Source organism: Microchirus variegatus, assembly GCF_963457635.1.
Source record: "Microchirus variegatus genome assembly, chromosome: 4".
Classification (NCBI taxonomy): Eukaryota; Metazoa; Chordata; class Actinopteri; order Pleuronectiformes; family Soleidae; genus Microchirus; species Microchirus variegatus.
The window spans coordinates 19430632-19572228 of NC_139805.1; the positions used below are offsets into that span (position 1 = coordinate 19430632).

General features: G+C 42.0%; 12 protein-coding genes across 15 annotated transcripts in view; 5 read left to right on the forward strand and 7 right to left on the reverse strand.

Moving 5' to 3' along the window:
- Nucleotides 1–6632, reverse strand: part of mysm1 (Myb-like, SWIRM and MPN domains 1) — a gene marked incomplete at its 3' end in the record, with an annotated part of 6740 nt that extends 108 nt beyond the window's left edge. Inside the window, exons 1-20 of the mRNA XM_083888648.1 lie at nt 6551–6632; nt 6308–6377; nt 5449–5519; nt 4945–5019; nt 4754–4844; nt 4559–4657; nt 3599–4121; nt 3236–3500; nt 3025–3155; nt 2836–2939; nt 2668–2745; nt 2480–2562; nt 2234–2288; nt 1996–2046; nt 1616–1690; nt 1331–1519; nt 1110–1242; nt 517–622; nt 381–438; nt 1–258 (exon numbers count right to left, since the gene is read on the reverse strand). The exon at nt 1–258 is cut by the window's left edge and continues 108 nt beyond it. Coding sequence (XP_083744774.1) covers nt 1–258; nt 381–438; nt 517–622; nt 1110–1242; nt 1331–1519; nt 1616–1690; nt 1996–2046; nt 2234–2288; nt 2480–2562; nt 2668–2745; nt 2836–2939; nt 3025–3155; nt 3236–3500; nt 3599–4121; nt 4559–4657; nt 4754–4844; nt 4945–5019; nt 5449–5519; nt 6308–6377; nt 6551–6606 — 2571 coding nt within the window. The 5' untranslated portion in view covers nt 6607–6632. The remainder of the gene's footprint in view (nt 259–380; nt 439–516; nt 623–1109; nt 1243–1330; nt 1520–1615; nt 1691–1995; nt 2047–2233; nt 2289–2479; nt 2563–2667; nt 2746–2835; nt 2940–3024; nt 3156–3235; nt 3501–3598; nt 4122–4558; nt 4658–4753; nt 4845–4944; nt 5020–5448; nt 5520–6307; nt 6378–6550) is intronic.
- A 4069-nt stretch (nt 6633–10701) lies between these two features.
- Nucleotides 10702–44199, reverse strand: suco (SUN domain containing ossification factor; the record flags this gene model as incomplete). Its single annotated transcript, XM_083887975.1, has 24 exons — nt 10702–11265; nt 11588–11643; nt 12740–12831; nt 12964–13118; nt 13269–13373; nt 13483–13570; nt 14130–15515; nt 15637–15721; nt 17386–17469; nt 17795–17860; nt 18040–18131; nt 19091–19146; nt 19406–19426; nt 20532–20637; nt 21078–21185; nt 21280–21347; nt 21550–21677; nt 22087–22198; nt 23355–23559; nt 23884–24024; nt 24700–25034; nt 25186–25290; nt 26662–26782; nt 44147–44199. The coding sequence occupies 24 exons, from the start codon at nt 44197–44199 to the stop codon at nt 10702–10704; spliced, it is 4332 nt and encodes a 1443-aa protein (XP_083744101.1).
- A 1291-nt stretch (nt 44200–45490) lies between these two features.
- tmed5 (transmembrane p24 trafficking protein 5) lies at nt 45491–49862 on the forward strand. The gene is made up of 4 exons (XM_083888398.1): nt 45491–45744; nt 46335–46432; nt 47030–47210; nt 47767–49862. The coding sequence occupies exons 1-4, from the start codon at nt 45565–45567 to the stop codon at nt 47983–47985; spliced, it is 678 nt and encodes a 225-aa protein (XP_083744524.1). The 5' UTR covers nt 45491–45564; the 3' UTR covers nt 47986–49862.
- Nucleotides 47184–67582, reverse strand: dnm3a (dynamin 3a). 3 transcript variants are annotated; one of them, XM_083888399.1, is made up of 8 exons: nt 67425–67577; nt 67223–67313; nt 65864–65907; nt 55864–55942; nt 55234–55450; nt 53340–53517; nt 50333–50390; nt 47184–47195 (listed from the first exon to the last, which is right to left on the reverse strand). In XM_083888399.1, exons 2-5 carry the CDS (start codon nt 67229–67231, stop codon nt 55337–55339), a joined length of 246 nt encoding a protein of 81 aa, XP_083744525.1. In that variant the 5' UTR covers nt 67232–67313; nt 67425–67577; the 3' UTR covers nt 47184–47195; nt 50333–50390; nt 53340–53517; nt 55234–55336. The 3 variants fall into 3 exon arrangements, with proteins under 3 accessions (XP_083744525.1, XP_083744526.1, XP_083744527.1); XM_083888400.1 differs by lacking the exon at nt 47184–47195 and adding an exon at nt 50192–50209; XM_083888401.1 differs by lacking the exons at nt 47184–47195; nt 50333–50390 and having other exon boundaries at nt 52799–53517; nt 67425–67497; nt 67566–67582.
- Nucleotides 51605–52630, forward strand: pigc (phosphatidylinositol glycan anchor biosynthesis, class C; the record flags this gene model as incomplete). Its single annotated transcript, XM_083888397.1, has 2 exons — nt 51605–51832; nt 51922–52630. The coding sequence occupies 2 exons, from the start codon at nt 51605–51607 to the stop codon at nt 52576–52578; spliced, it is 885 nt and encodes a 294-aa protein (XP_083744523.1). The 3' UTR covers nt 52579–52630.
- Nucleotides 67583–69365: 1783 nt separating the features above from the next.
- mettl13 (methyltransferase 13, eEF1A lysine and N-terminal methyltransferase) lies at nt 69366–73319 on the reverse strand (the record flags this gene model as incomplete). The annotated part of the gene is made up of 9 exons (XM_083887660.1): nt 69366–69658; nt 69861–69992; nt 70087–70299; nt 70402–70559; nt 70698–70873; nt 71393–71592; nt 71694–72162; nt 72247–72519; nt 73167–73319. 9 exons carry the CDS (start codon nt 73317–73319, stop codon nt 69366–69368), a joined length of 2067 nt encoding a protein of 688 aa, XP_083743786.1.
- A 275-nt stretch (nt 73320–73594) lies between these two features.
- itpa (inosine triphosphatase (nucleoside triphosphate pyrophosphatase)) lies at nt 73595–75283 on the forward strand (the record flags this gene model as incomplete). The annotated part of the gene is made up of 8 exons (XM_083887672.1): nt 73595–73657; nt 73816–73873; nt 74280–74344; nt 74423–74496; nt 74573–74604; nt 74690–74802; nt 74884–74960; nt 75094–75283. The coding sequence occupies 8 exons, from the start codon at nt 73595–73597 to the stop codon at nt 75224–75226; spliced, it is 615 nt and encodes a 204-aa protein (XP_083743798.1). The 3' UTR covers nt 75227–75283.
- Nucleotides 75284–77702: 2419 nt separating this feature from the next.
- rangrf (RAN guanine nucleotide release factor) lies at nt 77703–78728 on the reverse strand. Of its 2 annotated transcripts, none has more exons than XM_083888607.1 (2): nt 78649–78728; nt 77703–78535 (listed from the first exon to the last, which is right to left on the reverse strand). In XM_083888607.1, exon 2 carries the CDS (start codon nt 78485–78487, stop codon nt 77912–77914), a length of 576 nt encoding a protein of 191 aa, XP_083744733.1. In that variant the 5' UTR covers nt 78488–78535; nt 78649–78728; the 3' UTR covers nt 77703–77911. The 2 variants fall into 2 exon arrangements, with proteins under 2 accessions (XP_083744733.1, XP_083744734.1); XM_083888608.1 differs by having other exon boundaries at nt 77703–78488; nt 78649–78667.
- A 597-nt stretch (nt 78729–79325) lies between these two features.
- vamp4 (vesicle-associated membrane protein 4) lies at nt 79326–86159 on the forward strand. The gene is made up of 8 exons (XM_083887560.1): nt 79326–79499; nt 81254–81355; nt 83383–83429; nt 83541–83591; nt 83811–83911; nt 85328–85407; nt 85512–85563; nt 86064–86159. The coding sequence occupies exons 2-8, from the start codon at nt 81290–81292 to the stop codon at nt 86087–86089; spliced, it is 423 nt and encodes a 140-aa protein (XP_083743686.1). The 5' UTR covers nt 79326–79499; nt 81254–81289; the 3' UTR covers nt 86090–86159.
- A 5546-nt stretch (nt 86160–91705) lies between these two features.
- On the forward strand, nt 91706–99912 carry myoc (myocilin). Its single transcript, XM_083888434.1, has 5 exons — nt 91706–92369; nt 95819–95884; nt 96008–96100; nt 98678–98889; nt 98982–99912. Exons 1-5 carry the CDS (start codon nt 91883–91885, stop codon nt 99561–99563), a joined length of 1440 nt encoding a protein of 479 aa, XP_083744560.1. The 5' UTR covers nt 91706–91882; the 3' UTR covers nt 99564–99912.
- An 852-nt stretch (nt 99913–100764) lies between these two features.
- On the reverse strand, nt 100765–117266 carry prrc2c (proline-rich coiled-coil 2C). The gene is made up of 33 exons (XM_083888437.1): nt 117143–117266; nt 116815–116989; nt 116569–116678; nt 116153–116278; nt 115721–116019; nt 115144–115223; nt 114724–114868; nt 114559–114638; nt 114051–114222; nt 113293–113956; nt 113029–113201; nt 112301–112586; nt 111977–112187; nt 109467–111893; nt 108993–109153; nt 108723–108877; nt 108195–108630; nt 107982–108067; nt 107697–107891; nt 107356–107613; nt 106794–106886; nt 106608–106709; nt 106334–106502; nt 105964–106176; nt 105621–105742; nt 105285–105541; nt 104945–105164; nt 104704–104814; nt 104366–104560; nt 104161–104261; nt 103470–103593; nt 103115–103357; nt 100765–102557 (listed from the first exon to the last, which is right to left on the reverse strand). The coding sequence occupies exons 1-33, from the start codon at nt 117255–117257 to the stop codon at nt 102189–102191; spliced, it is 8673 nt and encodes a 2890-aa protein (XP_083744563.1). The 5' UTR covers nt 117258–117266; the 3' UTR covers nt 100765–102188.
- A 9901-nt stretch (nt 117267–127167) lies between these two features.
- Nucleotides 127168–134209, reverse strand: LOC310925497 (flavin-containing monooxygenase 5-like). Its single transcript, XM_083887465.1, has 10 exons — nt 134167–134209; nt 132888–133034; nt 131389–131577; nt 131064–131229; nt 129664–129806; nt 129290–129486; nt 128797–128944; nt 128502–128709; nt 128340–128412; nt 127168–128239 (listed from the first exon to the last, which is right to left on the reverse strand). Exons 2-10 carry the CDS (start codon nt 133017–133019, stop codon nt 127825–127827), a joined length of 1671 nt encoding a protein of 556 aa, XP_083743591.1. The 5' UTR covers nt 133020–133034; nt 134167–134209; the 3' UTR covers nt 127168–127824.
- Between the last annotated feature and the right edge of the window lie 7388 nt (nt 134210–141597).

Here is a 141597-nt window from a genome sequence, read left to right on the forward strand (position 1 = left end):
AGCTATATCAGGATCCTGATCAGGGTGTCTTCCTCCTCTTCCTTCCTGGAAAATGTCCTGGTTGATCAGCTGATCAAAAGCATCTGCAGCAGTGTCATCTGAATCCACTGCTCTTGGTGAGGCGTCTAAAGACTCTGCCTCTTCCTGCTGCTGTTTGGCAATAAAGTCAGACTGGAAAAGGGCCTGGATCTGGGTAAGGAAGGGGTCTCCCTCCTCATCTGGCAGGGGCTCCAGGTATCTGGCGAGAGATGACAGCATCTAAAAAAGGGGAGGGTATTTAAAGCAGAGACACATTAAATATTAAAAGTAGGGGTGAGTCATATAAAATTATGTTAAACACTGGGATGTACAAGTAAACAGCATTTACAGGTTAGACTAACCTTCTCTAAACAGGTGAGATGAGAATCTTTCCGGAAAAATCTGTCCATCTGCACACTCCTGACCAACCAGAATAGAAAAAAGTCATAATATGATTTAAAAAATAAAAAATAAAAATGTGATCGGCCTCTCACTCACCCGTGTGTTTCAGAGTATTTGTGGATGATCCACTGAGCTCTCCTCATTGTCTGTTCCCAGTCTGGGATGTCTTGTGATGACAGGAAGTCAAATCTGAAGGGCAGCTCTATGGAGCAAAAGAAAGACACTCAGCCAGTGGATAAATTGTGGTAATGTGGACAGATGTCCTGTAAATATGTGTGTGTATTTAACTCCATAATTCCAGGAAAAAAAAACGAACTCAAGCGCATGAGCACTATTGAGAATAACGCATGGTTCACACAATGTTGAGCTGTGAACACAAGCAGCTAATAAGATGCATTTAATGGCCCTGGTAAATTTGATCACTTCTGCTGCGTCCAAAGCATGTTGAGCTAAGAGGAGTGGCTTCAAGATACCTCATAAATTGAATCACTTCTGCAAAGTGCTTGCTGCTGCCACCTTGTGGTAATCCATGCACCTCAGTGCACTCACTGATAAAATAATGTTTTGTTTTGCATCTTTTTTCATATATTTCCAATGAGTCACCTTAACTGATCAATGTTTTATACGTTAAACAAATAATGAACTATTCATGCCCATCTGTAGTGTGTGCATTTGTGCTTTAAACATACTCTGGGGTCCTGATGGCTCCTGTCTTTCCTTCACCAACAAACAGGTGGTTTGGGAGTGTGGGGTTGGATTTGCTGGGTCATATGGGCTCACAATCATACCAATAAAGGGCGCTCCGCCTCGTGAGAAATAACTCTGGAGCAATCAGGAGGACACAGGAAATTAGACGAGAGAATGATAGACTCAGACTCACGTACATGACCTCCACATCCACTCGTTTTACCTGGAACTGGTCTTGTGTGGTTATGTCCCGCACTGAAGGGTTGGGGTGGAAGGACGGGTGTGAGTGGTACCAGCCCACCACACTATAACCCAGGGACGACAGTGTATCACAGGCTTGTGTTTGAGACACAGGGTCCATCTCACACTGCAAACCTGTACTTACACTATTACATGGCTCTGCTACGCAGATCTAAACACAAACAGTTTGCCATTAAACAGACATTTCAAAACAAAGAAACGATCTCTTCTGATGTTTAATACTGTTTAAACTGTTCAAACCTCCTACCTTCAATACTTTGTCTTCCTCATTAAAAGTCCCTCCCAGCAGACCAATAACTTCCCCCCGGGATACATGGGCATGCTGAGGACCACAACACATTTGATCAATTTAGGAGCAAGTTAAATGAGAGTAATATTCTATTGTATATATAACATAACAAAAGAAATAGTATTGGTATTAAACAAAGCCATTTATCTCAATTTGCATTTTGACTAAGGGGCTTACGACAAAGTAGGGAATGGCAGAGAGAGTTTACATCCTTAATGGTTTGCAAAAGGCAACCAATGCTCCCTGACATGGTTGGGAAATGAAGGGGTGAGCTTCAGACTCCTTTCCTGTATTGGTTATTATCACAGCAGACATCAGAATGTGTGTGTGTAGCATACCATGTCCATGATGAGAAGAGTCTCTGCACACACAATAACCTGGAATGGTTCCTGGCAAAACAGAAAAAAAGTGGAATACAAGAGAACACCTTATGTGAGAACCGTTGGAGAAAATTGAATGTGCTCTCCTATTTTAAACCAAATGAAGGTTCCAGAGACATAACACATAAGTAAATAGAAAGTGATTCCCCTCCTATTTTACTAGTGACTGATGAGAATAAGAGAGACGGCCACTGACCTGTACGTCCTCTCCAAAATACCTGCAGGGAATCAGCTGGAAGGGATCAAATGACCTAATAGGGGAAATGTAAAGAGCATTAATACATGTGTGTAGCTGACAACCATTCATTGATTATTTGCCTCTTATGCATCTTTAATGCATTAGATCGTTGGTCTTGTATCGAGATACATATCATATCGGCCACAGACCAGGGACATGCAACCCAAGAACAAAGAAAATGTTCCATTGATTCATGACACTCACCCTCTGTATCTGGACATCTTGCAGGGTTTAGGCTGCCTTTTCATCTCCTCTCTCCTCAGAGCAAGTTCCTCAGCACTAAGATGCTGACGGAAACACCAAAAAACACAAGATCAGTATGTCTGTATATATATATATATGATCAATATGTGCGTATGTGCATGTGTTTTTACATAAAACTGCGTCCAAACCTGATAAGTCTGTCCCTCCAAGTCTTTGGCATCACGCCAATTCCCCCATATGTCTCTCACACGACGCTTCCTGGTCCGCTGCAACCAATCGGCAATTAGATCAAAGATGAATAATCTCATAGTTTAGATGCTTGAAATGAGGTGTCAGAAATGACTGAGTGTGTCTACCATGCTCTGCAGTCTCTGGGCGAGCTGATAGGCCTCAAGCAAATCTTTGCCTTCCTTGTGCTTGGAGCGATCCACCAGCAATGGCCGATTGTACACCGCTTGCTCTGTGAGAGAAGAGATGGAGTGAGAAGGATGAAAAGGAAAGCAAAATTAAAATTAAAAGTGCTGCATTCAGCTCTGTGAAGTTACCACAGTTGAAGTTGATGGCTCCAATGAGCTCCAGATAGGTGTGTATTCTCCCAATGCAGTTGACGTCTCCACAGTTCTTCAGGCCTGGGCGAACAGAGGTCTTGTTCAGATACTTCGGCTTGCTCTTCAACCTGGTAAACAGAGACATTAAAAACCTGCCTCCTATGCACAGCTGTGGTGTGATTAAGAAGTAAGCAAACATGTCTGATACCACTGATCCAGGATGTAGTTTCTGATCTTCAAATATCTCTCCGGGGTCTTGGAGGGTCGTCCCTCAAAGAACTCTGGTATGGCTTGTTTCTCATCCTCAGTGATGGCCTCCTTGTCCAACTCAATCTCCTGTTTAGGTATCTTGAGCTCCTCCTCCTCATCTTCTTCCTCCTCCTCCTCATCTTCATTCCTGTTCTCCTCCCTCTCATCCAGGTCTACTTCTTCCAAGTTCAGATTTAAAATTTGCTCAGTCTTATCAACAGAACCTAAGAGAGGAAAAAACATATTAAACGAATGATTTAAATCATTGTAAACATACAGTAGATTCATGCTGAAGTGATTAGAGCCAGTGTGCATTCATTACCCCTCCCATCAGCAGAGGTGTTTTTCAGCTGACTCATCTGTGCTGAGCTCTTAGAGGGGGAGCTCTGGTCCTCATGATTATCACTCATTTGCTCTGATTCCGTCATAGTTTCTGATTGAGGGCTGTTTATGAGAGACAACACTGTCTCATCTTCCTTAGTGTCAGCATGCTCCTCTGTGGAAGGGACTGACGATGAAGGCTGAGGAGTTTGTGGAGGTGGAGAGATGTTACTGTATGAGTCTTTTATCTCCTGCCCACCATGACCTGTCTCTTCCTGCTCTCCTGTGGGATTTTCTGTCTGGGTCTCTGGGTTTGTTTGCTGCTCTGGTTCAGTCTGCAATTTCTCTTTGGCATCTGCATCATCACTCAGGTCATCTGTGATGTCGACATCCTCATCCTCACCATCAGAGAGCTTCTCTATGCGAATGGTGTTGTCTGTGGTGGACGCGTGACTGGATGTGGGCTGCGGAGGCTGCGGCGCAGCTCCTGCAGGGAGAGCTTCAGGTCTGGGCTCTGATTTACACTGAAAAATTTGACAGATGATGAATTCATTTGTTTATCCTTTCCTATGCAATTATTTGTATTTAAACTTTATTTATACAGGTGATATCACAACGACAGAAGGTCTCACGTTCAGGACAGCCCTAACCAGGACAACAACATGACACAGATGAACATGAACTGACATTTAATATGATGTCTCCTGTAAATAGTCTGTGCAAACCGAGACCTTAATGTTTTGCATGTTTTATTTTCTTTTTTATGTAATTTATAATTTTTTCCCCATATTTTATAAATGCTATATGGTATTACAGATTTATTGTATTGTTACAAAAAGAGTACCTGATAGTGTAATGGCAAAAGGTGATCCTAATAAAGTAAACTAAGCCTGAATAAAACCTGCAGAAAATGAACACAACAGCAGTGGCACACTGGAATAATTGTTTAATTAAATCTCACCTTGTGTTTAAAATACTGCCTGGCGTAGCTCTTGACCTGAAGGACAGTACGGCTTTCCACCAATTTAGCAATCTTAGTCCACCTTCGACCAAACTGAGCCTGCAGAACCACAAGCCCATGTTACAGTTTCACAAAGAAACGAGCATTTCTACATATGCTAAAAGCACAGGTGTTGGAGAAAAAGGGGGAGTTTACCAGTCCTTCTTCAAAACGCTCTTTCTCCTGTTTGGACCAACGAGAAGACGATGCTGAGGCTGGGGCTGAGGCTGAGGCTTTGGTCAAAGAACTATGCAAACAACAACAGAAAGCAAGGTGACATAAATATATACAACAGAAGGATCAAGAGTATTGTGCTCATGTGGATTTAAAGAGAGAAACACACTTACTTCTTCACTTTGGGCTTGTTGCTCGCAGCACTTTCCCAAACCTGACTAGGAATCTCTTTACCTGTCAGGTAGTATCTATACGTATAGTTCAGGACCAGTAAGGGAACTGCATTAAAATAGTGTGCAGCACAGTTTTAAAGACAATGATATGAGACACAGAAAAATATTTTTAAATTAAATCATACAATTTATAAGAAGTCCTGTTGAAAGGCATAATTAATTTGTAATTTCTGAACACTTGCAGTACATCTCTCTATTACTTATTCCATTCTTATGCATTTTATTTCTGCATTAAAATGAACATCTGTCAAGACATTTGACAAACTTTTCCATCAGCAATGCTTTTATCTTGCAAGCCTCGTCAATCTTAGGAGTTAAAGTGAATCTATAAAATTCAGCAGATGCTACAAAATCTGTCAGGACAAGAGAAACAAAATAAAATAAAATAAAATAAAATAAATAAAACCACTGTGTGTGATGCATTCACATTCAGTTAAAGGATACTGCTCCTCCAGCAGCATTCTCTGTATCACCTCTCGGTTCTCAGGACTAATGGAGTTGTCCAGCTCCCACGGCTGCATGACAAAGACAGACAGACGCACAGACCTTCTCAGTGAAAGACACTAAATCTAATTGTATGTAAGTCACCGGTTTACCTCCCTAAGTAAATATGTGTAAATGTAAAATTCTGTTTATAATTGGCAATGTGTAAGATGTAAGAATGTTTTTCATTAATGCCAATGAAGCTTTAAATGCCAGTCACAGACAAATAGTAAAATAATAGTAAAATAAACACCAACACAGTGGACATCCACAGACACACAGACACAATCATGGGCACAGTAATAGACACTCACACATTGATAGACACACAGATCTTGCTTACTTGTTAAGTGTGTGTGTGTGTGCGTATGTGCTGGGATGGGGGTCTGTACGGGTTGGTCTGGGATGGGCTGTTTTTAAATGTATAAACTACATTTTCTAATGTACGTAAAGTTCTTTATACATTAAGTTATTATTATTACTACTTGTGCAACTTTATTGCACATTCAATCTTCACATAACATTCGGCTAAAGAGAGCCACATTCGGCTCGAGACAGCCTCATTCCTCTACTCTAGGTGTCACACTCTAAGTGCTCCCGGAACAACATAAACTAGGAACAACAATTCTATTGTTACAATTCCGTTGTGTTTAATTTGAAATGCTCAACAACGTGCACCGTGCCTTCTAAATAAACTTAAAAATAAAATGTTGAAATAAATAAAACATGAATACAGACACAAACACGGACAGGAACGGTCACAGACTCACAGTCACAGACGGTGACAGACACAGTGACAGGTTTCATGAACTCTTCCTACCAGAATCCCTGCGCTGCTCGTCCACGCAGACTGCAAGAACTGTTCCTGGACCAAACCTGGGTCCAGCTCACTGCAACAGAGAGCGAAGCGGGACGTGAACACAACCAGCCTTAACACAAGAGTTAAGTCTGTACCGTGAGGCTGAAAACGACACACAGCTCTCATTTAACAGCACAGACATATGAACCCCACTGTAAAATGTATTCGAGTTTATTCTTAACCACAAAAGGAAAGCATTATTACTTTAAACTGCTTCCAGACTCGTCTCCCTCGATGTCAACATCCACCTCGTCCTCCATGTTGTTGGATAAACGTAAACAAAAGAGGAGAGAGCGAGAGAGAAAGAGATAACTCTGCCTAAAGCAGTGGTCACATTTAGTCACAGCGACACCCTGTGTCTGGCTGAATCAGCGTCTCAGACATAAAGAGGTTTCATGGTGTTTGACTCTTTATTATTAGCTCCTTTAAATTCCTCTGTCCTGTTCCTCTACAGTCCAGCTGCTCTCTGAAAAATAACAGTCAGTTAGTGTCTTATCAGCAGCCTCCACACAGAATTTTTAAATTTAAAAAAATCAAGAAAATCTAATTTCTTTGTCCAAATAAGGGCAGATTTCGTAGCTGATGTTTCTCTGAAGCAGGGGTCACCAACCTTTTTGAGACAGAGAGCTACCTTAAGGGTAAAAAATAATATTGAGGGCTACCATATAATATTTTTTTGTTTGTTTAGCATTTAAATGATTAATATTATGCATTAAACTGCATACACATTCATTCCAGTGCTTACTCCTAACGATTACCAGTTTTTATAAACAATATCAAAGATATTTTACTGAGCGATCATACGGATACATGCAAGTGAGGTGAAGTGAAGTGAGCCCGCGGGCACCGTATTGGCTGCCTGCGGGCTACCAGGTGCCCGCGGGCACCACGTTGGTGACCCCTGCTCTGAAGTAATTGTTAAAAAAATACAGAGTAAAAACACAAAATAGGATATTTACAAGGGAAACTTACCCTGTACTAATACCACAGCTAAAGACCATTTCTTAACCCCCCCCCTTCATAATATAGTGAAGTGCTTTCTAAAAATGCAACCTGTTTTGCATCTTTATTCAGCAGGTCGTTGACTAAATGCAATAAAAAAGTTCTTCCACTCAAAATACACATATTGGGTACCTTAACCCTTTAAGGTACATACCAAGAAAAAAAGCAAAGGAAAAATAATTTCTTTGCATTTTTTTATTATTTTATTACTTTATTTTCTTGTGATAATAACAACAATCATACTTTATTTTTTATTTTTTTTTAAAGTAGACCCTACAGTATTTCAGATACAGGCCTCTACCAAACGGTTGAGACGTCTGTTCATAATAAACCTGGTTTACATAATTCATAAAGTACAACATTCAGAACAAGTGACATTAAGTGTTATTGAGTTCAGCTTGATGCATTTTTCAATGAGATAAAGTGACTAAGTGTGGTCGACCAAATGGTTGAGTAGTACCTTAAAGGGTTAAATGTCATTGTTAAAGCCTTTAGAAGAGAATATGCAATGATGTATGCAGTCTCTGGAGTGGGTATTATGATAAAAAGATTTGAATTGGTTAAAATCAATAGTCATCACATTTAATGACAGATAACTCTGACTTTTGCAAATGGGGGACTTGAACCCAAAAATGTGTTGGCACAATTCAGTTTGTTTTATTGTGATTTTGTCCGACTGAGCAAAAACAAATCTTGACGGCGCCTACGCTACTGTTGAATAGAAATCCACACAATTGAAAGTCACAAGGTTTAAAGACGACAAAAGTTTTATTTAGAAATTCACAGTTTCTAATGGCACTACAGTTTTTGCAGTAACTCACTCCTGCTCAAAAAAATACTGTGCAGCTCTTGAAAGTTCTCACAGACAGAAAGAGAGAGAAAAGAGAGAAAAGATAGCACTTGACATACAAGATTAAAAAAAAAAAAAAAAAAAAAGTCATGAGGAGTCATACAAAGTGCACACTGAGCTCTGAGAATTTCTTTCTCACCGAGTTGTAGGGATAAGTAGATTCACCAAAGTAGTAGTTTCTCATAACACAGACGCGCACACGTATGTGAGATCGACAACAAAAACCTCACGTGCGTACGGGTTCACATCCAAACATAAGATCATACACATTCAAAAAAAAATACACACACACACACACGATATTCGATATAATGAATCAAATTAAGTGTTCCAAATCATACCCATCTTTACCGTGTTCCCTTTATTCAACAATTAGAATCATTCCTTTAACAGACCACACTTTCATCATCATCATTCAACGTGGGGCAAACGCATGAAGAGCAGTGACGACGAGAGAATAAAATGGTTATAGCAAAGGATGCAAAGACAGACTAGTCAGTGAGAAGAGGAGCAGACCTATAGATAAAGCATTTCAAGCTCCCAATGATAATATGGTAAAGTGGTTAAAAAAAAGAGCAAGCATTAAAATAAAATCTTCACAGTTATAGAGAATGTCGTGCAATGGGTTCAGAGGTGACCCTGGAGGATGAGCGTATGAAGAGAGACTGGTCAGAAGATGTAAAGAGGCCTTCGTCAGGAGAACATTTATGAGGTTTTTGTCTCTGTCAAAACGGGCACCTAAAAAATCCAGCCAATCAGAGCCGCTCAGAAACTGCATACATTAAAAAAAAGAAAAAAACAAGAGGAAAGGATTTGTTAAATTTCATTTAAAAAAAAGGTAAATCTCTTTTTCCCACAACTGAATGCCCTACATTGTTCAAGTGAATGTTACAGATGTAGGGTCAATTATTAAGTTAAAATCAGCTCGTTTCATCAGAAGAGATAAAACAAATAGAACAGAGTTAAGATACTTCCACAACCTCCAGCAGACTACGCAGCAGCTCTGAGAACAAATACAAAAGCAGCAGTGTGACAGTATCAATAAACATCTGGTCTTCTCGATTCAAACTCATAAACGGCACGGTCTTGTTGGACACATATATATATATCTATATATAAATAGTGTGCTGCAGTACATGTGACTGCTGTTGTAGATGAGGCTGAGGAAAACTAGAGTACGGTCTGTGAAAAATCAGAGCCCAACATTAAAAGGAAAATCTGTGGTTAAGCCATTCACCATGACTGTGTGTGTGTGTGTGTGTCGGTACCAATGAGTGAATTCACTGTAATGATTGCTTAAAAAAAACTAAAAAAAAAAAAACTACGAAGGACACTGCAGGACTGTGAGACTGGCAAGCCAGCACCTATTTTTAGAAGCATCTGTAGTCATTTTAAATAAATAAATAGATAAATAATACTGGTTTGTCAGCTTTTGACTGCAGGGTCCCAGTCGAGCCTATGTGTGTACGTGCAAGTGTGTGAAACAGCTCTGCTACAGTGTCCTCCTATTTTAGGAGTGGATAAAATAAACCTTTTCTACACCTGTTATGTGACAAAATTCACCCCCAAAGAGAGAAACAAGAGAGGAGTTTGGCTCAGCTGTGGGTGAAGAAAGTATTAGAATAGTAAAATTCAGTTTTGCTCGTGCCTCTCTGAGTCGAGTGTAAAATTCATAAATCTGACAGTCACAATATCTACTCATAAAATGCACATATTTCTCTTCATGTGGTGTGTGTGTGTGTGTGAGCAAAGCTTTTCGGGCCCAGCCCAAACTAACAGAGCAGAGAATATTTTGTAGAATATTTCATTGTGAACTTGTAAGCTCTGCAGAGGCTGCTGTTTTGATCTGTCATACGAGGTTTAGTGGAACTCTCGAGGTTAAGGACAAACGCATTCAGACATTAAAAAAAGCGATTTTCTTCATTCAGCTCTGATGGTTGGTTTAGATCAGACTGACAGAGACAAACAGAGAGTTGAACACTGGCCCCCACACCGGGATGCAATGCTACGACAGCATGGATAAGATAAAAACGAGAAAATGACAGAAGGAAATAAGGAGAAGTTCGTCATGCTCCATAATTCTCGTACTGAAGAGCAGCCCTGTACTTAGCGATGCTCCCTGAAGATAAAGGAACGCAGAGCTAAAGCCAATGTGTTTACCCACAACTAAAAAAAACAACAACAACCCAACATTTGACTTGTATTAATGTTTCACATCCACCACAATATCTCTGTCTGTCCGCATCGACAAGCATTAAAAGGTCTGAAAACAGATAGAAAGGCACGTAACCGTAAACAGGTCTTTGACAGTGGAGAAGGACTGGATGATGTCGAGCCACTGCTGCTGCCGCCGTGACCATTTCACTTCCACAGTGCATGTAGGCGCTCGTGGGAAATCTGGTTCTTTGGGAAGCAGTGAGACCTCACCTCCTCACAAATCTGCTACCATAATAGTCATAAACTATGTGGGTGTTTTTTCGTAAGTGTGTAAAAGTGAGTGATTTCAGACATGTCCGGTGACGGCGGTCACCCCGATGGTCCCAACGCTCATCTCCTTGTTTCCCTTCATGAGCTGCTGCAGGCAGGGCAGAGAGGCGACGCTGCCTCCGCGCACGTGCGGGAACGGCAGCTCCGTGTGCCGCGACTTCCGCCGCTTCATGGAGCGTTTCTCCTGACGAGACGTGGCGGGAGGCTGCGCGAGGGGGAAACTCAGGTTGTGGCCGTTGCACAGGCCGGTGGGAGGAAAGGTGGGAGACGGAGGGGGGAGGCGGTTTGTGAAAGACTCCTCGGAGTGGGTGGATGAGCTGCAGCTGCTGGTCTCTGAGGGAAACTCCTTGGAGGTGTAGGAGGTTAAAGATGATACTTCCTTGGTGGACGTTGGTAAAGGTGGAGGTGGTGGAGGAGGAGGAAGTGGAGGAGGAGGGAGGGGTATGGCAGGAGGTGGTGCGGGGAGGCAGGGCTGGAAGCCGTTACACTTTATAGCCCCGTTTGTGAGTGAATCCGAGGGATTAGATGATGCTTTCATAATCTCAACCTTGTCCAATGACTTTGTCTTGCAGCGCTTTTTCTACAGAAAAAATATGAAAAGAAAAATAATTAACAAAGCATTTAAAAAAGGTCATATCTCATCATGTAAAGTCACATTAACCACTGTCGTGCTATGACACTACAGAAAGGTGAGAGAAGGGTGGGAAAGTCTGATGTAAAAAGAACTAACACTAATCTACAGAAAGTGTTGTGCTGGGATATTAGTCTAAAAATTATTGTCAGCAAAAAAGTGGTTAATGGACAGACATGTTTGTGGAGCAATGTGAGCAAAAAAAGAACACAGCACTTTTAAATAAGGCAGCCATCACAGCCAACAGCAGCAGTCGGAACAGACACTGTACCTTTTTCTCTGGAGAAAACCTTAGAGGTTCTACAATGTACAAGTCATCTGGACCTACTGGGGAGGGGAGAGAGGGGCCAGGTTAATGATGGAATGGCAAACAGTAATACATACATACATGTAACAAGCGTGAAAAAGCGAACCTTGCAAGTAGTTTGGTGAAATAAAATCATGGCTTATCAAGTGCATCGATAATCACACAAATAAATGAATTGAATAATAAAAAAAAGAGTAGAAAATCACGTGTTTAACTTTATTGTTCAACTCTACTTGCAAACGTCCGAAGCGAAAGCATCGTGCTCTTTTATTAAAACTCCTTAAGCCTGCATGTGGACACAAGCTGCCAATGACAGCCTCAAGGGTAAACACACACACACCTCCACACACACACACACACACCATTGAGGGATAATGAAGAGCAGAGGGAGTTTAAGGTTGCAAGAGTGAAAGACTTAATTCTTCTATTGCTTTCACCGGCTTCTCACAGTAAGGCTTTAGGCACCAGGGAGTTTCAGCCTCTGAGCATGACACGGATGGCACAACATGTGTGAGAGGAAATGGTGAAGATACGAGCAGACGGAGAGAGTTTGGAAAGAAACACAAAGAATGAAGAAAGTAGGGGATAAACAATGAATCGTTTTCATATTGGAATCAGAATTTCAAACAAAGCAATTAAGCAAATCCCAAAGGCTCCAATTGATTGTTCTATGATCCTTTTAAGTTCTCAATCTTGCATAAAATATATAGTCAGTATTTTGATGGTACCACATTGTAATGCGCCATCACATTTCAAATCTATTATCTTAAGTAATAAACTGAAGCTCATCTTTAAAGATTCTGTGGCAATATCTGTGAGGAAAAATCCGATATTTTCCCTGAATTGTTCAGCCCTAAAACTAAGAGTTTCCTTTTGGTGCTTGGACAGAGAGTTATTTACTCAAGAGCTGCAGGAGTCTGATGCAGCTCGACTGTAAAAAGGACTACAGCAGCAATAACCAGATCTTGTCATGCCGTGAGCTACGACTGAGATATCGAGTCACAAATTACGTTTTAATGAGGGAGAAGCACAACAGATAGAAAAGCAGACATGGTAGAGATTGTGATTGTGTGCAGAGAGGGAAACGTGCGTGATGGTTTGAAGGCGGTCTCTTACCTTCTGTAGAGGACAGGTGGAATGACTTAGAGCGGACCAGGGGACAGGTGACCCTGCGCTTCAGACTCATGTCGTCATAAGAGGAAAAGCATCTGACGAGGAAATGATGATAATAAGATTTATTAGGTGTTTATGTTGTTAAAAAGCCTCCGGCAGCATGACAGCGTTACACAAGAAATAACTCTTTACTGCTGTACGTAATTCTATATGTGACAGTGACAAACCTTTTGGGGCTGGGGTAGTGGTTGCTCTTAGGAAGAGCAGCAACAGTGGTGCTGGGGTTGGGAGAGGAGCTGCAGCAGCACTGAAGACACAGGAGGATGCCCAGGGACAGACACAGGACCAGAGAGACGACGAGGTAACTCTGACGATCAGACACCTGCACAGGAAACAGTAAATAGGCGTTATAATCACTTACTTTCAAAATATCCCAGTGGAGAATATCTATACAATATCTATAATATGATAATCAGTCATGACAGTGAATCGGTTATGATTGTGCAAAGCTGTACGTGTAAGTGTAAATCACCTCTTTCTGTAACTGGCCGACTGCAGCAGTGAGGTTTAACATCAGTTTAGTGACATTCTCCAGCTGGCTCTGCAGGAGCTGGATGGACTCCGTCTGCTTCTGGTCCTAAAAATAAAACAGAGGAGGCAAACGACAAAGGTGACTGATGTGACCGAGCGCTCGCTGGTATTTACTGTCCACCTTTACGTCAACCTTTTGACATATTATTACTAACCTGCTCTTCAGCAATGCGGGAGGTGTTCTGCAGCTTGATGATGGTCTTATTGAACGCTTTCTGCATCTCTTCCATCTGTTTACGGTATCTGAACGAGACAAAGGAGAAACCACGACATATTATGACAAACTGGGGAAGTAATCTCCCATTCGTAAGGTAATTACAGGGTATATGCAGGAATCCTGAAGTTAATTTTAATACCTTTTTAAAACTTTTTCAAGACCTCAAAATATTTTAAGACCTTATCGCCACTTCAAGCTGTAATCAGCAACACATATTTAACAAATAAAACAGTTTTAATTTGCAATAAACATACATTTTCACACGTCTGACAATATTATATGTGTATGCGCGTGGGCGATCTTGCAGGGCAATAAATAAATACATTCATGAATACTTTTTGCAGTCAAACTCTATGGACAAAGAGACTTTTTAATACTTTTAAAGGGCCCTCGGGCAGCCTGATTTAAAATCCATTTAGACTACTAAAGCTACTGAGTAGAATGCACCTAATGATCTATAGTGGATGGCAATCGATGATTTTGATTGATTGACCACTATAACCTTTTCTGATAGATGCTCTACAAAGCAATTTGGATCTTTGTTTTAGTTTTGTGTTATTGCTTCACAACTCTCAGTGGTTTTACCTTTGGCTGAGCTCCTCCAAGTATCTGCTGGACAGACTCATGTTCATCTCCAGCGCTTTGATCCTGTTGTTCAGCCTCATGAACACGCTCTCCTTCTGGTTGGACCCGTGCACTGCGCCCCCGTTCAACACCACACCGTTGCTGTTCATTGCCCCAACATTGTAATCTCCCCCGTTCTGCAGCTCAGCATAGAAGTCTGTAGCAGCTCGGTGGATGTTGCCATTCCCGTTAGTGTTCAACAGGTCTTCATCCACTGTGTCATCCACCCGATGAGGGTCTCTGGTCTGAGCGACAGAGTCTCCTTGCTCCCTGTGTGTCTGAGATGCCTGAATATTTTGTCTGGGTTTGTCTCCATTGTCTGTACCTGAATTCACGGTGTCTGTGTGAGGATCAGTCAGTGGAGGAGCTGTTGGCAGTTCAGTGGGAGGGGGGAAAAGGTCTTCGGGCCTCGATGCTGTAGGAAGAGGCTGAACTGGCTGCTCCCTGACAGGAGGAACCACAACAATGGGAGCTGCTGTCTCAGAGGACATAAGCTGTAGGGGAGGGCTGATAGAAAGGGTGGGGGTGGCACTGCTGGCCTGTTGAGTCTCTGGGATGGAGACTATTTGAATGGGGGGAGTTGGGACTGGGTCCAAAGCTGCATCTTTGATGGGGGGTAGCAGCTTCTGCTCGTACGTTGGGGTTGGGCGCGTCAGAGAACTGTGGATGTCTGACAGACTGTAGGGGAGGATGGTGGAGGTTCTGCTTGGCTCTAGGTTTAGGATGCCAAGATCTGGAGTGTGTGCATCAGGTGTGTGTGCATGGACATGTGTGTTGCTGGTTTGCCCCTCAATTGCAATTTTGCCCTCAATTTGGACCTTGGACAACTCCGGCACTGGAGCTTTTTCTGTGAGGGGAAGGGCTTCTTGTGGAGCTGTTGGGACAGGGACAGGGATTTCGACTGGTGTGTGTTGGAGGGCGGGGATAGCTTTATGAGGCTGTGTGTGTGATTGAGAGTTCAGCTGCCTACGCCTGAGGCTGCGGAGTCTCTCCTTGGCCAGACGAGCAGAGCACCAGCGATGGAGCAGCTCTGGAAGTGTGACCATGCAGGACAGGGAAAGGGACGAGAGGGAAGAGAAAGGACAGTATCTCTGGCTTTCGGATTGATTCCTGTCTGCCTCCTTCCTCGTCTCCTCCTCTCTCCTCTCTTCCTCCTCCTCCTCTCCCTCCTCCTCCATAAGGGTGACAGTAGACTGTCTGGGCTCCTCTTCCTCCTCCTCTTCTACCAGAGTGACAATCTGTCTGTCCTCAAGGGTTTCAGATGAGGAGGGAGTAAGTGTGGAAGAGTCATTGGACATAATGGATTCCTCCTGGCTGACAGGGTGGTCTGGTTTTGCAGGTTCTGGTCTGAAGGAAAGACATGGAAATATATTCTGTATTATATTCTGCATTCACTCAGTGCTTACATAATATATGAATCAATTTACACTGATGGAGGTAAATTTTTTCCTCTTTAAATTGCTCTTACTCTGCAGGGTCGTGAGGGGTTTCCACTTCTTTAGCTTTATCTTCACTGCTCCCATTCTCTTCGTTCCCCTCTGATGTTATGTTACCTGGCATTAGGACAAAAACAATAATCAACTCAGAAGTCTCTGATAACACTTCGCTGTTGTTGCAGACCTCACAGACCCTGAGAACATCTGGCTGTAGGAAGCTCAGAGCAGAAAGGAGACTCTTTTCCTTACACTGTGTTGCTGGCAAGACCATGTTTGGGTAAGTCAGAAATACAGCGAACCAGTTTAGTCCAGTTTGAGCTGGGCTCTTTCTAATGCTGCCTCCCTTGCTCCGTGGGTGTAAACAGAAAGCATAAGTCTACCTGTTGAGACTCAGAGCAGTGGATAAACACCACTCACCAAACAGCCACTCCTTTTACCTCTTTAAACATAAACGGACAGGTATTTAAACACAGGTAACGGTGATTGACTGCTTTCCCATGAACAGTACAAGAGTTGTAAGTTGTGTTCAATGTCAGGAGCACGCTATGCACAACCAATGTGCAAAATAAAACCAGAAGTGCAATAGAGAGAACTGTCCAGGATAACAATTTTGCATCTTTCAATTGTTTCCGCAACAAAATCCAGATGTTAGTGGGTCTCTGTGTTTTTATTAAGTTAAAAAGGAGCCTTTGACAGAAACTGGAATTTTTATTTTTGTGTTTGTATTTTTAAGTGTCATCAGCTTATAGGAAGAATTTTGTCCAAGAAGCAGAGCACACATAAATAAAATATAGGAACTAGACTACATCGGTGTTCAGAAAGTCTTTTCTCTTTAATTCAGTGTCACTGGGGAAAAGTTGAGTAAGAGATTTTGTTGGGAGGTTTTACAACTCTGTGTGGTAAGCAGAGCAAGGAGCACGCTTTGGCGTCATCCAACTCCTGTGCCAAGAAGAAGAAGACGACAAATAGCCAAAGTTCTGCTGAATTGCTGCTATAGACCTCCCGCCAACAGCTACATAAACATCTGGCTCTCTCAGCTCTTACATACAGGAATATTTAAACCCCATGCGTGTGCTCACCCTCCAGATGGAAAAGTAACTTGACCCAGTTTCAGACACAGTTAATATATACAATATGTAGGAAAGGCCAGTGGTTACAGAAGAGGGAAAAAAAAAAAAGTGAAGACTAGAAGAATGAGCAGAGAGAAGAGAGTTATTCTAAACACATGTAAAATAATCATTGTGAGGTTTACAAAAGGACTGTAAAAGAAAAAAAGAAGTGAATACACAGAGACAGACTAAGTCAGTAATACAAGAGCAACTATTACTTGGTGGGTTTAGTTGAATTGTTTAAGTATGTGTCTGTTCTGACTGTAAGCTACAGACCAGTGATGAATCTCAACTTGCATCAAACACACAAGAAAAGATAAAAATAATGGATAGTTTAAAGGTGATATCTCACCAAAACTGAACATCAGCGTCAGAATTTACAGTGGTAACCCTGAAAAGCTGACGCTTAAACCCAAATACTTATATTTGTTCCCACTAATCCTAAAACTAAGTATTCAGGTGATCAATCAGCATGCTGTGCTAATGAATTAAGAATGGTCAAGAGGGGTGCCGGATAGCTCATGTGGTTGAGCTGGTGTCTTCCCCCTCCTCTCCCCCACATTCAAAAATCATTTAAAGGTAAAAAGGCCCCAAAAAATATTCACACATTCACATGTGGGTACAGGTGGGGCGGGATGGAAAATAAGAAAGTAATGTTTTGAAGAAGAGTACCTCCTGTTTCTGCATCACCCTCCAGCTCCGACTTGCCCCCAAGCACATTAGCAGCAATGTTGTTCACCATGTTTAAGATAGCATCTGGAGGGAAAGAAGCAAAACCAACACACACACATTTTCAATCAAGGTTGCGGTTTGTTGACTTTGTAATCTTCGTGAAGACGGTGAGAATTGCCTGGCGAGACTATCAAGTTTGAACTTGAGATTCGGTGAGAACTGGATTGAAATTTTGCATCTGGCATTACTGTCATACAGTGCGGGCTTGGGAAAATCAGTGTCAGTCAGTGTGTTCTTACTTACGCAGTATGAGTTCTACGTGTCAATAGAATTTATTCTGTATTGTTATGGTACATTTTTTTTAACCTTTTTAAATATAGCCACATGTATATAACAAACGTATACATACTGGTTGCTGAGCCAAGGAGGTTTTTAGAGGCCTTGTCCTCTGAAGGTTGGTAACCAGGAGGATAATCTGGAGAAAAATACAGAACAAGACGATTTAAAATTCTCACAATAACATGTAAATGTAAAAATTCACCTTTAACATAATGTTCGTTATACTTTAAAGATTTGTAACATGTGCATTGTTCTGCCAGGTGAGGCAGCTTCATTCATCTTCTCATGTTTATTAAATACACAGTGTGGACTTACCATAGTCTTCATCCAAATACTCGAGTCTTTCTGAAGGGTACTGGGAATCTGCGATCTCCTCATACTCCTCCACCATGCTGGTTCCAAACACCCTACACAAAACAAAACACACACACACACACAGTTACATAAATTAAACCGACCTACAGAAAAGGTGAAGGGTTGCTTTTACCACACAGTAAGAAGAGGCAGTATGTTTTTTTCTCTCCATGGAAAGTCAGCTATTAGAAATAGGACGAGCAATGTTACAACATTAAAGTTATTTAAGCACCGTGTTGTAAATGCATTGGAATTAATGTAAAGTTAGGACAAAATTTCCTCAGTATGTTAAATATTCATAATTATTTTCCACTGAGTAAAGTAAACAAGCTGCAGCCTATACAGGTCAAAATCTTCAGCAGGAGGTGAGAAATCTGCTTTGAACTTCCTGCAAAGAGGGTTTTTACAGCCATTTTAACCTTGAACAGCAGAAAAAGACATTGAAGACCCTAATGATCTGAGAAAGGCACGTGAATGTGTGCATATCTGTGTCTTAGTGACAAGGACTAACAATGACTTACTCTCACATGCAGCTCAATCATTTACACACTGCAGACAACGTGTGACAAAAAAACAACCAAATATTTTCCCACTTTTGTGAGTTAAATCCAAGTTCACTTAAGAGAAACTAGTGCTTTGACGTGAATGTATATGCAAAACTAACTACCTCCCTTTGCGTGTTTCTATTCCTTAAAATCATGCAGAAGTTATGTCGGGCTGTAAATGATTATTTTCATAGTTAAATAATCCAAACATTGAAATGTTGATGTTCTCAAATGACTTATTTTGTCCACAAACCAAAATGATTGAGTTTGAAAGATTTATTTGTCAAATGGAGCAAAGAAACCAGAAAATATTCACATTTAAGTAGCCGACAACTCAGAGAGCTTGCTTTAATTATAAAAAAACAACAGTGAAATTGATGGAACTGATTATCAAAATAGTGTGTAATCTTATCTTAGTATTTATTATGCAAGTCCAATTCAGATTTGGTAAATGGAGCAGATCTTACCTGATGAGACTGAGTGGACAGAAGTGCTCTGATCCAAAGTGTGAGAGGAGTTCAACCTGCATGGAAAATAAAACGAGTTTTAAAACTGAAGATCTACATTGTGCCAATCCCACACCACAAACCCATAACCCATAATCAATGAACCAGGTGAGGAGAAATACTTTCGAACAGTTGTGCTTAGTTTTTATAAAAAATGTTTTAACATGCATTAAAGAAGCTCTGCCAAAGCTCAAAGATTAAAGTTTATGATCATTAGTGAAGTTTCAAGCACTGACACACAGAGAGAAAGAGAGAGACAGATTTGAGAGTGCTAACCTTTATGTACTTGATGAACATCTGATGCCAAGAAGAGAAAGAGAAGAAAACGGGATAAAGATATAAGGAGATAAATAAAACAAGAAGAAATTAGTGAGGGCTAATTCAAGCAACAAGCAAGTCAACTATCTGCTAAACATAAACATTGTGCTGATATCTTCTTGATAATCATTTGGTAACAGTCCACATACAAGATACTGTACTACACGGATACAAGAGACAAAATAAACAAATGCAAGACAGATGGACAAAGACAATCTGAAGACATCAGGAAAGACAGTAGTTCAAAAGCTGCTGAGCATGAATCAAAATAAATAATCATGACACTATGGATCCATAATCAGATAAAATAAAAGAAAAAGGATGAGCACCAGAGCATTCATCAGAGACTATTTAGCAAGCTGCAGTTAAAACTAAAGTGTGTGGGGAGAGAGGGCTTTAAATGAATTTAAATATGTGAAACAAAAACAAAAAGACTACAGATAGCCAACATGAATATCCACCAACACAGAATTGTTTCAGGCATGAGTCAGAATGGCCTTTGGGCAACATCTGAATCAATACAGATAGAACAACACAGTCAGCAACAGTATTTGACAACTTATGTCATTGAACAGGAAGAAAAGTGGACACTCAACAGGTAATTCATCTTGTTATGTGTAGCACCAATCGTGGATTGAGAGATGTAGAAAAAATTATTGTAAATAATATCTCTGTCATGGCCAAGCACAATTATTATGCTTGTCCTAATGCATTAAAGATATAATACTTGAAAGATATAATCCAGATTGAATATATTTAAATCAGTTTTTTTGAACAGAAGCACAAACAATCATTTCAACAGCTAGACCCAATCACTCAACACCATAATCATCATCATTGTATTCAGACAGTGTCCGGCATTCATATTTCCTCATCCAGTTACGAAGGGGGAAACAGGAAACAAAACATGGCTAATTTTCCGTGAAGTCACAAGAAGATCATGTGAGCATTTCATTGATTTTTTTTCTTCCATGTGTATGAACATGTCTGAGCGTATATTTAGCGACATAACATCTTAGAATGAATATGTGAATTGTTTATTGTTCCTCCTTCATGAGACAGAGATAAATATTGTAGCCAGTACCTTCACATATTTAGCATAATGCTGTTCATCCAGGGGGAAACTCTGGACGATACGTTCATCACGGGCGTGGAAAGTACCCAGCTTTACCCACTTGTTGGTTGGATATCTGCAAACACCAGCAAATGAACACTCACTGTACAAAAAAGCCATTTGGCATGTTCTCACAGGCAAAGTGCAAATGTCCCTGCATGACTAGATGTCTGTCCTTCAATGCCAGATGGTGGAATGTATGAGTCGAGGAAGAAAACTATGAAATCCACAAAAAATTTCTGACACTATAAATGCTTGAGCTGATAACCCAGGGAGAAGGTGACGGTTTAAAATAGTAATGATGCTGTTTGAGTTGTGGCTAACAATGTGGTAAGCCAGTTTGGCAACTTGCAAATGTCAAATTTACATGATTTTTGTATTTGTATCGCTTCTACTCTTGTAAAATGCATATGCAGTACAAGTTAAAATGCTGTATGCTACAGTACATACTTCAGGCTATCATCACAATAGCATTTCTATCAATGCTTTACTCGCTCTACTTTTGTGTGCACATACCTGTCACTGATGGATACTAGAAAGTCTTTAGGGGTAGATGAGAAGAGTTCAAAGTTTGCAATATCCAACTGCTTGACTTGAATAGGCTCACAGAGCTCTATCACAAACCTGGAGAGAGGTCAAAGGTGCACTTAAAGATAAAACTCACATCTGCAAACATGGCTATGTCATATATATGACCAGTGTGTTTCGTCATACTCACCATATTTTAGTGCTGCAAGGGTTTAACATGTAAAGGTCCATATTTTTCATAAGAATAGCTGAAGTGCTCTGTGTGAGAGACAAATGAGAGTGAGCGAATAATATAATTATGATTTCATTCATGTTGTAATGTACAGTATATATCCCTGAATAATTCTTAATTTGAAAGTAAAAACAAGTGTGAGTTTGATTTTCTCTGCCGTGTGACTTCTGCACCCTTTCCTGTGTGAGTGTACGTTTGTAGGTGACACGACTGACGAGTTTGTTTCACCTTGGCCTCATTGTTGGCAGAGAGTATCTTAGCACCACAGTCCACAGATGCGTAGTTGTTCTTGAAGTTCTTCTGGACCTTCTTCACTGGATGGGGGCTGCCGCTGGTCGACGTATGAAGAGACTGACCTGGACAGAGAGGGAGTGTTACATTAGGCCCATTAGGGTGGCTGGGGGAAAAAAGGAACATTGCCTGAGAGGAACAGGTGGACTGGTTATGTAAGGCATAAAAACACACTCTGCGGAGTATTGACTATGTCATGCCTAGAGAGGAAGAGAGAGAGAGACAGGAATAGATCATAAGGAAGGAAGCTACAGATAAGCAGAGGTAGACAATGCTCAAAGACCAAGCTATATGAATTACAAAAGGAGATGAGATGGGATGTAGACTGTAAAGGCTGCCATTGTCTTCAGACAAAATGATGGTAATCTGTGCCTGGGTCTCTATCAACCAGTGAGATTAATATCGTCAAGAAAAATTATTTAGGTTATCCAAAACTTTCTCTTTCTACAAATGCACAAGAATCGTAATGCTCACTTTTCTCCTTCTCAACCTCCATGACTTGTTTCTTCCACTCGTCAAAGGTGGGGATGTCTTCTTTGCTGGGCACTGAGGGATCCGTCTCTTTTCCAACACTGGCATCCCCTTCCTGAGACACACAGACAGGTGTCAATCACACAGATGGACAACGACTGTGAAATCAACCATTCCCATCTTTATATTGGGGCAGCTGTGGCCTAGTGGTTAGGGCTTCGAGCTCGAGAGTGCTGTTGAGCAAGGCACTTAACCCCCTCACTGCTCCCCGAGTGCCGCTCACTGGCATGGCAGCTCACTGCGCTGGGTTAGCATGTTCTCCACCTCACTGTGTGCTGTGTGTGTTCACTAACTCACTGCAAAATTGAATTTCCCCTTGCGGGACTTAAAGGGTTCTTAATCTAATCTAATGGAAGATGATTCCTATATCATTTGCAATTAGCTAATTGCATTGTGTCACAAACACATTTAATTGTTCAGCCCTAATGAGTACTTCTCTTATTAATATATTAACTTTAGTCCTATACATATACATAATCAAATAAGATTATGAGCCTCATAGCTATATCTGTTAGTCACAAAAAAACTGTTTCTAGCCAGAAAGAAATCCAAATTTGTAAACTAAATAATCACCTGTAGCTCATTGATTATTATGTACTGAATCAGATTATTGGGATCTTGACAATCATGAGACTCTATGTGAATCCAATGCTACATAATATGACCACAGAGGCACAGTTCATGGGAGTCAGCTTGCCCCTGGGCCACTGACGCACTGAGGAGCACCGAGCTGTAAATAATATTTTAATGGATTCCTTAAAAGCCCTTTTGGAATGTTACATAAACATCTCAGTCTGACAAGGGTAATAGCCAACCAGATTATTCTCTAAATTAATCCTCGAAAACAGCAAAATAATGTATAACTGCAAAGTGGACAGTGGAAGTAAAGCTAAGTAAAGACAAGTAAAGACAGCATATATTTATACGTCTATTTAAAATCTGTAAGCAACTGACAGCAGGGTGACCGAGGTTGGCACTTGGAACATTCAAAAGCTTTTCTAGAGCAGCTGGATATGTTATTCATGTGTGATCATGGTCATAAAAACCATCACCATCACCTGAACTACATACGTTAACTGTGCCATGTTAAGTAAAATGATGAACACAGCGTCTACCTGTGTCCATCAGTCACATTTTCCACCACTGACAACTGCAGCACTGCATGATCCAGTCAATAGATATATCATCACAATTGTCTGCCAGCTGCTGACCTGCTGCTCTTTATGGTGGTGCTGGGAGATGTTGCTGCCCTCCTGGGCCAAATCTGGCAGCCCATCCTCCAGCTCCTGACGCTGCTGTTGTTGTTGTTGTTCCGGATCCACATGGCCTGGTGTAGACTGGACCTCTGCTTCTGGACCTCTGGCTTCTGTGAGGCTCTGATCTGACCGCTGCACTTCTAGGACAGCCTCATTTCCACTACAGGTAAGGTATAGGGTTAATGAGGTGGAGGGGGAGGAAGAGATGGAGAGTGGAGAGAGAGGGAGGGGAAACATGAATAAGTTTATTGCAATTTTGGATGATGCCATAGAAAAAAAGAACTTATTTGACAACATTCACAGTCCTTTTGGTTGTTGAGCAGGCAAAATGATGAAAAAATTAATGAAAAACAAAACAAAAAAAAGCAGAATTAAGTGGCGAGCAAGGCCAGCGGTCGACGGTGGCGCACAGCAGAGAGGTGTAGCTTGTACCTTGATTACCTGTCTCTGTGCTTTGTTTGACTTCCGGGCTTTAGATACTCACCTGAGGAGAGAGCTGCCAAAAGGGGAGTTTTCACAGGTTGCCAGTTCGGGGGGAATAACCCCGCTTTGTGAATGAAAGTGCTCAGCAGAGACAAAGTTGTCTACTGGGTGTTCATCTCCTGCACTGGCAACCCGCACCGCACTGAGGGAAAGAAATGAAACGGTGTTTACCACACCTCCTTACACAGGTGAAGTTAGGGAGGGTGGGGGGAAAGGAAAGAAGGGAACAAGAGGACGAGATAAAAACACAGAGCAGAGAGGGAGAGAAAGAGAGGAACGGATGGAAAAATGGGATGAAGACGTCTCGCACTGCAGGGCAGTTGAAGTGCACATCTTAAAAATGACCTGATGTCCTTTCGAGGGGGAAGTTGAGAACAGATGTTTCCATGAAATGGGACAACGTCTTATGTGATCTTGGTCCATGTTCCATGTCCATGTAGGTGGTCCATCAACTTCCATTAAAAAGTCCAAAAAATGGTTCCATGTAACGTCACAGCACTTGGCCACCAGTTCCATGAGAAGAGACTGAAATATCTGGGACATCAAAACTCTCCTTCCGCTTTACTTTCAGTTTGTAACCACGCATTTACAGGAATTATGTTATAAAACAAAGTAACTGAAATAAAATGGGGGGTAAACTGAAAAGAACAAATATTTCTGAACAAAAATATTAAAACAAAAGTGAAATGTATGACCAAAAAAAAAATGGTTATCTGAATTTGGCTTTAACCATAAAACAAATGATTTGTGGTTATAGCCAACTTCTAATGCCCGCAGAGACCAGGTCCCTGTGATGAGGACATGAGTGAGGGCTTACCCTGTGTTGGCTGGGCTGGCACTCTCTGAGGTAGGTGTGTTTATAGCTTCATCTGGGGATGTGATTGGGTTGGAGGCCAGACTGGGGTTTGCAGCAGGAGCTTCACTGTTGTTTTCTGCTTGGTCGAGAGCATCTGTGGACACCTGGCCCTGTGCTGGAAGTGGTTCTTGAGTGGAGGTCAAAGGAGGTTCTTGGTCGTGGTCTTGGGGGTCAGCTTGCAGATCCAAATCTGTCTGGGGGTCTGGGTGGGGTTCTGGCTCAGGGACAACAGGTGCGGTGTCAGGTGCTAGCCCTGGCTTTGAGTCCTCCACCTCAGCTTCCTGAGGATTCACATTCTGGAGAAAGAAAACACAAAAACATTCACACATAAAACAACATCAGTCAATATATCAACAAGGTGAAACAACTGGCATCCTGTATCAGTGTGTGTCAACTGTGAATCACACCATTTTAAAAATGTATATAATGGTATATAATATATGTTACCTGTTGTTGGTGTTTGTTTATTTGTGTTCCCTGTTTCTCCAGCGCTGCTCTCTCTGTCTCTAGTCCCATATCATATGATGTGTGTATTGTCCATTCTTCCACCACCTACAGAGAGAAAAACAAAAGATTATACACATAAAGACCCTCACAGTCTATAAAAGAATCACTTCCTGACATCAAAGCACAAAAATTCAAATTGTCAATATAAATTGACTGCATAATTTAATTTTTTTGCGTCTACAAGCTCTAAAAACGCAAAAGGTCACTGTGCCTAAGGAGTTGAAAAAGCCTTCTGTTGCCAGACAAAGACCTTCTTGTAAAAGCCAGTGACAGACTGCCAGGCCTGTTGAACTGCCCCGTCATGCCGTTTGTTGGTGGACCACAAACAATGACTCTCCTTCTTGTTTCCTCAAGCTTGCATCCTAAAAACAACACTCACTCATTTCCCTAAATTATTGTTCATTTTGGTCCTACTGCACTCATAAATATTCACACAAATATTCACAGAATTCATATTCATGAGCACTGGGGGACCCTGCTAAGAGCCAGCACTGGCTCACTGCAAGCAAACTACTCTCCTATGAATGGAAGAAGTGATATCCTCTTGACATATTTAAAATGTATTAGAATTACCACTGGTTGGCAGTTTTTGGAAATAACATGAAAAACCACAGAAGTACATTTGCTCTCTGGCGGTTAATTGGTGCTAAAAAAGTCAAAATCTAAGAGACTCAGTCAGGATTCGTAGACTATATACAGTGGAGGCCAAATTCTGTGCAGTGACAAATGTATGGGCTCACGAGTAATGAGCAACGAGAGCAGGGACAAGCTATAGGCAACGAAAGCACAAGACATGAGGTGAAAGCAAACGGACAGGGGATTGTGTAACATGTTCTTTTCATGTTTACATTATGTTCTTTATCGTCCTTGTTTTTACGTTCTAGATTAGGTAATGGCAGCGTGTCAGTGGAAAAGGGCTTAAAGTGCATGCTCTACCCAGTTCCAACTATACATTAACTTTATTGGTAAAGGAGATAAAGGTCAAGCAAAAGACATTTCTTCAAAAGCTCTCGTCTTCAGTGGAAGTTACAAAGTCTTGCGTAACACCCTCACCCTCCCACCACACAACTTGGCCTCAATAATCAAGAGCTTCCCTAATCATTGACACCAATGGATCCTCCTACTCTCTCCTGGGTTAGTGGGTCACCACAGTGTACGGCTTATCTCCAGCCACTCTAACCTCCTGATGTTCTGCTCAGTCATACATTTCACTGAGAGCCGTCAAGTCTAATAATACCTACAGTGCTGCACAGCCAGCCAAAAAGATGAACCAGCAATCTTAGCCACACTAAACACTGTACTTTGTTTGTTTCTGCTGTGGCTTTGGATGTCTGAAAATAGCTACAGCGGTTGGATATTAAGAAACTGAACCGTTATTTGATCAACACTTTCAAACAACTGGTGTTCATCACAAACCTTGTGTTGCCTGGAGTCCTGCTCCTGCTCCTGTTTGGGGGCGTCAGGGCTGTTGTCCCCGGCCGACTGGCCTGGGTCAGAAAAGCTCTGCTCCGTACAAAACACATTTTGACTAGGGTACCTGCAACACAAAAAGAGAAAACAATGTTATAAACAAGGGACATGAAAATAATATTGGTAGGCTACAAATGCCAAGTAGTCACATCAAAAATATAAAAATCCCTTTTTCAAATCCCTTATATGTAATATCTTATTTATTTCATAAATAATAATAATAATAATAATAATAATAAAAAAGCCCTGTGAGTGTAGTGGAGGAAAGAAAGCTGTTAATTGTATGTCAAGAAGGATGTGAAAGCAGTGTAGGGCTGCAATGGTCAATTCATTAAATAATTAATTCATTGATATCTATTCAGATACAGCTTCTTAAATGTGAATATTTACTGGTTTCTTTACTCATTGTAATTAATTGAGAAACTTAATTGAGAAAAATAAAAACAGGATTAATCAATTACAAAAAATAATCTTATTTTTACAGCCCTAAAACAGCCGACACAAACATCCTTCTTGTGTTCCTTCCTGCCTAAGCTCTGGGTAAAGGTCCCTTCAGTTAAGAAGGTCAACATTTATTTTGTTTCCATCCTCAACATTTTGCATCGTCAGTGCCAGGTTTCCTGGCTATAGAGATATATTCTAAAGCACCGTGTCTCCTCCGTAATGTACAGAACATTAGTGCACTGAAAAAAAAAACAGCAGCCTGAAGCATAAAATATGAGAAGCGCTGCTGCTTTGGTATGCATGTTCATAAAGAGTGAACTTTCCTTGGGGAAAGAAAATGCATGCAAGAATGTACCAGCTCTGCAGAGGTGGGAAACAACCACCTGAGGTAATGTAAAGCAGACAGGGCAAAATAATGATAAGAAATAAGAGAGAGACAGCTGGGTTTCAGCTGGTTTTCCTAGCAGCATAGTAGAAATTAGGTTAATTAAGTATGGATATAGACCAAGGTTTGTCTAAACATGTTCTGTCTGCAATGACGCAGATGCTAGTGTTTCCCCTGCTTGTGGAGAAAGGTAAAAATACTTTGATACACCAGGTGGGCAATTTGGTGAGATTTCTCAGTTTTTGGCTGTTGTGATTTTGACACACAACGGACGACTGTGAAGCAAAAAAAAAGACACAAAACACAAAAAGTCAAGACCTTTTGAGTTATTATGAGTCTGTGGTGGGAGACAATTAAGTAAGCCACCATAGATAATTCATGGGACATCGTGACTTACCCACTGGCTACATCCATCTCCGTTTATAACAAGTCAGTCAGCAGTTAGAGCCATTACTTAAGCTGTGTGTACATCAAAGACCCAAGTAATAGCTATTATGCAGGCTCTAATACAGAGAAGCACAAGCCCCAAAATGGTAAAGGCCTATATAGCTTATGTAAATACTAAATGCAAAGCTAAATCAAGACTGTGACAACACGTTGCATCAGTGACAGTAATGTGAAAAGACACAAAGACACAGCTCAGAAACAAACACCATGTGACTCTGAAATGTGAGCCGTTTCCCCCTGAGCGGTTGAATATCAATGACAGGAGAGAGTGGGACACATGGAGAGATGCATTAGCACCCTGTCAGCCTGACTGTCAAAAAGGAGGGAGAAGAGCACACTGCAGACTCAGACCGCGCACACACACAGAAACAACCATCTGTGCTCGTCGGTGCCCTGTCATTCAGAAGGACTGTCCATCAGGATTCTGCTAAACAACATTTGAGATGATTGAAAGACGACAAGAACACCGTGCCAAGTCGGAGGATCTTTAAGTTGCTGTGTTGTTGTACGGTGTGTCCCATCAGATTTATGAGCTAATGACAACTCACTTAACTATAACGAGTTCATCTAAATATATTGATACAACTTTACCTCAGGTCAACTCATGTGTCATTTACCAAATGTATCATAACAACTGCAGCTGAGTTTTGACAATTTGCTGAATACAAAGGTTAAGGAGGGCAGTAATTGAACATTATGAATAGGACTGGATATTCATTAAAATAAAGTTGAAATTTAAGCTGACCGAGTCATACATTTATTCTGCGCATTCTATATTTTCATTGAACAAGCACCAGCTACACAGGCACGTATCAATCCTCTTCTTTGTTAGGAAATAAGTTTCTGGTTGTAACTTCCTGCAGGTCTCGACACAGCCCATTCATGACTGTGAGATCTTGGTCAAACAACACGCTGCGTGCTTACTGGCTCACTGATGCTGATGAGATTAAGTGCCTGGTCACACTTTCCACGTACACACCTCCTGTTGGAGTCCACCCCGACTGTGCATGATTCCTGTAGCACAACACTTTCCCTGCCAGTTAGCAACACACTCTTGTTTGGTCAAAAGACCACAGAGACGACAGCAACCAGGAAAGCTTGCTTAAAGTGATGTGCGAAAAGTCCAACTGTGCCCATATATTTACAAGTCAGTGCTCAAAAAACACAAGTGGTGAGAGATGGCCACCACCGCTATGAAATGTGCGAATGAGTATGCAAGTGTGGAACGCTAGACTGACACGGACGCTCATTTTAATATGAAGGGAATTATGGGCATATGCACACATGGGGAACTGTGAAGTGCTCTCCCATGACATGTAGATATTAGGTGATTTAGAGATAGTTTGATACCCAATCAATACCACTTTGTTATTCAACTGTATTCAAGACTCCAACAGATAGGAAGAAGAAGAAAGTCTAGATAGAAGTACTAGACTGAGAAATAGAATCTGCGTCATTTCTAAGTACTTTTAAGAGGTGAGAACTGAACCTCGTAAAAAGTCCGGTTGTGGATATTTCTTTCAGGAATTGAAATTCAAATGATTTGCTTTTCATGCGTTTTATGCCGTTTATGGTGGATTCATCATTTGTCTGATTGTTGAACATAGGGTGCAGAATTTATTGGCCAACATAAAGACATTAAACATTGTTTTGAATCATTACCGATAATGTAATGTGCGCATGTTCCTATATGACCCTCAGAGTATACATACTGTACACTGTAAAGGCATCTAAAGGCCACAATGCCAGTGAGTGAAACCCAAGAGCGTAGGAGGGTATAGATATGAAGGAGTAAAATTGAACCATGGGCTTATATAGGCTCCAGGCTAAACTTAGATTCACGGCTTGAAGCTATGTCGTGTTGCACTTCCAATGTCTCATGTATCCCCACCACTCAAACATGCATGGATGCACATACTTCACTGAAGATGTTCCGTTATGTAACAGTCAGCTGTAGAAATGGAATGCCAGGAAATTAAAAGAACAACATGCAATCCCTGCAGAGAACGTTTTTTCTATTACCTACAACTGACCAAATGATAAACAACATATGCACACTAAGTGAAAAAATATAATGATAAGAATAATAAATGAAGTGCAGACTGTCAGAGCCGACGTCAACCACAGCGAAATGACATATTCAGTCAAATTGAACTGCCCATAATGCAAATGAAATAATGCAAAGCACTTTTCACACATCTGAGGGCATAATATAGTCTTTAATACTAATGACTCAATGTTATATAACATGTATGTAGCAGATGATGAAAACTAAACTTTAGGGTCATAATTATTGTATATATAGACCATTTACATTTATGGTCAATGTAAATCAGCTGTAAGAAAAGCACCATCTGTGTTGTCCTTGAATTTCTGTTGAATATTTTCATGATCCATTTATTCAAAGCCATCAGAATGATAAGTACTGCAGGTTTGAGCAGAATACCACAAAGCCATTAAAGACCTTGGAACACACGCATTATTCCAAGGTTTCACATGGTCTGGTATGATTTGAATTTTTTGCTACATTGCATTTTGTATCATGGTCTTTTAGATCTTACATCATCATATAAAAGGTGCAGTGAAAACTCCTAAAAAATATAATTATGATACAGTATGACTGCTGCGAATTCCCATTATTCCAAACATTTAAACACAAATCAAATGAACAAGGCACATTGTAAATTCTGTAAATATCTGTCATGCGACAATTTGGATCCAATCCCGATTGGCCTTTCTTGCCTGTTATTACATCAAGATGTTGTCGTCAGACCCCCAGGTCTTTCAAGCCACCCCCACCTACTCAAAAAAAACAACAACTATACAGTGGTTCAAAGGTCAAGGTCTGAGCCACGTATGTAAAGGTTTGTTACACCCCCCGATTTAAAAAGCTGTCAATCGCTGATAAGACACTTAAGTAAACAGACAGCAGTGAAAAACAGGTCACACACAGTGTAGGTTTACTTTGTAAAGACGTCACAGAGTAAAGACTCCTGCATAAACGTTTGTCACAACCAATACAAATGTTAGTATTTTCTGTAATGAACCTGGGGCAATGTTTAAACGGAAAACAGCCGAGTCACAGATGGCTATGGAAACAGTAAATATTCAAAAGCAGAGATTAAACTTACATGGTGGAACGAACCAAGACTGCAAAGAACATGTACTTTTACTGAGCTACAAGTGAACTTAAGTCCTAACTGTGAAACAAGGGCGAATGATCCACTCCCACCCCCGCTCTGCATCATCTTCATGAATGAAACAAAAAGAAAAAAAGACCTGAGAGAAAAGGCTTCTTTGAGAAGAGCTTCAGGGGTATACCATGACCTACATTTCAATTTAAATAGTTATGCAATAGATGGAGAGAAATTTAGGCACCACAAATGCAGAGAACACTTTACGAGTATGTTTACATGCAAGTGTGACATGTACATCAGAGGGTCAATGCCAATCTAATGAGAAGCTTGGGGAAAGTTTAATGAGCAACTAGTAAATACGGTGTTCTTCATTCTCCCTCTAAGCACGTTCACTGCCCCACTTCACAAGCACCAGCCGTTCTGTCGTTTACATTCCCTTGTATGTGCTGAACAGGCATTACCGGCTTTGAACAGATGAAGACAGACATTACCAGCTACATCTCCTGATGCACGGTCTGTGCTGGTTCCAAGCAGCCAAATCCCCTGATATTTCCTGTTGCCTTTAGAACCATTCAGGCCCAGGGGACATGGATATAACTATCAAATCAACTGTACTCCACTGAACCAAATGACTGGATTAACCTAAAACTGCAGAGACAAAAATGCATCTGCCAGCAATGAGTCGGATATCATCACCTGCTTTGTGGCATGCAAACAGAGCTCTTATCTTATCTCATCTCGTGCAGAATGTATGCCTGGTCTCCCAAAGATTTCACTTATTTATTTATTTATTTTAATTCTGATGTCCCACACCTTATATATCTACCACAAAAATGCACCTACAATCATTCTGCCCGCTCATACATAATTAGCATGAATTAGCGTGACACTGTTGCACTGTAAACATGCCGAGCCACATCTCTAAAAAGAAATCCACAGAGTTGACGTTCTGCTTTACATTTAGCCGATAAAAGAATAACAGTCAATGGGGGGGGAGAAAACATGATCCACATGGGCAGAGGTAGATTGTTAGGCAAGGGAGATGTGCCAGGAATCACCAGTAAAAGTAGGTCAACACATCTGCCAGGCAGAGAAAAACACTTCGTCACTGTTTGAAGGAAAGGGGGAGGAGGCGAGGCGAGGAGTGGGCAGAGCCTAAAAAGAGGACAGAGTATTTATGTGTGGAAGTTTGCATGTGTGTTCTAATTTTCCTCCAAGCAATAACATTGAGCAGCAAAGCCTGCTGATCCTCCATAATCCTCCCACTGGTGCATCCTCATGGTAGACAGGACTTTATGGTTGAACTGGTGAAAAGCTGACTTGCCAACAACCAGTCCCTATTTGTAACCATGTCACCAACTTTACAATTGCCATCCAAACTGGCACCAGAAGAACCTTGAACAAGATAACTGTGACTTTCACCTCTCTATCCTATACTGGAAAACTTTGGCTCTGTGCAAGTGATACATTCTTCCTCCTATGTAAACCCACAGAGTCAGCTTGGGGCCTCATGAGGTTTTCTTTGGCAAAGGCATCGACATGTGTCTGGAATTAAAACAGTTGGAATATATACTGTCAAATGAAAAAAGAGGAAACTGTCCAAGAAAAATGCTTCACTGACCACTTCTCTCAAGTCAGTCACTGAAGTCAGTCACTTTTTTGTTTTGAACTGATCAGATACTGTCCCTGAGAATTGTCCAACAAATATTCATACCCCTTACATTCACAACCTGCATGTGTGTCCTCAAAACAACGCACGAGGGAGGACAAATGTGTTTGCACTCCAGCCAAACATACATTGCAGTTTTTAAATTACGTTGCTGCTTGAGACACATTTTTTGGCAAAGGGCAATTCTCTACTCCAACAAAACAAACTGTACAAACAAGATGTGTCCAAGATGCATTGGTAAATCAAAATGATGAATAATTCTGCTGGCCTGGGTTCAAAGCATGTTGCGCTAAGTAGAGGGATTGTTTATTTGTTGCTCCTCCTCTTATTGAATAGGCGTAAGGCCTATAAGTGGTTGATGGGGCTGGAGTGACAGACTCATTTCCCCTAGTGCTTATGTTGTGTGCTGACTTGCTGTATTGGAGGGATAATGACACACACTACCGCCATACAAACACATTAAGACCCAGGCCTGTACCAAGCATCAGAATCTGAATCTCAACTCGTGAGAGAAAGAAGTGCTAGAGAAAGAAGGTCTGAGCATCTTTTTTAAATATCTCTTTCACGCCTCTACAATTTAGGAAAGATGCTGAGCTATTTTAACTACTAGGGACGGGCAAGCAGGTGGAAAATAAATAGACAAAGTTTACTGCACAACCAAGGAGTTATGGAAATATAAACAATCATAGGAGATAAAAGAAATTTGACCCAGAATACAAGCTTCAAATAACAAACCAAAACCTGTCTTTGACTAAATCAACTTTCATTGATAAAAACATGTTCAAACAGTGGATCGGCAAAGTGCCAAGTTCACACGTATGTCACAATTTGTGGAATAAAACACGGTGCTAACACATGCTAAGTAGTTTCCTGGCTGCATGACAAATCCTCGTTTCTCATTAAAGCTTGATAATTACCATCTCATAAAAACACTTTTTTCACAATGACAAGACATAGGATATTACAAACCACACTATTTAAAATTATTGGTACAGCTTGTTTGTCTTTTTCATGCAACTGTGTGTACACTGGCACTATGACGCACAGAAATGCTTCAAAATGTACACACAGGAGCCTTTCTCTAGGATGTTGTGTGAATGAACAGACACACCTCTATTTGGAAACTAGCCTGTGGCACCAAGTAGGCCAAGTCAGGGTGAGGAAGAAAGACTGCTGCTCCTGTAAGATCGCACTCATCTAGCATGACTCTTGATACAGAGCTCCTCATACAGACCCAAATTTCACAGAATTTGTCCCACCAAATTACAAATGTCCAGTTACAGATGACCAACTATACATTGGGCACGTCCAGCAGATTCGTTTAATGTTTAATTTGCCCTACACACTCTTTAAAGCATGTAAAGTTGATGCATAAAGAAGGGGTACTAGACTACACCACTAATTGACCAAAATTAATTTGACCATATTTTAAGAACATGCCTGTAAATTGTAAAGAATATTTTTAAAAAATGACAAAGCAAAATGTATCATCTGATCAATTAAATCTATTTGAACTGCAAGAGCACTATAATCAGGTATAATTAACATATGATAATAACATCGGTGTCAAAAGGGCAAACTATACCGAAAGCCTCATGCATCAAGGCATGACATTGAAATTGACGACACACCTCCTCTCTCATTGCAAGCCAAGTTCTAAGACACAGAGACGGTGGCAACAGTAAAGCTGTGGCTGTGTGGTGAATCGCAGCAGTGTTAGACAGAGGGGGATCAAAGAGTTTTGGGAATGTGACTTAGGAACATTAGCTCAGGACAAAAGGACTGCAGAACGCAGCCATGTGATATAATGAAATTTGATAAGAGAAGCTATTATTCCAGTGTTGACGCGGGTGTGGACACAACAATGCATGTGCACTCTTGGTCAGAATGTATGCATCAGCAAGCACAGCGAGGCATGAAAAAAAAAAACCTCCTGTAATCTTCCCCTCAGTACATGGTGTACTAGTGTGCTGCAGCATGGTTAAACATTTACATTTCCTTTACGTACTCCTGTGAAAACAAAGGCCTCGTGATGAGCAAGATCAGGACTAGTTCAACAAAGTAAAAAAAAACATTATTCTCATACAGTGTAGTATTATATTTTGCAAAACTGAACCCATATTGGCTCATAATATCCATTACAAATTTGGTTATTTTAGAACATATTGTGATCTGGTACAACACAGGCACCTATTGTAAAGTAAATGTGATGTTAATAATATTGAGGATGGTTGGTATGTCTCTCCACATGAAAAAAAAAAAAAAGAAGCCCTCATTTGCTTTAGTACATAATGTTCTTCAGTGGTGGTGGTGTGTCGTCAGTCATGAACAGGGCCTCTTTCTGTGTTGCCCCCACCCACCAACACTTGCTGCATACAAGACCAAGGCATGGACAAGAAAAGGACAGAAATGGACCCACACACACAAAACAAAACGAGCTTGAGGGTTCCTCCGTCACAGGCTAGGTAAACACTAAAGAGCAGCGAGCAAGAAAGGGGGAGGGGAGGACAAGAAACCAAAGAGGAAAAAAATCATCTCTTTCTCTAGTAGGACAGGAAAAAGGAAAGCAACTCCTAGTTTTAATGAAGTGAACGATTCTCAACAGAACACAGTGACCACCCAGCGTCTAACTGGTATAACAATTAAACAATACACATTGGCTATAAAATATACGATACAAAATCATCAATACAAAGACCGCTGCATTGATCTAGATTACCTAAAATATGAATAGCCACTGCCTCTTCAAGTTCTAGTCTTTGTCCAAGAGCAACGTCTGTGAGACTCTAATGCTTATTTTTTAATCTTTATTATACTGTTGTGTTATCTTCTCAAGTCCAAGTGATGGATGGCTGAAGCACTTAGGATCAGGTCATACTTTCTGGTCCACATTTCCCTATACTTTTACGCTATCTATACTATTATGCCCACAGTTCCTTTATTACTAAACAAGGGTCTGCATCAGAAAAAGCTTTCGCGATAACCACAAAATTAAACACTGCAGTACGAACAAGGCCATCGCAGAGGATGACAGCCACACCCTTAACTGCACAAAATGTCTCCTCATATTCAGAATGGTTCCATCAGAAACAATGGCAACTACACTAGTGCATAAACAAATGCTGTAGCCCTTTAAAGCCGTGTTTCCACCAAAGTGAAACGGTTCGGTTCAGTACGTATTTTTTTGCGTTTCCAAAATAACCGGCCCCAACCATTTAATTTTCCGGTATCCTTCCCGTGGGGTACCAGAGTAATGGTATGATATGGGTGGAGCTAGTTGGGCTCCACTCGCAAGACTCAGCTGATTGGGCGACAGAAAAGCATCACTCCCCTACGTCCGGTGTGTCTTCCACACTCGCAGTCTATTCTCATACAAAGCTTGATGTCATGTGGAGACAGCCACAAAACAAGCCAGAAAAAAGCTAGCTGCTGGATGTCCTTCGTTGTTTGAAATCTCTGCACCTGTACGACGTCACGCTGTGCATCTCACGTAAAAAGGTACTGTTCTCAGTCGATATGGAAGCCTGACCCAGGTCTTTACCATTCCAAGCCATACCGTACTTTACCATGATAGAAACATAAGCAGTAGTGATTGAGGAGCTGACGTGCTAGGGCTGTAATCAACCAAAGAAACTCGACTAAAGCCCTGAAATTTCGACCAAAAATCGACTAATCGTCGGCGGGGTACTTTGTGAGTCGGCTCTTTTATTTTGAAAAGACCCGCTCCCGCAAAGTACCTTTGGTTGGAGTTCAACAGAGTCTGACGGCTCTGACAGCGTTTTGCATTACGTTCATCTGCGCAATACCAAAGCCTGTGATATCCGAAAATAACTAGTAATATCAGCACAATAACTGTTGAGGAATACAGAGCGAGACTGAACAGCGCAGCGCTGCTTCGCGGATGAGACACAAATAGACCAATTAGTCGACCAGTCGACTTTGACTTTACAGCCCTACGTGCTGCTTCAACGTATTGTCACTTCCTGTTTCAATGATTCAATGTCCAATACAACTCTCTACAGCTATACAAATTTAGCCGTTTTCAACTACTATGGCTATCAGTCCACTGGAATGCACTCATTTTGTTTAATTCATAATAGCCCTCACCCTCTGCTAGTGACGGTGTCGCTAACTCACTGCCTTCCTAACCTTGCAGTTAGCTCAGAAGCGAGGGTTACTCCCTCTCAGTCTCAAGTCAAACAACAGTGAAAGTGACAAACACCTTACGCAATGTCACACTAAAGGAGGAGACATTAAAGGACAGAGGCAGCTAGAAAATAAACCTGCTGCTGGGTCATGTTGTTAAGTCACTCTCAATAACTACAGTGGAAATTCCTTAACCTTCACAGCACTAGCATACTACCTTACATCTCATTCAGTGGCCAAGATTTCTCAGCAGTTTAGCCTCATTTGAATGTCCACGTTTTCTCCAAGCGTCGTTGTACACTTGTGTACCAGTGTACCGTACCTCCTCGCATAATCTCAAGCAGGTTTCCCTAATTACTGTATTCTTCATTGTCCCTTTTGTCTATATTTTCAAATTTCTCAAGACTCAACATTCATACCATGTAATGGAGTGGAAGTAACTTTTGACGCACTAAAATATTGCAATATTTCATGGCGTGATACTGTATTAATGATTAATGTTTTGTATTAATATAAGATTTGTATCAACATAAAAATATTCTTGACAGTGGTTTTCAGACACTCCTCTCACTAGACAAATAAAACTGACCACTACACAACTTTTCTATTTTTACTATGCAAATTATTCTTCAAATAGAATATTTTGTGTAAAATTTGCAATATATCGCCTTGCTAATAGTATCCCAAGATACTGAAATATACATATGTACATCTTTACATGTCATCTCTCCACAGCTGATACTTCAATTCTGTTTACCAGAAACATTTCCCTGCTGTCTAACAGTCACATTAATTAACTCTGCTACACCCTCTTTTCCACACACGCAACTCGCTAGCTTTAAGACATGTCAATCTCCTCCCTCAATGTCATTTACCGACACATAAACACAAAAGCAGTGTTTTCTTTTAACCACTGACAGAGCCTCGGGCCATTGGCCTGCAGTCAGTGCTGAGTGCAGGCCCACCTTTTACTGGAAAGAATGAAAGTGTAACGTGTGAACAATATTTAGTTTCTAGTGAAACCAAAGAAAGAATAATAACTGTATAATTTCGTAAAGGGGCGTTTGATGGACAGCCAATAGTGGTATAACATAGATGTTGTTTTGCATCTAAATAGCATCAATGTGGCCGCAGGGTGCAAAACCAAGATAAATCAAAGATGAAACAAGTCCCTTATGAATACAAGGCTGAGAAAAAGAAGCTAGTGCCAAGACGTAAGCTGCTGATGCACTTGTTGACGTCATTTGCCACTCAGGACTAAAACATGACAAGTATAGCTACAATGATTAATTAATCAATTATTCATTTCATTTCAAACTCTTCTGATAATTGATTCATCCGTTTGAGAACAAGCACTCTGATTTTGCAGCATCTCACATGTGAATATTTTGTGGTTGTATTGCTCCATATTGCAAAGACATAATATAAACTGAATAATTTTGGTTTGTGGACAAAACAAAACATTTGTAAAAAAAAAAATTCGAAAATTTTGGAAACAATTTTGACATTGTATGGATCAATAGATTAATCAAGAAAATAATCAACAGATTAAGTGATTATGAAAGCCATAATTAGACAATACACATCGCCATCAAGTTGCATCCATTTACCACAACATCCCCTAACCAGCTGCAGCAACAAACTGGATCCAACTTCAAACATGGGAAATGTTTCATGCAATCTGCCTTTGGGTTGTTGTAATTACCCTACCTTAGCTCTGAGCGGATTCCTTATAAACACGTGTGTACACATTTGAATTAACACTGGATCTACCCTTAAGGTGTTGCCTCACGTTGCACATTTACTTAGGTTTTTAATAAGGTGCCAGTGTAAATCCTCAACTTATATAGAGCCGTGCAGCTGGGAGACAGCAAGGCTGGCAGGCAAAAGAGCGGCGCTCAGGGCTCAATGGGCAGGAAGAATAGTGTACTTTGGAGTGCCAGTCCAGCTCCGTCTCTTCACACAGAACTAGAGCTGCCATGCTTCAGTGCTAAATCGTGGCCTGCTACAACAACAGAAAGATGGACTCTCCAATACTGAGAGACTGAGATCCTGGCATTGAAGCAAAGAACATTTTATTGCTGAATCTTTAATCAGAGATTTAAAAAAGGTATGAAACGTGCACTCAAAGCTGCTTAGACACAGTCAGACAAATTGCAGTGTTTCTAATTTATGTGCAGGTGTGTGCTTTGACCTGGATATGAAGCATGCATAGCAGAAAATACGATATTAGATTCAGCCACAGCTGTGATATTTCTGCAGCCGGCTAACGCATCTAAACCAAGAACAAGACATCAATGTTTCATGTCGTTGTGATGTTTGTTCTGAAAGATAATCTTGTGTTCTTTTTCAGTTTTCCCTTAGAAACACATGATTCCAGTAATTATAAGTAAATAACAGTATCTTCAACAAACATCATCTGTTTGAGAACGAATACCTGAAATAGTAATGCTAGTGTGATTTTCTCAATAATGGAATGATCCTTGTAAGGTGTTGGATAACAACGAGTTCTAGTACCCTAATGCGAGTATACCACTCGGTAGGACTTCAGGACAATGTCTTCAGCTAATGTATGTCTTATCTGTTCCTCTGTCTACATACACGGTACATAAACGGTAGTTAAAGACCATAAATACATACTGAGGTTTCTGCTGTAAACTTTGTCAGAGACTTTATAAATGCTGCTAGAACATAATTTGTTCATCTAAATATATTATACATACATTATTTTTATTTAAAAACATATATAACAGTATTAAAGTGCAGACACACAGGACCATATTTATGCTGTGTAACAAATGTAGGAGTCTATTTTGTTACTGTTAAACTGTTTTTACCACACTTCTACGGTCAGCATCGGCATATTGGTTGACCTTTAAAATAAACCTCAAGGCAGAATGTGGCAACATTGTGTTGAAATGGTTAAATTGGGGTTAAATACAAGCAGGCAGAGAACTGCATCTATACACTGAAAATATCCCTTTACAGTCGTAAATCAACCTTTCTAGCAGTTTGACACGAGAACAACAAGACTAACACAGGGACATCTAATCAAGGCACAGCTTAAAAGAACAGAGACTTTAAGAACATGCATTAACACGTTGTAAATCACAGCAGGTATATGGTATAGCAAGGACTATAAAAGTTGAAAAAAACAGGGCCACTGAATGAAAATAGTCGTTGGAAGGTGATGATCTGCCTGTAAAGGCTAAAGTAACATTATCACCACTTCCCAAGACAGGTTTTGTTGCCTCCAATTGCAACCTTTATGTTCTCATACTTACCCACTTCCATGGTTGGACTAGTCAAAAACACAAACAGAGCTTTCTTTGTGCCTCTGTCATTTTGCTCTCAGTGCCCAACACAGGTGGTGGTGATCATCTACTGTTTAAATGCTCGTGTAGTGTTATCACCGACAACAGGTTTCCTTCCCTACAGATGCACATGGAATAGGACGCAGAAGGAGAGTAATCTTATGTAACAACAGCCACAAAAAGGGGACTTGTATAACAAGGGCTGAATGCGACCACATCAGTGGTCCTTCACGGCGCCTGAGCCATGTAAATCATTGGCTTTTTACCACACAGTCACACATAACATAAAAAAAGCACATTAGATAAAAATCTACTATTTAATCAATATTTCAATGTCAATTCATTGCTTTCCTAGATAATGATATGCTTACTTTAATCACGCCCTAATAGCATTGCTGCTGGGAACAGTCATCAAGTAAAAGTTTACCCAATTCCCACAATTCAGTCTGACTGTGTTTTTATTTATTTATTTTACTAGGAGTACGGTTGATTCATTCTCTTGTCAAAGTTACACATGTCAACACAACAAGAGAGGTGGCACCTTGTCTTTACTTGCCCCCTACTGTGCCAAAGGTTTTCATAAAAGCTTGTGCACAAGCACTTGGTCGACATTAATATTTGCATCAAGACTGTCAGGACACTCATTAAATAAACAGTGTTCTACGTCTTTCGGTTTCATTCTGCCGCCAAAGCTTTCGCCCTTTTGCCTGCACTTATCTCACACTACAGTCTCACTGTAAGCCAACTGACAGAATTCCATCATAGCAAAACAGAACGCTTTCGTTCCAGCATTCAGACACAAGTTCAAATGCAAGACATAGTTTCTGCAACAGAAGGAGTTGACCTGGTTGTCAGCTTATTGAGACCCTTTTAACAGTTTTTACTTAAACAACAACACAGACGAACAGGAAATGTGAGTTTGGACACCTTGAGCTACGACAAAGGGCAAATGCATTTGTGTATACAATCTTCCCCCGATGCAAACATAAAAGCCTCTCACACTTCTTTTAGTGCAATAGGCAGAATCAAAATACAATATACCATACAGTATTTATAAAGCATTTAATTACATATTAATCAGAGACACTTAAGTAAGCAACTATCAAGGAAGTGAATGGAAAAAATCTACTCAGACAATAATGTTTTATTATGCCATATGAAATTAAAATCTTACCAGTCATTTGGCTGTAGCAAAATCTCATTACATAATAAAATAATCTTCAAATGGCTTTAACAAAGGGACAGAATGATAACATGACATAACATACTGCTGTTTCTATTAAGCAATCACTGGCCAAAATCCAAGAGTACATATACAACCACTGAGTTCTATTAATCTGTAGGTTGCAACAAGAGTTGTGTTTCAACTGACATAAGTACTAACCGACCACTTTCAGCCAATATGCATGATTGTAAAGTCAAAACGAGGAGAAAATGCACATCTGAGGAGAGCTATCATTACTGACAATCAACAGGGCTGATAATATGCCCCTTCACACAAATACTAAGGTGTACCTGAAGTACACAAGCATGCGCACACGTTTCTGACAAGCATGCCATAAACACACGAAGCAACACTCCTGTTGCCGACTACTTGAGTCAAGGGGGAGTGACTCACAGAGAACACTTTCAGCTGTGCCTGAACTGGCTCACAGTGGCACAAAGAGGACAAGACTTCAAATTAGGTACAAAAAAACAAAATCAAACCTGAATGATTTCAACATTAGCGCCGACTATTTCAAACAGGACACAGTTATTAAAAACAAGAGCTAAAGCACAATGACAGAATGAAACCCCCACAGTTTCTTGTTACCAGTCTCCTCCTACAGAGCCTCTTACTATGCCTAAAATCACCGCTGCCTTGGAAACCTTTGGATTACTGCAATGATTGCATTCCCAAATTCTCTTTTCCCACTGAGAAGTGTGAGAGTTGGCACACAGGAGTGAGAACCCAACAGCAAAATGTTAAAGAAGGTTTGCATTAGTAATTAGGTCTATGCGTGTGGTAGCATAGTCAATAATTAGTCTGTGGGAAAGTAAAAAAACTAAGAAAAAAATACTTCTTTTAACATAACCTTGAAAATAATACATTAATCAGTAACATTTCTATTTCAATGGCCTTCAGCAACCTGTTCTGACAAACCTGTGTTTTCATGTTCTCCTCTCTTCCTTTGTTTGTGCTCAATCCTACTTCAGCTTTACCTGAACCCTTTAAAGTAGTCTCATCATCACTGATAATCCTTCATAAACAGGTACAATGGTTACAGACTAAGAAGTGTCTATTCCATCCAGAACCCTATTACACTTCTTCAGATAGAATTGTACTAGGGGAATTTTTACTTATTTATGAAGAGCATTATGCAACACAAATCCTTACAGTGGTAATAAATAATATATTAGCACTAAAATCTGTTTCCAGTGCGATGAGGAAACCGGAAAGGAGGACAAAAACACTACTGGTTTAGATTGTAATAATGGGACGTCAAGTTTGAATGAAAGTAATATAATCATCATGCCACAGAATCCTTGTTGGCCCCTAACGCAGGTATTAGATTATGATTTTGTGGAAACATCATGAAACAAGAGACTCGGTTATATTCGTTTTACCAAATATAGCTTTAAGGTACCTTTTTTAACCTACTAATTTGGATTAGATTATGATTTGTAGCAGAAAAACACAACAAACAGTAATCCAAGTTTGTACGTTGTCAAGATTGGTTCCCATTGTGAAGTAAAACATATATGATTGATAGGCAACACATTATGGTTAGCTGTTCTTATGTAGAAATCCAATTCAGGTTGGGCCTGCTTCGTGCTTTTAAATACATTAATAGGTTAATCTACCAGATGTGACCCCTGTAGCTGTATAATGTATAATTATTTTACACTGGTTATTTTTCTTTACAAAAAGTGCTACTTATCGTTGTTTATCTTTACTGAAGTGCCATCATCTCATTTACACCAACTCTTAACAAAATCTTATTAATAATTCCTTCCACCATGGCAGTTATGCTTTTGTCATCATTTTCTGTCCATTCATTAGCAACAGAACTCAATGTTTTTGTTTTTTTAAATAAACAATTGTTATATTTGCAGGACAAAATAGTGCTTTCTCTAAAAATAGAACTCATCCTGGGTTTATATCATGCATGACAACGCTCAGACTATCTATAAACTATCTAGACTTGCTGAATTATGGAGCAAGTATATGACAAATGAGGGCATCTTCAAGATGGATGATTCTATTAATTAGAATAATAGTCAATGATGTGATAATTGGAGGAAATTGCAATGAATCCTAAAAAGAAACCAGAGTGTCACGGCCACTTTAAGTGTCTCTACAACATAAAGAAATGCAATTAATATAAAATCAGCACATTACAAAGACAGCAATGTAATTGTGCTGTTTGAATCTTTAAGTTGTCATCTTTGCATTAGAACCGGGGTCAATATTTTTGATGGAGTCTTTTGTTCATAGCTCACCATGTTTTCAATTTAATACACTGTTAATATTGTAGTGAAGTTTGACGTTTTTAAGCAAAATTGAAGTGCTAAACTTCGACAGTTATTAGCTGTGTACATATAAAGTTCAACCACTAAACCACATAATCAATGACAAGTAACGTATAAAGTCTCTTCAGGTTCTTCCTCTGTTTTGGAGGTCAAGAAAACATCTCACGGAACACAATGTGACGAACTGACGTTAGCTTTGTAGCAAGGATGGTTCACCGACAACAGACGAATATTTAGCGAGAAAACACTCAGTGACACGATGTGAGGGGCATTATGGTCGTCACGACAGGTTTTCCTCTTATTTATACCACTGTCGTTAGCCTAAAATGTTGTGGGTGTGATGTAAATGGATGTGGAGATGTCGGGCTAAGCTTACCAGCACAGGAGAGCTACAACGAGGCACACCAACAAAACGCGCAGCCTCTTCATTATCTTCCCGCGGGGACCAACATCCTCGCTCTTTGGGCTTTTTCTGGTCTCTCACGGCTACACAAATACACCGAAAACAAGCTGCAGACGTGTGATGATTTCAAAATAAGAGACGATGTCTTCTCCAGCTAAGACCCACACTGAGGAGGTGTGATAATTGTCATTGTACGAGGCTAGTCCGCCTCTTTTTCAGCTTTAACAGCGACTGCTGTTGGCGAGGAGCTCGCTCTGGGTAAGTTCAACCCCTGACTTTACGCTCAGACCAATCACAGCACAGATGAGGGCTTTACGGCCAATCACGTGAGACGTAGCGACACCGTGTTCGGGTAAGCCCCGCCCCTCGGACTGAGGATGAGGATGAGGATGTGGTGCTTGTCCTGCAGGACGCGTCAGCTCTTTGATAAGCAAATTAACAAAGTATGACACATACCAAGTTGTTGCACAACCGCCTCGTGTCTAACGTTTCAATAAAGATGACAACGCGCATACGTTTGTCTTTGATACAAATGTGTAACAAATAGGCGCGTGGAAGAAGTGCAAACACTTCACATGAGGTGTGGAGGAACTGCTTCAGCCAATGTGAACATTCTGTACTTTCCCACCTGGCAACCCATAAAAAATAACTTGGTTGTTTGGTTATTTGCTGTTTTGTTGTATGTTTATTCTAAGTATTAACACGTTTCATTTGAGTATAGTTGAGCTTTATCGTTAGTTTGTTTGGTAGACGTGTTATATTTGTGGCATTGAGTTGTAGTTATTACCATTGTGGGTTATTACCACTGCAAGTTTACACCTTGCAGCTATGTATTTGTCTTTTAATGTATATGCATATCATTTGCACCTTGTTTTAACATCAAAGCCTCATTTGTGTTTGCATAATATTGTTTTAGTATAACAGTCATTTTTATAAATACATATGTATATAATTTATCTACACAATTATATAATGTACATGCGTTGACAGCTCGAAGACCACATTATCCAAACTACCTACTATAACTACATATCCCACAATGCAATACTAAATGCGCCCTAAAAAATACGCCTGCGTTTTAGTCACTACCGATGCATATCCAATAACGAATCCAATACAAGAACAAAACACAAACTATTTAACTTGAAATATAATAGTCAACTGACATTTCGTTTTTTCGTTTTCGTTTTTGTTTTTAATAACAGTTAAACATTTTCCGGTATATTTAAACCGGCGGGGTCCTGAACTTTCGACAGTTGAGTCCTGAGAACATTTCCACAGAAGTGAAGTTTGGGCGAGCACAGGCAGCTGCCCTTTCACATACACACACAGTGGCGGGCTACTGTCACTCAGTCTGGGTTCTGTTGGACTCGTAGACACGTAGGCAGACTATGGAGCTACTCCCGACATTTTTGTGTGTTTTATCAGTGCTAGTCTCGGATAGGTTTGTGGCGGTTGCTGCCTTCTCTCAGGCTATGGACAGTGACTTCACGTTCACTTTACCAGCCGGTCGAAAGGAGTGTTTCTACCAGAGCATGAAGAAGGACGCCTCGCTGGAGATTGAATATCAGGTCATATAAGTCTCTAATAACTCAAAAAATCTCTTATGAAACTGACCAAACCCGATAAAGCCGTGAACGAGATCTATATGGCCGGCTAAACTATTGAATTCCTCCTCATATTTACATAACATTATACCTGTTAATCCTGTTGATTAGCCATGCTGTTATTTTTATTACTCCTGTCATTTAAACATTAATAACAACCATCAATGGTCAGATGCTGTATAAAATCTAGTTATCCACTGCCAAACAGAAAAATCAGGTTCTGTGGTTCACACCTCGATTTTTGTATTGTTGGAAAGAATGGGAACCTGTTATGCTGGTTAACTTGCAGCTAACAACTCCTTCTACTGTGTCTGTGAGTGAGGTGATGCCAGGAACTGCCAATGTGAGACATCACAACATCACTTTTATATATGTTGTATCTCCTGTGGAGGCAAGGTATCCAGGTTTATTACTGCTTTGGTGTCGAATGATGAGAAAAGAAAGACATCCATCCATCTCAGAGAAATTGACTGCTGCTACACACTCCCGAGAAAAAATACCAACCCAGACAAACTTGCCGTGTTGTTTGATTTGTATCTCAATGTCTTCAACAGGTATTGGATGGTGCGGGTCTTGATGTAGATTTCTTCATCTTCTCTCCCTCTGGCCAAGTGCTCTTCAGTGACTACCGCAAATCAGATGGGGTACACACGTAAGTAACCTATAATTCCCTCAAAACATCATTCAACGTTCAAGCCAATACACTTACGAGGAAAAGATTAATAAGAAACACATTTGAGACAAGACACGAGAGTGATGGATTTCAACTTGTATTTCCTGGTATCTAGATTTGTGAAGATATACAATACCGTCATCCCACTGATGACTTCCTTATGTGTTAGCAGTATGTTTTGACTCCTGGTGATTAGTTGGGATTGGCAGACAACATTTTGATTAAATTTTGCTATTAACATTGTGATTTTGAGTATTAGCCCATTCCAGAATCTTACTGCTGATTGGTTTGCATCTCTCAGCTTGGTCTCTCTACATCTGGAGACCAAGCCTCTGAGTCTTCTTCAAATAGTGTTTCTGATGACATCACCCCTGACATTTAAATGTCATTAAGGGTTAGGGTTAAAAACAAAGGGATGGGCCCTGCCTTTCATACACCTTTTAAAGGGGACTCTAGATTCAGGTCCAGGCCTCCAGTATTAACACAGATTTGTTAGGTATTCATAGCTGGTCTGAAAAACCTTAATTACACAGACCTATGTGGAAGCTAATTCTAACCACCTGTGTTTTCCTCCAGTGTTGAAACCGAGGAAGGAGACTACATGTTCTGCTTTGACAACACCTTCAGTTCCATCTCTGAGAAGATCATCTTCTTTGAGTTGATCCTGGATAATGTGGAAGTCGATGAAGACCACGACGACTGGAAGGAATTTGTTCAAGGGACAGACATGGTGGATATGAAGCTAGAAGACATTATGGTGAGTCAGTAATAGAAAAGCAGTTTTGTTTTTTCAGTGGCTGTTTTAGACTTTGTCCCTCTCTTGTCTGCTGTTGACACATTTGTCGCTGTTCCATCCATGTGCACAGGATGACACAGGGAGTGCAAAGTGACCCAGTAAACAGACTGCCAACAAAGTAGATTGCAATCTACTGCATATGAGCAAAGGCACGACAAGACTGTCACAAGAATAGACAATGTTATCAACTCCCACCTATAGCCAATTGTTTCGGCTTGCACTGCTCCCCTCACCAGAAGCTGATTTCATTTGTTAGAAGTCAGGAAATGTAAATCCCAGCTGTGGACAAACTTGTTTTCTCACCGGTTTGCAGAAGGAACACGCATGAATGAGCTGATTTTATTTTTGCTAAGTCAAAGCTGGCCTGACCCTTCTTATTTTGTGCTGTGTATAATTAATACTTTTTCTTAGTTCAGCAAATGAAAGGTAGTTGTTTTTTCTTTTCTTTTTTTTTAGCTCTAATTTATCTATCTTAATCTATCTAATGTGTTTGTTGTTTTTTGGGTCTCTCCTCCAGGACACAATCAACAGTGTTAAGGCTCGACTTACTAAAAGCGTACAGATCCAAACAGTGCTGCGAGCATTCGAGGCTCGAGACAGGAACATCCAGGAGAGCAACTTTGACAGAGTGAACTTTTGGTCCATAATAAATCTCATCATCATGATGTTGGTGTCGGCGGTTCAAGTCTACGTCGTTCGCTCGCTGTTTGAAGATAAAAGGAAAGTCCGTACATAATGCTTCCCCCTTATGGAGTGACAGAGAAGCCGATGCACTTGCCCATGGATAACTTTGGGATTTTTTTTACTCGGCTGGTCAGCGATCTCCCGGCTTGTGACTCGAAACACAAGATATTTTCTATCCATGCACACGTACAGATATACTGATATTATTAATGACAAAGTTGCCACAATTATTAATATCCAGTCCACTGGAATTTAAGGGGCTGGTTTGGAGCAGAACCATACAACTGCCTGTTCCTCAACTTTGTAACCTCGACCTCTTTATGACGGGAAAACATTTGCCTTTCTTGTTTTCTTGTTGTTTATTTTTATAGCTCTAACTCTTCAAAAAACACTCAACAAGCATGGTTGTGGTGCAACTATTTTTCTAACAAAATCTAAAAATAAGAGAGCCTGAAATTACTTATTGCAAAAAAAAAAAAAGAAATATTCAGAGATGTTTTATCTGCGAGTCGAACAAAATGGAGAAAGGGTACATTGTTTTTCCGCCAAATAGGAGTGGGAAGGAGTGCATCCACTCTGCCAGCATGTCTTCCTATGCATTAGCCAATCTTACAAATGCACCCATATTATTACATAAGATGCCTTTGTGGCTTGTCAGTCAGTCTGGCCTTTTGAATATTTCTGACTTTGTCATTATTTATGTTGACCTTTTCTGACAAAGCTGAAATGACAGGCCTTTAGGTAGGGCCACTTTGCTAATGCGGCACATACGGGACCATGAAGGAGGAGAAACAGAACTGGACCACCTCCAGATCTCTACCCTATGCTGTGTTTTCTCCCCTTTGTCAAGACTACAACCTTGTGGCCCCACATGGCTGCTAACTCCACGACCCTCCCCTGTGGCATGATGTGATGGGTGTCTGCTTTCAACCACCCACTGTGTGAAGATGTTGAGCCTGCCCCTCTCTGGTGGTAACACAAGTCTATTTCTATCTTACTGACACCTGCAAGGTCATTACCACTACTGTGTGTGTGCCGCTCAGTTTAATAAACATGAGCAGTTCACTTCTTTGGCTATATCAGCAATATTTTAAAATGTGTATTGAATCTGATATTCAAATGTTTTATTAGCCAAATATACAAACTAATCCCTGATCATTGCACTGCCACTGATGCCACAGAACATATTTCAATACTTTTTATATTTTCATAGTTTAACATTTTGGATCCTGGAGTATTTATTGAATTATGGGGGATTCCTGGATGAACCGGTCCATTATTTGTCTTACATGTGAATGAAGGAGCACTTGTTCAAGAGGCTTTTATGTCATTCTTTGTTTCTAGGCCATAGATGCTCTGGTATCTTGTGACAGGTTACTGAGAGTATTTCTTGTATTGGCATTTACTGAGCTTCACAGCTAAAACATTATTGCTCTCCACCCTGGCTGAAAGCTCCATGTTGCCATCTTCTGAACTTCCCTTTTTCTATTGGGACGGAGCTCATACTGTGACTGCCATATGTTGAAAATGCTGTAAAACTAAACTTTGAACAGTATAATTGTTTTTAAACGATTCAGTTTTTCCATACAATGTGTATGTGTTTACCATATTCTTGAAGATGTTACACTGCTTTTGACCATCCCCCCTTTTCCTTTGCCCATTTAATTTCACTGTGGTTTCCAGTGCTTAATCGTAGAAGTATATGTTAAGATTAGATTTAAAGAAAATGTATAAGCGATGGATTTGAAATATACATTTGCTGTTGAAACAGTTTTCTTTTGTTTTAATGCTAAAAATCTATATACAGAAATAAAATATTTAAAAAATGTTTATTTGTATTTCTATGTTACTGAGGAGGACATTTTTGTTTCTGATGCAACAACCATGGTGGCTTTGAAAAACAAATATTTTTACTATGCAGATGAAGCGGTGGGGAAGAGAGGTTGTGATGTAATATGGTATTTATTCCATTATTGACTTGTAGTTGAAAATGTGTGTAAATTAAACGAGCTGACATTTTTCTGACCTCCATGTGGTGTTGTTTTTAATGAGCAAACCCTGTGTGTTTCTTTAATGTACACTGTGTGGAACAACTGCACAAACCTGCAGGAAAGATGAGCTTCTTCAAGCATGCAGCAGCACAGTTGAAATAGCTTTGACTAATCATACAGCTCCTGAGCCATCTGGGGTTTTCTGGTGGAGCAGGGGGTTCATAAATGGCTCTGACGCCATGAGTGTACCAGATGCTGAGTCGATGATCAGTTCTAAAAACACACCTACAGTACAGTATGTAGATACTGTCAGTGGAAGTTTTCTTTACCTTAAAGTTTAAATGCAAGATCCTAAATGAAATTCCAAAAAATATACATATTTACATTGTATGTGCTGGTAAAAATTACCTTGGTGGTTGGCATCTGCTGTCACGGTGGCACTCAGCTGGAGCTGACAGGATCACTGCTGTCACATGGGAGACGAGCAAATGTCACAGTCAAAGGAAACAAACATGAGTGCTGAATACAGTATAATAATATTATTATAATAATAATAATAATAAAATAATATAACATAACAATATAATATATTACATAATATAATATCGTATCGGAGGATAAAGCGGTAGAAAAAGTATGGATGGATAATGAACAGTAAATCTATTGCGTTTGTAGTTACGGTGGTCTGACTAAGGGGGGCAGTAAAGCTCCATTGCTGTTTTCAGACTGTCATACCAGGAAGAAGCAGGAGGAGACGCTGTTCGCTGTATGATCGCTCTGCTCAACGGCATCACTTCCGGGATAATGACTGGAGACACTACATTCATACAGTAACCACGATTCAGGTAAGTGGGCAACTATTTAGTGAGCGTTTAAGATAATTGTAAGTAATCGTCAGCACGTAAATGTTTATTTAGACACGTTTCCATGTAGCAGGTGTGAGTTTTATTCCGCGTCAACGCCAAATGGGCCGTTAGTTGGTTTTATTCTAGCTAGCTGTCAAAACACTGCCAACCAACCCCTGCGACTAGATCCGCTCACTTGACAAACACAACACTCCAGGTATGTTTGACACTGTCAGATCTGCCAGTTGAATTAACGTGAAAATAATACATAACTTGCTAACTTTAAGGAAACGGTACCTTGAAGCTAACGGAGGCTAACTGATGAAATGCTGTTGTCAAGTCTGCAGACGATCGTTCAGCTTCTGTCTTATTCCACAAGCTACACAGTTCTTATCTGCTCAAAGTTGCTATGTGATGAATCGGGTAATTGTAATATGCAGTAGGTTTACAACCGACTCATTACAAATACCAGTTATTTTGATAATTGTATAATCTGATATTCAGTTTTTATATTTTCTAACTAACCCTAACCCAAATGTTTTCCTTTAGTCCCCAAACCAAAGATAGTATTTAACTGTCACAGAGGTGCAAAGAGGCCACAACACATTCACATGTAATGTGCTGAAATCACAGAACTAACAGAACTAATTCAAACCAGTCATCAAAATAGCTTACAAAGAATTCATCAATGTAGCCTTAATAAGTGGATTAATTTATAATGAAACATAATCTCACACACAGTTAATGAGCTGGTGCATTCTAGGCTTGTCCACAAAGGCATATGTTAGCTCCTACATGCCTTTATACAAATCTGTGTCTGTGTGTGGTTAGGGTGATGGGGCCAGACAGTGTCCCAGGTCCGGCTGTGCCCTGGCGGAAGGTGCTGTGGGAGCGCCAGCCATTTCCTGACAACTACGTGGACCAGCGATTCCTTGAAGAATTACGGAGGAACGAGGGCCTCCGACACTACCATTACTGGGCTGTGGTGAAGGAAGCGGGCTTTGTGGGGCAGCAGCTGTCCTGTGTGGCCATTTTCATCACCATATGGCTCTACATGGAGCAGGTGAAGCCTAAGAAATTTAATAATTCTCATAGAGCACACTATGTTTTTAATGTACGTAAAGATAATCCACTTCTTTATTATTCCTTTAGGGTCTGCTTACCCCTGAGATGCTGTTGGCGACCAGTCTCATCTGTGCTGTGTTAGGTTATGGACTACACGAAGCTTTGACATCACAGGTCGAATCAGGCTGTGAGCCTCGCACTCATCTGGCTGACTTGCAAAGTGCCACCATTTTTCTGTCCTTCACCTTTGGCTTCTCACCAGTTCTTAAGACACTAACAGAGTCCGTGAGTACGGACACAGTGTATGCCATGTCTGCTTTGATGTTGCTGGCCCATCTGGTTTCATTCCCTTACGCCCAGCCTTCACCCCCGGGCAGTCTGTCCCTAAACGCAGCTCTGTTTGCCTCAGTGTGTTTAGCCTCGAGGTTACCCGGCGCCCTGCACACCTTTGCCATGCTCAGCTGTGCCCTGCTGGTGTTTGCCCTGTGGCCATGTCTGCTGCAAAGGCTGAGAGACAAGGCCCCCAGCCACTTCACTGGGGTGTGTGTGGGAATGTGCATTGGAGGAGTAGGAGGTTTGAGCTCCCAGTCTCTTGGTGGCGCTGTGCTGCTGGCACTGGCCCTAGGAAGTGTTACATTTCTCTGTCCTTTACTACTGGTCAGGCTGCAGAGGCACAAGGACAACATCCAAGGACCCTGGGATGAGGCTGAAATTCATGAAGATCTCAACCACTTCCTTCAATAAAACATGATACAAGACAAAAGATAAACATTTTAAAAGACATTTACTGGGAAATGATTATGCTGGGGGATTTCTTTTTTTTTTAAATCTAAACTGACAAAAATGTTACTCTTTTTAAAACTGCTCATCCATGAATTCCTATTTTAATGTTAAAGCTGCTACTAACTGCTACTAAGTGTTGACCTCAGAATTTGTATGTAAATCAACTAATGTCCAATGCTGACTTACTTTACGGTTGGTTTATGGTTGTGTCCAATGTGGTGTTGATACATATGAATGGGTGGGTATTGTAAAACACAGATTATGAACAAGGGCTCTAGTTCTGTTGTACACTACAACTTTAAACTAAACTACAATATGTTTGAATTAAACATTATTCTACAGTTTTATGTTGTTTTTTCTCAAGCTTCTATTTAATTATTTCCATCATGATCATGACCTCAAAGCAGTAGTGTTTGATGCATTACAAACATGTTTATTTTTATGGATTAAAGATGAATTACAAAGTTAAATGTTTTATCTCACTTCTTTGTCAGCAGCTGCCTGCTGTGTAGATGCTGTTCAGTTTGAATTTGATGAATAGAGAAATTTTGTGTTACGCTTCTCTGAGCCAAATTGTTCTAAGAAATGTTCATGTACTGGCTCACAGTGCAACATAAGAAATAATATGTGACTAAGGAGAACATTTTCAACACAGTGTAACACCAGAGAGCAGGGAGTTAACTTAGCCTCGCAGCAGTAGAAATGGACGCTAGGTGTCACACCTTCACCTCTCCCCTTTCTGGCTCAGATGAAAGTGTCTGCATGCTTTGCTGTTGGGTTTAACTGCTCCTGTGGTGCCATGGTCATAACAGCAGACGACTCCGAGCACAAAGGCCAGTCGGGGTGTACAACTGTGCACTCACTGAAGGATGCAGTAAGTGGTTTCTACGCCAGCGAGACCTATAAGACAAAAGACTTGTGTTAAACATTTGGAATCTGTTTTGGACACTTAATAAATACAATAATAAAAACTCTGCCCGTCTTCCATCCCTGCACTCCAGTTTGCAATCTACTGATGCACCCTCATGTAATAATAATAGTATAGTAACGCTGCTGTAGAAACAGTCCTCCTTTCAAATTAAAAGATGCATTCCTTTAAATGTGCATTGTTTAAAATTCAGGCACTTCAGAAATAGCAGGAGACAAGTCAAGCATATCCCATCATTTATGGCCAGCTATGCACAAAACAGGTTCAAGGCAGGGGTGAGTTGTGCAGACAGAAGCTCCCCAGAGGATACAGTGAGGAGGCCAGCATAGTGCTTCAGCTGGATTACCCATCACACACAGCAGTCAGCTGCAGCCGATGGCAGATGGGTAATTGAGTTCTTGTGCAGAAAGGAACATTATTTCATTTGGCTTTTTAAGAGAAGAGCAGATAAACAATATTAATGTACAGTTCACTATCTTCTAATAGTAATAATATAGCGTGCATATCCATCCCCCAGAAATGCCACCATCTAATAATATCTTGCACAAAGAGGAGGAGGTTTGATCCTTTTAATCTGAGGTTCAGCAATAATAGAAGAAATAATTAAAAATTATAAAGATAATGTTTGATCCCACATCATTCAAATTAATCGGTTAAAGATGCAGACATAAAAATGTTGTACTGCTTAAAAAATCTGTACTTATTATTATAAATTACAACAGGTTAAATAAGGGAAGGCCAGTCTAATTGCTGTAACAGTGAATTCATATTTGTTCCCTGCACACAACCGTCATATGCATTCCAAATAAAAGCCACTGGGCTATTTAAAAGTTCAATTGTCACACGTCATGCCCCGCATTCCTTAGAAATTATTTCTTAATTATAAGAGACGAGGAACAGATAAAAGGCTTATAATAATGAAAATAATGGCCTTTGTAGTGCATGTACTGTATAGGGAGAGAGACAGAATACAGAAAAGAGTCAGGAAAGGAATGAGAGAGAGACCATATGCAGGAAAGAACCTAAAGAACCGTTGAGAGCACAGAGGAAATGAGGCAGAGAGAAAAAGGAGAGACAAGCCAAAAGCAGGGGAGGAGGACCAGTGAAAGAGGAGAAGTGAAGAAATGTACAAGAAAAAGAAGCAGGCAGAAAAAGGAAAAAATAACTGTTTTTGCATGAGGGAAACTGAGGGAGGCAATAAAACAAAATGCATACTGGGAGAAAGAAGGGGTGAAGGACAGAGAGACATTTTGACATAGTGCTCAGCCTGTTGTCTCTGGCTCCAGCAGAAAGCTGTGAGGAGAGAGGTCTGTCTACTGAGGCTGATGGGAAAGAGAATATGAGAAACACATTTTCCAGTAGACCCCCACCCAGCTCGAATAACAATTCCCTCTATCCTTGGCAGCTTTTGAATGTGTGTAAGTGCAGAAATGCCAGTGTATTGTGTGTACTGAAGGTCATCATTATTAAGCGGAGGTCAGCAATCGGGACACTAGTGTGTGGTTTTTAGAGTCACACAGTTTGGTTGGCCAGTGATCTGCTGAAGGCCATCGGTGCTCGAGGCAGCACTGGGAGAATGACCTCGAGGGACAGGTGTGGCATAGCGATGCATCACTGGAGTTTTATGTAGTGTTGGACTGACTTAGACACTTATGGGGAGCTCAGTTTTCTATGCATCATATTTGTACCTGGGAGGGGGGGGTGTGTCCTCAAGAGTACAGGTGGATGCCAGGAGACTGGGGGCAGGTGGAGGTGGAGGGTTCTCCAGTGATTTGTCCGTTTGTGAAGCACTTACTCCTGGCGCTTCTGCTGCTGCTGCTGCTCTGGTGACTCATACATCAGCGCTGAGCCTTCTCCCAGAGCGTAGAGCTGGGCCAGGAGCTCAGAGCTAATGAACTCCTTCACCTACAGAGAGGGATTATAAACAGCTGTGACAAAGTCAAAATGTAAAACTTTGTAAGGTGATATTTTACTCTGAATTGGGATTACGGCTCCAGATTCTTAAAGGGGTGTTGGAAAATATTTTTTTCTCTTTCTCGCTCCGTCTTTGGCTTCTCTATTTCATAGAGACTTCTCTTTTTCACTTGGTAGTCCCAGTTTGAAAGTGGTAGACAAAAGCATACAGACTTGAATGACCAAGTTAAGACTAATGAGGAACAGTCACTTTAAAAAAAAATACAAAGAGTGAAACAGCAAGTTTAGCTGGCGCAGATAAAAAAAAATTGTCATAAAGAGAATACAAGAAAAGAGTTGAGTGTGTGGTCTGGATATATTACACTGTTGATCATATGTTCTTTGGCCTCTTGGATGACACTCACATATGAGTCAACCAGTTCACGACTGGTTTCCACCTGAAGCTCCAGCTGGTCGTCTGAAGTTGACAGATGATCCATTTCACTGATGACACAGACAAAACGGAGTTAGGGGAACTGCAGCATACACTGTTCAGATTATGCGTTACAGTGTATTGTGGTACATGAAGAAGCCCAAAGATCAGTTCAAAGATTTGATCTATGAAGCAATGTCTATTGTCATCTGTTGTCATCTATTCTGTGCTGGGGATGTAGCGTTGAGCCACAGTAATAGGAACAGAGAAACAGAGAGAGTAGAACAAAGGGAATAAAAGAGGGATGTAAGGAGGAGAGGGCAGAAGAAAGAAAAGGAGGAGTGGGTGACGGGGAACTGCTGATTAGAAACAGACTAGAGAACACACACACATACACATATTGTAGTGACATCATAGGCCAAGAATGCTGTGCTGAGGAGCCAACGACAGAGCGAGATGGAAGGGGTGGGGGACTCGCCTTTTCACTTTGGCAGGAAAAGAGAAGGGGGGAACATGGAGAAAGAGGGGTAAGGGTTTATGGCCAGTCTTGGAGGTTAGCAAAGGCAAGAAGTGCAATGAAACAAAAGGTAAAGTGCAGACAGGTGCAGCTCCCCACAGCTAAGGTGGGGGCTGGATTTCATTAAGTTTAACGAGAGAGTCGGAGCACCAACGGTGCCGCGGCAGAAAAACCTTCTCGTCGTCCAACAGAATCGGAGTATGACGGGACAACTCCAGGGATTTGTAGTCATTTTACATGTTCCAGCAATTCAGAGTCAGAAAAAAACGGCACTTATTAATAACTTTAGCACAGTATAGCAGCAAACACACATGCTTACATACAGTACTGTGCAAAAGTACCAGACAGTATCATTATTTCTCAATCACTTTAGTGGAAGACATCCAGAAACTATGGGAAACATGTATGCCATTTTAAATAGTTTAGAAAAAGATTAACTGTGGCCTACCCTTACACTGGAGCAATAGCATGACCCAGGCGTTCTGTTTGTCCTATTATTTCATGTCAAAAAATATCTGCTGTGAAAAGTTTCCAGTGCATTCAAGACATCATCATCATCATCATCATCATCATCCCGATCCAAATGCCAATAATCACAGAATTCCCATTTTCTTCTACTTTATCCTCCACATGAGGGCTTCAGGGGACAGCTGATATAGGGGGTCAAAAGCAGGGCAACACTCTGGACAGGTCACCAGTCCAACCATTCAATCTTTTATTAGTGTCCAGTTAACTTAATCCCCAATCTGCATGTTGACTGTGGGAGGAAGCCAGAGCACCTGGAGAGAATCCATGCAAACTGCATGCACGCACGCACAGTGTGGTCTAATGTATACCATAATGTAGCCATAATGTACGCAATGTTCCTCTCTCAGGCATTAACAAAGCATTTTCACCCATAAGAACACACCGCTCACTACATATTTTCTCCTTTTCTGACCATTCTCTGTAAACTCACTCTAGAGATGGTCGTGTGTGTGAAATTCAGTCAGTAGATCAGCAGTTTCTGAAATATTAAAGCCAGCCTGTCTGGCACCGATGAAAAATTTCACATTTTACAGTCACTTAACTCATGTTCTTTTCCTTATTACGATGCTCGGTGTGAACTTCACTGAGTTGTCTCGGTGTCTAAATGCTCAGAGGTTAGCTGATAAGATTATTTGTGGTAAGGAGCAGTTGAACGGGTATCGACTCATGTGTTACCAAGACCTACTGACTGAGCAATCCCAATAATTTAGTATACTGTTACATGTGCTTCTGTGGACGACTGACGCTGCTGCTTTTTTTCCATTTGGTTTTGTTTGTTATTCATTTTATGAGTAATTGTCACAGAAGCCTCTCACAGTTGCCTCACAGCAAGAAGGTCGACTGAGGGCCAGTTTGACTGAAGGTCTTTCTGTTTGTTTTCTGGGGTAAGCCAGTGAAAAATAATGCAGAGGTTAATTGGACACTATAAATTGCCTGTTGGTGTGATCGTTGGTGTGATTGTTAGAGTGAAAGGTTGTGTTGGCCCTGCAACCCTCACGTGGAGGATAAACAAGTAGAAAATATAATAATAATAATTTGTCTTTTTTTCTATTTTTGAGTGTGTTTGAGGATGGTTTGACTGATAATTTTGTGTGTCACACACTCCACAGTCTTCCACAAGTTGTAAAACAGCAGCATGCACATCCCTGAATGTGACACATATTAACCAAGCTAAAACCCTTTAATAATGTCATTATTGGTTTGGTGATGGCCAGAGTTTTAGTTATAACGCACTGGATAATTTCAGCTGAGCAGCAGTGTTTTCACTACATTTCAGCTGCTATAATTTACACCCGATGTAAAATAAAATAAATAAATAAATAAAAAAGTCTTATTGCACATCTTGTATGAAGTGAGGAACATAGTAGTACCAAAAAAACACTTAGACTCAATCACACAGTGTCATTTAATTTAACTATCACTTTGGAGTGGTTACTTTTTATGACGCCAAGTGCCTATTATGAGTTACTGTGGTGTGTATTTAAAAAGCAATATCACAGCAAAAAATGCTCCCAACATCATGTGGATGATTTCTGGAATTCATGTTCTAATCTCTTAATGCCCCATTATTTCCCGCAGATCTTGTAATTCGGTTGCCTTCATGTGTAAAATGTGAGCCCCTTAAAAGCATTCCATTATCATTGAGTTGAAAACATAAAAAGTTGTAGTCTCAAAATTCAGTGTGTTTTAGTGGCATCCAGACAAAGACAGCCACCTGTATGTTTGACTATGCTGGTAATTATATATCTGTATTTTATATTTTTCATCAAGAGCAAAACTGTAAAATATATTTGCAAAAAATCAGCACTTTTTCCATGTTACTCTCTGCACTGAAAGGTGCATATGTTGTTTATTGTATAAATAACTTGATATTTAAAAATAGTTTTTCTATTGTATCTTATATTATTTATCTTTTTATTTCTATGTAACAATATTATTATTACCTGTCCCATTTTATTTCTTATTATATTATTATTACTATTATTATTATTATTATTATTATTATTATTATAATATAATTTGTACTTCTAACTTATCTACCACTGACCCATTTGCACCTGTAACAAGTAAATATCCTTTCTGTGGGATCAATAAAGTCTAATTCATTCTAAAATTCTAATATAATATAACACAATAAAGTACAATACAATGTAATGACGGTAAAATAAAAATTAAATATGCTAATGCCGTTTTCGGAACTAAAAACAATAAAGAAAACCAGTTCACCACGTTGCAGTTGATCTTCCAAAAATGAGTTACATACGGAGAGTATGATATTGTGTGATACAAAGAATGGAAAGATTCTCTAACATATGTTATAGATACAGAGATACGCACATGCATGCCACTTGCAATTCATACATATGCTCATGCACACAATAATAATAGGCTCCCTTACAGTATTTCTCACGTACTGCTTGACATAATATTCCTCTCTGCAACTCATCCCTTCATCTCTGTCATGTATTTTTTCCTCGCAACCACGTCTGTGCTTCGTCTGCGCATAGGCAGCACAGCAAAGTGAGACACAAGCACGGGATCTGGAGCAGGCTGTGGCCCATCTGTTAAACATTTTTCTTTAATCACTCAGTTGTTTCTTTCCTCCTTTTGTTGTTCCCTTTCTCACATTCAGAACACATAGCAATTAACCTCAAATATGTGAAACCGTGAAACTGTGAAACTGTGTGTGTGTGTGTGTGTGTGTGTGTGTGTGAGAACGAGAGACAACAGAAATGCAGAGGGGGGGAAAACTGACTGAGTGCAGCTGCAGAAAGCTTTACGGGGAGATTAAGAAACAGACTCAAACTCAAGTTTGTGAGCTTATGGCTGGAGTAGGATGGGTGAGGCTAATAAGTCAGGGCGTGGTGGCTAACAGACAGGGAGCCAGGCCAACGATGACAATACTAGAGTGCTATTACACTAAGATCGGGTCACTCACATTTTGTATACACTAGTGCACACACAGTTGTTCTCTGTGCTGATTTATCACCAACACCAACATTTTTCCCCCTGTCCCCTTTGGTATCCTCTCACCATCTCATGGCCAATGTGAGCTCCTTTTTTCTCACTCGTGCTGAGGAATTTCTGAGGAGCTCTGGCTGCTTTAGATTTGAAGAGTTTCCTGAGGTTTTTGATTACTGTCAGACAAGGACAAAACCACTGCGATGTCTGCCACACACACATATACACACACACAGAGAGAGACACACACACACATGCAAATACAGAAAGAAACAGGGAGAGTGAAGGGGAGTAAGATGGGGGCTTGGGGCTGGGGTGAGGGGGTGGGGGCGCCATAGGACAGACTTTGACACATTCCTGGCCGATGGCTCTGATACTCTCTCCCGCTTTCTTTCTCCGCACAACCCTTCCAGTTCTTCTTTCTCCCTCCTTTTTGCGGTGAGTCGAGCAATTCTTTCCAAACAAGAGCAGCCTCATCTCTGATCCAAGCTCTCTGGCTTTGATTAGCTGCTTAATGAGCCTGCCGTCGGTATGCTGTGGTCAATACACACACACACACACACACACACACACCACACACACACACACACACACACACACACACACACACACACACACACACACACACACACACACACACACACACGGCAAAGGCACACACACACGTGTGCGCTCACGCACATGCACATACAACTCCAGTTTGTGTGTTTGAATGCAGTATTGCACAGAATTATAAACAAAGCCCACATGCTCTGGTAAAATCAGCAAAGCCTTGGGTCTGCTCCAGCACTCTCTCTCTCTCTCTCTCTCTCTCTCTCTCTCTCTCTCTCTCTCTCTCTCTCTCTCTCTCTCTCTCTCTCTCTCTCTCTCTCTCTCTCTCTCTCTCTCTCTCTCTCTCCCTTATGCTTTCTTTTTGTCTCCGTCTTAGTCAATCTGTGTCACACACATAAACCCAGCTAACTCGAACCCGACCCTGCCCTCAACAGCCTGGCATATAATGAGACAAAAACGAATTTACACCCAGTGCAAGCACCCACTGGATATCCTCTCTGTTCTGTCGGTGAATGAAAGAGGTCAAAGGAAGGGCAAAACACCATTCTACAACATCGTTCTGGTTGTCCAAAGGACTCTTATACATCTCCTCTTTCACCAGAATACGGCGAGAGGGACACGTGAGGATGTAGTGTAAAGAATATGACATCACAGAGTGTTGATGGGGGGGAAACTACATGAATGAATACAGTTTACTCAGGTACATTTCAGACAGCAATGTGAGCAGGGCATCTAAAGTTTAGGGTGATGATTTACTAACTATAGTGAGAGCGAGCGAGAGAAATGCTGTAAGTCTATAGTCTGTCATTGCCATCGGGACTCATGAATGACAGAGAACAGTTGGTGGAGTGAAGAGAAACAGACAGTATGGAGGCCGGGTACAGAGAAATGAACCAGGGTGGGAGGGAGGGAATGAGAGAGGGAGTACAAAAAAAAGAGGGAAAGAGAGACCGGGCCCACATGTGAAAGTCATTACTCAGACTCAGGCTCTAACACAACATTTCTCCTAAAGTCAAGCCCTTCCCCCTCATTTCTCTTCCCCAGCCTGCTCCCTCTATGTAACCTTTGAGAAGGGGGCTTCCAAACGGTCCGTTATAGGAACAGCCGTGGATATGAGAGAGGGGGAAAGATGGAGAAAAAAAATAATTAAACTAAAGCATCCCCTCCAATGAGGTGGTCTTAAATGTCATGGATGCTGTTGGCATGTGTGGCTGCATATGTGAGGGAGGACTTGCACACGTGTGGTGTAAGATGTGAATGTGCTGCTACGTTTCCCTCGCTCTGTGCTCCCCTGAACCCTACGACTCTCTTCCTTCATCCCTCTTTTTTTTTTCTGAAGGGGGCCCACTTCCTGTTACAGAGGATGAAAAAATGACAGAACGCGATTGGCGCCCATGGAGCAACATCTGGGATCGCTTTAGACGGAGGGGGAGGAGACTGGAGAGAGTACAGGGTGCTCTGATGAGGTAGAAATAGAAAGTTGAGATGAGGAAGAGAGGAAGAGGAGGGATGGAGGTGGATAGATGGACAGAGGGTGGTGAATATTTTCTAGAGTAGACGAGGAAGGGTTGAGGAACATAGAGAGCAGAAGAGCCTGTGCAGGAGAAAGCGGGGAGAAACTGCAGATCCCTCCAAAGTTGATTACCCATGGGTCCCATCAACCCATATATGGCTGCTAAGTTCCTCCCTAAATCTCTCTCCTTCTCTCACTCCCCTTATTTCCTTACTCCTTCCCCAAGTGAACAGGCAGATCCCTAGCTGAATGAGTGAATGTGCCACGTCAAGACTGGATACTGCTCGGAACACAGCCCCGCGGACTCCAGAGCTCGAGATCCACGAACATCTCCAAAGGAGGACAACGACAGGACCGCATGTCAGATGTATTCGTAAGAGCCCTCGTCCTGTGACACAGCACTGAGACGGGATAAGGAAGAAGAAAATGACAGAGGAGACATTTTGCTGGTTGCGCTCCGCCACAGACAGGACTGCTAGCAAACACAGCACCACAGATGGAAAAAAGCCTATATTCCAAAGATAAAAGTGAGGAACGGTCCTGCTCCGTCATCCCAGTGTTCAGACTACCTGTTCAGGATCTTACTGGTGTACAGTAGTCTGCACATTGGTTAGACTGTGCAAGGAAGAGCTTCCATACCGAGAACCTGGGGACGAGATGAAAAGCTGCATGTATTCTGTGCTGAGGCAAACATAGGGTCCACTATACTCTGCATGCAGATGTGCAAATGCCTTTGAATGTGCACACACACACACACACACACACACACACACACACACACACACTATCACCACATGTCGCACACTGTGTCATCCATTTTGTAGAACTAACTGTCATTGTTGAATGCAGGTACAATCAAGGCAGAGAGGGTTCCGGTAATCAGGAAAAGCTTTCATCCGTTTGTGACTAAGTTTGACATTTTCCATTAATATTTATATATATTTATGTGTTAGTGTAATAACTCTTGTTTTTACAGACATCACTATATTGTGTGTGTGTGTGTGTGTGTGTCAGGGTGGTCTTGAACTATCATACATCAGAGGTGCGGTGTCTGACGCTATGTCTCCTCTTCCCATAGACTAATGGATTTGAGATATGGAGCAGGCCTCACACACACGCGCACACACACACACACACACACACACACACACACACACACACACACACACACACACACACACACACACACACACACACACACACACACACACACACACACACACACACACACACACACACACACACACACACACACACACACACACAGAGGGGAGTGTGTAGATTAAGTGTATGGGCATGAAAACGTCTGTTTTTCTTCAGGGTGCCTGGTGGAGCTCTGGCAGTCGAGGGCTAAAGGAATGTTTGTCTGTTCAGTTTGCTGTGGAGGTTATAAACTCCAACCCGAGGTCAGTGCAGTGCACAAATGTTGGTAAATGCGCAGGAAGAAGCTTTAAAAGACGTTTTTAAAAAAATACAGACGCGGCCCAAACAAGGATGGAGAGGGAGTTGATGGAGGGAGAGGGATATTTGTTTGAGAGGGGAGAGATTGGAGTGGTGGGGGTCAAAGGGGGGGGGGGGGGGGTTGGTGATCTGCAGTGTAGAAACAGCCATGTGGGATTTCTCTGGGCAGATCTTGGAAGCTGGTGTTTGGACAAAGCTTCAGATTTTCCAGCCAGGAATGTGCACAGTCCCAGGGAGACTGCCAACCACAGAGAGGGGGAGTGAGAGGGGGTCAGAGAGAGAGAGGGAAGCAGACAGAGATAGAGAAAGGAGGGAAAACGCAATTGAGGTAAAAGAAAATCTTTTACCTCAATTTTTTTTTTTTAAATAAAGGGGAACAGAGCAGCAGTCGAAGAAATATACGTGTATGTAGAGTGGGCGGGGAGAAGGAGGGAGGGAAAGAGAGAGCGGGAACTGAAATAGAGAAGAGGCAGAGGTTTAGCTCATTTGACTTTACACACACACACACACGCACACGCCAGAGGAAATGCAGCAGATCTGATCGTCTATGATAATATGGATGACTGACAATGCACTCACGCATCGCAAAAGTGCTGATCCCAAGTAGTGTGCAGCTATAACGATGAGTCCACTTAACCAAAGTGATAAATGACTGTATTTTTCTAACTAGTTTCTCGAAGTGAAACATACTTTGAGCGTCTCGTCATGAACCGCAGACTGCCAGAGTTTAGTTGCTCTGAAGCAGCCACCACCACAAGCCGTAATCTTTGTGTTATGTGTCACAGATGTGTTAAGTGTGTGTGTGTGTGAGTAAGTGAGTGGATGACGGTGATAGGAAACCTGCAACACCCATGGACGCCCCCGGGGGCTGTGTCTGGGAACACTGTGCTCAAGCAATTTAGTGTTTATCTGAAAAAAAAGTGACCATGTGTGTGCCTGAGTGAGTGTATATTTTTCCTCCACTATTTGCAAGGCACTTTTGTTTACATCAGCGTCTGTATGTGTATCCTGCACAGTGTATATACAAGTCTGTGCGCCGCGTACGCTGGTGCGTGCGTGTGTGTGCGTCTCAGTTTGGCTTGGGACAGCTCCAGCTGTGTCAAAGTGAGCCGCTCCAAATGCCTGAACTCCCAACAGAGAAGGGGGGGGGGGGGGGGGGGGTGAGCAGGGAGGTGGACGGATGAGGAGGGGGGGATGAATAGAAGGAATGGTGGGGCTCAGTTAGAAGTCCAGGTGGCAGGAAGAGAACTGCAAAGATGCGCTTGTTCAATTACACGTGCAATTGTGTCACAAATACTCCTTAGAGATGGAGTTTATTTTTAGTGCAACAAGGCCTTCCTGTAAGTGTATATAAGTGTTACAAAAATATGTTCTACATACTCTTCTCTACAACCACTCAGTTATACCTGTCATACATTACACAACCCAGTGTTTGAAGCTTTATCATCCATGTTTGAATGTTTACAGGTGCTTTTTGTGTCCGTGCATAAATGCTTTGATGTGGTCTCTCCTTGTCATCTCCCTTCCTCTCCTTTCTTTTTTTTCTCTCCCCCATTTCCACTCTCCATGACATCAGCTGAGACAGGATAAGACTGTTGTGGTGTGTCTGCCTGTCTACACTTGCTGTGCAGACCTTCTGCTCCTGTACAGCAGGCACAGACAGGCAGACAGATGGCAGCCCCACTGACAACAGAACAGAGGGCCACCTTCACTTCACTGACACTGTGATAACAATATCATCAATGAAATTGTTTAATGATCTGCTTAATGTCAATAAACGTGTGGCAACTCAACTGTGCTGCTGTGTTTTCATTGTTCCATATTCCTATTTAGCACATACTCTATATCATAACTGATCTTGATACAGAAGGACAGATCATGACCGGTTCTCTGCAGTAAGAACAAACCAGCGTTCCTTTACTCCAGCTTTTATGAATACAGGGTTGCAGCTGACCAAGCCAGCGCTTGCATATGAGCTGCACAACAGCCAAGGATAAGAAGCTTAGATGGCAACAGACTGACATCAATCCAATCCAATTTATTTATAAAGCACATCCCACATGGAGCCAATCCCAGCTGACATAGTGCAAAAGGCACGGTTCACCCTGAACAGTTCGCCCAATCCATCGCCGCGCCAACATCATAAAGACAAAAAAACACCATTCCCTCTCACATTTACACCTACGGTCAATTTAGAGCGTCAAAGTCAATCTCTGAGTGTTATTTGGACTGTGGGAGGAAACTGGACACCGGGGGAAAATCCCACATACACTCTGTTGTCAGTATTTTGTGGTTCAGTGTGTGAATAGTGACAGTGTTTGTTGTGGATGGATGAGTTTATTCTGAGACATGTATGATGTGTTTTTGTTGACGAGAAAGACGTCAGATTAACGACTATGTGAGGAGGAAAAGTGGTGTCAGTATTGACCAATGCTTGTTAGCAATTGGAAGAAACTTTACCTGTGATCACGTGTGCTGCTGCTTCTTTTTTCTTGACTGCATTCCTACGAAAAGCCAAAATGAATATTAAAAATAATATTACAAAAAACATGGCATCTCCAATTCATCTGCAGCTATGAACACCGACTAATTGTGATGATTGTGTAACACAAGTTTTCATATTTGTACATATATATATATACACTAATTGGTCAGGCATCTTTTAAACAAGTATATTTAGACCTGTGTGTATCATAAATGAAGATGAGCAATATAAACGTCAATCATTTGTGTAATTTTTTCAAGGATTCGACTGTATTTATTCATCTGAATCAGTACATAAATATGGCGTTATTGGCCAAGTACAGGGACACATAGAAGGACTTTAATTACTTTTGAATGACTCTTTGTATTTACACATAAATGGTCTGTATTTATATAGCACTTTTCTAGTCTTGATGTCCACTCACACTTCCATACAGCACATCTATGTGCAGCACATTCTCTATCACTCATCTTTCATACTCATTCACACGCTGACTGCACAACCTTCAAGTTGAAAGACGACTCGCTCTACCACTGAGCTGCCATCGCCCATCGACCAGACGTGGAAACAAGAACAACAAAACTGGACAAATACGTTACACAACACCAATTTAAATCTACATCCACCTTTAAAAATAAAATAGTGGGTTTACTGATCAAGGGGGCAGTCTAGCCGTTTCCATAATCATCTCAATTACCCTTAGTTAATCTGGTTGAAAGTACTTTAAATAGGCAGAGAGACGTTCGACTTTTGCATTTTCTGATGTGCTGTGGGAAACTTTTCCCAGAATGCCATTTTGTTCCGTTCCGACTACAGCGTACAACCGGGGAAATGAGTGGGATTGAACAGCATGTGGTTAGAATGAGCCAAATCCCCTATTTAGTGTAGTAATAGCATCAGGCCCCATATCTAATGTTTCAGCTCTTTGCTACCCAAGGCCACTTTTCCCACTGGGCTTCCATGGCGAATGCATTAGCAATGAAGAGAAGCATGAAGGAGCTAGCACCTGGTGGTGCTTTGTGTTTTATGGTGCTTTACTCAGCCTCTCTCTGTCTCACTCTCTCACACTCACACAAACATAACGCACAAACTTAAATTGGCAATCGGGCAGGCCGGTAACTACCAGTCACCTTCTTAAATCATAGACTTACGGCTGTAATGCAGACTAATAATAATAATATAACAATGTTGTTGTTATGTCTTGCACAATCACACACATCTAATCAAAGACATTGCTTTCTTTTTCCATTTCTTTGGAGTGCCTGACCAAAACCTAAACCATAACCAGCTAATGTTTGACCATAACAGTAACCTAACCACCAATTAAGTCTTACCTCTAACATTAAGCAATTCTTGTGAACTTAGGTTAATAGAACCAGGTTTGGCCCCAGTGAGGACGACTGTTCCTGAGGTTAGAAAAAGATCCTAAAAAAAAGAAGTGACAAAATCAGGAACTTGCACACACACTGCACTGACTTCCATTCATTTAGCCCTAACCCCAACTTTAACCACAACTCATATCAGCCCTAAACTTACCCAGTTCCTCAGCCACAGAGGAGGTTTTCCCAGCAGATACCACATAAAAGGTGTCGTTCTGATCAAATTTAAACTCAAAACACAAACATTTATATTAAATATTCTGCACTGAGACAATGAGAGGTTGATTAGTCAACTCACCTGCTGCTGCTTCTCATGAACCAGCTCTGCCCTATGTCTCTCTCTCTCTCTCTCTCTCACACCTGACTGCCAAATCCACGCCCACCTCCACACTCAGGAATTTGCTTCTGCCTTATTAGGACCAGGCTTTGGTGTCCATGAGGCCTTCTGGTCACATTTTGGCCACACACACACACACACACACACACACACAACTTGTTTTTATATCTTTGTGAGGACACCTCATAGACATAATGTTTTACCTGAACCTTAACGATCACAAGTGAATGTCTAACCCTAACCCTGAAAAAGCACATGAAAATTGCGGGACCCAGACAAAATGTCCTCACAATATAGGTCTGTGTGTTGTTTGGACCACATACACACTGGTTTTGCATTATTTGTGTGGACACCTCATAGACATAATGTATTCCATGGGCCCTAACCCTGAACTAAACCATTACGATTTAATGCGTTACCCTAACCTAAACCTAATTCTAACCCTAAAACCAGTACTTAATCCTCAAAAAGGCAGTTAGAGATGATGTGTGGACCAGTCAAAATGTCCTCACAAAGATTGGCCCTCTCAGCTTATTTAAGACATGTACACACACACAAACCTGTGGATCTATACCTTTGTCCATTTTCACTCTATCACACTTGTTTTGCTTTACTTACAGATTAACTATACAGCATCATGTCTTGTAGATGTGGTCCTCCCAGGCCTGCTGTCTGGTCTCCTACAGGCACAGTGGTGATTCCATTCCAGGCAGGTCCATAAGAGTCAGTTTACCACTGCAACCACACATGTACATGTAGATAAGAACAAACATATGGGTCATAAAGAGGTCAGAGACTACATGTGAATTGGACATAGACAAACAGATCATGTAGTGAATTAAAATGTATGTTGATGGGGAGTCCCATGTAATAGGACAATATTAGGACAATATTCCCACACCTCTGTGGCCTAGACAAAGTGAAATATCCTACTGCCATCTGGTGGCAACTTTGAATTACATTTCACCATCACAATGAATTTAAATGCTGTCGCTTTAATCATCATTTGACCGTCTGCTCTCCTGGTGCAATAGTATAGCAATAGTATACAGCATTATGGAACATGTATGAGTAAAGTCACTGTTATGCTTAAATAGAGAGGTGTCAATATCAAAGGGAGGAGACCCTGAGGCTATGAATATATTTCACCCACCTATGTTTAACGAGGGTCGTCGATAAAGTCTGTTATATATTATATACTACTGTTCCAAACCAAGCTGCTGGCACAGTCCTTCACAAAAACAGTCGTCATGGCTGAAGCAAAGAACTGGGGGTTTATGATCAAAATATTAGTACACACAGAGTAAAGGGATGTGCGTTCACTAAAAATGCTTCACAATTTGGCCTGGACAGACAACTGCTCTCAAAATCCTCATCACACACTAAATTGTCTCACTTGCATTTAAACTGTACCCAAACAACCGTGTAATTCAAGAGCTTCCATTCAGAAGAACCATGCCAATATCAACAAACCCTCTTTCAGTCTCAGCCTGTTTTTTAGTCACTGATGGCAAAAACCACTTCACACTTATTTTAAATCCTCTCTTAATCACAGTCTGAGGACCTGACTGGAACTGAGGTTAAAGAGAACTTGGTTTCTTATGGTAAAGTATGATGATCCACATCAGGCAGACCTCTTCACTGCCTGTATATAAATCTATTCTTAAACACACTTTTCCTTGGCTGTTAACACAGTGCAAAATGTTGTGCTTTATTGCATGGCAAAGTCATAGTCACACAATAACAACCCACTGAAATTTTTTACTCCACTTTCATGTCCTTTAACAATTCCACAATGTCTATATGTGGACAGCGGCTGGTCCCAGTCCTGTTTGAGCAGAGTGTGCTCTGCAGATTCTTGGCTGCTTGGTTCAGTGACTGAAGGATCTGAGCCGAGTCTGACGTTTCTTTTTCAGCACCGATGCACAGCAGGACTTCGTTGACTTCTCCTTCAATCTTTCGAGAGAGTATAGTGGGAAACACGTCGCCAACACGCTGCAGCACACTTTTCCTCAAGACCGAGTCACGGCACACAAGATTTAGAATGAATATGCCTAGTGGAGAAGCAGGAAGAGATAAAAGTGGGGATTAATACAATGTAGATGAAACACAGAACTACCACAAAGTTTTTTTGCAAAAAACAGAAGACCTTTATTTGATTTAAAAGCAGGTCTATATTTCATGTTCAGGGCTATTTATATATAAAAAAACTGACAGATTTAAGCACATCAAGACATATAAGTGAATATATTTTACCTCTGGGGGTTAACAAGCTGCTGACTTTCTGCAAGATGGAAGCCTCCACAAAAGCAGCAGGAGGACAGCTCATCCCCACAGTGCTATCTTTATTGTCTACATCAAACATGATGACATCAAACAAACCAGCTCCTGCAAATGAAAAAAAAAAAAACAGGTCACTTCTCTGTCAAGTTATTCTATTCACTAGTGTAGCTTTAGTGAAACCTGCTACTCAATCACTAACCTTCCTTCTCCAGGGCACAGATGCGGTCAAGGCCATCCCCAAGAGTGACAGTCAAACGATCGTCCGGTCTGAATCCAAACCATTCCTTTGCCACCTCCAGCACAACAGGATCGAGTTCCACAACCTCAACAGAAACGTTAGGGACAAAGTCCCGCACAAACTGAGGCAAACCTCCTCCACCAAGTCCCACCAGGAGCACCGACACTGGAACGTCTGTCAATGGAGATAGAAGTGACAGAAATGTTACAGGTAAAGCTCAGTCAAGTGAGATGTTTCATGCTGTGGTTGTTTATTCTAGATGTAAGGTGAACTTACCTTTGCTCTCTGGCATGCCCACCCCAAGTAATGCAAGGCCAGCCACCATAATTTCATGATGAGCACAGCAGAGGAAGCCACTGTCGACTGACAGAGAGGTGGATGATATTGCTGGGGCAGCTGCTGACTTGGATTTCTTTCTGTTCTTCTTCTTTTGACTTGTGGCTGCAAGAAGATGTTTATTTGAATCATTTACATTGTAAATTTAACCATTTAGGTTAACCTTGGTATGGTATAAATGGTGCAGGTATTGACAGAGAAGTGAAATGAAAAAGAACTGACTGGTATTTGAGGACACAAGACGGCTCTCTGACTGGACAAGGGCAGAATTTGACAGAAAAACGAGTCTACGATACAGTTCTCCATCTTCTCCTTTGACGTTCTCCACACAGTACTGTCCACTCATGGGGCTCACGCCTCGGCTCACCTCCTCTCTCCAGCCCAGGTCACCTCCCACTGACAGAAATGGCACCTGAATGGAGACAGAGACACGAGAGGCATGTCTTGTGGTAAAATATTATCACTGTTATAAAGAGCAGAGGCTTCCAAGTGAGTGGACCTGGCCCCCACCAGAGCACAGCAAAGAACATACAATGATATTCAAAGTACATAATAATACGGAGAGAAATTTCTGCTTCCTGCTGATATTAAAAGTTAACTGCCTCACGCGGCTATTGGTTTTTATATTTGCAATTAATATAAATAAATACATTTCAAAAGAAGCAGGTTTTATCCTCCTTTTTCTATATACACAGGGGTAGGGAACAAAAGGTGTCCTTACATACAGCAGGGTTTCTCACTCCTGGTCCTGGGGAGCCACTGTCCTGCATGTTTAGTGTGTTTGAGCAGGGAAACATCTAAGACATGCAGGACAGTGGCTCCCCAGGACCAGAAACCCTGGTATACAGTCAAAAAAAATATATAGGTCTCAAGAAAAAGGTTGGGGTTCACTGTATAAGAGCAAAGGAAATGAATATGTTTGCATGTATACCTGCTGGTTGGCTGGCATACCAGGAGGAGCCAGGTCCATCACCGGTGGTGAGAGCTCTGACTGGACAGCCGGCATGTCTGTGTACTCCTGATTCCTGTGCATCGCCACAATAACCAGCCGTCGAAAGTTGGCACTGGCTGCCAGCTGCTTTCGCCCTTCGCTGGAACTGTAGATCCAAGCCGTTTCACTGCCTTGAGGCACTGACACCATGAGGAGAGGGCAGAAGAAGTCAGACAACATAAATCATGTGTAGACGATCTACACGGGAAGATAGAAATGATGACAGGACAGGATGGCTCACCAATAAATATAGCAAAGTGGTTTGATCTTGGCACCTTGGTTCTTGGGGAAGAATCTTGCACAGTAAGAGTGTATCTGGGAAGGCCGGTCTTGGCGTGGCAGAGTGTAAGTGACAGGTTGGAGCTGGCATCTGTGCCTGTGCGGAGCCTCTTTCTCAATACAGAGTAAGCCTGATGCTCCCGCACAGCTGACAACAACTCTGAAACCAGGACGAGACGTGTTGGGGCTCCATCCTCGCCGAGACACATCTCCAGAATAGGTTTGGGCATCGGCTGACGAAACTTGGTCCAGACCAGAACGAAAACGGGCAGAGCAAATGAATCGTCCTCTTTTCCACTTTCCTCCTGCAGGCAGTGAAGTCTCACAGCCCACCCCAGCTGCACAAAGTGCTCCACAGCTAACTTAATCACACTTTCTTGAGCCAACGTCACGCAGACATACCGGCCTCCAACGCTCAGCACACGACCCACCTGCAGATACAAGTAAACTTATGTTAAGAGAACGCACAGTTTAAAGATGTAATGAATTCAGATCACAGCTTATTGGTTTGTCACCTCAGTGAGCATGTTTTTAGCCAGAGCTCCTTCCTCTTCAGAGGCCATGGCATCCAGTGTTCCTTTGTCCAGAGCAGCCTGATACGAGGCATCCTCATAGGGGGTTTGTGTGGCGTCCACCTGCTGGAAGGTCAGTCCCGGCCGGCGCTCAGCATTTCTCTGGTTCATGTGAGTCACCACCGTCTCACTGATGTCAATGTTGGTCAGATGTTTGTAGCCAACATCATGCAGCTGTTCACTGAGTTCAGAGTTACCGCAACCGACCACCAACACCTGAAAGACAGAATATATATGCAGTTACTGCTATTGGCAGTGGTGGAAGGTAGCTAAGCATATTTTTTATTTATTACAAATTAAAGTTAAATATGTGGGTCTGACAGTGTGGTAGTGAACTAAACCATTAAATTTATTTTGGATATTTAAAAGGGACAACAGAAAATGTTCATGTGCCAAGAGGTTGACGGCTGTTTTGGTTAAGGAATGATGTGTCATAATTTGAATACTGCAAACATTTTGGTGACAGATAAAAACGTATTTTGAATTTATATTGTTTCTCTCTAATAACACTTCTCTAAGTGTTATTTCCATCAACATGACAGTCAGTGTAAACATCACAATGACAAGTTTACAACGATATGCAAATACCATCATATCTTAATGATATAACATACCTTAGTGGCACGGTGAGAGTTTTTATTTAAATATTTTAAGTTCATTTAAACTTATGATTTCCACTCTACCTGAATATGTGACCTTTGCTTATAACAGGGTATTTGGGGTATTGTTTGTTATCTAAGTTAAGCACAGCTTTAACTGTATGTATCGAACTCTTAAAAACAAACGTAAATTCGTGACACAGTATTATGACTTGGTGTTTTAAGTTTTGAACATGGACACAACCTGCTCGACATCTTCTGTACCTTATCTTGCACTTTGATGTATTTGTGCAGGACGCCGCAGAGTTTGTTGTAGTCGCCGTACCACTCGAAGGCCTTTTCTCCGCGCTTCTTAAAGAAACTCTCCCAGTACTCCGCTGAGCTGAACTCCTCCGCAGTGCGAGGTAAAAGACTCATGGTCAACTGAAGCTGTTTTACAATTCTCCAAAATTGTTTGCTGTCACACTGTCAAAACCTGTTTACGATTTTTTTCTCTCCACATGGCACTTCGCTCTGAAGTTTCACTCAGGACCAGATTGTTCGATGCACCGCTCGCTGATTGGGGGATTCTATGTGGGCGGAGCTTAACACCGATTCGTGTAGACATTCAGTTGTAATGTTATTGGCCACTGAAGAGCCGGAAATACTAGGTGCGTTTGTACTTATCGTCCGTGTAGTTCATTCGTCTCATCATGGCTCTACAAGCAGGAAGGTCCGTGGTTTTCGTGACTGGAAACGCAAAAAAACTCGAGGAGGTCAGAGTCGAATATTCAGTTTCAAGAAATTGTTTGTGCTTTTCCACACTCTACATGTTGCGTTTAGTGTTGGTAACTGTAATATAATCCACATAAGTCAGTCCTGTCAGATTCATGCTTTTAGCTTGTTTTGTTTTTTTTCTTTCCACATTCATCAGGTTATTCAGATCCTGGGAGACACGTTTCCTTACAAACTAGTGTCAAAAAAGATTGACTGTAAGTATCTGAAGAGAGTCCAACATAACACTATGTTTTCATAAATTAATGATTATACTAAACTGGAATATGGAGGGTTTTCTCTTTTAAATTCATGGAATAATTTTTATATGAATGTAAAGCTTGTAAAAACAATTAAATGTAGGCTAAAAGACATCTCTGAAAGTCTCATGCAGCTCTAAATGTAAAGAAAGTAAGCACAGGAAACAGGATACAATGTTATTTAAGACATTTTGTAATGCCTTAAAACTTGATGTACTTTATACTAGTTGCATATAATTTTAACTGTAAATAGTGACCCGTTTAGCCCAGGTCTCCCTCGTAAAGGTAGTTTCTACAGCATCTCAAGGAACTTTCTGTTTAAATGAAATAAAACTTTTAAAAATAGAACTTTTTCTTTATCCAGTACCCGAGTACCAGGGGGAGCCAGATGAGATCTCCATACAGAAGTGTAAGGAAGCTGCACGGCAGGTACAGTAACTATAATGTCACATGTGTATGAACTTATTTGTTGGAAGATTTAAACTAATGTATGAATTTCACCTTCAGGTTGATGGGCCAGTGATCGTGGAGGACACGTGTCTGTGTTTCACAGCTTTAGGAGGCTTGCCTGGTCCTTACATGTGAGTAGTGTAATAACTCATACTATAAATCTTTTTAATTAACAGTAATAATCACAATTAAATGTTGTTCTTGTAGAAAATGGTTCCTGGATAAACTCAAGCCAGAAGGTAATGTTTGTAATACGGCTGAGGTATTTAAACAAAGTAGAGTGAGCTGTTCAGCATCTCTTATCTTGTTAAATGTCTTTTGTAGGTTTGTATAAACTTCTTGCTGGGTTTGAAGATAAATCAGCGTGGGCTCTCTGCACTTTTGCTTTCTGTCCCGGTAAGGACGAACCAGTGCAACTCTTCAGAGGGAAAACAGAGGTATGTCTCGCTCTCTCTTATCTCTTCCTGTGTGTGTGTGTGTGCTTTCATTCACTATTTATGTTCTCTTTGGTATTTTAGGGTCACATTGTGGAACCACGCGGACCTCGAGACTTTGGATGGGATCCTTGTTTCCAGCCAAAGGGATTTGACAAAACGTGAGTATGAACTCTGCTTCCAGTTCCCTTTTCCCAACACTAGATGGAGCCAGATGTCAACTCATTGTCTGGATGTGATATCACATTTTGCTTAGGTCGACAGATTTATATTCACTTATCTTCTCCTCTGCAGCTACGCTGAACTGCCCAAAGAAGTGAAGAATACAATCTCTCACCGCTTCCGAGCACTGGCTGCCATGTCCGAACACTTTGCTCAATCCAACAATATCTCACCACAGAACAAGAAGCAAAAGCAGGAGGATTAATGCTGCGTACTATTAAGATATTTTTGGGACAGACTTGTGATCTATTTGTAGAATGAATCTGCAGCTAAAAAGGTCATACACTATGTTTTCTCTTACTTTTAATAAACCATGTGTTTAAGTGTAAATACATTCTTCTGCTGTGCTGAGTGCAGACTTAAGCATATTAAAAATAATCTTCCGGAGAACATAGATAGGTTGTTGAAATTGTTCCATGTATTGCTCAGAGACATCATTTTTGTTTTGGTTTCCAAAGACTGACAAAGACTAGCACAAGTTTCAAAAAGAGGAGCTCCAGAGTCCTGATGAGAGGAGCAGACAACTCTGTGGCCAAGACTGGCTCCTGGACTTGGCCAGGAAAGCAAAGGGTTGTTCAGGTTGGGAGTTCCAAAAGAGAGGAGAGGTGGGGCAGTGGTAGGGGGAACATAGTGTCTCTGAAGGAACAGGGGGAGGTGTTCAGAGCAAACAACAGTGACAACGGGGAAGCGTTGGTAATAAATGACCCTGGAGCTGGAAGTCTCTGAGCAGGAAGTATGCACACACCTGTGACTGATGCTTCCCAGATGCACTGATGATGCACAAGTATGCACATATTTTGCACTGTGTGTGAGATTGCACAGTTTTAAAGTGTCCACTTATTTTAACAGAAATTACACCTTATCGATAACAGCTAATTGGTTACAGGCCCCTTTCTTCAGTAGGTCCTGATATGATTGGACGACTGCATCTGCTTGTACGAAGTTTTGCTCAGGGAGTTCTCAGGAAGCGCCCAGTTGGTGTGAGAAGGAACTGGAAAGCTGCATTTGTCTTCATCAGTGATACATCACTCGTCACCCAAGGCTTTTTTTTTTTTAAACCAGAAAGGGGAAGACAAGTGTCAGACTTTGGGTAACTAGATGTCAAATACATCACTATGGAAGCATCCTGTCTTTTCTTAGTGTCTCAGAGTAAATGTTATTCTTAGTGCTGTAGCAAGATTTACAATGGTAGCCAAAAAGAAGCAGGATTGAAAGAACATGCTGTTGTCTCCTGGCTCCTTTCTCGATGGCAGTTTGCCATCATTTTTCTAATGCCATTCTCCCCCTTGTCTGTCTGGAGAAACAAGTGTTTTCTCAAAGCACATGAGATTTCTAAAGTCTTTAAACAGACAAAAGTTTTAGGGAACTATTATTAAGTTAAGACATCTGCAACTCCCCATGGACCTTCAGATTTATTCTATGGAGTACAACATCATGATTCACTGTTTGTTTTCTGACAAATGTCATATTTGTCAGATGTACAAATGTCATATTTGTCAGATTTACAAAAATGAAGACCACTGAATTATAAAAACCAAACAGTCATTGTTCTAGAGACTTTTTCAGAATCTGGAAAATGTGTAATACCAGAAAAACAGTTTCCTGTTGGGAGTCAAGTAGAACACCCTATTGTCAAGTCTAACACAGACAGGATGTTTGTTCATTTTCTTACAAAGAGAACCAACAACAGCATGTTTATCCAAGGAAGTCAGGAGGAGACTTTGCTGTTGTGACACTTAAATGATGTGGTTAATGAAGGAATGTGCTCAACTCTTCACTGAGAGGAAAAAGGATGTCTGACTTTACGAGATCTTAATCGGTCATGATTATACCAGAGGGTTTTGATGTGGCTTTGGAGAGAGACACACTGTGCTTCCTCAAATTTGTTACGCAAGTGTAACTGAATGCCACTGCAGAGTTTAGTTCTATTACATAAGGCGCAAGGTAAACTATTTTTCTCCAATTACCAGCAGAGGCAAATTAAATATGAAAGAGATGGATTTTTACTTCACTGCAATAACTTATAAAAGGACATTTTCCAATCCAAAAATGTTCTATTTCGACATACTCTTTCCAGAGTTCCTGCTAATTGATGAATCCACCATGAAGCCACATGCACTAAAATGATGGAAACAGTTGACCTAATACATATTTCTGCAGGGACTCATCCTCTCAGTTTTTAGTGTTTATGACCAAACCACTGAAGTCAAACTGTGTAAGCATGAAAACACACCTGAGGATGGCGGCTGTATTTTGTAATAAAATAAAGGAAGAAAGGCTTAAGTTAGGAAATGAGTGGGAGAAGGCTGGACAGAAGGGAATGTGGTGGGCAAACCAAAATGGAAAAGTGTGCGTGTCTGACATTTTTCTCAGGTACATGCTTTCACATAAAACATATCACATATCTTTATTTTTCCCCAATGTGTTTAAATTCCTACAATTCTACATTTCACAATTTAACTAGCCATTGATTTGCTCACTCTGCCTCTTCTTTTGCTTTATGTATTTCTTGCTTCATATTACTTATGTAATATTTTTATTTAAATTGGTGAACCAAATGGTTTTAAAAAAAAGGGGGGGGGGGGATCCCACAGTACAAGTTATTTTGAAACACAAATAACATTTCACTCAGATGATCCAAAATAATGAGTCAAAATGTTGTCTTAAAAAAATGTCCAACATTTATTATAGTGCAGATATGCTCACATCCTGAGATTTTGTTTTAGTTTCCAATTAATTCACAAGCAGTAAACATCAAAGGCTGAGCAGAACAAGTACTCGTACTGTATGTCTCATGACAGGGGAAGGTCAGTTATTTGAGGGGCCTCAAGCAAAATGCAGTCACAGGTAAAGGCGAAAATGAAACCAGGGGAGCATTATAGCAAAGACTCTATCCAAACAGGCCAGGGTTATGCAGAGTCAGAGTCTTCATTAAGTGTTGGAAGTCCTGCACCGTCCACGGCTCTCTGTGTGTCCCTGCAGCAGAGGCACTGCTACTGTCTGTGCTGATGCTCTGCGGGTCATTGAAGGTGATCAGGATGTCTGTGGAGAACTGTGGCAGACGAAGCAGACCCAGGTGAAGGGTCACCACATTCTTCGCCTCTTCGTTGAACTTGGAAACACACTGTGTTCCGGTCAGCATCCAGGCTGAGCTGCACTCTGACAACGACAGCTCAGCCTGAAGCAAAGCCACAATACTGGTGACTCCAAACGCTCCAGGCTCCAGAGCTTTGTTGCTGCCGGCGATGTCCTCGAAGTGGTATCTGACAGAGTCCTGATCCGACACCTGAGCCTGGTACTCCACCAGCTCCATGATGAGGCTCTGGTCAGTGTGTGTGTGAGCAAACACCTCCTGGTTGTCCGGTATTTCTCTCAGCTCACTGACGTCGATGGCGCTGTGGGGGATGACTGTTGACATCGCTCCTCCAAACAGAGGATGATGAGCGACGTCTCCTGCGCTCTGCATGCTTGTGATAAACAGCAGCAACACGCACGAAGTCCGGTTTAAAACTACCTGCAGTTACACAAACAACGTCTGCAGTTTATTAAACCGTGATGGGGAAAACACAATAAAGTATTCATACATACAGTGTGTTAAAATGTTAAAGACAGACATTTTCTACCAACCTGCGAAGTTCTTTCAACTTCTGCGTCTTCTTGTTATTACGTCAGCGGCTGTTTCCGCCGCCTCTGCTTCTTCTTTTGAGGATTTATGACGGTTGGCAAACAACGATTTGGTGCACTACGCCACCATCTGGCATGGAGTGTGGATCAAAATGTGAATCTAAGTTAACTATTATTTCAAAAATAAAAACTATAATATTATAATAATAATATTATAATAATCATAATTATTATATACATATGTATATAAAAACAAGGCAATACAACATTATTCAAAAACAGAAATAAACAACTCAAATAAAACAAATACAGAGAAGACGTCATTTTAAAAGCAATAGAATATGAGCAACAAACAAAAAAAATATTGTGATTATAAATATTATTATTATTATAGTTATGAACTAGCCATTTCGATGTACTATAGACAAACTGTGATGCATGTAGTAAAAATAAAAGTAAAAGTAAAAATGAATGCAACATAATTTAAGTCAAGCAGATGGTTACAATTTAAGTTAACTTGGAATTCTGAGTCTGAATATTTGCAGCATACATAATTCAAATCAATAACGAGGTTTAAAAAAATAAATAAAGATTTCCTCACACTGCAGCAGGCAACCGACCGTGGTGTTTCTCCTCCTCCAGCTGTTTGTAGTCAGCTGATTCACACTGAGGGGAAAAAGATAAGCGAACAGCTAGCATCCATCCACGATGAAAATCCAGTTCTGGCGCACGGACAGCCTTTGGAATGAATCCGATTAATCCGTAAAACACAACATAATACACTCAAACCTCCTGGATTAATCCCAGGGTCTTTGTGTATTTGTGTTCTTCGGAATCTTGTGGGAAAGCAGCAGGTAACTTGTCATGTTAGCATTTAGCTTAGCCTAGCTGATGTTATCTAGCTGTGTAAGCTAAATGTATGAAAGCGGCCTGTCGGAAACGCAACGAATTAAACATGTATCTGTTGACGTTTATTACCGTTTGTATTGTGTGTTGTAGAAGTGTGCCGGTTTGAGCTCAGACAAAACTCAAGTAAAGACTACAGTATTCCTCAAAGCTAATGAGCAGCTCACACAGCTGACAGTGGCTGTGATTTGATTACCTACACATTACAGCTGTGCTCTCTCGTTAGCTGCATAGTCACGTTAGCATCCTAAGCTTGTTCAGCTTTGCTTGGCTGTGTAGCTAAATGCATGAATGAAACTTAAACGAAAACGGCTCACATGAGCATGTAGTTATCCGTGGCGTTTGCTATTGTCTGCTTCCAACTGATGGAGCAATATAGTGGTTTAAGTGTGGTGGTAGACTATGACATTCGTTTTAGCTTTGTAATTAGCAGCTCATCAGCAGCAGCTAACACTTAAACCTTAAAATCTTCTCATTGTCAGCACTTCCTAAAGGTTTTTACATTCAGTATTTAAACCAGTACAGGTGCAATTTGTTATTGTAATGTATACATTCAATGATATAGTTAAATGAGTATCCAGTGGTGTGCACAGACATTCAGAAGGGCAGGGGCGAAAATGAAAAGGGCACCTAGCAGGCATGTCTGAATTGTGAACTGGGGCACCCTTTTTTTGATTATAAGGGCACCCATAGGAAACAAAGTTGCAAGGGCATCTTATAGGGTCCAGTATCACTTTCCTGTACGAGAAAGATGCTCCTTAAATACAGAAATACAGTTTTTCTTAACTTATAGCTTTAGCTTTTGAGGCCACATCTGAATGGCAATTCCTCATGCTTTAACCACTGTAGAGGGCACTTGAGCGTGTCTCTTGGGACTCACGAGGGTGTGCAGTGTTTTTGTCCTTTAGGGCAAAAACACCTCTGTGCAAATTCAGTGTTTATATTCCCAACTCCTTGAAACAGACTCTTGTTTTCAGACGATTTCCTTCTGCAGCTCTAACATTTTAGATCTGCTTCTTATCTTTCTCTTCTCTTTCTGTATCTCTTCATGCTGCTGCATCATCAGACTTAGCCCTGTCCCTGCCTTTCTTCTCCTCTGTTTGCTGGACACTTCCACTCCTGGCCACCGAAAGGCCTTTTTTCCAATAGCAGTGCCAGAAAAGGACGCTGCTGAGAAAGCCACAGTGTCAGGCCGAGCTGGATTCAATGGTATTAGTTATGTTGTCAAACTAAAAGAGGTTGTGTGTGTGTGTTTGTGGGAATGTTGTGTTTTCTCCTGATGATTACGGTTTGGCTTGAGGATCACAGGTTGTTTGTCACACAGAGATGCTTTATTGAGGAAGTGTTCGGAACTCATGGGGTTATTAATGGAAGAACATTATGTTTTCCACATCTGACATTTTCACCCCAAGACACAGAGCAATGATGACATTTCCTCTCAGAGTAGCCGGAGAGACTTGCTGCCTGCACCACAGACAGCAGAGATATTAGGGATAAAGACACTGTAGTAACATATTTATAATTAACTCACAAGTTATAAAACAGTTTCACAGACGTCAGAGCTTAATGATAGAGTCACTTTCCATTTGAGAGTAAGACCTCAGAGGAAATGATAGAAATTCCTGTGATTAATAACAAAGTTAGCCGGACTACCTTTATGTCTCTTTATGTCCCTAACTAATCCTCTGTCCCTGTCCTGCAGAGGGAGCCAGATCGGGAGGAGCAGCCTGAAGCCAACATGCCCCCTAAGTTTAAACGACACCTCAATGACGACGAGGTCACTGGATCTATTCGCAGCGAGAGGGTGAGTCACAGATAGCGGGAAAGCTGCAGAGATTTGCTTAATGCCATCGTCGGAAAGGAATAGAGCTCCACATGTCATGTGACGTCACGTTTACGCCACCACGGTGGCAGGAAAGGCTTTTGCAAAAATGAACGGCGCCAGTGTCGCTTACAAGCTGTCAGACCCTTGTGATGCCCCTGTGGTGCCTTTCCCCGAGTATGAAAACAGATGGAGAAGACATTATTCCAGAATCCTGACCTGCAGTATTCCAACATCTTTACATTTCTGATAAACTAGTTGGGAGAATGCTTAGACATTGTGATAAAAGCATGTAAAATAAACAAGATATTTAAGCTTGCAAGTTTTGCCTGTGGATTTCTGTGGAGCTCCGTTTGAGCACATTTTTTGGCAGTGATCCACCAATGCCTCTCTCTTGATCTTTGGGGATCTGATTTAAAATGTTCTCCCTTTTGTTTGTTCCCAAATGTTCTGGCATCCGGGGACACAATAGTTATCCCCCATTAATACAGTGCACAAAGAGACAAGTTGCCTGTCCTATTACGTGGTATATACGTTACCAGGTTATTAAGTCTTTGGATTTGAACAGCACGGCTTCCTGCCAAAATGGCAGTTGCATGACGTCAGCTACCAGAGCTCAGTAATGTCAAAAAAGTAAAGAAATCCACATATTCAGATTAGGTCCAATTTACAGTTCTGTATATGATCGTAATTATGCTCAAATCTATTAAACTGTACATTGTGTGTACTATAATATCTCAGTTAAAACACCTGTTGCTCAAAGCAGACGGTAATATAAGAATTTGCTGTAAAATACTTTGCTCTTCAAACTAGTGGAATAACCGAGGGAGAAGTCAAGGAAGAAGTGAAAAAACTGTCTGGTTTCAGTTGAAGTGATAATCCCCTACCACCCACTTTCATTGTCCACTCACCGATTCTGTACTTTATTCATCCCTCTGTTTCCTCTGTGTAATCTTGTTTATTACTGTGTTGAAATAGGAATTGAAGTCAAGCCCTCCTCCCATTCTTCTCCTGTTCTACAACTCCTAGCACCGCTAATAGCTAACAGCTCCCTTCATGTTTCTAATCACGGTGGAAAGAGAGGAGGAGGTTGTACAGAAGAAGACCGTTTTTGCCTCGGCTTATAAATTTCTTTATGATCACGTGCCCACCAGCCCTTCAGCTCTTTTGCAGATGGCAGTGTCTTTACTAGAAAATAAATGTCCACGATGGCCTTGCATTAGCTGCTGGCAGCCGTCCATTTCACCAGACGTCCATGTATTGTCCTCTGGCTTCACGCTCACTGAATTGGCAAGTTATGGGTGTGCAGAAGAAGCTGAATACCACGCATTATGGTTTGAGAATCAACCTGATGTAACGTCTTTGTGAAAGACTGCTCACAGATCAACATACTGTAGAGATAAAGACCTTTCTTCCTCTGTAGCATTGAATATATTCCTGCTCTCACTCTCTTCTTGTGAGAATTCAATGCAGCTGTGTTCACTTAATCTCCAGTTTTGTTTTTATGAGGTAATCTGCTTTAACATTGTAGACATCTCTCTGTCTCGCTTTCCTAAATCCGACAATCCATTTTGGACTCGGCACATTTATAGTCCTTGGTGAGCAGAAGAGGCAGGCAAAGACAACACAGATCATTATTGTTAGTGATTTTCTTTGTCTTCATATCAGCAGCACTTGATAGGAGTGTTAGTTATGTACAGACTGACTATATTTTGGATCTGGAAGCAGTTTAAACCTGATCCAAACTGATCCTTGCCCTAAAATACTTAATTATGGCTCTTCACAGCAACATACATAAGTGGTAGGGTAATGGCATCACCACCAACACCTAACTTTGACTAAATGTGGCCTGGTTTGACGATCAGATAGTTAATGGCTTCAGGACAGGAGGTGAAGATACTGTCCAATTTCTTTACCAGCCCCACTACCCCAGCAGAACAGGAAATAGAAGTCATTCAATACCCAGAGTTTGTCCTAATGTGACCCCTTATTTTTCTCATCTTTTACAGAGGAACCTGCTTGAGGAAGACTCTGATGAGGAGGAAGACTTCTTTCTGTGAGTGTCTGCAGCACTAATACTAACACACCAGTAGCTATTAAGCAGCTACATTTGAGAATGTCCTACATTAAATCGCTAACGTTGGCTTGGTCGACATCTGTTTTTCAGGAGAGGACCCACAGGACCCAGGTTTGGACCGCAAAATGACAAAATTAAGAGTTCGACATGTAGAAGAGGATATTGCTGTCTCCTCCAACCAAAAAGATTTTTTAATGAATCTGAATTTAAATATTATTTTGTAATGACGTTCCTGATACTTCATGTTCACAAGAATTGGACAGGCATGAATGACCTTTGACCTTTCACTAGATTTCACCACATTTACTAATTTAAAAACAAACAGACATTTGATTCCTTATCTTAAATGTGTGTCCTCAGGGTGCAGTCGCAGGTTGACGAGGTGATCGATGTGATGCAGGAGAACATCTCCAAAGTGATAGAGCGGGGCGAACGTCTCGATGACCTGCAGGACAAGTCAGGTGAGTTAGCCCAGGACAGTACTAGGACTATAATGTGCATCCAATCCAAGATCCAAATGTCTGTTAATGTGGCTGAATGGTTGTAAAAGTACTGCAACTTAGATCAGGTTTATTATTTTTTAAAATATCAAATGTTTGAGAAACTGGAGGTTACATTTTTTAGGAGGAATTTCTGCTTGAAAAATGACTGAAATTATCATTTGATTAGTAGTAAATTAGACTTCAAATTTGATTAATTGTTGCACTTCTACATTAAATTATGCAGAAATATGTCCTCCAAAAAACAACATGCATGTCCCAGAGTAGCAGATGTGTATAAACAGTCATGTGCTCGCACACTCAGTGCATTTACAGGTGTCAATGATACGTCCTGGTTTAGTGCTTTACCAGGTGTGAGTCTGAAAGCCTTATTCACACAGAGCAGTTTTTTTTTTAACTTGGTGTACATCAAAGAGCTGTGTGAAAAAATGTTTAACTACGACTGGAAAGTTGAGGAAAACCAGAAAAACATTTCCCTAATCTGAGATAAGACATTTAAAGCAATTATGCAATTATCTCAAAGTGTGTTTGACAGAAGAGAATTATCTTTGGGATAATTATTGTTATTGTTTTATTGCCCGCTTAGTAACGCAGCTTTACACACCTGAGGCTGTCAACAGAAAACACAATGGTCTGACGTGCTGTTTTCAGTCTTTTGGTTGCTGCAGCTATACAACACACGGTTGTATAACAGTTGACCAGCCAACCAAGACAATTGCACATCTGTCTCCACTGTACACATCTTAATAACAGATTTACACGTAAACGGGCAATAATGCATAGGCAATTTGCTCTGTGGCCCATGTTTTGTTAGCCCGTTGCTAAATTCCTCACAATTAACAAGCATTGTAGCAGCAACCGGTTGTTAACAGATACATGGACGTGGAAACCACAGACACAAAGACCCTAAAGAGGGACAGGGGCTTGGACAAGTAGAGCACTGCACGCTAGGCAGTTGTAAACTCCCTGTTAATATATTAATAAGAAACAAGGACGGAGAAGGTGAGTGCATGCGTGTGTGTGTGTGTGTGTGTGTGTGTGTGTGTGTGGGAGCTGGAGGAAATGTGTTTTCACTCTGTTGTGAATATAATCGGCAACGTGTCAATAGTTTTAACATTTATAAAAAAGTGATGGGAGTGATCTCACCAGCAGAGCCGAGTCTTGCATAACAAACACATTCTAATGACAAACGCACAACACAGGGCCACACAGTCTGAGGAATGTTATCCGACATCAAAGTGCTGGAGAACAAAAGGTACTTTTTTTAAGTTTTCTCCGTGATTAACAGGTGTTTCTCTTTCCCTTTTCTCTCCGTCTCCACTTTATTTTTCCCCCTCACGTGTCCTGAACTGCGCTCCGATTCCCATGATTCTGCAGAGAGTCTATCAGACAACGCGTCTGCCTTCAGTAGCCGAGCCAAACAGCTGCACAGGAGGATGTGGTGGAGAGATATGAAGGTGTGTTTGTCTGCTTTGAGATTGTGAGACAGCTTCATCAACATACATCTTCACGTGCGTGATGAGGAGGAATGTGTTTAATGTGCATTTTTTCCTTTGGACAGATGAAGATGATCATTGCCTTGGTTGTGGTCGCTCTCCTTCTCATTATCATCAGTGAGTATGAGACTAAACCATAGACTGTACATAAAGATAAAGACAACGTCTGTTTAAAAAAATGAAGCCCAGGAAGTAGGGTAGCAGTTAGCCACCAGGGGGCAACTCTAGTTGAATGGAAGTCTATTGGAAAATGAGTGTAAGGTTAAAGAGTGTAGCTTTACATTATAACATCAATAAATATCGTCTCAGTTTCTAGTTTCAGGCCTTCTTCAATAACACTTGATGTCAATGATGTTCCCATTTAGAGGAAGATATTTAAATAAAATTAGATGGCGCATATGAGTGGACTCCAGTGTGATTGACAGCTGGTATCGTCTAATAGCAGCCTGGTTGCAGGTGATTAATTTGAATTTCCAGTTGCAAAAACAACCAGTTTACAACCAGAGGACCACGTCCATTTGTCATATACAGTCTACATCTAAACTCCTCAGCACTGTTTGAAGTTCAATTTGCTGATCGTGTCACTTAAATCTTTTCTCCTTGTCTCTCTCTCTCAGTACCTGTGATCCTGCGATATCGCTAGTGTCTGAGGAGGAGGATGTGGCACAGACCGACCCCTCTTCCTCTTCTCTTCCTCTCCCTCTCTCCTGTTCACAGTCCTCCACTCCAGCCAGAGTGTGCCAGCCAACCTCCCACTTCAGAATTAGCCAATGCACCCTCAAGGATCTGACCTTAACGTTCCCTTAGTACAGATGTTGCTGTTACTGTCTGCAGTGAGATGAGTGCTATGGCTCAGTTCGACAGAAAGAGAACACAGTGGCTTAGAATGAGGGGAAAACGCTGACTCTTAGCCTCCTAACCAAAGTGAAGGACATGTCCATTCCATGATACATATCACATGTAAGGCCCTGGCTTTGCTTTTATAACAGAGAAAAACTCCAGGGCCTGCATGTTCCATAAATCACATAGACAGATACTGTAAAGGCAGTCAGTCTTCTCCAGCTGTCCCTTTGAGTTGAGCTGAATTTGCTGCTGCAGCCTCATAAAATGGCGTTGTAACATCCCCTGAATGAAGCTCAGATGTTGACTTAGGTTTCCCTTTGTGCTCTCTCGCTCGAGAACGTTCAGAGGGAACATTTTTAGCGAACAGAAGCACATTTCTCTACCTGACATGAGGCAGGGGAACATCTGAGGTTCAGCTGCTCAGTCATTTTGAAGGTGGCTTCTTTTAATCGTTAATAAAACAATGTCTTACTGACTGAAAATAATTCACTTATCAGATACATTTGTATGAGCAAACACCATTTCTACAGACATAAACACAATATTCCCCGTTCCCATTCTCTGCCTGCCTTTGGATGGTTTGTTACACTGTACATCAGGACCATTTTAAACCAAAACATCCACGTTATGAATGTCCACTCTGCACTCTACAGCTCTCACTTCCCTCTTTGTTCAGAGCTCTGGGCCAGTTTGGTCACGGCTGTCCTACTTTCTTGACATTAAACCGTCTTTTTGCTCTGCACATGGTTTTATTTTCTTTATAAACACATCTTTTTCTTTTTAACCATTCCTTTTAAGGTCCCAATTCTGCTGTTCACTCAGTGTGGTACTTCGTATGAATGACATTATTCCCATCCTTTGTCTCTCTGTACTGTTATCTTAAGTTTAAATAAGGGTCATTTAATTGATGCAAGTTTAAAACTGTGAACTGTGAAACAAAAATAGTGTCTGGATTAATTGATTGTATAATACAACAAAACTGCATTGTCTTTAATTTTTTTTTTATGTAATTTATTATTTTAGCTGTAAATATTGATTCTGTAATGATGTACAATATTCTTGCATTGCATTGGAAGACTGTGATATATTATTCTGTTTTTTTGCGCCAAAATAAAGTGGTTTTAAAGGGCGTTGGTTTGGTTTGAACTAAATTACTGAAACATAAAAGAACTATTTGAAGAACTGAGGAGAAAACGGAGAGAGTTAATGGAAAGATGGATGACTGGAGGTGAAGAGGGGAAAGATAATCGTCATGCCATCCTTACGGTTTTCACCGCTCGGGATGAAGCTCTCTGAGCTCTCTTTTACCTCCTCATTAACCGACCGTTTTTATTGGTCTCTCATTTCGCTGACATTGTGGAGTCCCAGGATGGCACTAAAGTTTGGAGGGACTGGAGCCTGCACAGTGTTATTGTTCTGACAGACGCGCTGCTATCGCCCTCACTGGACACTGACAGCTCTGCCTGTCGCTCAGCACGACATTAGAGTCGAAGATAAAATGCCCCTCAGAGACGTTTTACTTCACTGATCTATGACAGGTTGCCTTCCCGTGTGCAGCCATTGCTGATGGCTTTATTTCAGCTTTTAAAAAGGTAAAGAGGTTATTTCATCTCAAAATGCTGTGTCCTGCTCTGTTTCTGTGACATCTGAGGTAGTAAATTTGCGTCTGGGCCTGTGGAGGTCCATGTCAAAGTACTTTTTTTATCATGGAACTGTACATTCAATTAGAGACAAACTTCAATAGACTGCCCCGTTTTCTAAAAACCACACAGGCCTTTGCCATTGATAGATGCTTTTACAGAGCACAAATTTTCTCCAGATCTAGATCCAGGATTTGACTGGAATATAAAGTCTGCTTTCCCATTTTAATGGCCTCTAGAGACATTAGTCATTCAGCAAAACTCATTCTATTCACGGAGTGCAATCAACTCCAAAGAAAGCTTTGTACAGAGAATAAAGTGAAAGACTCACCAGTGATTCAACGTACACTTTGTGTCTCATAAACATCACATTTATTTGCATGTGGGAAGTTTCCACTTTGATGTTTTAAAGGACCAGTGTGTAACATTTTGGAGGGTTTATTGAAAGATATTGAATATACGAACCATAAGTCCATACATCCGTCTTCTACCGCTTTATCCTCCACATGAGTGTCACAGGGGGCGCTGTGCCAATTTCAGCTGACATAGGACGATAGTCGGGGGACACACATAGAATAAACGACCATATTTACTCTCACACCTACGGTCAATTTAGAGTGTCCAATTATAACCCTACCCATCAGTATATTTGTATAATTACGTAAAAAATAGAAATCCCTCGACTTTGTAGCCTTAGAATAAGCCTTTTACATGTACTTAAGGCAAGAGCCTTGGTGTAGAAATGGGAATTTCTACAGCAGCCAAAATGCACCAGCCAAAGCATCTGTTTACATATTGAAGAGGAAGCTTTCTTTATAATTAAAGGAGAAAAAGAGATAACGTGTGGTGTGCACCAACTCAAAACTGTGTTGTGAACAGCAGCAGAAGAGCCGGTGCCTCCTCGTCTGAACATGTAACGATGCACAGGGCAGGCGTCTGGAGCAGTTATCATATGCGTGTGGAAAAGAAATAGGTGGCAAAACTTCTGTGATCTTTGGCATTCGGATTGGAATGTGACTGAAAGTTTTAAGTCTTACAGAGTATATATCATCAGGCTGTCAATGGGTTTAACTCGTACAATGTGTGTGTATGTAACGGACGTTTTTCACAGATATAGACGGACAAACAGGTTATGAGAGGGAATGAGAGTTCTACCATTCAGTGCTTGAGCCCAAGTAATAATCAAAACAAAACCAGTCAACATCTCTGGCTGTAATCCAGATTATGAGTCCTGTAGCTGTAAAATATTATAGCTCTCTTAGGCAACAAATTTGGTCACAGCTTTGCCAATCCATTACGAAGTAATTTTTCCACTGTGCACAGGGAGACATTTTACTCCTTTCTGGCTTTTGCAGACACACCCACGCTGGCAGCAGAGCATGTTTTGATCCTGTGCTAGAACTTACTGGATGACTTCAGATTCCGGGCATAGCAGCGGTTATGTGAGTCATATAAAGAGTGAAATAAACTCACAAGTGAGAAGAGTGAACACTGTGCCAGCCAGTGAGCAGATCAGAGAGAGAGAGTGATGGATGTATCACGAGCTACAGGGAGTCAGGAATAAATCTCCAGACTGTCCACATGTGATATTTAGATTCACTGATGTTTTTTTAACACCTCATATTTCTCACTACTTTCCCATATCTGTGTACATGTGTTCTCGCTGCTGAATGATCTGTGTCTTTAATGTGTCACACTCTTCACCCTACTTCCTTTCTCCAGTTTCTCACAGTTGAGATATTTCCTGTGAGCGGACGTGCCCACAGCTTGAATATTCTAAGTCACTGTTTTCAAAATCAAAACACACACACACATACGGTGCCTTATTCATCATCCATTTGTTCATCTGCCCTAACAATCATGATGAATGTGCCTCGCAGAGAAATAACAAGCGCTGTCAGAGGAAACATCGACTTACAACCGTGTCTGTGCTCTTCACCTCTTCACACTTTGTACTTCTGGCCTCCGTGGAGAGAAGCAGCCGTGTCAGGTGATGCTCTGTGGTTCAGGGAGGGCCTGGAACGTCAGCAGAGACGGATGAACGGGACCTTTGGAGAAGAGAAGAGAGGAGATATGAGGGTGAGAAGTGTTCAAAGAAACCAAACAAAGAGGCAGGATGTGAGTGTAGGCTGAGAGATGTGAGCTTCACCTGCCTGGTGGTGTCCATCTTTGATGCTTTCTCCTCATTTCCCTGACACAAGACCAGGGAAATGAGGACTATTTATACATATATATGAGGTAAGGGAACACAGGTGAAACCAATGAGGGGCGGGGTTGGCAATCTCAATGGAGGGAAAACCCCAGGGAGGAAGTCAGGTGTCTGAAAAGAGAGGGAAAAGATGAGTTCACAATAAAACAGGAAGTGCATGACAAGACTGGACATGTGCGACTTAAACTCAACGTAAACATGACATGATAAAACACGATTACATTACAACGTTAACGCGAGACATTACAATAAGTCCTTATCCACTGTATTGCATACTAGACTGTGAGCCATGTGCATGCCGTAAATTTGAAGAATTTAATTAAATGACTTTATTCCTCCCCCAGGGGGGGAAACACACATGTACAACAGTTCAGTTAAGCTGACAAGAGGTGCAGAAATGTGCAATTCATAATAAGTAAAAAAGAAATAAAAACGTAAAGATAAGAGTAAAAATAAAATAAAATACAATATGGTAAAGAATTTCACTCTAATATAGAGTAAGTAATAAAGTAGAGATAAGAATAAAAATAAGATAAGAATGCACAATATCTAAAAATGTACACACAGTGTAGAAAAGGACTAAAATAAATCCTGTGATAGAGGCCTTTAATGTTTAATTCCCTTCAAAATATTAGGTAAACTTGATCATACTGGTATAGAAAAGCATAAAGCATTTAATGCACCAAAGTCAAGGTAAAAGTAAACTGCTGTTAAAAGATCTGAAGAACCATGTAACCACGATTGAAGCTGCACCACAATCAACAGTGATTTAGACAGACAGTGGTGACAGCAACACTGAACGCTGTAGTGCCCACAAAAAGCTTCAGAAGTGAATTCTACTGCTCATAAAAACCCAGCTTTTATGGACTAATCAAACACACACATAAAAACAGTCTTTCAGTATGAGTTATTTAGCTTGTGACAACATATCAGACATGAAAAAGTATTATTGTTCCCTGGGCTGAAGGGACACAAGTCAATGTTGAGGTCCACTGAAGGTTTGTGGTCATCGATTGACCCTTTGTAACCATGGCCTTTTCGGCTGCTTGCATCACCTTCAGGCCCCCTACCAATACGAAAGAGGACACCGTCTCCTCGGGACGGAAATTGTATCCAGTGAGGCCCAGCTTTCTGGCTCATGCTGGGGCCAAACATCCATCCAGTCCATGTGGGACTGCGTTGCGGATGTTTTTAAGTATTGGACACAAATAAATAAACACACTGCAGGGGGTGAATGTTGAAAACGACGTCAATGTCAATGTCAATGTCAATGTTTTTTTTACTTTCTCCTTCCTTCTTTCACCCTTAGCACACACTGACCCTAATATTAACCTAACCACAATTCAAATCTTGGCCTTCAACTTGAGCAGTGAAGTTGTGCCTCACTAGGACACCAGGTATTAAATACAAGTACACACACACTCACTTGCCTGTGATCCCCACCCTCCCCCCCTAGTCTTCTCCTTTTCTCTCCTCCCTCCCTTTCACATCTCCTCTCTTCCCTTTAGTTTCCCTCCTGCCGTCCCCTTCAGACTGTATAAATATCTGTGAGCTGTTGAGGAGAGCTCAGAGTTACAGACCTGTGTCCACTGAGGGAGGAGAGCAGGAGATCAACAGCAGATGCACGAGAACCAAATTCATCATCTGAAATTGGGAATCAGAACATTTTGAGTGATTGGCTGATATCTGAAAAGAGATTTTTTAAAGTAAACTGTAACCTCTGCGTGGAGGTATTGTCTCCAGAATGTTCTCACTGCTCTTGATGTGTGCGTTTGGTCTCCTGCTGCGAGGCGATGCTCAGGACCGTGCGTCTCTGTGGAGGGGGAACGACCAAAGTGGCCGGTGTCAGTACACCTTCACCGTACCCAGCCCCGTGGAGTCCAGCTGCCCACAGACCGGCGGCCCAGAAATGGAGGCTCTGAAGGCCAGACTTGGCATGCTTGAGGTGCTGGTGTCGCGGCTGACAGGTGGCCAGAGTGGAGGCCCCCAGGCAGTCGGAGCCAGAGCTCAGTCTGAGCTTCAGGAGGCACTGAACCAAGCCACGGGGGAAAGGAACCTGCTGCAGGGGGAGAAGGAGCGTCTGGAGAGGGAGCTGGGGGGGCTTCAGCACAGGATGGCCGAGATGAGGAGGGAGATGGAGAAGCTGAGGAACAGACCCTGTCCTCCACAGACTCCCATAGGGTCCCCCAACCCCTCTGTGCAGAACAGTGGCCCGGTGAGACCTGCTGGGGGTAAGAAGACCACTCAAACCACCACAAACTGAATCATACAGAAGTGTGCATTTGAATTGGAATGATGTGACTATATTATATATTACTGTGAGTTTAACTCACACAACATGTGTATGTAATGATCAAGCATGTCTTGAATAAACCTGGAGAAAGAGACCTTTTTCACATCAGATATTTGTTATAAAATAATGAAAAAAAATTCAAACTGCATACATGTTTCCCATATGTGTTCCAATATATTGATAATAAATAATAACATTCATTATAGCACTGATAAAACATACACGTTTAAAATATCACCTTTACTTGTTATATACTAAACAGTTAAATTATTTATCATTATACAATTTATATGTTATATGTGATATGTATATGTCATTATGTCTATTATTCCGCTGCTGAGGCATACATTTCTATTCTATTATTACACATTTTAGATCCATATACACATATTTTCTACATAAATCTATTATTTCCTTCCTCCAAATAAGATGCAACAACTTCATGTCCTAACCTCCTGCAGACATTGTTGTTGTCCTACTGCTGAAATATGTGACTCTAACTGAAGGCTAATGAGTTAATCGGAGCAGTGACTGACACGTGACACATAAATGTCACATAAGTATGGAATACTATGCAATCAGGTATGTGGAGCCACACAAAACCCCAGAGCATTGCACATGTCGGGGAATCCTGTGTGTGTAAATATAAAGCACATTCTGAACCGTGTGTGTTTAATTTACACTAAAGACAAAAGGGAAACACTGTGTGCTTCGTGTTTGTGCTGCCATATCAGTCTGCAGAGACACTTGTCTCAGGTTTCCCTGTTTCCCCATGTCCTGCCTACGTGTAGGAAGGCATTCAGGAGCAGATCCTGCTTTGTTTATGACCGGTGTTTCCCTGTGCATGTCAACCATGCAGGGTGCGAATAGCCTCCACCGGGGAGGGGAGAGGTGGCTGAAATGTGACGCACGGGCTGGAAGTGGTGGTGGTTCCCGTGGCCAAGTCTCATCCCAGGGATTTGAATGACGCCTGGTGGGTCAAGACTTGTTAAAATGGGGGTGGGGTTAAAGCCCGAGAACATTATACCTCCAGGGGTAAGAGGGCTCCATTGAAATTGAGAGTTATCTCGGAGCCACGTAAGGTTAAGCTCTGGTATTTTGAGTGTTTGCTGTGGCCAAACATGCGTCTAATTGGCCTCTCTTTTCACGCACCATCTCCCAATGGTCACCATCCCCCCTTCACCTTCTCCTTCTTGCTTCTCAGAGTGTTATTGCTCATAAAGCCGAAGTGGGCAGCTGCAGTAAACCCCAGGTTCACCAAAATGCCGCTTGCCTCTGCATTCGGTTAGAGTGTATGCACTCGAACTATGGGCCGCATGTACTCCAGGTTATCTGCTGAGCTCCTCATGTTTGCACCTGCAGACAGAAATACACAGAGGGGGCCCCTCAGGGTGACCAGCAGATGTGGAATAGATCATTGCGAGAGGAGATAAAAGTGTTTATGAGACAGGAAGAGGAACGAAGATTTAGATTATTGATAAACCCTTTAGTACCACTTGACTGTGAAAGTAAACAAGCTGATATTCTATATATATGCTATTTCATGACTTAAAGGGCCAGTGCGTAAAATGTAGAGGAAATTATTTTTCATGTGTATCACAAAGAAATGGATACTTCATGTTTTACATGTGTTCAATCACCACAATGAGCCTGTTATATTCATATCAGGATCTGGCTCTATAGAGAGCCACCATTTTGGACGATCATGTTATTAGTAATAGCCCACAATAAACAAACTAAACATCCTTTGAGTTTGATGCTAAATGAAGGCTACAGGTTGTCTAACATTTTAAAATCACACTTTTCCTTCCCAGGAAACCACTATAAAATATAGTGAAAATGCGTGGGCTGCAACCGTACAACAGTGAGGAGGGAAACAGTCATGAGCCAGCAGCCTAAAAGAATCCTAACAAAACAAACGTGTGTAAATGAAGTTTGTTTGAATCACGGAGAAGAGTGTGTATGTGCAGTCACCCTGGAGCCAAGCGCAGTCACTTTACCACGACTTTCAGATGTTTTCTGTCAGCGCGCTGAATGCGAAGCCAGCGGGAGGACATAAATAATGTCGATGGAACTCCTGCAACGTCTCAATTACACACAGTGGAGGGGGAAAAACTACACGGCAGTATTGTTTTTGGGGCTTTTGAATATTAGATTTAAACCTTTTCTTGTGTGTTTTTAACTTAACCCGTGTGGATAATTGGATCAAGAACCAATCCAGATCCAATCGCTCTGCTAACCCCGTTAGCAGGGGTTAATTCTGCACAGATTGAGCAGTCAAACAAAGAGGCAGGATGTGAGTGCACGTGTGGCACACACACACACACACACTTGTACTTGCTGCATACTGAAGACCGGGTAAAAGTGCTGACAAAGTGAGGACCAGCATTTCCACTTTCTAAATCAACAAAATTACAAATATCTACTTCATGAATGACATCTATAAAAAAAACTGCTGGGTACAGTACCTTAAAATGTCTGCAGGTGGAGCCCCAGAGCAAAAAGTGTGTGAACCACCAGGGCTGGAAAACTGGTTTTTGTACCAAATTGAGGAGCTGTGTTAAAAACAGAGTAGAGCATGTTTACAACCTAAGGAAGTGATTTCAATGAAAACAAAGTGAGGACCGGACAAAATGTCCTCACTTCGTAAAAATGACCTCACTTTGTTGGTTAAAAACCCTCACTGGTCCTCAGTGTGCTGCAAGTACAAGGGCACACACACACACGCCAGCAAACTTCTCAATAAGCTAAACCTTTAGCTTCCATAAATAATTTGCTGTTTAGAACACTGCGCCCACATTGCTGCTTTTCATCATCGACCTCCCGCTCCTTTTAATCAACATCAGCCTCCACATGCAAACGCTTATTGTTTGTCCGCATCATCAAGACTCATTATGCACCTGAACTCTGGACATTTTGCACGTGCAGGAGAGCAGACACACGTGTGCACAAAGTTCCCCCCCACAGACGCCACAGATACACAAACACATTTTCGTTTACATGTATATCCCTCAGGGTCGTACAATGTTTGATAGTGTTTGTTCTGTTTGCGGAGGAACTAAAGGGGTAAACCGAGGACAGAAGAGAACACAATAGTGATATCTGACAATGATACAAGGAGCCGCATGATTCGTTTTGAAGTTTTGTTGAGTGTGAAGACGACGGTGTTCGGGTTGGATGAGGTGTCAAGTGTGTTGTATCATATGTGTGTCAGGCAACCGACTGTCTGACTCCAGAGCAGCTGGGAATCCAGTCATGAGATTGCTGTCCCGTTTCCTGCTGTCAGAAGTGTCATAGGTCACTTTTGGGCTCCAAACTATTGTGGTATTACATGATAGAAATCATTGAACCCTATATGTGTGTGTGTGTGTGTGTGTGTTTGTTCAGGCTCCAGTCAAATGTCTCACCTGACGTCCAGGCCCAACAGACAAGGAGACAGCAGCAGTTTGAGAGGTAAAATTTATTTTTTTTGTCCTGAAGATTCACCTCTGCTCTGCCGTTTTCTTTTTTTATTCTCTCTCACGCCATCTCCTCCTCCTCCTCCTCCTCCCCCTCCTCCTCCTCCTCCTGTCTCAGACTCAGCATGGCAGTACAGAAATCCAAGTTTCCAGGAGCTGAAGGCTGAGGTGACCGAGGTGCCTGCTCCTGATCGCTCCGAGGACAACACAGGTCACTTGACAATATAAAATGCATTTTTTTCTCCCCCTCATTTCCAAAATGTGTGCAAGCAAACTAAAACGTAGTAGATTTATTACCATGTCATGTATTATTTTTCCCAACCTACAATTTCCAAACAGCTTTGTTTGTGTGGGCCACATTCACAAATCAGAGTTTAAATCTGTAGGCTTTTCAATCCCCTGTCCTTAGACCACATCAGAATCAGAATCAGAAAAGCTTTTATTGCCAAGTACGATTTAACACATACAAAGAATTTGTTCTGGTGTCATTGGTGCATGACAAACAACAATCTCTAAATATAAACTATTAACACTTAAAATCTAAAAATTAACACTTAAAATCTAAAAATATGTCAAACCCAAGGCCCGGGGGCCAGATGTGGCCTGCCACATCATTTTATGTGGCCCGCGAGTGATTAATTGTTCTTAAAAATCTGTGCGTTGACCATAAACTACATTTCCCACAATGCATGGCGATTGCATTACCCACAAAGTGACGGCACAGCCAGTAGATCGGAGGGTATCATCGTACATGCATCATGCAAGGAGCGAAATTTAGAGAAAAAACTACTAAATACAACGGAAAACTAACAAGAGCCAAATAAAAAAAGGAAAATCTGAGGAAACCAGGAACTAAAAACTCAATGAAAAAAAAAGTTCAAACCCAGGGGTCAAGATCCAGAGGTGGATCTGATTGTCCACTGATCGAGTTGGTGGTGATAATGCAAGGAATAATATAGCAATAAGCAAATAAGTCAAACCTGACCTGACATGACTTAACCTCAGCTCAGTCCTCATGGCCAAAGCCATTAAGAATAACATGATTGACGCACCACGGTCATCCTTTAAAATACAGTCTTGCCAGGTCATAATTCTCTCACTCGTCTAAAACCCACCGCCCACATCCCCTTGTACATTTGACCCTGCAAACATGACACTCGTCCCCACACACACACACTAACACACACACACATGCACCCCCCCCCCCTCCCCGCTGACAGCCTCAAAGCAAATTCTGCTATTAATACTGCAGCGTTTGGACCGAGAACACCAGAGTCATGCCAGTTTATAGGTACGAGAGGCCCCTGCTAAGTTTTGTGTTTGACTCTTAAATGGAAATGTAAAGCGCCTCAAACAAGAATGTCTCACACACACACACACACAGACATACACACACACACCTAAATCCTTATTTGATGGGTTTCCCCCAAACCACGTAATAACTCATGCCACTAAATGGCCACAGGTCTAATCGATCGGGCCGATAATCGCCGTACACGTGGAGTCACCACGTGAAGTCATACAATCTGTGATGAGGGCGTGCCACAAAGAAGCGACATGGCAATAGGTGTTATTTATAAAACATATTCACATTTAGCCCTAAATCCGGTGCTACATCCTGGACCTGAGAGCGAGGGTGTATTTTAGGACGTGGTAAATATACAGCCCTGCCTTATCGTTTTCCCAGTAAGAGAAGCAGCGGAGAGTTCCTGCACAGGATGAGCTGGAGCTCAACTGCTGTGCCTCACAAGTTAAACGCAGCATCTCTGGAGTCGACTCACTCAAGCCCTTCCGATCAAATGGAATCACCACTTTCATCCTTATCCCCTTTTGCTGTCTATCTGTGTGACTTTGTAGCAGAAGAACCCAGAGTGATTTCAAGAAACCCTTTGCTTTTCAAGATCTTCAACATTGTGGACCCTTCATCTTCCATCTTCAAAACCTAAGCGTCAACAGTTAACCATCATCTCAACCATAGATGGTAGCACTACAGGAAACATCACTGGAAATAGAAACAGACAAAACCACCAGCCCCCTCCTCCCTTTACACATTTGAAACACATTTCAAATATCGTTCACCGTACATCACTGATTCATAACTCGCCAGGATAAGTGTCATTATTTGAATTCATATCAAAGCGTCACCGTGTCAATTTTTATTCATTTTCATTTAAAGGTCCAGTGTGTAAGAATTAGTGACATCTAGTGGTGAGTGTGCAGACTTTAACAAACAGAGAACTCCTCCGCTCGACCCCATCTGTTGACATGAGCATCAAGGAAGTACGGTGGCCTTCATGTACCAGAAAGTATGAGTATCATAGAGCAATTTTTCACTTACACAATCATAACTATGTGTGTTCCTGCCCATAAAGCTCACACAGTGGACATTTAACAACTTGTTTTGCCTCCCAAATTCACTATACTGTCTCAGTACTGTGTCCCTAGTGTCATTTACCAAATTTAAGGTGTGTGCAAATTTGACTGCTGCAACACTTGTGCACTTTGTTTTTCCTGATCTCTATTTATTTGGTAGATAATCACAAATAGGACAGTGGACCAGCATGCACCCTGGAACTAAGGGAGCTAAATCATTAATTTGATGAATTATACCTGTGATTTTCCTACTGTGGCCTGTCAAAATAGCTGCAGTACAAACATGCCATTCTTAAACTATCCTACGAAAAGGAGTTCTGTCTGAACAAAAATGTTTTCTACTGCGTTCCCAGTAAAAGACAGTAACTTAATGCTTCTATTCCCATGGTAACCCAGCATCTCCTTCTTGCGACAGGTTGTGGAGAGTTGATTTCTGTCGGGGAGCCAGTCATTCACAGGAAAGCCGACAACATAGCAGGTAAATACGGGGTTTGGATGCAGGACCCTGAGGCCATTTCTCCGTATGGACACAACATGGTGTGGCGCATTGACACAGTTGGCTCCGATGTCAGGCAACTGTATGGTTACGAGGACATGGAACAACTCTCTAAAGGCTTTCCATCCAAGGCAGGTGTCACACGGCTGATGCTCTTACACAGAATTCAAAGTCAGAGCTATCAGGTCATTCCTAGTTATTGTGTCTTGTTTGCCTACTACAGGTCCTGCTGTTGCCAGAGATGGTGGAGAGCACTGGTGCCACCATGTACCGTGGCTCTCTCTACTACCAGAGGCGTCGCAGTCGCACCCTCATCCGCTATGACCTTTCCACTGAGAGCATAGCATCTCGCCGCGACCTACCCCACGCCGGGTTCCACGGCCAGTATCCATACTCCTGGGGAGGCTACACGGACATCGACCTGTCTGTGGACCAGCAGGGCCTGTGGGCCGTCTACTCCACCAGCAAAGCAAAAGGAGCCATTGTGATCTCGCAGCTGGATCCAAACACCCTGGAGGTGAGGAAGAGCTGGGAGACCAACATCAGGAAGAGCGCAGTGGCCAACTCCTTCATCGTCTGCGGAAAGATGTACACCGTAGCCAGCTATTCTGCACCCAGCACTGTCATCAACTACATGTACGACACTGCAACCAGCCAGGGGAAGACCATATCCATCCCCTTCAGGAACAAGTACCACTACAACTCCATGGTTGACTATAACCTGGCTCAGAGGAAGCTCTTTGCCTGGGACAACTTCCACATAGTGTCCTATGACCTCAGGCTGGGTCGCACGCAGGCCAACTGAGGCCAGCATGAGTGAGTGTTGAATAAAAAAAGTGACATTTTCTCACCTGTTCCTGCTTCAAAGACTCACCGCTTTAAATACAAATGTGTGTGTGGTAGCAGTCGTTGCGCATTTGACACCATCTGTGTCCAAGTGTAGGAAGGCCAAACTACCAAAACTCCTGAGAAGAATGAAGATGTTTGAGGAACAGCGTCCCCTGCAGGTCAACTTTTCTGTGGCATGGTCCACAAATGATGTTCTTTAGAAGAATTATTTTTGTACCGCATTTAAGCCAGATGTATTATTTTTTCTTCTTCTTTCCTGTTAAGCTATATATAACTATATATATATATATATATATATATATATATATATATATATATATATATATATATATATATATATATATATATATATATATATATATATGTGTCGTCCAAACGATGAAGCGTAGTTCACAACCTAAGCTCTTGTGGCATAACACACTACTGCATTTTGCTGGTCATGTGTTTATTCATGATCTAATTAATGTTTTCTATCTCTCAACATGTATAGAATATTGCATGTACTTGTACGTTGTAGTCAACATTACTGACGTTCAAATGTATGATGAAATAAACTTGCTAAATTACAGTATTGTAAGTGGTTATTTTTTGCATTATATATCCCTGCAGTCAAGTCGTCAGACCTTAAGAAAACATTTAAAAGAAATGCATATTTAAAATGCAGTCAATCTTTCATATATTAATATAACCATTTAATAAATGAAGTATCAACAATTTAAAATGGCACCAGTATCATATTAGTCTGCAGGTTTTGATTAATAGTTAATTTACTGCACACACAAGATGAAAAGTGTCAGAAATATTTGAACATAATTGTGGAAAATAGTTATTAAATTCATTGCTCATAAGTCATTTTAGACCTTATAAATGTTGGCTCATCTTAATGTGGAACCCGTGCTCATTTGAAGTGCATGTAGTGACACCTAGTGATCAGACGTGATGTCAAACTCAAACAAAATCAAAAAGATTGAAAACCATCAACAGTATATTATTTTTTATTAGTTTCTGTAACCAAACCAAGAGAATGTAAATAAGACCGTACATCTTTTAATACAGCGATGAAACCCCTGTACAAGTACAACAAAAAAAATAAAACAAAAGAAAAAAAAAAAAATCATTCCCCACCCTCCCTCATTCATCCCACACGGCAAGGACTTTTCTCAGCTAGGGGAGGAGGAGGACACCCTCCCCAACTCAGGAAGCATACTGCTGTACGATTCTGAAGGACCCTCTTCACCACAACCTCCACATGAGATCTCGTGGGTGGGACAGCCAGCGGAGAGGGGGCAGAGACAGAAAACAGCACTGATTGCTCTCATCAGTATAGACAACAAAACAATAAGTGTCCTTCTGACCATCTTTTTCTTCATTCTCCGTCCTGCTCGTGTTCCCCCCCTTGTTTTGGGGGTTGACATACGCTGAAAAGTTTTCTACCGTTTAAAAACAATCGACTCTTCCAACGTTTCTATTCCTCTAAATAGCCCTATCCTGCCGTTCTCTAGCTAAGGGCATTGAAATCAGTCATTAGCAGCAAGTCTGGGTGCCTTACAGTGAATGTGTGTGTGTGTGTCAGCAAGGATGGTGTGAAAGCAGTAACAGGGTGTGTGTGTGTGACAGTAGCCCCTAACTTGGAACAGCTGTTAAGAAGTCATCATACGTTTGTCAATGAAATCCTGCAAGTCCATTCAAAACTGCTGCCACAGCAAAAGCAATCCAAAAGGCTGTGATGTCTCTTTGCTGCTTTAACCTTTGGCTAAATATACAGGAGATCCTGTTTATACTACACACTCACAAATCAGTTATTCTCAGGCAAGGAGATGAGAGCACAAGGCAGGAGCAAAGGCCCACAGGCAGACAATCAATAAATCAACCATTTAAATCAATCAAATGTTGCAATTTTCATATTTCCATTCTGATAAAACAAATACAACAGAATTTGTGATTTCATGTGCAATAACTGTAGATGAAACCGTTGAGGGAGTGTGTGCACAAAGCACATGTCTCTGGATTAGTTATGATCGGACATTGGGCAAAGAAAAAAAAAGAAAAAAAAAAAAGTGTACTTCACTACGTACACTCGAGATTGTTTCGACTACAAAAACAAATCTGATTTAGTCTTCCATTAACAAAACGGGTCTCTCCCATAATATGCATGATCCTATTTTAGAGGGAACAAATAAAATAAAATTAAAAAGGAACAGAAATCAAGAGCTATAAAAGTGGCAAACTCAGCAGCAAATCATTTCAATTATCTCTCCCTCCAACTCTTTGTCTACTGTCGTCGTAGATCTCTGTGGAACAACTTGTGCAGCCATGTCATTGGCATCCAAATATGATGGAATCCAATTCAAATGCCCCCCACCTACAGTGGGACAAGACGGGGGAAGAAAGGAAGAGGATTATATTGATATATGCAGGCACCTACTCTCAGTAACCACAACCATTTGGATCACTACCAAACTCATCCTCCTCCCCCCACACTGTCCACTGGGGCTGATATGAGGTGGAGTCTTAGTAAATGGGACTAGATTCTCTCTCTTACGTCCATTTATATTGTCATCTGAAGAGGGGCTACAGTTCTTTATTTGCCCTCTTCTGGTTTGATGGCCTGCGGTTTTATGGGGCCAGTCCGTATGGGCTTAGCTGCAGAGATGGGAGGTTTGTCAGAATCAATGCGTTCTCCTACTGCCTGGTGGTTTGGGGCCACGGTGTCAAGAGAGGGTTTTACTCCCTGATCGAGTCGAGGAGGTTTGCTGACTTGTGGGGCCTTGAGGAGCTGCTGCTGCTGCTGCTGCTGCTGTTGCAGTTGCAGTTGCTGCTGCTGCTGTTGCTGTTGCAGTTGCAGTTGCTGCTGTTGCAGTTGCTGCTGCTGCTGTTGCAGTTGCTGCTGCTGCTGTTGCTCCGAGAAGAACTTATGAGTGGACTGGAGCACCTCAGCTCGCTGCTTTGCCTGCAGAGGGGGAGAGGAGAGAAACTGAAAATCAGAAAATCCCTTTTACACAACGTAACCAAGACTTCTAAAATGCATGCTAGTTTCAAATTGTACCAAATCAAAGTTTAACAACCAAGATTATGACTGGGAATCCAATTACTACAGCATGTATACGTTCAGTTGTACTAGAGCTGGCCTGGGCACTGCGTGAATGCCCCTCAGTTCACTACCCATGGCTTTGACACAGAAATAAGACTAACAAAGAGAATGGGTTTATGCTCCGTCAGCATGAATATTTTAAATTTCACGGATGGTAGGGAGACTCGGAAGGACGCCTGACATGCCAATAACTAGCTACCAGCTAGAAACTGCTAAATTCTTAAAAAGCTGAAAGGTGGCATATCACTACTAAGAGTGGAGGTGGGCAAACATCCACAAGTGATTATACTGAGACAGAAGTTAAATGAAATGGCATTGTCAGGCTATGAATGAACTGTGCATGGAAACATACAGACTGAAAGTTCATGACCAGACTGGCCAGATTAACAAATCAGTTATAAGAATATGGTTCAGACCTTTAGGTCCTGTTCAGCCTTCAGAGCTGCCTGCGTGCCTCTGGGTACAATGGAGGGACCGGGGGGTCCTCGAGGAGGGTGCTGGCTGTGCTGAGGATGCTGGGGTCGGGGATGAGGCATTAAACCACCACCCACATTTGGTGCCATTGGAGGACCCATGGGAGAACGCTGGACACCTCCACCAAACGAGTTAGCATGAGGAGGTCGCACCAGAGGAGAAACTATGTTTGGCTGAGAGAGGATCTGAAAAGAAATAGAAACGACAAAATAAATGTCTCATTCACAGGTGCAACCTGTGATCATAACCAGGGTATTATTGTACATTTGAATATTAGTCATGTGAATTATATTCTACCTGTGGATTGAATTGACCAGGGAAGTGCTGCGTCATCCTCATCCCAGAGCTGGGCTGAAACTGCTTCTGGTACAGCATGCTGTTCATCTTACTTGACTGGCTACTGGGAGAGGTGGAACTGGCCCTGCAGGGAGGAGAAGGAAAACCTTAAAACTAACATACAATATTAAGTTTTAAGAAGACACTGTTAAACAGTGTTGATTTGTCTCAGTGTCTCAGTCCGGGGGGACACTAAATGATACATGTGTAACATGTGGGGTACTGCATTACTGATCTGCTGTATCTCATGCACTCCTGTTGCTCACACAGGGAGAGAATGTGCTGGGAGCAGCTGCTATGTTTTTTACAAACTAAGGATTGGCCTTTTAAAATGACCATAAAATATATGTTCAAATACTCAACTAATTGCAAGGGCTCCTGACGTGCACCCCTTCAGGGAGAGTGCTTTTATTTTGAAATTGTAACTACTCTGTTAACATGAGCCTAAATGTAGAGCAAGAAGTTCCATGTCACAGTCATGCTGCTTGCACATCCACATGGCCACACTGCCATCGTCTAATGAAAAGGTGAATATCAAGTACTAAATGTCATTCCCACCATGAACTGCAGTATTAATTGTGCATATATTTTACTTTTGTGAGTCTGTCAATCTGTGGGAGTCAGTGACACAGTATCTAATTTCAGGATGTACCTGTAGGGACTGGAAGTAGGTGTAGTGCTCCTGGCATTGACAGGAGGAGTGCCAGGCTTCACATCCATCGCACTTCCAAAGAGTTTGAGATCCATGTCCATCTGCACCATGACAAGAAAATTAAAATAAATAAATAAATAAATAAATAAAATTGAAGCCCAGCCTATTTGCTCCCACAGAGCCATGCAGACAAACACTACAGTACCTTGCTAGTTGGTGGCTGCATCATGCTGTGGTTGGGGCCCATCATGCCTCGATACTGTTGGGAGACTGGGGGTTGATGTCGGTTGATGTTGGGCTGCGCCTGAGGAGGAGTGGGGGGTAGTGCCAGGAGGGGCTGTCCTCCACCTGAGCCAAAGTTTGGCAAGGACAACTGGGAACCAGGAAGAGGGACGGTCACCTAGAAGGAGAAATAAGTCAGTTGATATGCTAATTAATTGGATCCTCATAAAACAGCAGCACTGGAAATTTGAAAAAACCTGTTTGTTTGATCACTTTAAACAAAACAAATACTGAATAGATGATATTGAGTATGTAGGTTACCTGTTGCATTGCTGAACTGGGAGACTGAGTGTTGCTGTAGTAGCTGCTCTGGCCATGCTGTTGCACCTGCCCAGAGTACATGTTTGAATGTTGATTCATCCCCTGTCGAGCCTTAACCAAAGACAGACATGTCAGATGGAATATGTACAGTGTCAGAAAAGTCTCAGACAGCTCAGAAAATGTCGGTCAATATCAGGTAGGGTACAAGTTACAATTGAAATGCTTTCTGTGGGTTGGTTACCTGCAACATGTGTGTGTCAATAAGCTGGGAGCCTCCCATCCCAGAGGGCTGGTTGAGCTGTGGCTCAAACAGAATGGGAATGTGTTGGGTGGATGAGGGCTGCTGATAGGCTAAGTTGGACTGAGGTTTGCCCAGCTCAGGTGCTTGCACCCCAGGGTAGCTGTGCAGGGACATCATGGAGGGTTGTGACAGGCTGTTCTGCATGAACGCCTGCTGAGACCTAAGGGAAGATGGATCAGATGACACATGAACAATGATTTGAATGGAGATACCCGCCCTTCTGTATTTTCCTGGTGTGTTCTGTGAATGGGAACTCAATGCTTGTGGTGTCGTGTGTTACCTGTAAGGCTGCAGGGAAGAGCTGAACAGATCTTGTGGCTGGGAGACTGAAGGTCCTGTGCCAAGTCCCAGCTGGGGCTGGTGTGTGTGTTGGTGTTGGTGTTGGTGTTGGTGTTGGTGTTGCTGATGATGTTGGTGCTGCTGATGGTGTTGATGTTGATGTTGGTGTTGGTGTTGATGCTGATGCTGATGTTGATGCTGAGGCTGACCTTGCAGTGGAGCGTAGATTGGGATGGGAATTGGTTGCACTGCTGTTGGCTACATGGTAGGCAATCAGATTAGTTTTTAATCTATGAAATGTAAAACATGTTTGCAATGTTTAAGTAGAAAATTATACCTGTGAGAGTCCAGGCTGGAAGCCTTGCTGCTGTGCTAGGGAGGGAGGAGCCAAGCGAGGATGGGGGGAACTGAAAAGGTGGCTTGTGTCCATGTAGAATGCTGGAATCTGAGCTGCAGAACCTGGAAATAAAGGTTTAAAGACATTAATATGATACATGCAGTACATTAAATACAGAACTAGAAGAAATGGAAAATATGTAATAAAAAAGAAGTTAGAAATGTGTTACAAATTTGACAAGAAACTGGTTAATATGTTCTGTGAACGAGGTCTTTACACTAAATTCATACAACCTGTAGAGAAACACAAATCAAAAGGTCAGAGCCTTTGTTATCCCTCTTACCTGCTGCAGACTGGGAGACGTACACCTGCGGTGTCTGCTGCTGAGGCAGGAGGGGAGGCACGCAGCCCAATTGAGAGAATCCGCTGCTACTACTGCTAGAGGAGGACAGACTTCCACCTTGCAGTTGCTGGGGTTTCACCTTACAGATGTTTGGGGGATCAGAGGCTGTGGTGGTCTTAGTGCTGAGGGATGAAGTTGTATAAGTCCCAGAACCTGCAGGATGGAGATAAATATTATGGTGCAGACAAGGAAATTATGACAGGCTGCCTGGATACTATCAATGCACAACAGGAAATGTCAAAAAGGTTAATGTGCCAATTATTCATGCATAACATTACAGCAGCACTGAATTACAGAAATTATGCATTACCAGACAGAGAGGTGCTGGGAGTGACAGAAGCTACAGGGATCTGTGGCATGGAGGCTGAGGAGAAAGAGTAAGAGGATGCACAGGAGGTGATGGGGGAGGAAGACGTTGTCACTGGAGAATTCTTCTCCAGACTGGGGGAGTTTTCCCAAGCTTTACGAGCAGATTCCATCTGCATACAGGAGAGAGAAGGAAATCAGAAATCAGGTTATGTTTCGTTAAAATGTTTAAGAGCAGTCTTTCTTAGAAATTAAATGTGCTGTACTATTCTATGTACCTTTAGTGTTAGGTCAACAGTAGCAGGGGAGACGGTGCTGAGGCTGGAGCTCTGCTGCAGAGTTTCTCGTCGAGGAAGGGGCAATGAATGGGGAAGTGCCACCTGAGAGAGTCAAAGAGAAACAATAATGATCACTGATCTGTTTAAATAAAAAAAGGCTACAAAAGTTTAAGGATGTGTACTGACATTGGCCACTAAGCTTTCCTCCATTTTGTTCCCTCCAGTAGGAACACTGTCAGCCAGTGAGGAGGAGGGAGTGGTATAGTCGGTGACCGATTCCTGCGATGGAAAGATGAAAGAAGATGTAATATCCGTAATGCATTTTGACTATACGTAATTATATACACTTGGATGTATGGCTGTCACAGTATTTATCTTGCCACACAAATTTGTGAAGCCATTGATATTTTTTTAATTTTAGCTGCATTGAGTTGCCCTGCATTGCTGCTGAATGGTTTCTGGTCATTTCTACTAATTGAAAAGGCATATGAAGTGTAAATGACAACACAAAATAAAAAGCCCTGCAAACATGACAGAACCAAACCCAAAACTGCTAATATTACAAATTAAGCTACATTCTGATCAGCCGTTCTGGCTAAACACCAGAGCTGCAGTGCAGAGGGAGATAAAAAAAAGTCAGAATGCAGAATGTATGGATGGAACAGCGGTTTACTGTGGCTTACTATAAAAATACAGTTGAAATACAATATCCTGGTTCTGAGGTAGTGTAAAGATGAGCCCGACTTACTTTTGAGATACTGTTATACTCTGCTGAGGGGACCGTGATCATGCCCTCGATGTCTCCACCCAGCTCGGGTACTGTGGTGTCACTGGTGGGAGGACTGGAGTCTGTGGCTCTGCTCACACCTCCTACAGGTACTCCTCCCTCCATGCCTTCGACTTCTCCTCCACGTGCATCTTTGGCCTTGCGGTTCTTCAAAGAACGCTCTTTACCAATAGGACCTGGTTTGTATTCTTTCGTTTCCAATAGTTCTATTTCAGGAAGCTGGTGAGGAGAAGATATTGAATATTAGAACACAGAACTAATATGAATCTAAATTGAGTGTAGGGAGAGGGAGCGTCTGTTACCTTCTGTGTTTTGATTGGGCCAGCTCGAGGTTGTTTCTGACGCTGTTCTTTGGGAGCAGGAAGTTTGTTTTCAGAGCCCGTTTCAATTAATGCTGGAACCCCATCACTGTCTGTGCTGCCTGCAGATGATGGTGCACCAAACTGAATACTGTCTATTGCCAATTCTACACTGCCCTCTGCTCCAGATTTCACACCCTTAAATGAGAAGGATAGAACAGTATTTTTCATGGAACGTATGGCGCAAATTGATCATACAGTCGTAAAAAGCAAAGGCATTAATTGTACCTCCAAAGAGACCGTGCCAGTAAAGGAGGTAAGAGGTTTGTTCCAGGCACTCACAGAAGGTGGTTGAGGTGGGCTGATTGGACCAACTGAAAAACAGAATACATTTTTAGAAAGCAGCACATAAGTTAACCCAAGATCAGTCCTACATATGTTGTTAAAATAAATTAAAAGTCATATGTACAAACAATCAATATATACACAATATGTACTCACGCTTCTTCACATCAGGAAGGACAGTGGAGGCTGCCACCTTATTCTCCCACAGTTCTGTACCCAGAGCACTGTGTGTCTGTGTAGGTGCAGGAAGAAGACTCTTTGAGGTGAAGTCCACAGTAGCAGGGGCAATGGAGGGCAGAGGAGCCACTGCTCCCTCCAGAGTCGGAGGGGATGCAGCAGGCTGAGAGGGGGGTACGTGAGGATGTTGGGAGGAAGAGATGGTGGGCTGCTGTTGGACTTGGGGAACGGGAGCTACAGCAGATTGAGGCTGTGAGGCTTGTTGTTGTTGCTGCTGTTGTTGTTGCTGCTGCTGCTGCTGCTGCTGTTGCTGCTGCTGCTGCTGTTGTTGCGATGACTGTTTTTTAGCAAATCTAGGTGGCAGCTTTCCTCCTCCCCCTCGGCTCTTCTCACCAGAACCTTTTTTACCCCAATTCTGTTGAAGTGGTATAAATATAATTTAATTACCTACAACATAGATCTCTCTCCAAATAAACCAATGCATCATATGATTCCCAATCTTCCTACCTGAGTAGTCTGCTCTTCCTTTTTCCGTTTCTCTTCATCTTGCAGGCGTTTCTGTTGCTTGCGAGAGACCACCTCTGTGAAGCCATCATCGTTAGTGTTGGACTGTGGGTCCTCTGTGGTGGTGACCTCAGGGTGATCATCAATGATCACAACACCTACAGCAATGGGACAAGATGGGATCCAGTTTTTTACTTTCAATTATCAGTCAACAAGCAATTTAAGGCCAATGTAGGTTCCAGTTTCTGTAAGAAAGTATATTTATCGACTTACTCGCATAATTGTTGAGATCAAACTGAGAAAGAGCATTCTCCTTGGGTTTCTTAGCAGCCTGTTTATTGTCCTCTTTACGACGGACAGCGTCTTTTGCAGTTCTTTGGGCTGCTCCTCCAGATGTCGGTGCTGTTGCCTCCGAGTTCTGATGGGCTAGAGGGCTATTTGAATGTTGGACAGCAAGAGAAATAATTTAGACCATGAAACAGCAACTATGCAACTAACCTTTATGCAAGTGTGAAAAAGTGTATACGTTTAAGAATATTAAAAAAAACACAAAAACTATTCCACTTTAGGAACAGAGTCTAATAATCCATCTTATTGGAGAATCATTTGACACAACCAGTTTAATATATAGGAAAAAACCTGCCATGTTAATTTGGTGCAAACTGTTCATTGAGTCAACTTCATTGTGAAAATGCTAATGTAATACGCATACACAGTGAAAAGTAGAATAGATCATTTCATACACACCCTTTGCGGCCTGCTTTGGCTCCTCCTCTTCTCTCCCCCTTGCCCCCTGTGTAACTCCGGCCTGGTTTGGCTCCACTGTTGCCTCTACGGTTCGGTCTCTCCGTCGGCCTCTGGCTTGAGAAACTCCTCTTGGCTCCAGGAGCTCCATCACGTTTTTGTGTCACACCTCCATCAGGAGGAGTTTTATTGGGGGTCAAGGAGGCCTGAGGGGGCGCAGGTGCTACAGCAGAGGCAGTGGCTGCTTCACGAGTGGCCTCCACTGCTCCTTTCCTCTCTTCTCGTTCTCTCCTTTCATTGAAGTCACTGCTCTCCGACGCAGTCTCCCATTCTTCATTGGCTTGATCTGAAGAGTTCTGGTTGGATAGGTCAGGGGATTTGGTACCCACTGCTGTGATGGTGGGGCTGCTTACATCAGGCAAAGGTGCTTCTGTAGAAGACGGCAGGTCGGGTGCAGGCATAGTTGCTCCCACTTCTGTAGGCACAGTCACAGGGGTTCCTGGGGCTCTAGATAGAGTTGGGGAGAGGGAGATTGGGGCAGAACTAGGGGCAGTAGCAGGCACTGGGGGTAAAGGGACAGGATGACCTGGGGCTGTTTCTCCAGAACCTAAGACTGCAGCCTCCCGCTCCTTCAAGCGCCTAAACCTGGGAGGTTTATCTTGCCTGGGGGGCCGTGCTGGTCGGGACCTGCGGGGCCTTTCTCTGCTATTCTGAGGCCCGTCCACAAATTTCTTGCCATCAGTCTTAGGTGGCCGTCGGTCAGAGTGGGGATTGTCGTATCTTGACTCCATTTCCTCTGGTCTGAATGTCTCCATGGGCTTGGAGGGCCACTGATTGGACTCTTTTGCCATTGGTCGTCTAAGAGGAGTTGCGCGAGGGCCACCACGTTCCCTTGCTCCACCTCTTCTGCTGTATAATCCACCTCTTCCTCTCCGAGAAGGCTCTCCTTTAGGAAGGAATCCTGGCTTTGGCCTGGTTTCATCATCCCCTCTGGATCCCACCCTTTCCCCCATGTGAGGTGGTCCAAAGCCTGGCTTGTGGGGTCCAGACCTGACCTCCCCAGGCAGTTCTCGTCGCAATGGACGGCTAGGTTTGGTGCTAGGTTCACGGTCAGAGGGACCAGTGTCACTGGCAGACTCCCGTCCACCTTCACTTTCAGAATCTGTATCTGAACCCCGTCGACGTCTGCGTTTTGGTATAACTTCAAAGTCTGAGCTTTCACTGCGCGTTTCGCTTTCTTCCCTGTTGCGAAAGGCAGCAGCACCTCCAGCAGAAGGTAAATCAGAGCGAGACCGAGGCTCTCTGTAAGGGTACTCTGCTCGACTTCTGCCGCGACTGCCCCTGCCTCGGCCACCATAAGTACCTCGGTAGCTACGACCTCTAGAGTAATACTCCCCTCGACCACGTCCTTTGAAACTAGAATCAGCAGGCCATTCCCTTTCTCTATCCTTGTCCATCTCCCTCTCCTTCTCTCGTTCCCTTTCCCTTTCCCTTTCCTCCCGTCGGTAGGAACGTGGAAGTAGATTAGACTCTTTCCTGGAGGGAAGTTTGGGTTCAGGATGTTTGTCATTACTGGGTGGTTTGTCTGCCTTCTCCTCTTGAGAGGATGACGTGGGAGCCCCAGATGAAGGCTGAGAGTCTCTCACTCTCTGATGTCCTGTCAGTATTTCCTCAGGTTCTGTAGACTCCCTCTTTCCTTCACTCTGAGGCCTGGAGACCTCAGACAAAGAAGCAACTGTAGGGGGAGCTTTAGATGACTGATCCTTTTTGGGCTTGTCTCCCCGCTCAGGTCTCTCGTGTCGCTTCTCTCTCTCTTCCCTTTGCTCCCTCTCTTCTTTCATGTCCCTCAGGACAGGTTTCTTAATTGGCCCAGACCTGCGGAGTGGTCTCTCCCCTCCTGGTCCTTCTCTGCGTCCAGCCCCTGATCTCCCACCCCAACGAAGGTCAGCCTTCTGCTTGCTAGGAACTGGCAAAGGCAGCTTCTCTTGTTTGTGTAAACCATCAGCAGGAGGTGTAGCCCTGTTGTTTGTCACTGCAGTCTGGGAGTAGAGTTCATTTTGGAGCTTATCTTCAGTTCTCTCCCCCGTTTCTTGTAACTCTAGTGATTTTGTTCCCAGGGGAAGCCCATCGAACCTGGGCTCATCAAGCTTGAGTGAATGGCTAGAGCCCTGGGAAACACTTCGTTGAAGCATGGCTTGACCAAGAGCCTCCACCTCTTCCCCGGTCGGTAGGCCTGGTTCCTCTGGATCAAAGACAGTACCTACAGGGACCCGGTCTAGAGACCCAGAGGTGTCCTCTGGACCCGGGGTAAATGTTGATAGAGGCTCTGTAGGGTCCCGAAAAAAGTTTGTCTTCCGTGAGTCCAATGCACTTTGGTCCTGGGGATACATCGCTGGCAGACCCCTATCCATATCCAGACCAGAGTCCATCCTGTAAAAAAAAAAAAAAGTATATGTGTCACATGCAGAACATGTTTGCGCTCAGCTTTCCCTTAATTATTATTTTTTTTTCACCTCAACTCCTTGTTATCATTACGTCCTTTTGGAGGCGTTACAGAAGGCAGTGGCTCCGACTGTGGATATGGGTCAGATCCCCATACCATACGGGAATCTGAGGGCAGACCATGTTCACGAATTGGTCGGGTCAAGTGGTCAAAGGAGTCAGAGCTGGAGCTTGAGTTGTCCCCAGGCTCTCTGCGCACAATCTGCTTCGGAGGCATTCTCCCTGAAAAGCACAAAGGAAAGCCAATTTGAACAGGAAGCTTATTAGCTCTCACTACCCTTTATCATAAACCATTATACTCATATAGTCCATTTCTAGTAAACATATCTCCCTACCAGGATGAATATTAGTTGGCATGTCCAAAGGAGGGCGACCAGACATCATGCGAGGGTCCATGTATGACTGCATCATTAGCCAGCGGGGGTCAAACCCCATGGAGGCCAGGTGCTGGTGGTGGGGGCCCATAGGTTGATATAGGGAACGGTGTTGCTGCTGCTGCTGCTGTTGCTGCTGCTGCTGCTGCTGTTGCTGAGCAGCTGGAACATTGCCAGCACCTGATGGGGACACAGAGCCCCCACTCTGCTGCTGCTGTTGTTGCCATTGTTGCTGTTTCATTTGCTCCTGTAAGACCAAAGAGGGATGGGGGAAAAAAAATACTCAATACAATTCAAAATTGTGCACACTAATTACAAAAGTCATCAAGTTCTTATATTTGATAATTTAATATGACATTGCAAGTTTTTTGTGGACTTTAAGGATTCAGCTGTAAAGACATCGAGTCTTTATTGCAGTAGCTTTTCTTCCCAACATGCACGAAAAACAGACGCATACGAACACAATTTTCCAACCCAAGCTTACGCATACAAGTGACAGCACATGTGCTGAATTGTCTGTAGAACTGCAAAGTTCTGAAAATAGTGCTCTCAGTACATCAATGCTATTATAATGTAAAAGTAAACTGAACATAAAAAGTAATATTCTTAATCCCTTTAAGTAAAATTGGCCAACTACCCATTGACACAACCACATATGACCTTAAGAACTTGGAAGTGTACACCCTTACCTGCTGTCTGAGGAAACGAGGTGGTAAAGATTTTTGAAACTGTTTAGAATAGCCTGAGGTGAGAGAGGGACGCATGGCAGCAGCTGCTTCTCCTTCCAGCTGTGGGGGTGCCACAGGGACTTCCTCCCCACTTGGTGTGTCCATGTGAGGAAGAGACAGGTGGGGCTCATCCACTGCAGGAAAAAAGACCAACAGCATAAGCACCATTGAATGAAATGGTCATATACTAAAAACTATGAGACGAGGCTGAGCTCGCTGGCTCACCTCTGTTGTCCTCGATATTGAAATAGTCTTGGATAGGCACGGTTGTCCTTTCAGTCTGGTTCTCCTCCAATAAAGGGCCCACCTCAGCCAAAGAGGTCTCCTCCTCACTTAGAATTTCTGGTGCCACAGCCACAGGTCTCTGGATGGGGGGGCTGAGCCGACAAGCCAAGGGCTCTTCCACCACCTCTGCACTTGGTTCAACTCTCTCCTGTTCTTGCTCCAACCTCTCCCGGTCTTGATCCACCCTTTCGGGTAGAGGAGCTTGTATGATTGGTGCCTGCAATTCTAAAACTGAGCCTGAAGGTACAGGACTGGACACAGGAGCAGGAACAGATACAGGAACAGATACAGGAACAGATACAGAAGCCACCTCATTGGCAGCTCCTGCTTCATCAGTGGTGGTCAATGAAGGGGAGGATATGCCCTCAGTTGCCTGTCGATGCTTTTCATTGAGACGTTTAAGTTTTTCAGCACAAGCTGCAAGCCTCTGTTCTTCCATCCGCCGTTCCTCCTCCTCTCTTCTTCGCCGAGCTCTTTCTACAGCTTCAGAAACTTCTGGCTTCTTGCGCTTCTGTCTCCAGGCGTCAGAGTCCTCATCAGGTGCTGATGTAGCCTGTGGCTTGCTCACACGTGCCGTTGCACCACTAACTGTACGACTGCCTCCCTACAAAAGAAATTAACACAGACTTGACACCTTGCAATTAAAATAGCCAGTGTGCACAAGATGGGATGCTTGTTTAATACATAGTCAAGTTTACCTGGTAGTCCTGTGGAGCAGCTGATTTACCCAACTGCCCCATACTGCCAGGTGATGGAGCTCTGGGATCTACACCCTCCGACCACGATGTCTTATTTCCTCCACGGTCCTCAGGTCCCTCCTGACCATCTGTTGGCCGAGGTCTTATGCGTTCCACTTTTCCCATCCATTCCCTAAAAATTTTGTTGGTGATGGTGAAATAAATTCATAGATTCCTCCAAATAGCAATCACCTCAATTAGGCTGCAGGTCTAGGCCATTCAGTTTAAACTTAGTTTGTAAATTAAACCTAGTTAATAATGCCTGCCCACACCAGATGGCTTGGGAAAGTTATTCCTGGGACTGAATGTGTGAGCCCTGCCCAGTCTAGCAAATGTAATGCAACTTATTCACCTTTTTCACACTGAGCAGTAAGGTAAGTACAGCCTACATTTGCTATGAATTTAATTGCATTTTGTTAAATCATGCTCCTGTGGTACAGAAAACTATGTTTAAGTTCAAAATACTCACCAGTTTTCTCCCTTCTCTTTAGCGGCATGGTTCTCCTCATCATCACTGAAGTTTAGTTTCTCAGTGTAGTCCACCTCCATCTGAGCTCCTGGATTGCAAGAGGGACAGTCTTGAACTACTACACCCAATTGATTTTTAAGACTGAATTTCACAGATACAGTACACAGACCGACCTGCCCAGCCTTCATCAGCATCAGTGTCCAGGTTGTCCAACTCCTTCAGTTCTGATGCACTGATGATAGAGGGCCTGTCTGGGTCCTGGAGCCACGCCTGAGGGGGAGCTTGCTGTGGTCGAGACGGACGAGGACCCCTGAGTCCACAAAACAAGATATGTTGGTAACGTTATGTCTCATATATACTACTATGTGCTTGACTGTGCAGAGGAATTTGCTTTTCTGTGTGATCTTACAGCTACTTATGGTTATTACTGAGGAACAGGGTGAAGGGTAAAAATATTATATATTCATAATAAATTCCTCAAGTTATGGTACATTCAAAACTGTATTACAGCTTATGTAATTACATTGCAAAATGAAATCAAGCTTCATTCAAGTATCTAGTGTTTAGCCATTACGATGAACTCACTTCGATCCATCTTGTGGTACAGGGTATCTGATGTTTCCTTGCCCAGCGGCAAAAGACATTTGAGGATAGGCATGGAACATCTAAGACAAACACACAAATTACACTTTAAAAAGAAAACAGATTACAACGAGATATTGTTAGACAGAATACAGTACCAAGTTAAAGTCTCAGGGCACCACCAGATTTGTTGTTTTTATGCCTGTCAAATTCTGTGATCATTGGCATTTGGACTAATGTGACTAAAGGTTAGTCCTAAATACTGCAGCTGTGCAGTGATGACACCTCCTTTGAGGAGGTACAATATTGTAAGGGAAAACCATACCAAACCATTTGAAGCGAGCTGGGATCATTTAGTGACACAGAAACATTTGTTTAACTCATACAACCTGTGTATGTAAAGATAAAGGATGATGGAATAAACCATAGCAGCTATTTGTAAACATGAATTAGGACAAATACAGATTTCAGAGTTCAACCCATAGAGGAAATGCATGATGTAAAAACACACAAAGCAATTCCATTATATCTCTAGCCAAACTGTGAAGTGGTCTGTCCTGAATATCAAACTGTGACTTACGTAGGGTGGCATCATGCTCTTGAAAGCAGGGTCAAAGTGAGTTGGCACCCCAGCAGGAGGCTGCTGCCCCCCATTAAGTTTAGGCTGAGGAGGGCCAGAGGGGGGCAGCCTCTCCCTGCTATCCTTCTTCTCCCTCTGACCATCTGTCGTTATGGTCCGGCCAGGTTCATCAGCTTCCACAGGTGGTGTGGAGCTACCAAGGCCTGTACTACCCTCCTCCGCAGCCCTATTGTCCATCTCAGGAGGGCTGGGAGCAGTGTTCAAATTCCTGCCTCCACCCTCACGCCAACTGCCAACATCTAACAAAACAGAGGGAAGACATTTGTCAATTGACCAATTCACTGACTGCTGAAACAGGAGCTAATTGTTGCTGAAGAACAATCACATGGAAATTAATGACAGAATGTTGCGAATGTTCACAAGTGTCTGTACTTTGAGGTCTGAGGCTGGGACCCGGTCCATAAGGCTCCTCCTCTTGACTTTGGCCCTTCTCTGCCTCACCAGCCGCCTGCAAGCTGGGAAACTCCTGGTGAAAATGGCTGCTCACACGAGGAGCCCCTGTACAATAAAGTGTTTGATTAGGAGTGGAAATAAATCACAAGATTTAATACAGTGATCAAGAGAGCAGCATTGAAAGGTTTAATCCTCTTTGTGAAGCAACGCGTCGACACAAGATCAAATGTTAAGCATTTCATGACTTTTTTTAAACCAGTTGATGATTTTACATTTGTTGACAAAACATTTGTGCTCAAAGCATACATGTCTAGTGGGACCATAGCACCCAAACATGGGTGACTAGCATTTAAGAAATGGGTGTAATTTTGGGGATAAATAAAGAGGATATTCACCGTCTAGCTGTGTTTGCTTGCTGCTAGCCCAAGAGCGACTGCCCCCAGTAGAAACCTCCTGTGGCTGGGGCACTGGTGGTTTAACTGGGGGTGGGGGCGTATCCTGCTGTCTGTAGCACACAAAAGCATGAAGAATTTGCAAAACACTCAAACTAGATGCATCAATGATATATGCTTCTTGAACCAACTTAAACACTTCCTGTTATTCTATTGCGCAACACACACATTCAGTTGAAAACAACCTACCTCTCCTCCCCTGCCTCATTTCGGGATGCCCATCCACTACCATCTTTAGGGACAATATTGACGTTGGGGTCGTTTCCCTTGTTCTCAGCCTTCAGGCTGGGCAGGTTGGCTGGAGGCGGCATGCGCCGACTGGCAGCAACTTTGCCCAAACTCTGGAGCCCATGTCTGGCAGCCACTTGGGTGAGAAAGATGACGATTTAAGTTTCAAGAACATGGTCATGCTTTACGATTAAATTATATATTGCGCTGCAGAACAGAACTTTATAGAGACAGTCAAGTCATTAGCAATTGTCCTAAAAGTATGCAAGACTGTAAGGGAAATGCTTACCAGCAGTTTTCTGGGTTTCCAGAGATTTGCCCTTGTAGGTATTGAAGAGGCTAAGGGTTGCATATTTTGCTTTACCATCCTTTGCCTTGGTGCTCTGCCCTGACTTCTCTGACATTTCGCTGGAAACTCATTGAGTCTGGTCCTTTGGCCTCGCCCCCAGAACCAGCCTCCTACAGAGTGAGAAAAGGATGATTTCGTCAATGTAAATAAAATGAAAAATACTACCTGGACTCCTTAAATCACTAAAAATGTTCAAAAATAAAACTTAAACTACTACCTGAACTTGAAATTAATTTATATGAAACGCTAAAAGGAGCAGCATTCAGAAGGACTGAACTTTCCTTAAAAAAACAGTGTGGATTAACTGGGGTGCATGCTGCAGCCCGCACTTTCAATTAAACAAGTGCGATTTTAGGATTTTAAGGATCATATATGCAGGTAACCAATGTCATATTGTTTTAAATGTAAACACTTGTTTTTTTTAATGTGGGGAATGTTAACAGTAGTAGCACCAGCAGCTTCCTATCTGGACACCCACACACTTAAATTTTGTATTAAGTGAGGTGGCATGTTTGAGCTGCAGCGTCTTTCTCAGGTCACACACTATTAATGTAGTCGTGGAACAGTGTCTGCGTGCTTGTTCTGCTTGTGTTGTCTGCTCTATTGGTAGCCAGAAACGCATGCATGCAAGGCTCTCCCTGTACAGCCCAAGACACATACCCCAATTGTCAGGCAACCAATAGCAATGCTGCCTCAGACTGGCATGTGTCAGAGGGAAAAAGGTAACACTTGCAAACAAGCTTTGCAAGCACTGTAGCTTTCGAGCTTCGGTCCCGAACCTGCATGAGATGGAAAGTAGTATTCATCAATGAAAAGTGGATACCGGAGGACTTGATCAGTGCTGGCACATGCAAACTTTGTTTAGTCACTCAGTCAATACAGAGACAGATGGCCTTAGGATAGCATGGAGCACAGTGACTTTGATTTGGCGATGTCTGGGACAGTGGATCCAGCACGGGTATCGTCAGCTACAGGTGCTTTGCTTGAAGATGAAGAAAGCAGTCATAGATGTTTTCTTGCACTGGCTTCTCATTTTCTGACTGGAGCTGAAAACCAATCACAATGAACTTTCTCATCAAAAAGATAGCGATTCGGATTCAGCATGCTGCATCAGCCATAAAGCCAACATCGCTCCTGTTGATGCCGACGAGCACCGACAGTGCTACACACTGCCCACAATGCCGTTTTAGCCTCAACCATGAGCGAACTAAAAACCCCTGGTGGATGACTTAATTCTTGCCCTTTATACGCAATGTGATGCATTTACGAGCCAAGAACATTATACATAACGTCACCTACTCACGACAGTGCCATTAACCCCAAAAATGCAGCTGATCTTTGTACAATCTGGGAGGTACACGCAACACAGAATGGCCATGCATACAAAGCAAACCATACCAACTTGCTGCTAGCCACCATGCATCCCTGTTGAGTTTGCTGTCCCCATCACATGTGATTCAAGGTTAGCCCTTTCCTTACCATATCGCAACACTCCAATGGTTTAGTGTACTGGATGTGTGCAAGTTCTAAAATATCCCTGAATCCTCACAGACCTTGGCAACTAATGCAATTAAAATGGCTGTCAAAATTCTCCGTCTGAAAATGTTAAAATTACTTTCTTTCCATGTGACCAACACAATGGTCATGCTAACAAAGCAAGCCCTACCAACTTGCTGCTGGCTGCCATGCATCACTGTCAAGAGTGCTGCATTTAGTATTCAAAGAGTGAAATTCATAAAAAATAAACACTTGACTGACTGAAGCATATGACGTATGCACACACATTTCACAGAGCTTCATGACTTGTGGGATATATTGGCAACACCTTGCTGTAACATGAAGTGAAGAGGGAAGTGTGGCATACAAACGCTAATTGGACATCTAAGAAGAAGGAAAAGTTTGTGTGCATAAATCCTGACAAGGATACAGGATGGATGAGGATGCTTGTGATAAAAGGAACAAACAGGAAGAGGAACACTGATAAAAGACTGAGCAGCCCAGATGGCAACAGACCTATTTCCTTCCTGGCAAAAAAAATGATTCAACCTGTTCAGCGACAACCAGTGTAGAATCCAGTGGGCCGACGTCAACTGGGGTGAAAATCTTCCACGATGAATTAGTCAAATCAGCATCCAACACCAGATACAACTCCCTGCAGCAGCTCCATCTTTAAAACTTTTAACTAAGGCCATGTTCAAACATGGTATTAAGATTCATCTGAGCTGATCCAATCACAAGCAGAGAGCTCCAAGTATGGCTGTGAATGCACCCACACTGAAGTATTTAAGATCTAATCTTTCAGACCACATTCAGAGGTGATCTGTGATGGATGAGGCAAAATCTCAACTCTGTGAATGCATGCATATTATGCACAAACACTATGGGACTCTTTTAAAGGTGAAGTAAGTAGTTTATAGTGCCATCTAGAGGAGAGGCTGACATTTACAACAAAGAACTGCTCCTCTGCTCACCCCCTCCTTTCCCCGAGCGCTACGGTGTCCGCAGCCGGTCAAATGTCGTCCTCGTTGTCTTTCTCCATGTCAGCAGATGAGGTTCGTGAGGCGAGGGATAGGGCGAGCTACAGCGGCCGTAGCAGACGAAGCGGAGAGAGTGGAGGCGGTACTTCCGCTACAAGTAAAGCGACGCTTGATTTGTTCTCTCTTGTTTGTCCTTACAGGCTCCGGTAGAAACATGGTGTCTCGCTGCTAACAGTGGCAATGCAACCGTGGCCCGCGACCATATTCTTTTACATGACTTTTTGAAACACTACGAAAATGAAACAAAAAATATTATACAGCGACTAGACAATGCAGGAGCACATAATATGTATAAAAAAGTGGATTTTGTGTTATATAAACCCATAAATACTACACAGTGTCCCTTTAAGCTAATATCTTTAGACAATTTCAAAATTAAACTACATTGGCTTTTTGCACTTCTCAGTCTTTACAAATCACTTTGTGGCTACCCCAGTTATCTTCAAATTGTTAAAATCTCATTTCGTTGTAGTTGCATGCAGAACATTTATTTTCTCAGCCACATTTGTATCGTGACAGTAACTTAAAAAATCCATGTGTGCAAGTTTGTTTATTTGCATTTTCTGAGATTATTAATGAGAACCAATCACAAGTGGTTACTCAATACGGAGTATCATTTCTATATCAGGTGTTAATTGAATAACTTCCTTGTCCACTTGTGATCACTTGAGACAGATGACACCTTTTCTGAACAGGGCCACGCAACCACTGAGACACAAGAGATCCAATGTTTTCAATCAAGCACACAAAATCATCCCAGCTCAGCCTTCTTCATAGCCAAAACTCCAGCATGACCCTTCACTCCTGCAACTACTTTCCCCATCACAGGTCAGTTGAGGTAAGCCCTTTCCTTACTAATTTCTTAATACATCAATGGTTTTTGTTAGATTAAAAACCCTTTAAGTCCCGCAAGGGGAAATTCAATTCTGCAGTGAGTTAGTGAACACACACAGCACACAGTGAGGTGGAGAACATGCTAACCCAGCACAGTGAGCTGCCATGCCAGTGAGCGGCGCTCGGGGAGCAGTGAGGGGGTTAAGTGCCTTGCTCAACAGCACTTCAGCTGCGGACTGGTCGGGGATTGAACCGGCCGGCTATTGGCAAAAGATCGTAAAATAAAAATAAATGTTACGCAACAATGACGTAAGTAATCCATAATATGGACCTAAACTAAGATAATACAATGGTTTTCATATTTTTTATATCTCTATTAACAAAGAAAATACTTAATTTGTAGCGTGCTCGTTTTGCTGCTTTCGGCTTTTTGTTATGTGAAAACACGCAATGCATTCTGGGTAGCCCTTGCTCCCAATGGTGGTCTCGGAAAATCTCAATATTGAGGGTGACACAGCCCTTAAACTTGCCCCTCAACTTGATTTTTCTGAAAATCGGAACAGCACTTGCACTAGCGGGAGGGTGCATTTTTGAGATTGAGGGTTAAGCAAGGAATTGGAATTCACTGTTAGTCTACATCTACTTCAGGTTATGCAGGTCGTCCCTTTCATGTTCATTAATTACATTTCATGCTGGGACACAGAATAAGAAGTAATGTAGATGATCCAAAAGACTAATCTTGAATAAACTTGATTCATTGTCTGTTGAGTTTACAACATAATGTCAGCTTTAGTGATGAGTCCTGGTCATATTCTCTACACCAACAGTGATGTAAAATTGTCCAACAATAACGTGCAAATTTGAGTTGACAGACCAATGCTCAAGACATACATATCACTCAAGTAGTCTCTCCACAGAGACTTGACTAAATAACCTGGCCTAGGCCTGTCACGATAACAAATTTTGCTGGATGATAAATTGTCTCAGAAATTATTGCGATAATCGATAATATTGTTGTTCTGAGATAATTTTCATCTAATACAATGATAATGGTATAATAATGCAGGTACACCTTTTCAAAGAGAAATAAACTTTTATTTTTAAGGAATATTTAACACTAGAACACAATAAATTAACAAACAAGCAATAAATAAAATGGGTTAGCTGCACTCTGCTGTGGTAGGCTACGCCAGGAGTCCCGCCTCCCCACACACCATGCGACTGACATGAGGGTTCACTCATCGTTAATCTGGCTTTACACGGCAACGCTCCGTTGAAATCGACAAAATATTTTATCAGATGTGCCTTTCGTTTAGATGGCGACTGCGTTTTCGGGGCTTAAAAATGCAAAAAAAAACGAACCCACCCTCCAGAGTGGAAATCTTAAAAATGAGTCGCTGTCGCGTTCCCGTCTAAAGGGTTTTCTAAGCTGCTCACGCTGGCACGACGCTGAAGTTGGCACCACATTCGACGCTGAAGTTGGCACCACATTCGACGCTGAAGTTGGCACCACATTCGCCCCCGGTTCTCTTTAGAACCGGGGGCGAATGTGGTGCCAACTTCAGCGCGGTCACGCTGGCTATCCTCCTGTACGCTGACGTCAGATCCATGTGCAGTACAGGCAAACATGTGGATTAGAATCCATCAGTCGCACATTCAAGTCACCTTAGCTGCTCTGATACCTATCCAGCAGTCATTTCAGCAATTACGCCGAGTCAATGTTTTGGTTTTCCACTGTGGGCTACTCGGCACTACTAGAGAGAAGTAGAAGGAAGTTTCAGCGCATGCGCGTGCTCCTGGTGTTGTTGTATGGCAGTGCTTCACAGCGCCACCTGGCATGCATACTACATCAAATTTCACACACACTTTAGGACCCGAGAGAGAGAGAGACAGGGAAAACAAAAAAGCATGCAAATGGCATTTATCGCGGCCAGAAAAATTATCGAGCTAATTTTAATTATCGTGCGATTAATTGATTTATTGAATATCGCGACAGGCCTAACCTGGCCTGTAAAAAGACACATGATGTATCCAGCACAAGCACACAACATAAATCTGCCACTCTTAACTTTCACTGGGTCAATACAGGGGGATCCTCGTCACATCTGCTTACTGGTTTAATCTCAGTGTTGTTCAATAGCATGCAAAGCATGCAAGAACCATGGAAAAAGATGAGGATTGGAGGCCACTTTAAATTATTGTGGTTCTCCAACCAGGCCATCAATACCACTTTGATGGTCTCCCTTGGGAGATGCATATACTTCTACGGAGCACATGGGTAACCCAGGGGTAGGGCTGGGCGATAATTCGATCTCGATTCGGGATCGCGATAAAATTTTGATCGATTTCGATAATAAGCTCGGGACATATTATTCGATATGAAAAGGTAAGCGCAACAACAACAGTATCAGAGTCTGTCGGCAGCCGTCGGACACACCCACTTCCCATAGCAGTGCCGCTAAAGTTCCAACCACAGAGAGAACGGGAAAGAAGTTGAAGAAATGAGGACAAAATGAGCGAAGACAGCGAAAATAATGGCGAACACAGCGAAGAGATTGTTGAAAAGAAAGGTAACACGACGTCAACTGTGTGGACGTGGTTTGAATACTGCAAACGCGACCATGAGCAGGCGAACCCGGTCTGTAAAATATGCCGGCGGTTGGTAGCTTGCGGGCTCAAGCTAGCACGATGTCTGCCGTTAGCATCGCTAGCGGGAGCGGCGCTGTGAAACAATAATCTATCCAGTCGTGCTTTGCAGCAATTGCCCTGTATGAAAAACTATCAAAACGGAGCAAAAATATAACGAACGCTATTAGTTATTGCTTCGCTAAAGACCCCAGGTACGAGCTCCATGGTAGAAAATACTTTTCTCAGACGGCACTGCCACAGCTTTATGATGAATGCCGTTGTAAGCTAAAAAAAACAAACTATAATTGGGTAAATGATAGAATAACTGACTGGTTTACTGCATATTGTGCAATTTTGGCTCAGATTTCGTTCTACTTTTAAAATATATCTAGAGATCTACCTTAAACTTTCAGGTAGCATTTGTGCCAGGGCCATGTTTACTGTTTTTGTACTGGAAATGTTCACTAGTTATTTAATGTGATAGACGTCACAGCTGTTTATATACAATGTTTCAATAAGTAAAAGCTTGTATTATTGTGTAAAGGGAGATGACTCATGTTAACATTACATTATTAAACTTTATTACAAAGTTTCAGTGAATCTCTTATTTCTTCAAGCTTCAGGATGTCCCTCACACTGGCTGCATCTGAAAAACTACATATCGTGATAAGAATCGAGATCGATCAATATAGAAAAACATATCGTGATAACATTTTTTTCCATATCGCCCAGCCCTACCCAGGGGTGACCAAATTTTTAATTAAATGAAAAAGGGCTCAAATTAACCCAGTATTGTACATTCCTGTTGTAAATGTATTCGCCACAAATACACAGACATAAAATATTGTACATTAGAAATCATTTATTTGATGCACATACTATATTAAATCTATTTTATGTTAAGGGAAACAAAAATGTGTTATATATACAAAAGTTACTGTCGAAATCTTACTTACTAAGATAATACACCTCAGCTATGGGTCCGATATCGCTGGCTGGTCAATCAATAAAATACTACTTTTTTCGATGTGTCTGAATGGCCTCGCTAACAAAAGCCAGATGTAACTTACTTGACGCATAAATTATGTGATAAGAATACCATGTTGCCTTTTGATAACCCTCTAGTCATCTTAAACACGAGCAAACTAAGATTATAACCCACTGGAGTCCCAACCCGACTGTGTCATAATACTGAGAGCGAACACACAATGAAAAAATTTGCAACTTTGAGGCCACATTTGAAAGATCTACAATCCATGATGACAAAGACAAATGTATGCTCCTTCTATGAGACACCATTAAACATGCGGACATACTGCAAAACGTTGAGGACAGGAGAAAACAAAGGCCATGTTTTATAGTAGAAAATTGTGCCTGTGTGAATGCAGTGCTACTGATGAGACTGCAGGCCATCCATCTACTGGTGGGCTTGGTGGCTCACACCGGCCCTCTACGCCCCGAACTCAGCCACACCGGGGCTCATAACACGTTGGTTTCGATGCTATATAAACTCAGAAGGTATTCATACAGCAGGCAGCCACGCTATCATCATGACATTAGCAACGTGGTGGTGTTCGGAAGCAGGCCGCCTGCTTGTATCGTTTAGCATAGTTTCGTTTCTCAATGGTCGCCATCAAACCCACTTCCAGCCCGTCAGTGGCCAAAGCATGCTAACGAGCTAGCGTTTAGTGAACACCAACACATCGGCTACAGGTTCTACCTTCAAAACTTCAATTAGCATGACACACAGACCCACCTTGCGCCGCCGGTGCCTTCTTTGTCCTTTAGGTTTTGTTTGTATGACCTCACTTGAAATCCGGGTTTCGGCCTGGTTTGTGGTGGACGAAAGTGTGTCTGGCCGGCGGATTACAAAAGCTGGCTAGCTCGCTAACCCAGTCTGGCTAACGATGGTTAGCTACTTCGCTCGTTGGCGGCCAGCAAACCGCTCTCCACATGCACGGGTTTTGTATTCCTCCGTCTTCTGTGCGCCTCAAGCCGCCACTTTGTTCACGTCTATTCGGCCGTTACTGTAGGAGACCGGTGTGCGGTAGTCCCGTGGTTCGGTGTCTCTCTCCCAGCCCGTTAACTCGTGTCAGACCGTTTTTCTGCTTGAGTGAGGCCCCGCTCGCGCCGCGGCCTGTCGCACAATCAAAGATGGCAGACTGAGTTGCCAGATTTATCCTCTTATATCCCCCTATGACAGCATCGAACTCACTGGGCAGGTGAAAAGGCTCATCCATCCACATTCAGATTCATGTAGTCTTATTTTATGTTGCTGTGTTCTGTGTTATATCAACACATGTGTAACATATATACATAAAGACAATAGTGACACAACAGTTCAACTGTCAACAGTCATGATTGCTTATATTGTACTGTATTATGTTATTGAGATATTTTGCTTTACATTGAGTGACTAAGGATGAGGATACCTTTTTTGAAAGAGCCCCAAACTGTGGAACAGTCCACTTGTTGAAATCAAACAAACTATTTGTTGCTGTTGTATTTAACATATTGAGAGGTCAAGACACTAGATGGTTATAACCGATGTGTTACCACACAAACAAATAGTTGATATAGGAAAAATCTATTCTTTCTGTTTTTAACAAACTGAAGGCATGCAGGCCACATTCCGGCCCACAGTACAATTATACCTGGCACGATAGGACGTATCCTCCAATTGTGCTATTTACATGGCACGTTATTTCAGGGCAAAGTAAGTAAGGTGCAAAAGGGGTTGTATTTAGTGTCTGAATTATTTGTAGGTGCGTAACATCAGTTAAACTGACCACATTTGAAGTTGAGAACATGCGCCAGATGTTGATGGTTTGTGACAGGAGTGCACGGTCTCACATTTGCAGCTGCGATACAAATACAGTTATCTTTAGCTGTCTTATGTGTTTATTGAACCCCTTATATGCTTAAAAAATAAATGTAAGATATACATAAAATCGGCTGCAATGATAAGCTAAAAATTTTAGTTGTGTTTTTGCTTTCAAAATCTTAAGTAAACCATAAAAAAAACTAAAAAAAACACTCAACAGTTTTTTATTGACATCTAGAAAATTCTTGTTTTTATAAGTGTAACTTGCTTGAGTGGCTCGACTTAAGATATTTTAATATGATTATATTATATTATTATGAATGTAGCCTGTTTTGCTTTTTTTTTTAATCGTAATAGATTAGAAGGTTAACTTGGGGATCTCTCCATCGTAGTCTGGCAAACTAGGTGCCCCTAAACAGAGTCTTGTTTAATGCCCCCCACAAAGCTAGAAACGGCCCTGGAGGGAAGGCAGAGACAGAAGTAGCTACAGTAGCAGGATGCGCCCATGTGTCTGCGCTTTTTTTACGCCATGAAGGAGGGCTGCACCTGTGGCATTTTACTATTTATAGTATTTGTTCTCGTCTGGCCTTCGACTTGGACAGTTTTAATTCCGGCCTCTTGTGTAAATGAGCTTCACAGCTCCGTTTTAATCGCATTCACGCCGTAAGTGTCCCAAAATCTGGCAACCCGAATGCTAATGAGTCACGCGTGGACGATTCCTTTTCCGGGGTGCATGGGTGATTCACGAGCCGCGGTTAGTTTGAAGTTAGGCAGTTCAGTCTGTGAGTCATTCTGTTTGTCTGGAGAGATACTTTCAAGATACTTTTATAATACATTACAGCGTTCAGCTTTATATTGTTATTAACATACAATGTGAGCTCCATCTCCAAATAAAAACAAAAGCACAAATGTCGTCAAAACAAATTTCTTCCAAACCAAGTTCACATTTTTTATATTCGATTTAGATTCATGAATATTCTTTCTCAAGTGCAATCCTTTCACAACTGTGCCACAGTCCTTCATAAAACGGAATGGTCTCAAGTGTGGCTCGTGACTTCATGAGGTAAACACTGAACCTTGAGGGGTGCACATTACTTCAGTATGATGCTATGAGGCACAAAGAGCTATTGTGTGAAATATAGACTATAATATGTAGTTTCTTCCCCCCCAGCAAAACATCAGGCACACCCTGAAGCCACCATTAGGTGGCATCATTGAACAATCTACATCATCTTTGTTTATAGTCCAAGTGTTTTAGACTACATTTTTAGGCACTTGAGTATTTCGTGACAATACAATGCAAAGTGACATTTGTATTTAACATAAATGTTTAAAAAACATCTTATTATGATAATTTACATACATACATAATGAAGAGCAACACATAATGCATCAATTTAGACCAAACAAAAAAACACAATGAATGTTCTCAATTCATCTTTATCTATTTTAATTACTACTGACTAATCTGAATATTGATTTGCTTATGGATGTACACTGTCAATAGACACCATGTTCACTAACATATCCTTATCATTGAGTAAGCAAAGCACTGTATAATCACAATCATGTTAGACACGAATGAACAGACATTAGATGCACATCGTTGTGCAGGCAAGTACACTTCTCTCTTATCCAGCAGTGGGATTTTGGAATGTTGTTGGAAAGCAATGGAAACAGTCTGTCTGCTGGTTAAAATGATTTAAGAAAATGTAGCCCTTTTCTTTTTAGAAGCCAACATGAATTAGCAAAAATGTTAGTGCAATCATAGCTCAGAAGGAATCGGTTTGCATTTCCCTTCACTGGACAGGTAGGTATGTTTTAATCTTGTCCAGCAGTGCATTGGGATCTTGTAGGAAATCTGTAATGCTCTCCCTGAAAGCATATGCAACCAAGCCCGCAGAAGCACCTGTCAGAATCAAAGCCCACTTAAACATCCTCTTGGGTTCGGGCTCATTACAACGTCTGGTCATCAAAGGCTTAGACACTCTGTCCCACTGAGTGAGGATGGCCTGACGGGCCCCGGCCCACTTTCCTGGTCCTCTGAGACGATACTGGTACGGTGTGCAAGGACCAAATATAATGTTCAGTGCCAGCCTGGGATCAGTCAACAGCATCTTTGTGATGTTTGGCTGAACCCCCACCTGCTCTGCGATCTCATCCATGTATGAGACGTAGTCCACTTGGATGGTGTGTCTCTGACTGTGGACATACCTGAAAAGGAAACACTTGCTGATTATTTTGAAGAGCAAAATTGGGTGCTTCCTGATACAAAGTACAATATATTTGTATTTGTATGAACCCACAGCAGTACCTTTTAGCCATGGTTTCCTGCTTGCATTTGTTATCTTTGATCATTTCAGCCACTGAGGGAAGCTTGAGGCAGCCTGTATGCAATGAGACATTGACATAAAATAATGTGTCTCCTGAGTTTTAAAGTGACAGTAACAGCAACTTTGCATAAAAATAGTAGCACCTTTGAAGACACGCGTGGCCCATCTAGATTGTATCTCAGAGATGGGCATAATGGCTCCCAGAGGCTGAATTAGCCCAATGATAGCCAGTGTAGGACGAGCTAACTCGGGAGGAAACACATACTTGTACAGGCTTGCTTTGTTTTCAGACACAGAGACCACTTGTGAAGCCAGGAATGGGAAGGAAAACTTGTAACCTGTGGCAAACACCTGCAAGACAAGAGACTTGTTAGCATTCACAAAAGAACACACCAGCTGTGCTGTTTGTAAGTGCACACACACACACAAAAAACCTACCACCAGGTCAACGTCTTCCACGACACTCCCATCATCAAACTCCACAGCGGATCCTTCAATGCTACAGATGTTGGGTTTCACCTGAACAGTCCCAGATAGGATGCGGTTGGGGAGCTCATCACTGACTGTGGGATGTTGGCTGAACATCCTGAGAGTTATATTCACACTGGTTAGTTAGGTCATTTGATGAGATGATAAGTCTTGAAGGCTACAAGAGTGAAGGTGGTGAATAAAGTTTATGACCATCTTCTAATAGATTTGGAGATCTATTAGAAATGTGTGTCCTGATTGTGACCCAAATATCACCATCAGGACTTATATATACAGGGTATATCAGTATAATGGGACAATTAATAGCTTTTTTTTTTTTTTTAACATAGCATTTAATGTTCAAAGGGATAGGGTAAGGAAACAGATTATCCGCTGTGGCGACCCCTAAAGGAAAAAGCTGGAAGAAGCAGAAGAATAAAATAAACCACTGCAAATACTCTACCTGTGATTTGGCTTCAGGCTGTACAAAGCGTGATCAAATCTCTGATTGACCCTGTGCTCTGCCAGAGAACAGAATAAACCAAATGGAAGGATTCTACGCAAAGTCTCGAAAGCTCGGTTAAAATTCAAATCAAGCGGGATGCCGTTGTCCCCAACTCTGTTCAGAATCCAAGCTCCCCTTCGAGTGCTTAGGTAGAGCTGAGAAGAAAACAAACATCACAATAGGTCAATATCACACCGGTGAAGTGTTATGAAAATGTAACATTTACTACATAAACATACATTAGGTTTGTTTCTGAATTCTGTCATCAATTGTTATTGTAACTGTAAGGAGGTAAACACAAGTTGACCATGGGTGACAAGGATCATAACAACCTGTTTAGTGACTCTGCTCAGCTCCACTGCGATGTCTCCTCCAGAGTTTCCTATTCCAACCACGACAACTTTTTTATCCCTCCACTGCTCAGGAGTCTTGTAGTCGCGACTGTGGAAATAGGTCCCTGTGAATGTTTCAATCCCTGAAAGAGAGATATTACATGTCATTTAGTCAACGCTTTTATCCGAAGCGACTTACAATTGAGTACAACCATACTCTGCACATGGGAGTACTACTCCACCCCAGAAGAAGAGTTGGTAATGGTCTGTATTTATATGGAAACAGTTTTGCCATTCACATGCTATGTTTGCTCAAGGACACATTAGCAGAGCCAGGAATTGAACCCACAACCTTCCAGTTGGCGAGGCAACTTGTCCTACCACTGAGCTACCATGGCTCAATCCCTTTGAGCCACTGACATGACACTACCAAAGAAATGTAGATCTATCTTTACTCCTGGGTTGTTGTAAGTGGGTCATCTTAACCCATGTGAGAAGTTGGCAAAACTGCAGGTTGCTGTTTTTACTATGGTCAAACTGTTGACAGTAAACGTGATATTTTTATTCTGCGTTTCACTTTATTGCAGGAGGAGGATAATCGTGTTTCACGAAAATCCAGTGCGTTAGTAGCAGACGCAGCAGTAGCAGGATACTGTGATAGAAGGAGGTACTGCTATCTACTATCTTTGTTTTAGTTACAGAATAACACCGTTCCTTTGTGCGGTTCATCAAATCGTCATTTTCCTAACAACAGTTATGTTGAACCTAACCCCCCATAAAACCTCTACTAATAAATGATCCCCTTAAAGACATATTATATGTAGTGACTGGAGAGGAGGCTCCATATCCCTGATAAAAGAAGACTTTGGTCTGTGAGTGAAGTACATCTTACATCAGTTCTGGTAGTATTGTTGATCACCTTGTGCACTGTTGTCATGATATACTTGTAATATATATAGTGTGCTAAAGGTAAGTGTGCCAGAGGTTGTTTACATAATCAGATACCAATAACACTGTCCCTACGTCTCCTCTCTTAGATTACAGATGAAGTTGTAAAGGTCGTTGTAAAGTGTCATGAGCGTCTGTTCATGTCATCAGAAGAGATCTTTATAGTCATTCCGACCTCCGATTACAAAAAAGGAGCCACTGCAAATGCATTAACTGCGATTAGGCGAGCTCATAGGGAAATTCTCTTGCTCATAAAACCTGCCCTCTCTCCCCAACTGCATAAACCTCATAGGGAATAACTTTTCTTTAAGAGTCAACAACCTTATTCAAAGTCAAATCAAGGGGAATTGGCACCAGCAGGCCCCTCGCGATGTGGAGGATAAAGTGGTAGACAATGGAAGATATACGTATATAGATAAAAGATGGATGCATGAGGTGGATGAAAGTCATACCTGCGAAGTCATGGAGGGGCAGGTTAGGCTGGCAGTGATGTCCGATACAGATCATCACTGCGTCAAAAATGTGCTTCTCCTTTTTGCCATCTTTGTTCTCCGTTTCAACATCCCACTGGCCTGAGTGAGAGAAATCAGACCTCTGCTTCACCTGCAAGACTTTGGTCTGGGTGACAGAGAGACAGAAAGAAACTGCCATTACAACGATATATTATAAGATAATGTTAGATTGTATCAAAACAGTCTTTCAAATGTGAAACTGAGGCAACAATTGTGAATCATTTCAGACGTTTTTGTAGGCACGAGGTTAGTGAGGAATACTGACGTGGAAGCGTATGTGCTTAGTGAGCTGGAAGTGGTCGGCGTACATCCGAAAATATTCCATGATGGAGCTGTTGTGCATGAAGTTTGGGAAGTGTGCGGGGATTGGGAAGTCACTGAAACACATCATCTCCTTGGAGGTGTTGATGATGACAGAGTGGTAGATATTGGCCCTGTCTGGCTCACGCTCCTCCTGCAGGGTTGTGAGGATGAATCAAACAAGAACAGAGAGGAAAAAGTACTGTTAGACTTTTAAATAAGGATGCTTGACGCCAGGGATGTGCAATGTTTTTTATAGTGTTTAACAATTTTAACAATTGTTGCTTGAATTGAGTTGAACATATGATCCATGAGACAAAAGTATAAAGTGTTAACATGTTAATCGGAATTAATGGAACTGTTTGTTCTTGTTTTTCAGTATTACTGATTACACTCACAGAGTGTGAGTGTGTTCAGTGTCACACATTTTAAAAACAGTTAATGAACATCGTGTGACATTTATGCAACCGAAAACGGCTGGAATACAGGAGAAAGACTGAGGATCAGTCACGCAGGAAGTTTAAACAAATTAAGCCGCAACTCTGTTGAGAAACAGTGAAACAGAATTCTGCTGCTCCTGTGTCACAACATGTGGCTCTGCAAATGTTAACACTGCACTAATATATGCAGTGTATATGAATAGCCTGAAGACAACTAAACTTGAACTTCTGCAAAGAAGAAATGGCAAGAAATGGAAAGAAAAAATAAGACTGAGTTGGCTTGAGGTGTTTTACCCCTAGGGGCCTCCATAGTCCTATGAAAAGCATTTTATTCCCCTGTTTTGGGTCAGATCAGGACATTGGCAAGGGCAGGGCAAAATCAACATTTCACAATAACATGTTTGAATAAAAAATTTGAAAGAAATTATTTTGGGAATAATGTTTTCTGATGTTCTGAGGGAGTTTAGGCTGTTTGCTGTTGACAGCTGTTGGTCAAGTGGTCAAATATACTCGTGAGAATAACTCTTCTGTTTACACCAAGAGCACCCTGGTTCAGGTTCAAGCGGTTGACTTCTCTCGTCAAAAGTCTAATGCACATCTAAGACAACAGTGCATAATTCTTGTTATTGGTGGAAAAAAAGCCCCTGGTTTTGTCACAGATACTAAAAAGAATATTCTCAGATACAGTCAGACTTCATGGCCTTTGTCACACTGTCAGCATGAACATCATTTTACGAGTGTGCGGCTGCTTTTCGTACATATCGTTACATATTTGCTGAAGCAAGTGCGATCGTGTTTATATTGTTTGCCTATCAGCATCTGTCAGCCTCATCTCTTAATGTGTTTGTATTCAATAAACAAATGAACAAGGTTAAACTGTAGTTTTGAATGACTGTGTGTTCATCTGTGGGGGCACATGTGAACAAAGTCGGATAGAAAAATGTACACAGTGAATATAATGAATCTTACAGTCCACTTTATATTAGTGATATAAATGCAGTGATAAACACACTTGGTGACCCACCTTGTACCTCCACAGACCTCCGATGTCATCGCTGCTTTCATAGCAGACAGGCTCCAGACCCTCATCCAAGCAGCTCTTGATAGCGGCCAGACCTGATGTGCCCCCTCCAACGATGGCCACCCGGCGACTCATACTTCTTCTTCAGATCTGTGGAGAACAAACCACACCAGGGTGAAACAAACAGTGTTTGTGCTTTGTTGTACGAGAGAGGTGCAGCCACGCAGCTGCAGGAAGTTCTTTAATCTTTAATCATCCACTTTGGCACATGCGTTAGCTCACGTAAACCCCCTGTTTTGTTTTTCTCTTGAGGAAACAAGGAACAAGAAAATTTTTAAATGACTTTTTACAATATAAAGCTGTGTCACTGTGTCTTTAAATGACCTTAGAAAACACCAAAAATTCACACTAAAGATAATCATGGGAAGTATACACACATAAATATATACATATTTTCAGATGGATGCAGCACACACTTTGTAGCCACGTTTGAGAAGATATACATTTATGTATTTACAGCAACTGCTATGAAATATCAGCAGTCTGTTCACCAAGATAAGAATAAATTAGTATAACAACACTTGCTTCTGTTAAAGGCATGCTGTGGTGCTCTTATCTGCACTCGTCTTTCTGCAGATTCAGCTGTTTTTATCCGAGTGCAGAAGAATGCAAAACACTCAACTTTTCCACCTCCCTTCTCTAGCACACGTGTGTTTTTATGTGCAAATTGAAAACTTGCATACAAAAATAATGGAAACTCTTATACAATATGACTTCTATGTTCACCAAACCGACCCAGAATAATAACAATAATACGTCAGTACCGATGGTATAACAATTAGCCAGATTTGTTTGCACTTTGTGCTTGAGCCACCACACACACACACACGCACGCACGCACGCACGCACGCACACACACACACACACACACACACACACACACACACACACACAGTCCTCAACATAAACAACCAGAGGAAGCGACCGCTCAAACACGTCTGCACCAAAAACTTACTTTCCAAAAGTTCCGCAAAACCAGATAACGTTTGCTTCTAACAATCGCACTTTATCGACTTTAACTTGGTGAACACGTTAACTGTTGTTCGCTTCTTTTTTTCGGGCGTTGCCGTCCATCTCCGAGTAGCCTTCACTATCGCTGCTCTCTTCTCATGAGGTTATGATCGAGAATTATGGGTCTTGGTGCGCAAACGTGCAGTGTTTGTGTGTCTGTGTTTGTGTTTGGGTGTCTGTGTTTGTGTTTGTGTGTGTGTGGTAGTCTTACCTGTCTGGACTCACGCGCAGAGGTGATCCGCTGTGTCTCGCGCTGTCTTTAATAATAACGACGGCAGGAGGCGGAGTGTGTGTGTGTGTGTGTGTGTGTGTGTGTGTGTGTGTGTGTGTTATGTAACAGTACCAGCTCCATAAATCACAGGCGGCGGAAAAGCAAAGAAACAAGTGTGCAAACAAACATCGGACTCGCCGAGTTAATGATTAAAACTCCGTATACCGTACTCACTGAAGCTTTGCTGGACATAAATGACTTTCCCCCTCAATTTATCTTATCTTGACATTTTCTCTCAACGGATTACTATTTATGGCACTTAGATAAACAATTATAGTGATTATTTATTGACCAGTGTCAAACAACATGTATGTTTATGTAATCACTCGAAATAAAAAATCGTTTTTCGCGAATGAGGCTGTGTTATATGAACCTGAGGCAAGGGCCTCGCTTTATGGAGGCCGCCATCTTGTGTTGTGATGTTTTTAAACAAACCAGCTGCAGTGTGGTATGGGGTGCTTTTGGGGTTCTAAATGTGGTATTTTGTCACATTTAGCTTCAAACAATGTTTGAAAAAGTGGTGTGAATTCTTAATGCTAATATTATCCCCTGTATTAATTCTAGATACCGTACTAGATGGTGAAACAACATTAAAATGCGCTAGCTAACACTGTTTTTGGTTAATATTAGCACTTATAATGTTAATATTATCCCCGTATTGATTCTAGATACCACACTAAGGCGAAACAACATTAAAACACGCTAGCTTACGCTGTTTTCAGTTAATATTAGCACTTATAATGTTAATATTATTATTATTATAGATACTATACTAGGTACTAGGCTAAACAACATTAAAATGTGCTGACAACTTGTTCTATTGTTCTCAAATGTTAATTAAACACATTTACTGTACTTACTTCTTCTTCATCAGATTTACTAGTCTGAAAAATGGCAGATACTTAATTGTTACAGGTACACTATTCCATGTTCCTATCGTATTAGTTAACATATATGCCCCAAATTTCGATGATCCGCATTTTATGAATAAGCTTTTTGAATGTCTTCCCTCATTGAATAACAATCTCCTTATAATTGGTGGGGACATGAATTGTGTAATCGATCCCAATTTAGATCGCTCTAACCCGCGAACCCTGACCCCATCATTAATGTCGAGGTCTCTTTCTGATTTCATGTCTAAAAATGGTTGCATTGATCCTTGGAGGTTTTACAACCCTCACATCAAGGAATATTCCTTCTTTTCACAGATGCGTCAGTCTTTCTCTCGGATTGATTATTACTTTATAGATTCTAAACTAATTTCTAAAGTACTTACTGTTAACTACCACCCTATTGTTATTTCTGACCATGCCCCTCTTTCTTTAGACATTCAGTTTTCCTCACAACCCCGGTACCCAACACCTTGGAGGTTCAATGCTTTACTTCTTTCAGATGATAAGTTTAATACATTCATTGCAGCTAAGATTGAAGATTTTATTACTATAAATAAAAATGACACGGTCCCAGTCTCATGCTCACTGCTCTGGGAATCGTTAAAAGCTTACCTTCGGGGACAAATAATCTCATACTCTGCCCATTTGAACAAGTCCCGTAAGGCCAAATTGCAAGAACTCTCTATTAATATAACTAAATTAGACCAACAACTTGCTACTTGCTTCTCTCCCAGTTTAGCTAAACAACGTGTTGAGCTACAGACTGAATTTGATTTGATCACCACTAATGATGCAGAGCGACTTCTCTTACGAACACGGGCCACATATTATGAACATGGTGACAAAGCAACCCGGCTTCTGGCTCACCAGCTACGTCGCCAGGCAGCCTCACGTATGATTCTCCAGGTAAAAGATTCTTCAGGCACATTGCATAGAGATCCCACCACCATTAATTCGGTTTTTCACTCATTCTATTACTCTTTATGTAGCTGCTCCCAAAGCTTTTCTTCTGGTCAGATAAACCACGATTCAACAGATGTTTGATGTTTTATTTTTCTTCCACACTAGACATCTCCAAACACCGTGAAAAACTGAAATAAAATAAATATTACATTTTAACATAAATATGGTTTCCCTTCGAAGTATTTCTTTTGCCAACATCAGTTTTATCACAGTCTGTAAATGTTCTTGTGGCCTTCATTAAACTTAAATTACACATATAAAATAAATATAAAATGCACAAAAATAACACATTCTCATACCGTGTGCGCCTTCTGACCGGAAATCAGGAACTGCTATGGTCGAACTCTGTACACATCTTGCTCCATTAGCACCGTAGCTCCGAAGACAGAACGCATGTACATTTCCCAGGTACTCATTGCGTTAATCACATGACTGCGTCCTACTATTCAGTGCAGCCCACCTATACAACCACTAGGGGTCGTCATTACCACAACTCAGATACAGATTACAATCCACATTCTTCACAAAATAAATTAAAAAATATCCAAATACAAAACCACCAAACCAAAGAAACAAGCAAACCTCTCAGCGACAGTTACACTGCCACCAAAATTACAAAGATTTGTTACCTTTGTTTTAAACCTATGAAATAAATCTTGTAATTTTCTACAAATAAGAAAATAACTATCGCACCTATTTTTGTATAGCAGTTTAACCCTTAGTATCAGTGCTAAACGCTATTTTGACACTAGTCTATGAATTCTGTTCAACTAGCACTACTAATTTTTGAACTGGACGGTCAAGAAAGGTTGGTTGCGTTAAGCGCTCACCTTGCTTACCTAATTTACTGTGGCCTGTTTGAATTTTGACCTTGCGCACCAAACCATCATCCTCCTTCCTTGTTTCGACCACTCTGGCAAGTCTCCATTCGTTTCTGGGAACATTGTCTTCCTTGACAATAACTATGTCTCCCACCCTCACATTCCTTCTGGGCACATGCCATTGCTGTCTCAGGCTTATGTTGGCCAGGTATTCTTTACGCCACCTGCTCCAAAATTGCTCCGATAAGTATCGCACTCTACGCCACCGTTTCCTGGCATACAAATCTTCTTTTACAAAATTGCCTGGTGGTGGGAGGGGCACAATAGACTTCATTGTGAGCAAATGATTAGGCGTTAAAGGCTCAACACCCTTAGGATCTGTGATCGTGTCCGTGGTGAGCGGACGACTATTCACAATTGACATAGCCTCATAGAAAAATGTCCTCAATGAGGTGTCATCAAGTCTTCCATTAGCTTGTGCCAGAACAGTGCTCATGACGCTCCTGACTGTCCGTATCTGGCGTTCCCATATGCCTCCCATGTGGCTTGCTTCAGGAACATTCATGAGGAAGTCACACTGTTTTCTTGCAAGGTAGGTCGCAATCCTGTCCTTGTCTAGAGCCATTAGACCCTTCTTCAACTCATTCTTTGCTCCAAGGAAATTTGTCCCTTGGTCAGAGCGAATCTGCCTTACTGGTCCTCTGATTGCTATGAAGCATCTCAAAGCATTTAAAAATGCATCAGTGGTGAGGTCCTCCAACATTTCTATATGGATGGCCCTAGAGCTGAGGCATGTAACCAAGAGACCATACCTCTTACATTCCTTTCGACCCTGTTTGGTGTAGAAAGGTCCAAAACAATCAATCCCTGTGTATGAGAACGGAGGAGAGGGTTCGACTCGGTCACTGGGCAGGTCCGCCATACGTTGTTGTTCTGTCGGCCCACGAACCTTTCTGCATATGACACAGTTCTTAATATGCTTGGCCACTAACTTGCTAGCACCTAATATCCAAAAACCATTGGCTCTGAGCTCATTCAACGTTTGCCCTCGGCCTTGGTGCTGTGTCTTCCTATGACAATGGTCAAGTATAAGCTGTGTGACAACGCCTTCCTTAGGTAAGATCACTGGATGCTTAAATTCCAGGGGTGCAGATGACATTCTTAATCTGCCACCTACCCTGAGCAATCCATCCTCAAATATTGGATCAAGTTGATGCATCCTGTGAGTTTTTGGCAACTTCATGGACTTTTGGCCAAACCATTTTAGTTCGACTTCGAAAGCCTCTCTCTGTGCTGCTCTGATGAGCACAAGAGTAGCTTCTCTTCGTTCCTCAACACTGATGGGTCCAGTTTTGCCTTTTTGTGCCAGTCTTCGAATCCGTGCAATGACATTGAGGGCTGTGTTCCAATCAGAAATTCTTGACAGCCTTTGTAAGAAACTGTCCTGTTCAGCAGTATCAGTTTTTAAGACCTTTACTTCTGGGTCGCCCACAAGAAGCTCTGGTGCTCTTTGGCCTGTGAAAATTTCTGGTTGCCATAAGAACTCTGGCCCTTTCAGCCAACTTGATTCTAGAAGATCTGCCACCTTGAGACTCCTAGATGCATGGTCTGCTGGGTTCTGACCCGTCTCAACATAGAACCATCGACTAGGATCAGTAGAGTCTCTTATCTTCTGAACGCGATTGGCTACAAATACATGAAACCGTCTGGCTTCATTTTTAATGTACCCGAGCACCACCTGTGAATCTGTCCAGAAAAACTCTTGATCTATTTCCAGCTCCAGCTCTTCTCGGAGGGTATTACTAACAGAAGCAGACACTGTAGCTGCTGTTAGCTCAAGTCGGGGTATGCTGACAACCCTTATAGGTGCCACTCTGGCCTTAGCCATTACTAATGCACAGTGCACTTGCTCGTCTGCAACGATCCTGATGTATGAGCATTGCCCATAGCCATTGTTGCTGGCATCTGAAAAATGATGCAGCTCAATTTTTTGGATCCTGCCAAAGGTTTCAGGAACGAAGCACCTTGGGATTTCAATTTTTTGAAGACTCTTTAAGTCATGGAGCCATGCTTCCCACTTTGGCTTTAGTTCAGGGGGAACAGGTTCATCCCATCCCATACCCTGTTTGCACATCTCTTGCAGCACTCTTTTACCATTCAAGAGGTAGGGAGCAAGAAATCCCAGTGGGTCGTAAACACTGGCGACTGTTGATAGGATTCCTCTCCGTGTAGCTGCCTTTTCCGTGAGGACAACATTGAATGAAAATGCATCCCTCTCAATGTTCCACTTTACTCCAAGTACACTCTGCATTGGAAGCTCACTGTAGTTCAGGTCTACATCTACCACAGTACTAGCACGTTCACTCTCTGGTATTGCATTCAAAACATTTCTGTTGTTGGAGACAAATTTGTGTAAACGCAGCTGTGCTTTACTACAGAGTTCTCGTGCTTCACTAACGAGCTGGTTTGCTATTTCAACAGAATTGACACTGACCAGCCCGTCGTCCACATAAAAATTCTTGCAAGTGAAACTCGCTGCCAGTGCGTAGCTCTTCTCATATTTTCTGGCAAGGTGTTTCATGCCATAATTAGCACATCCAGGTGATGATGCAGCACCAAATATGTGCACTCGCATGTGGTATTCTTTGGGCTCACTTTCTGTGTTTCCATTGTCCCACCACAGGAACCTCATGAAATCCCGATCTTCTGGGCTGACATGAAAGCGATGAAACATTTTTTCCACATCACAATTGATTGCAATCTTGTGTTGTCGAAATCTACACAGGACTCCAGTCAAAGTGTTCGTTAAGTCTGGGCCTGTGAGCAGGTGGTCATTCAGAGATGTGCCCTCGAATTTGGCAGAGCAATCGAATACGACTCTTATTTTTTCAGGCTTCCTAGGATGATACACCCCGTGGTGTGGAATGTACCATATGTTGCCTTCTTTAGGGGCCACACTCGTCTCCTCTGCATCACCATCTCTAAAAACATTGTCCATGAATTTAATGTAATCCTCCTTGTATTTAGGATTCTTCTCCATCTTTCTTTTTAAATGTTTTAGACGCACTGTAGCAAGCTGCTTATTGCTTGGAAGCTGAGGGCGTGCTCTAAATGGTAGAGGCATTTCTAGATGTCCCTCTTCATTGTGCTTGACTTTCTCATTCAAAATATGTAGAAATTGCACATCTTCTTGAGATATTGTCTTGTCTTTTGGGTTTGAGTCCAGAAAATCCATCTCTAATGCCTTAATCACAGAGGTGGGTGTGATGGGTGGTAGTTCTTTCATAGAAATGCGATGGCAGAATCCAATCTCCTTTCTTATATTAGTGCAAGGCATAGTGGCTCCAACTATACTCCAGCCCAACGCCGTCTTGACTGCGTAGGGTTCATGTTCTTCCCCTGACACCACTTCCTTTGGTTTCAGAGCCCTCGCACAGTCATAGCCAATCAGTAGTCCTACAGGACAATCCAACAAATCTGGCATCTCTTCGGCCACACTGCGAAGGTGAACCAACCTTGATGCTGTTTCACGAGTTGGAATACTATTTTTCTCCAGTGGGATGTATTCCTGTGTGTAGGCTGGTGGTAGCTCAATGCACTCTTGTGAACAATACCCTCTCACCTTCAATCCAACTACTCTGTGACAATTCACTATTGAACCTTTGTCTGTCATTGTTGACAGCTTTCATTTGACAGGTTCTGTGTGCGCTTGAATTTTTTGGCAGACATCTTGATCTATGAAAGTATTACTGCTCTGTGTATCTAGTAATGCATATACCAAGATTTCTGAGCTATTCCTAGCTGTGCTAGAAAGCCACACTGGGACAATCATTGAAGTGCCGTCACCACTGTTCTTTCTCACACTGCATAAGTTCGTGGAAGAACTTTCCTTTTGCGATGTTACTTCTTGCCATTCACTTGGAGGCCGTTCCTCATGGAGTGGAGATGGGTGATTCCGCCTGCAGATGTTACAAGTAGCCCTCTTTCGACAGTTTTTGGCAACATGACCTACTCTGAGGCAAGCAAAGCACATATTATTACTCATAACAAATTTTTTCCTCTCTTCTAGAGGCATTGCTGCAAATTTTTCACATTTGTAGATAAAGTGATTTTCTTGACAGCAGACACATTCTATGAGCCTTTTGGTTTGAGAGGCAGTAGGGTTGGCTGTATAACCCTCTGCTTGGCTAGTGAAGTTTTCCTTCTGGTGTACCTTTGTTGTTGTCACCAGAGAGTTGGCCTTGGGACGCTTCTGTTCCTTAACAATTTTCTCATCTATGTGTTTCAATGCATGAAGAGATGAGACTGGGTTGCACGCAATACGTGCCTCTTCTGCCACAAAACCTGAAAACTCCGCGAAGCCAGGATACAATTTTCCTTCATCCAATGCTTTAGTCACATGCCGGTTCCAGCGGGATGTTAACCAGTCAGGAAGTTTCTGTAGCAGTTTTTGATTTTCCTCACAATCATCCAACACCCTTAGACCAGCTATGTGAGGCATTGCGTTCTTGCATGAGATGAGGAAATCACTAAATTCTCTCAATTTCAGAGATTCCTTTGGTCCAATGTTAGGCCATTTGCTCAGCTTCCCCCGGAATGCTCTTTGGACAACAAAGGGGTGGCCATAACGTTTGTTCAGGGCGTCCCAAGCCTGTGTATAAGCTTCTTCATCACTCCGATAGAATGTCCCTTCC

Coding starts and splice junctions, on each gene's coding strand:
- tmed5 (XM_083888398.1), top strand. CDS start 45,565: ATGGAGCTACTCCCGACATTTTTGTGTGTTTTATCAGTGCTAGTCTCG. Junction 45,745..46,334: donor CGCTGGAGATTGAATATCAG/GTCATATAAGTC, acceptor TGTCTTCAACAG/GTATTGGATGGTGCGGGTCT. Junction 46,433..47,029: donor AAATCAGATGGGGTACACAC/GTAAGTAACCTA, acceptor GTTTTCCTCCAG/TGTTGAAACCGAGGAAGGAG.
- dnm3a (XM_083888399.1), bottom strand. Junction 55,943..65,863: donor AGCAGCACACGTGATCACAG/GTAAAGTTTCTT, acceptor CTGTGTCATCAG/TGAAATGGATCATCTGTCAA. Junction 55,451..55,863: donor GTGAACTGGTTGACTCATAT/GTGAGTGTCATC, acceptor CCCTCTCTGTAG/GTGAAGGAGTTCATTAGCTC.
- rangrf (XM_083888607.1), bottom strand. CDS start 78,487: ATGCAGAGCGCAGGAGACGTCGCTCATCATCCTCTGTTTGGAGGAGCG.
- vamp4 (XM_083887560.1), top strand. CDS start 81,290: ATGCCCCCTAAGTTTAAACGACACCTCAATGACGACGAGGTCACTGGA. Junction 81,356..83,382: donor GATCTATTCGCAGCGAGAGG/GTGAGTCACAGA, acceptor CATCTTTTACAG/AGGAACCTGCTTGAGGAAGA. Junction 83,912..85,327: donor TGACCTGCAGGACAAGTCAG/GTGAGTTAGCCC, acceptor ATGATTCTGCAG/AGAGTCTATCAGACAACGCG.
- myoc (XM_083888434.1), top strand. CDS start 91,883: ATGTTCTCACTGCTCTTGATGTGTGCGTTTGGTCTCCTGCTGCGAGGC. Junction 96,101..98,677: donor TCGCTCCGAGGACAACACAG/GTCACTTGACAA, acceptor TTCTTGCGACAG/GTTGTGGAGAGTTGATTTCT. Junction 98,890..98,981: donor CTAAAGGCTTTCCATCCAAG/GCAGGTGTCACA, acceptor TGCCTACTACAG/GTCCTGCTGTTGCCAGAGAT.
- prrc2c (XM_083888437.1), bottom strand. CDS start 117,257: ATGTCAGAGAAGTCAGGGCAGAGCACCAAGGCAAAGGATGGTAAAGCA. Junction 115,224..115,720: donor AGAGCATGATGCCACCCTAC/GTAAGTCACAGT, acceptor TGTTTGTCTTAG/ATGTTCCATGCCTATCCTCA. Junction 104,815..104,944: donor TTGACACACACATGTTGCAG/GTAACCAACCCA, acceptor TCTTTGGTTAAG/GCTCGACAGGGGATGAATCA.
- LOC310925497 (XM_083887465.1), bottom strand. CDS start 133,019: ATGAGTCGCCGGGTGGCCATCGTTGGAGGGGGCACATCAGGTCTGGCC. Junction 131,230..131,388: donor CTAAGCACATACGCTTCCAC/GTCAGTATTCCT, acceptor TCTGTCACCCAG/ACCAAAGTCTTGCAGGTGAA. Junction 129,807..131,063: donor GCCCCTCCATGACTTCGCAG/GTATGACTTTCA, acceptor TCTCTCTTTCAG/GGATTGAAACATTCACAGGG.